Genomic DNA, 129,801 nt, shown 5'->3' on the forward strand with positions numbered 1-129,801 from the left:
AGGATATAACTCAGGAACAGCCAGATGGAATTGATGCATACTGCAGGTTATGAGGGCAGGGCTCACAGCTTCTATGCCTTTTCTGAGAGTGCTGTTCTCCCAGAACCTACACCTGTTCACCAACCCAAAAGCTTTTTGAATACCACCCTTTTGGGTTTTCATGGAGGCTTCATTACATGACATGATTGATTCAATTTTTGGCCATCGACAATTGATTCAACCTCCAGTTTCCCTCCCCTCCCTGGAGCTCAGGCAGGATAAGACTGTAAGTTTCAACCTTATAATCACATGGTTGATTCTCCTAGCAATGACCTCCCATCCTTAAGTTGGGTCCAAAAGTTACCTCATTAACACAAGAAAAGACACCTTTGTCGCTCTCACCACATAGAAATTGCAAGGGTTTTAAGAGCTCTGTTCGAAAAATGGGGAGGAAGACCAAATATATATTTCCTATTATAAATCACAATATCACGCTGAGACAAAGGATTGTGTGCAGGTAGTTTATTGGGATGTGATCCCAGAAGGAGCTTATAAGGAACAGGAAAATCAAACAGAAAATAAGTGAAAACAAATGCAAGGATAAGCTACTGAGTTGGCCACCCTACAAGCAACTATTTTTTATAAGCTATCTTCTTAGAAGGTTTAAAAAATACAAAAATTGTCCATCCAGGGGACAAAAAACAATATTATTTATCCATCAACTCCCACTCACTTGATAGCATGGTCCCAAGGGCATTAGCTCCCTAATCTACCTCTCTGAATTTTCTACAGTGTCAGACTGAATGGTTAGTGGTCTACTTAGCGTCTCCTCACAGAATTTCCATGTGTATCTAAAACTCAACATGCCCAAAAACAGTTTGTCATGTACTCTCCACTAACACACACACACACACACACACACACACACACACACACTCACACACACACACACACACACACACACACACACACCCTGCTCCTTCTGTAGTCTACCTAACTGCCCAAGCTATAAAACCTGAAATCATCCCTACTTCCTTCTTTCCTGTTAATATGTTAATCCAGTATTTCACAATTTCCCCCTGAGTCTTACTTCCTGAATAGCTTTTAAATTAATTTCTTCCTTCCTATTCCTATCGCCACTATCCTATTTTGGGTTCTGATCACTTTTCTCTCTGATTATTCCAATAATAATTAGAATAATTATTGGCTTCTGTCTAATCACCCTTCAATTACCTCCAGCATGAGGTTTTCAAGAGTCCAAATCTAAGACCCTGAGACAAGGACTCATGCATATAGTTTATTTGGGAAGTTACCCCAGAAAGCACAGTTAAGGGAGTAGAACGTAGGAAGGGGAGGAGTCATTAAAGGGTGCACACCTATTTTTTCTCTTTCTAATTACCCCTAGTTTACTTTAAATATCATGCTTCTATGCCCTCATAACACCCTGTTCAAATTTGCATTGTTACCCTTAACTCTGTAATCTTATTGTTGACTTACTCATCATCTTTTTCTAAACTATTAATCCCCTGAAGACCGTATCTTGGTTCTTAGCACAGTGTCTGATATACTATGGATGCTTAATTAATATTTCACGAGTAAATAAATGAATGGACATTTTTTATTTTTTATAGATGAGGAAATTAAGACTCAAAAGTAATCACACTTGTTCAATATTTCAAAGCTTGTAAATTAGACAGCCAATTCTCATACGTATGCCCTTTAGTCCCTGTCTGGGGACAAGGATCTTGCCCAATATATTATTTCTGTTACGGTTACTCCTACGGCTGCCATTCTTTTTCACCTCCACACACTCATTTTCCTCTATACATAAACAAGCTATAATTGTAATTTGAGAGTTGAAAATTGTAAGAAGGAATCTCACTTGACCTTGATGCTCTTCTAGGTGACTTTTAATCTTAATTTGTTTTTATTCCAAAACATCCCTAATCTTATGAGTATAATTTCCTGAAAGTTTCCTTTTAATTCTCTATGCTTTGGTTTTCATCTTCAACACTTTGTTAATACCCTTGCTAAGTTGTCCAGTTGTTTTGAGCAAGTGTATTGTTGTTTGTTTCCTTTGCATTCCATTTAACTCTGATTATTATTGACTTTCCTTCCCAAAATATTGTTTTTTGTTGTTGTTAAGTTTGGTACTCTGTCCACCTCTCCAACCACCCTCTTCCTCTCCTATCATTTACCACTTCTTATTTATCTAGAAAACTTTTTCAAAACTCAGTCCTCAGGCTGCTTTCACCATATTTCATGGCCTAAACTAGATTAAACTAGTTTAAAATAATTGAAGAGATTGTTCAGTATCTCAAAGCTTGTAAATTAGAGAGCCAGTTCTCGCACTATCAAAATTTCCCCATTTATATTTCCAAACCATACCTCTTTTCAAAATTCGATTCTGTATTTATAATTACACAAAGACCTTTTTACTTGAATATCCTATTATCACCGTAAACCCAATTTAATTCTCATTTCTTTCAACTTCCATTTTACCAATAACTCTGAATCTTTCCTGTAGCAGTCAACAATCTTGCTATCATTCTGCCTATGACATACAGACCTTGTTTGTCCCTTAACCTCTGAGTCTGATCTTATTGAATCCTACACCCTTGCAATGTAAACCTTCTTAGAAACTTGTGACAGTCAACTCTTCCTAAATTATTTGTCACTCCTCTGTTCCTAACCTGTCCATATTGGTTTATAAGTTTACACAAGATAACATCCACATTTCTGGACCTGATACTTAGAGTAGACTTATCACAGCCTATGTTCACAGTGGCAGTACTGTGCAGTGGTTAGGAATTGGGCTCTGAAGACAGGCTACCTTATTTCAAATCTTAGCTAGTGGTGTGAATTTGAGGACATTGCTTCACTCCTATAAGCCTCAGTGTTTTCCTCTGTCAATGGGGTAGATAATGTACTCTATTTCCTGGATGGATGGCTAGATTCAGAGAGATAAAATACATACCTAGAACATAGTAATTGTTCAATAAATGGTAACAATTAGTATTATTTTCTAAAATGCAGTTTCCACTCCAGCAGTCAGGTTGATTCATTGTTCTATAAATTTGCCTAGCACATTTAGGCCTCAGTTACTTTCCTCACATAATTGTCTACCACACTTTAGAGGCATCATCTATCCCTTTAAATAATCAAATTCTGATCATTTTTCAAAACCATGATCTCATTCTACCTCGTTGAAGTCTTGTCTGTTTAAAAGCAAATGAATTCTTCCTCTTTTGAAATAATTTAAGAGGTAAAGGTATTTTCTGTGTTGACTCATCCAATTCTCCACTCTGTTGCTAATGGTTACAGAATATTCAGTTTGTATTTTGTCTCTCTGGCCAGAATTTATATATCTATATCTATATCTATATCTATATCTATATCTATATCTATATCTATATCTATATCTATATCTATATCATCATCTATATCTATCTATATCTATATAAATATATGTTTATATATTTTATATATAAAACATATTATATTATATATATTTATATATTAAATCTATTTATATATTTATATATATATGTAATATATAAATATTAGTTTTAAAGCTGTACAGGAAACTCATGAAGTCCCTAAATCTAGTAAATAACAACAAAAAGATTTATGTTGCATGGCACTTAACCCCTTACTATCAGCTTGTGTTATTTCCTTAGAGTTTCTAAAAAATGTTACAAAATAAGCTTGGTATTGTAATAGTCAATACTTATGTAGTCTGCTCTGCAGTAGGCATTGTTCTAAGAGCCTTTTATATGAGAGTCACTATCTTTACATATGTGTTCACTTTGCCATGTTTCTCAATTATTTATATATATACATATATACATATATATGTATATGTATATATACACACACACATATATATATATTCACAGAGAATGCCAAAAAAGTAAAAAGTATACACATTTTAAGAAAGAAAAAAATCTACTAAAATTGTAATAGTATATACTAATAACAATAGATGACTACAAGTCACATTTGACTTCTGCAATTACAAGAGGTGCTCAAAGTGGTTACCATCAGCATCCTGACACTTCTGATTACAGAGAACTACTGCTTTGAGCAACGTTGACCAAAGTGTCCACTTGTATACCTTTTTTTGGCATCCCTGGTGTGTGTGTGTGTGTGTGTGTGTTGGAAGCTCTGAAAATTAGAAATGTAACGTACGTATACACATATATTAATTATATGCATGTGTACACACACATACATATGCATTCATTAAACAAAACACTCCCATGATTTTGAAATAAAGACAATGTGTTTAATTTCCCACTTCTCCCAGCCTGCCCCAAATGCTCCAGTCATTGTAATCTCTTTGGTATCACTACTATGACATACTTATGTATTTGCTCAGATTGTATCTGCAATGTCCTTTCTTCTCTATTCAGTTGAATCCTTTCCTTTAAGTCCCATTTTCACATATTTCAACTCCATATCCTTTCTCCTCTGAAATCCCGCACTTACTATTATTACATGGTCACTGCAGGGGCCATGATATATACTTCTAAATTCTGTGAGGCACTTAGCACTCTCTCTAGGATGTAGCATAAATACCTGTTGGTTGTTTGATAGATCAATAAGCACAATGGTCCTTGTATTTTCTCATATTTTCATTTTATAAAAATACAGCTTACGAACATGTAACTTATTACCATAAGGAGTAGTCAGAGAAGAATGACTATGTCCTACATCCATGGTAAATAGGGTTATCTTACTCTTATTTTTCCTTCAAGAACAGAAATTAACTTATAATTATTTGTTAAAAGATATTCTGCCAAAATATATACTGAATGGGTTAAATAGTTCACTAATATTATATACATTTTTTTCTCTACATAGACACAAAACACTTCATAGGTTTAATAAATGTAGCTTTTACTTAAAAACAGTTTTCCTAAATTGCATCTCTACAGATTATGTGTCTTTCTTCTAGATGAATCATCTTTTCATACTAAGTCATAATCTTCTCTCACGGAGTCCCTTACCATCAGAATTTATTTTATAAGAACAATTTTGAGACCAAAAAAAGCTCTTTTGTGCATTTCCCATTTACTGACAATAGATTCAAAGTGGACGTTGACATACGTGGGCTTGGCCTTCTCCTCAGAGATGGAAGGGTCGAAGAAAACATAACAAAACAAACTTTTGTGTGCTAATGTCCTGCTTGTACCGGTTGGTGCAAATCCACAGGGCCTTAATGTAAACAAATTCTGAAGATGCCCCTTTATAGGAAAATATTCAACCACGTATTAGAATGGGACAAGTTGAAGTTCTTTCCATGAAATATTAAGAAGAATCAAGTACTTCACTATGCAAAATAGTGTCCAGGGCATCTGCTTCTTTGTTGTGCGAGTGACATGACTGTGTCACTTACGTATCCATTCGAATCTTGAGCTTTGTGGTATAAATCAGAGGTTGGCAAACTGAGGCCATGGCCTAAATTTCTTCCTCCTCTATCAGTTATTTTTGGTGTGTAAATACAGTTTTATTTTATTAGAACACAGACACATCTATTTCTTGTCTAGGTCTACTTTCAGGATATAGTAGCAGAGCTGGTAAGCTGTATCAGACAACATATGGCCCACGATACCTAAAATTTTTAATAGCTGGTCCTTTATAGAAATGTTTGCTGAACTCTAGCCTAAAGTATATTATGTAAAATTTTTAACTTGGGGTTTACTTCATGAGTACATGCCATCTCTATCCTTCTCAATGGATTTGAAGAATCAGAAAAAAAAGGACAATGGGACTAAAATGCATGTTTAAATGAGTTAACCAGTCAATCTTCTCTAGCACATGTTATGATTCATACTATTATTATTGATGAAATGTATTGAGCATTTATGATGTGCCAAGCACTTTATACGTAGTATCTCATTTATTGTACATAAAGAAACTTGTGAGGTAAGTACCATTATAACCTCAATGTTTGAAATGATGAAACAAAAGAGCAGAGCATTTCAGCAACTTGCCCAAAGTTACACCCTTAAAAATAGGTAGCACAGGAATTGGAAACAGTTCTATTCAACTCTACAGCTCATATTCCAAACCACTGTGTTCACTGCACAACCCCATAGTCTAGGAAGGGAAATACAAGAATACAGAAGATCCAGCCTTTGCCTAACCCTGCAGCAAGCTTTTAAATGTGTTGCAGACAAAACATATACATCATAAACATCTATACAGTGTTTGTGGTAAATAGTATTCTCAGAACTTTACATTTATTGTTCCATTGAGTCTCCAAAACAACCTTTTGAACGAAGCTCTATTGGGTTAGGGGACTCGTTCAGGCCACACAGATAGTAACTGCAGGGTGTCTGCTCAATCAGCCTGTATAGTTTCACCCACCAGTCAACAAACAAGACCCACAAAACTGAAGCTTTCAAACAATTTTTAAGTTTCTTTCTCTTAAGTAAGATATTTTCCTGGATTAGATATCCAGGAAATATTGGACATTTAAGGAAATACTCTAACATGAAAATAAACATGAAAGAAGCAATCAAAGAGATTGAAAAAAAACTTTTAAAATACCTATAAATACTATAGTGGAAAAATAAGAATAGATGTTTTATCTATGACACACAAATAGAATGCTAATTTTTTTAGGAGGGACATTCAATGCACAAGAAATAAGTTTCGGAAAATAAAAATATGAGAGCACAGCAAAGTCAATAGAAGTAGAGAAAATAAACAATAGTAATAAAAATTTTAAAAAAAACTATCATAATAGAAAATGGTAATAATACAAGAAGATTTAGAAAATCAACAGATATTAGAATTGCCAGAAATTATCAAATAAATAACTTAAGACAATTTTTTAGAACTGAAAGACATGAGTTTCCAAAATGAACAGAGCCCTGGTGACCAGCAGATTGAATGAAAAAGACTCAGATCAATAAATATTGTCATTAAAATTAACAAAATCAAGCATAAAGAGAACTAAAACACTTCAGAAAGAGAAAACATGAGTTCACATTTAAAATACTTTATACTCAAACAACTTAAGACTTCTCAGTGACATCAGAAGCTTGAAGAAAATGGAATAAGGTATTCTTTATTTTTCTAAATTCTGAGGATAGTGTTAAAATTTTGCGGTAGACTTTTCAGATTGTTAGCTTCTCTTTGTGTATCTAACAATTTTGCCTTGGCTATTTTGATCCTATTTTCTTTGCTGTGTAAAGTTTTATCTGTCATTTCTATGTGGTTTATTGTATTTTTTCCAAAATACACTCTTTTTATCTCTTTTTAGCCATCATATATTGAGTCCTACTTTAATGTTAATAAGGTCATCTCTATTTTGTATTTTTGTACATTTAACTTTTAGAGCTTTTGCCACCTCATGATTTTCAAAAGTCTGGCTATCTCATTTTAGGAATGTGTCTTATAAATACTGAAGATACTTAAATATATTTGACCATATATTTTTCTATCAATATCAAAAATTAGCATTCATGACCTTTCACATACTCTCCCCAGCTCTTACCATAAAAATGATGAGAATTTTAAAATTCATAAAGAGTTTCCATCACTTTCTATTAAATAAAATCATCCTTTGAGAAAAAGGTACCATTATTATTTTAGAGTAACAATTCTAGAATTAATGAGGATATATCATCTATTTGGGAATTGTGTTTGGAGTGCGTGGCAATTCTAGCATAGGAGCTATTGTAATAGTTTAAAGGAGAGATGATCTAAGGCAGTTAGAGTGGGGATTTAAAAATAATTAATTAGATAAGAGGCCCAAAAAGTAGAGGTGGGAGGCTCTCCAAGATCTTGGGCTGTTAATTTGGGGTAACTGGAGGATGATAAAAGTACAAATTATTACGAGAAGTGAAGGGGAAAAAAGTTTGTGTACATGTTTATTTGAAGTGTCTTGAAACCAGAACTCTATCTTAGAGTTACAAATAAAGTCTAGTAATGACTTAGGCTTAAAGTAAAATTTTCCTCTAGTCTTTTCTTGACCTGGTACCTGGATCCCGTAATTAGACTTTTACTGACTGATTCTGTTACTAAGTACCCATCTGTGAACCAGTTCCTCTTAGATTTATTCTCCAGTTCCAAGGACTGAGATGCTTCCTCTAATCCTCATAGTCTACTGAAAAGTGTATGCTACCCATTAATCCCTAACTTCTCCTGTCTATGAATCTCTTATCTCCTATCAGATATCAGTTAAGATTCTTGGGTACAGAAAAACAGATGCCAACTCTGGCTAACTTATTCAGTAAACGAATGCCACTGCTACGACAAAGCACCAATACAAAAGCTAGAAAACCAGGTTTAGACAAGTGTCAGACCCCAAGAGAGGACACGCAGTGAGAACCCAAGGCCAAGGCCAAGGTAAGTGTTAGTTATGACTCAGCTTCTGGTCCTGTCACCATGATGCTTCAGGACTTTGCAGCCACATAAGCAGAGCCTTGAAACCACCACCCCAGACATTTGATGCCACTATGGCTACTGTAAATAATATCTAAACTGACATCTTTGCCTCTGGTTTCAAACTCGCTGTCAAGAGTATTTTCTGGCTGTACCTAGCATGACCTTGATGTTAGTCATGGAAAGACTCTCACCCCTTTTTGGCTTCCCTAGTGAGGGGAAGGCATTGTGCCCCACCAATTTCTTCAACAAATATTTGTTGAATATATGCTGTATGTCATTTCTAGGTATTGGAGTACAGTAATGAAGCAAAAATCCTTGCCTATAGGGTAAGAGTGCAAGAAAGTTTATGGCATGCTTTGGCCTGAAGCTTTTTTCCCCAATCTGTTATGAATTAGTTTTGCAAAGATCCAAACTCCAGACAAATGGTTGACTAATTTTCTGGAAGTTATGTTTCCTTAAGAATTTAGGTCAGTTTTCAGGTTGGAGGGAGATATTATCTCATAATAGATATGTCCTAAAAGTTTAGAAATTTTGAAAGGCCACTAAACCTCCATTTAATTTCTCAGCCCTGTACTTTCAACAAGCTTAGCCCAAATCCCTACCCCATATTTCCCTCTAGTTTCATGCTTCTGTTTAACTTGTATGACGCAATTAAAATCTGTAGCAGTCAGGGTTATTCCTGTTAGATCTGTGACAATTTTTTGGTTTTAATTTTATATGCACAGGCAATTCCTCAAATACACAAAGAACTAATACTTATCTATGTAGGTTCAAATCTAGACCTTCTATCAAAGAAACTCCCACCTGCAGCCATCTCTCACTCAATCTCTCAGTGGGGAATAAAAAAGTCAGTTGGTATATTAATTCAGAACACCCATTATCCTTTACAAGGATATAAAGGATAAACACCTAAATTTTATTCAGCGTTTCTAATCCCAGGCCTCTGCAGCCCACATTGGAGAAGCTGAAGAGTTTGATCCTGAAATTTGTAATTAGCAACAAAATATCCCACAGAAGCAATATAATGAATGAGGTCAAACAAATATGAAATCACAGCAATAATGATTCAGGTGCATAAGGATTAGGTAGCTTCTGGAGCCTGAGTTATGCACCTAACCAGCATGTAGATCTTGTTTGTTTGGAGGAAACTATTCCACTTTGAAACAACTGAATTTACAAATAATTTTTTAAAGGCGGTCTTTTACAATGCCACCATTCTTTGTTTCAAGACTGGTTTTACAAAAGTTCTCAATCTTGCTAATCTCATGATCATTCCCTTCAGATTTTCAGATTCGTGGGCTTTATGGGGAGGACAGGTTGAAAAAAAAAATCAAAACCGATATAAGGATCTATTAGTACATATTAGCATTCCTCTCTTCCTTACTGTAAAGAAGGGCTTTCTTTCCAAACCCTTAAAAAGGAGAAAATAAGTGATTCCAAGGTGTAGATGTCAAAGTGACAGCAGAGGCTCAAACTGTGATTCAACCAGGTTGCTGAAGAAAATATCAGTCTCCTAGGAAACCTGCATGAACCAGAATTGTAGCACTCTTTCACTGCGGATGATATTTCAATACAACTCACAAATTTTTACCCTGTGGTAAAATATTACTTTGACAACACAAGCTACTAAAACAACATATAAAATAAAATGCAAGGCTATTTCATTGATTTGTTCAACAAATAATTATAGAGAGCCAACTATAGGCTAGGAACTGTTCTGCAAGCTGAGTGTACAGCCCTGAAAAACCTGACCAAGCCTTTGCTTCTCTGCAGCTGACAATCTTATGAGAAAGCAATTATTAAAGGAAAATTAATTATATAGACTAGAAGAATGTCATATATTTAGGTCTGTGGAAGAAAAAAGAAAGCAGACTTCAAGGATGAGGAGCTGTGAGTTGGGGGTAGCACATTACACAGGGGGACACTGAAGGTGGCTCAGAGGAGAGGAAACTGGGGCAGAAACTCACTCATCCAGTGAAGGAGGAATCAGGGAGCAAGCCACGTAGCATTTAAGGGGACAAGGGATAGGACATATGGAAGCTCTATGGCAGCCACAAGTTTGGTTGGAGTAATACTGGTACGAGTTGAGAGCCAGCTGGCCTAGCTCTAACGGGTCAGAAGGAAGGAGGGGAGAAGCTTCAGCTGGAGAAGTAACAGGGCAAGACTACTCAGGGCTATGTGGGCCCCAGTAAGGATTTGCAATTTATTCTAAGTGAGATGGGAAATGAGTGAGTGGAGTTTCAACGGCTGAGTAAACAATCTGACTGTATTTTAAACGGGACCACTCTAATGCCTCTCAGCATGGATGTGAAAGATCCTTTAAGATATAAGAATATAACAAATATTGTATGATATCATTTATATGCAGAGTCTAAAAAACCCAAACTCATAGGAAGTAGAATGTGGTTTCCAGGAGCTGGGGCTGGGTGTCATTGGGAAGGTAAGGGTCGAAAAGTACACCCTAGGAGTTTGAAGATGAAGACGAGTATTCTGGGAGCTGACGCACGGCATGGTGATTATATGCCACAATACTGTATTATATGCTTCTAAGTTGCTAAGAGACAAGACCTTAAAGGTTCCCACCACAAAATAGAAGAGAGAATTATATTATGTGATGGAAGTGTTAGCTAATGCTATGGTGGTAATCATATTGCCCCATGTAAGTGTACCAAATCAATAATAAATTGCATGCCTTAAACTTACACAATGTTATACATCAATTATTTTTCAATAAAAATAATTTTTCAATAAAAAAGGATGTGATAATACGGTCACTAGAACCGTATTATTTTTTGTTAATGAGTGAGTTATTTCTGATTATTTAATTTTGTTGATCTTTCCTTGTAAAGGTTTTTGGCATGAGGGATCCTAAAGCTTATATAATAATAAAGAGATTTCTTTTTAAACTGACAATGATGTAATTGTTTTCTACACTTTCAAAATTCTTGCATCCAAACTCTAGTCCTTATCAGATGTTAAGTAAGCATAGCAGAAAAAAAAATAAACAAAAAATTCTGCTCTGTGAAAACATTATCTCTAAATATTATGTACCTCATAAATCTTGACGGCAACAAAGAGCATTTTCTTTGCATTCAACTAAAAAGAAGGCATCAGAAATATTGGTGATTTGTGGTCTGAAAGAGAAAGAATAAAGGATCAAGAGGTAAAAAAAAAGATCTATTTTTTAAAGTCATCAGCCATCCATCCTCTGATTAGTATACATGGGAACATGAGAGTGTATGACTAGATTGCTGAAATAAGACAGACTTTCTGAGAAAGGAACCAACTCAAAAGAAATGGAACTGAAAAGCTGAAAGTGAGAAAATACTTTGGTATTATTACTTGAAACTTTGCCTTAAGCTACACTTAAAACCAATCTTTCTCTCAATTTTTGCATTTATGTGAACCATAAAACTAACTTTCTTTAAGCTAGTTCAGGCTGGGTTTTCTGTCACTTGAACTGAAAACGTGGCAATGAATATACATATGTTGAGTTCAAATACTCTTGCAATGTATATGAATATTACATTCAATAATGTATAATACTAGATACTAGAATTTTGTTCTCCTAAATAGTAGGCAACACATCTTCTCACTTCGTGAATGGAGATTTGTATATTAACATACATAAAATAAAATTAGCAAGCTCTATCCAAACACACAGCGAAACAGGAGCTTAGAGACCTGTACTTAGGGTGGAGTGCTGGGACCTGAGTTGGGCACAGAAGTGGAATGGATAAATGGGCTTTAGGGCACAGAATCCAGGGGAAACCTGAATGTGAGAGGCAAGTTCAACAGAAGCATCAAGTCAGTAAGTCTGAATACAAGTCTGAGGCAAAAGACCACAAGGACCCCCAAACCAGTAAACAAAACTTAAAACTGGTATTAAAAAGGCTAGACTTGCAAGAGGTGCCAGATGACTTGGGATTAGCTGGAGTGCTTTTTGTAATTCCCCTTTGGAATCAGCCCAAGTGGAAAGGGAATTACTGAAGGCACAGAATAGACACGAATACACTTGACAAAAGTAAAATATTCAGTTATGTATCCAGGCCAAGTAAAATATTCAGAATTCAGTAGACCTTCAAATCCCCAAGGCAACATTACTGTGAAAGGAGAAATATCTTCATGTAGAAAAACACTCCTTGTTGATGAAAGGCTAATTCTCTATGACCTGCAACTGAGTCACTGAAAGGAAAGTACGAGATACAAGCTGTATTTCTCTGCTTCTCTCCCACCTATCCACCCCCATCTAACACAGAATGCATTTGGCACTGACTGCTTCACCATAAAAAATAAAGACATGACCTAAAAGTACTGCAAATGTAGATGAGATTAAGGAAAGAGGCGAATTCTTTAAAGGTACTGCAACATGGAGAGAACCTGGAGAGTGCGTTTGCCCCAGAGCTACAGGTCAAAGCTAGACTCAGACAAAAACAAAATTTTGAGATAAAAAGTCCTTACCCAAGTAGGTATCAGAGCACCTCTGGGACCAGCAGCATCAGCATTTCCTGGCAACTGTTTAGGCCGACCTACTGGATCAGAAATTCCTGGGAGTGGGTTCAGCAGGCTGATATTTTAACAAGCCCCCACCCCCAGATGATTCTCATTTGCACTCAAGTTTATGACCCGCTGCCTTAGCTCTGCCTTCTTTCAGCAGGAGCCCTGAAAGCCTTCCCTCTGACAACTCAACCTTAACTATTTTCTGAGTACATACTGACCATAAAAGATAAGGAGGGAAAAATCTTCTAGCTATTATGGCAAATGTCCTCAAGCATTTACAAAATAATAATAATAATAATAATAATAATAATAATAATAAAATAACAAATATAAACAAAGAGAAAAAGAAAAAGAGATGGTCTTACTAAAGGAAGAAAAATAGGTTTCGTTTTTTCTTTATGAAAAACAAATGTTATTGACAGCCAATCACAAAACTTTTGGCAGTGTGGTTGCTACATAGATGCCTACATTTTGTAAAGATACATATGTGCATTTGTTAACATTTTTTGTTTTTAATTTTTGGTGGAAATATTTGAAGCATGCATTGGTGGTTTATACTAGAAAGTGAATAATAACTACACTGAAATCCACAATACTAATTAAAGACTCCTTATATAGAGAGAGATATTAATGGTCATGAATTATAACCTCTTAGACAACACAGAAACCCCTTTTCCGGCATCCATAGTAAGTGATCCTCAAGCTTCTGTACGAATATTTATAGGGACAAGAAACAGTTTGAGTAAGACTAATGATCAGAAAATCAGGCGGGGGGAGGAAAGTGGTTTTTTTGTTTGTTTGGTTTTTGTTTTTTTTTAAGTTGAGCTGATAAAGCTGCCTGGATATAACATTTTGTCAGTATTATGCACCCCTCAAAGCCTGGTCACAAGTGGAATTTCCTATAAGACGTGGCATTTAGAAAAGCGTACTATTTGCATATCTTACATTGCTATGGTTCACTTAACTTTCATGTAATTTAGCCACAAATGGTCATTACTTTTGGGTGTACATGTGTCTGTTTGAGGGTTGCTGGTGTTTTGGAAGCTCTAATAAATCTACTGACACTACCATTCTCTTTCTTGGAGCCATATTTTAATGCAGCAGTCATCTAGCATTATTAAATATGGGATATTTGTCATATATCAAAGTTCCAGACAAATTAAAAAAACTCAATTAGTAATAAAACTAAAGAAAGTGTTGTGCAAACTTTTACGTTCTGAAATGAGCAGACCTCTTATAAAAACATTTGGCAAGCAGAGCTCATCTTGAGGGAAGAGAGAGACCAATTTACTTATAGCATTTTCAAAGAGAGAAGCCCAAGATCTTGAGTCATGCTCCACAAGATTCAACATCAGTGAGAGATGAGTGAATTCATTTCTTTGTTATTCTTCCATCTATTAAGGACCAAGCACAGATGTAGGTACTAGGGACACAGCAATAAGCCGTGTTCCTGCCCTCAGCCCTGAGCCAAGTCTGCAGGGACTCCAAGACTGTATTTGAATGGCAGCAAGTCTGAGGCTCTAAAAACTGAAGTGCACAAGAGGAGAGATGATACTGAGCATGGGAATAGGAATAAAAGTTTTAATTTTGGTACTCATTGTGGAACATCACTATAGTGATGTTAGGGGCTTGGACCAGCAGGACTATTCCTGCTGCAAAGGAAAGCATCGTCCCGCATTCAGCCATCAGATTCCATGCTGTTTGAGAGGAAGGAACTGATGGCAACAATGGATCAATTATTTTACTGTCTTCTTAGTCTCTGAAAACAGTACTAACCTCTTTTTGAATGGAAAAAACTCCTACATTGTTTGAACAATGGGAGTTGGTGAGCAGATGGAGAGACAAAGAGAGACAGAGACAGAGAGAGAGAGAGAGGGAGAGAGAGAGAGAGAGAGAGAGAGAGAAAATGGATTTACTGCTATATAAGTGAAATATTGAATGATTAATTTTTTAGAAAGTAAGTGGTTATATACTTATAATAGCAGGTGAATTGGTATGGTTGATCATGGAGGTAATTACAACAACATCAATGTCTGTTGTAAACCTCACTGAGCTAAGAACTACATATATACATTATATCTAAGCCTCCAAGCAATCTGCATGATAGATGATACTTTTTATTTAATAATTTTCACAACACCACACAGCTAACTCCTAGAAACTAAATAATATAAATCACTGTTTGTGTATCTTAACAGTTCAGGGCTTCCTCTTATTAAACCTCTTTATAATGTACATAGTGAAGTCATATTAAACAGAAGCTACTCCAAAAAAATTAAAGCCTTTTTCAACAACTTGAGCCTTCATTGTGAAAACAGTTAATATTATCCAGCATAATATTACCACATGGAGTTCACACACTCAAAGAGATTTGAAATTGTTTATATTGATGGGCAAAAATTTAACCCTCTCTTCCCCCACAAAATATCCTTTATTTATGTGTCTTAACTGGGAATCTGCATGGACCAGTGTGACCCACCGTTTTCATAATAGCCTCTTTTGGTTCCACACATTCTTCATTTCTTCTCATCTCCAATGTTTACCGCTCTCTAGAAAAGGAATCTAGATTTCTCTAGTATTTTTGATTAATGGCTTCTGAACTTTAAGAGGACGCACGTGAAATTAAAAATGAAGCTGGGAGAGTATGGAGTATTGGATGACCTTCATAATCTACATGACTTTCTTGCTATGCTGTAGTCCTGAAAAGCCAAAAAGCAGTCAGAGTTCCCAAGTAATAACATTAGAAGCATCCCCTATGGCTTTTGGTCCTAGTAAGCCTACCACATTTTTGGATATGATTATTCATGGTAATGGTAAATAACACAGAACATTGTTTGATATACAAAGGGAATCATGTGTAAAATTATTTGTAAAATAGTATTTCCTTGAATTCATCTTGCAATGGAGTCAAAGCGATTTTTATGGTATAACTGGTCATCATTAGGACAGAAAGTTCCAAAATTCTAGAATCTAGAAGCACCTCTGCATTCAATTCCTCCTTTAGGATCTTAAATGATCATGACTATAGAGAGGATTCTGGTACAAGTTAAAAAAAATTCTCCAACTTTTGTGCTAAACTATTTTTGAATATATATAACTTTTAATGTTTCTTTGATATCTGTTTTCTTCAGTATCATCAAACATTTCTGCATCTGTTTGTTCTCCTCTTCTTACATAAGTGCCTTCCTTTCTCAGTCCACCCCTCACTCCAATCAGATTAATCAACAACTTTATTTAAAGTAGGCTTCTAATTCAAAACATTTTATGCAAGACCCTCAAGTGACTTTATATTTTCTCTGCAAAATAAATTTTATGTGCTGGATGGTAGCTATTTAGTTTTCTCATCTACTTCTGAAAACACAAAAGGACAGTGATTGAGAATTTTCTAAATTCCAACCACCAGTTAGATGACATGTTGGACCATCACACTTCACAACTAGCCCTCTTCCAACAAAAATACTGTAGAAAAAGGACCGCTAAACAAGAACACTCAGAGATCAAATACTGATGTGCTTAGAGGCAAGTTATATTTCTATAAGTTCTAAGAAGAGTGAGACCAGTTGATCTAACTGAAATATATTACCTTAGGATTTTAGAAGGTTTCATCTAAGCTTTATTAAAAAGTTATTTAACAAGTGTAATTTAAAATAGCATATTTATAGTCAATGACACTATAATGCATTGGTGGGACAAATGATTTTTTGATTCATTCCATAAAGATTTATTGAAAATCTAAAGTGTATCAGACATAGCTTGTCATTCTGAGGATACAGACTGAATAAGAAAGACAATGTTATCATCTCAAGAAATTTACATTCTCGTGGGAGGAAAATCTAATAAAAATAAATTTTAAAATTTTAGATTGTGATAAGGTCTATGAAGGAAATAAAAATAGTTAATAGCATAAATAGGGACTAGACTTGGAGTATGAGCCTGCTATGAATAGATTTCTCAGAGAAAACCCCTCTGAGGAAGTATACCTTAGCTCAGAGATGCTTAAATGTTAAACTTTAAGTTAAACATTAAGCTAGCATTTCACGTGAACTAAAAAATATTTTGGTAAAGGAACGGTTTAGCAAAAACAAAATATACAAAACAGAGTTGTAAAACTCAAATACAATAAAGGTAATTTAAAAGACAAGTATGTTGTAAAATAGTAAAATGCAGGATTTGTTTATTTAAAGCAGGCTTCATTGTATTGTTATGTGTTCACTGGATGTGATTGAAAGCTCTAGTAAGTTATTACAGGAAGGTAATAACTCTGTGCTCTGTGCACATTTAAATGATGGAAGGAAGATAAAAAGCAGAAGTCTTATTAAAAATCACCTATCTATATTTTTGCCCAGAATGACCCATATTTTCTGTTCAGATCACCTCCACATAGGAAAAAAGGATTTGTCATGCTGGATTAGAGCGCTGCTCTATTACACATGCAATGCTGATTCCAGCAAGAGTCAAATAGTTCTTGCATCCAATGAAAGGAAAAACTTCCAGGACAAGCTGTCATACTTGCTGTGCTTTCAATAGGAGCCAAAAATTTCATCTGGCGCTATACTTCACTGGACTTCAATTTTAGATAGAAAATAGTTTATTCAAGAATTTTAATAACACTGTATTGTATATTTGAAAGTTGTTAAGAAGGTAGGTCTTAAAGGTTCTCACACAAAAAATGTAACTATGTATGGTGACGAATGTTAACTAGACTTATTGTGATCATTTCACAATGTATACAAACATCAAATTATTATGTTGTACACCTGAAAGTAAAATAATGTTATATGTTGATTATACCGCAATAAAAAATATATTAACATAAAAGAACTGTAAGATACCTATTTTATGAAGGTCTGTATAAGTGTTAATATGGTCACCTCTTCCAGTTTCCCTTCTCCTCCAAAATAATTCCTCTTTATCCAACATGTGTACTCAGGTTGGGTGTCATGGAAGGCAGGGGAGACATGAGGCAACAATCATGCTCATCTTTTAGGCTGTCCTTTAGAGATTTTCTTCCTGCTTCCAAGAAACCTCTTAATATTGATTTTACAGCTCTGTATTTTAGGATAAGGGACAGATAGTGTGACTTGCTGTGGCCCGTGAGCCCATCGGAATGACTTCATTGTCATTCTTTGACATCTATGCTGGCCGAAATGCCATACAAGTCATAGTGTTTCTAGCCCACTTTCCTGTGAAGCGCAAGCAATAATAACTCCCTTGCAGTGCCGTTGAGTAAAGGCTTGTCACCTAGTGGCTGTCCCTTATCCCTTTCGGGTAAAGCTAACTCCTGATACTGACAAGGTGTCTAGCAGGGTTTTTAAAATCTCATTCCATAGGCTGACAGAGACCACCACAACTGTTAGAACTACCCTAGCTAAGCCTAAAGGACATTGCTTTCTTTTGTGCCCCTGAATATACTAACTTATGTCTACTTCTCCTTTGACACTTGCCAACTGTGACTTGTGTCAACCTGTCTTTTCAAATCTAAATAAAGCTCTATGAAATTTAAGTAACTTGTTCAGAGTTTGGGACTAGGTAAGTGGCATGTCCTGGATTGAAAATTGGGTCTCATTGATTATAAAACATTCTTCCTAAGACACAGCTGTTGTAATGCACTAATTCCTCATTTTATATCATGAAAGCAAGGGTTAACCTAGGGTGCATAGACAGGATTAAGGGAATTCAGAAACTCGAGTTAAAAAAAAGAAAAAAAAAGAACTACGTCTTCATTTTTACTAACATATGACTCAAAGTTAGCAGTTTTATTTGGACCCCATATTCAGTGTGTGGTCTGATAACCTACCATAAATACTTCTGTGTCTTTCCTAGGACATATTCTCACAGTTATTTCTGCCGAGTCTGTTTCTGGTGAAACCTTAGCCCCATGTGCATCTCATCCTCTGTCCCCCTTTACAGTGCTAACCTTCATGGAGAACAAGTCACTTTTCCGTAATCCCCCTCTTTCGCCTACCCTCCTGAAAATAAGAGTATCAACAATGCACACTGGGCATTTTGTAAGCAGACTTGACTGATGCTTTAGGGCAATAGCAGGCTCCATGTCTGCATGTTACTTAGCTCCCTCTCCCTCTCAGTCCTCCCCTCACAGCTGTTCTCCAAGACCTCAGCACCCTTGGGCTCTGCTAGCAAACTCATTCCCTTTCCTAATTATTGGACTGAGTAATTTACCTCTTCACCACCTAATGTGTGCAGAGTTTACTTTTGTAGACCCAGATGCATTGTTTTCTCTAGCAAAGCCGCCCTCTCTTTCTTTAGCTGCAAAAAAGAATTAGCAGAGATACTTCTGTTCCCCTCCCTCCACCAGTCTCTGGGTAGGGAAGAGAGTGACAGAGACATTTATTTTCTCACTGAGGCAAATTTTGCCAGCCATCTTAAAAGACAGAGAGAGGTAGAGTACATTTCGGGTTCCTCTGTGGCATTTGCATGGCAGTTATTTAGGATACCATCTATCTTTCTCACTGCAGTCCAACTCCTAGTTAGGGGCTTTGCAAACACAAACTTCTCTTTGCATAGCAAGGTGCTTTTCACATAGTATTTCTTCAGGGGGAAATGAACAAATGAGTGAATGGATGAATAAGGAGAGAGCATTTTGCAGCATTGTGTATTCTTTACATGCACTTAAATGTTTAATTAATAATCTGTGCAAGTAGAAGTTTGTTTGGTGAGCAAGGGCCAAGTGATTCATATGCCAATAATGTGGTCTGTGTGAGCTCCTCAGTGAAACCGCCTCTTAAATTAATATATGTAGGTAAGTATGACTAATATAAAATAATATTGAATGTCAACTATAATTGGGAAATTAAAAAATAAAAATAAATTAAAAAATAAATGGTAACTATGCATTAGAGTTATTAGGATAAATAATGAAGCTGTAAAACCATAATAAACCCTTGTACCATAAAAGATCTAAATAGAGTTTTCTACTTTCTGATGTAGTATAACAAAGTGATTAAGTGCATAGGATTTACACTAAAGCGAACCCAGGTGCAAATTCTGGCCTATAATAGACAAGGCATTTAACTTTGACAAATTACTTAGCCCTATTTTTCTCACCAGTAAAATAATTATTAAAGAAGAGGTATTGTGAGAATTAAAAGTAAGGTATTATATATAAAGCCCTCAGCTCACTTAACATCATGTTTGCTTCATAATCAGGAAACACAAAAACTACTTAGAATAATGCCATATCTAGAACCGTGTTTCCCCAAAAATAAGACCTAGCCAGACAATCAGCTCTAATGCGTCTTTTGGAGCAAAAATTAATATAAGACCCGGTCCTATATTATATTATATTATATTATATTATATTATATTATATTATATTATATTATATAAGACCTGGTCTTATATTATAGTAAATAATATAATATATAGTAAATATGGCATTATATTATATAAGACCCGGTCTTATATTATAGTAAAATAAGACCGGGTCTTATATTAATTTTTGCTCCAAAAGACGCATTAGAGCTGATTGTCTGGCTAGGTCTTATTTTCAGAGTAACACAGTAGTATTAAAAAGAAGCAGCAATAACTAAACCACTTAATGTTGAGGAACGTTCTGGGCACTAATCTAAGACTTTCTTCAGTTTCAACTTGCAGAATTTGTTAATCCTTCCGGTAATCTTTGAAGTCAAATGAAATTTTGTGTCTCCCATTTCAATTATTTTCAGCTCTGTTCAAGACATACAAACTAAGCCATACCAGACATCTGTAGTTTAATAAAATCAGAAGAAAAAATATATATTCCAGTAGGTTATTAGCAAAAAGAAGCTGTCAGATCAGCCCTAATGTAATCGAATATATGGCACATTTATACATATGTTATCCTAGGTTAGGAAGGGGAGCTGGTTGTATAGTTCATGATAGCTTTTATTGCCTACCATCAGCAAAATGTAGCAAAAACAAATTATTTCAGTGATTCATTTAACTATCTTAGAATTGTATCCAAAAAATGTCAGAACTTTCTTAAGACTATTATATAAAAAGGATTTAATTCAGTGACTGAGCTGTGCTTTGATAGTGTGTGATTCAAAAACCGTCACTGGCTTTCAACATTGCTGTGTGAATTTCAAGTGGGAACAGCCATCTTTTCTATTTCAGTGTTTGTGATTGCCAAAGCCATGGTGATTAGTATTTGTGGGCCTGAGTGAGATTTCTCTGGTCTACAGGGTGCTAACTGCCTCCACGTTGTCCCTTTGTACTGAAGGTCTTATCAACCACTGTGAGGACATTTTAGCTCCACATAAACCCCGACACCTGTGAGAAACAGAACTTCATCAAATGGCCGACAGGATCCCATGCTGTTCTCGCTCCTCACATTTATGAGTAATCAATGTTCATTTAGTTGTGTTGTCTAATGCATGGTGTTTGCCCTATTACATAAAAGGAAGAATATTTTGTGTGTATGTTAATAGCATTTATTGAACTGTTTCTGGTTTCTTAAAGCTAGGTAGGCAATTTTTAAACACAGAAAAGAAGACATTTGTAAGTACAAGTATATATAATTCCTTTCGTATCGGGAACATATAAAAAACCTATATTCCTAAATAAATGTAGTCTTAAGTGAGTCAAGTCCCCAGAAAATCTCTGTATCAGAATTGAAGTGTGGAGGAGATGAAACACAGGACAGACACTGCATTTGGAAGGGAGCTGAAAACCTCTGTAGGCAGCAGCTGCTCCCCGTTTATGCTCTGTCTCTGGAGAGGGACTTCCAAGTTTTTCTTACCCTTGTAGGACAGCATTGAATTTGATTCTTTTCTAGCCCAGTAGATGACCACACAACCAATTCAAGAGTAGAGAGATCCAGAAAAGGATGTGAGGGATTGACTCTAGAAAATGTGGAAAGAAGCACCTGACAACTAAAACAAGAAGAAACTGACCTATTGTGGCACATGGACAGGTGGGAGATAAGATAAAAGAGGGTAAGAAGTAATGTGACTTCACACATCCCTTCAGGTGCTCTTTCATTAAGTATTCCTGTTTTCCTGTAAAAAGACAAGAGATGGCAAGTAGAAACAGGTGAAGCTGTATGGCCTCTACATTAACATAGGTTATCTCAGTAGCCAATAGAGTTATATTCAATAATATATAACATATTAATGAAGAAATTCATCACAGTACCATGGTTTGTCAACAGATATATGTTTATGAGAACAGCCCAGATTAATATCACCTGGGCCATGAATATTTGCTAAAATTAAATCTTCTTTGGTTGCTGACAGAGTTCCTATTCACCTTCTCCCCGTACTGCCTCTATGAAAATGATGTATTTAAGTGAGGTCCTTTGGGGCTAAGGAGTGAGGGAAATTGATGCTTTTGGGAAACAGGCTCAACTTCAAACATTTCATCCTGTAGTCACCCCATGAACTTCAATTTGAGAGGGCAAAATACAGTCATTCGAATGAGGCAAAGGCACAGAAATGAGCAAAGGTGGGTGTCATGTGGGAGACCCTGCTCGCTGCGCCATTTGTCGCGCAGGGAGGCCTGCGGGGTCTCTGTTCCCGCTCCCCACATAAGAATGCAGGACATGGTGAGGCCAAAAAGGAACATCCACGGAGCCATAGGTAGGGGAGTCATACTACTATATTCTCGCTGGCGGCTGGGTTGAAGACACAGGAAGCAGGAGCCACACTGTTTGCAACCCTCACTGCACCGCTTGCAGGCTCAGCCACCATCTTCTTGCTAGCCCCCATTTTCTGCTAGCATAGCCATGGCAGTTATATTAGTGGCTAATGGCTCACTGGTTATAGCTGATGGCCAACTAGCCACAGCTGATGGCCATCCAATCACAGTTGATGGCCATTTACTACCTGAGCCAGCACCTTTCTATGTGAGGCCGAGAGCCTGGAAACTGCTCTTTGGGGCTCTGTCCCCACAGTGGGAATGGGTAGAGACAGACTAGGCAAATAGTTTACCTGCTGTTATTTCAACTTTTTTTCCTGCCACATCCTTCATTTGCTAGTTCCCCTCCATCCTTTCTAAATCCAAGGAGCTCCTACTTTTTTAAAAATCAATACCCAATTTACACGTTTTCTCCACTGTGAGTCTGTTGTGAAAAAAAAAACGTCTTACCCGAAAGGTAAATCATGTCTTCCATTGTGGACCCAAAAAATTTTGTTCATGTCCTGAACACTTAATATTTAGATAAAATTATTTGTTTTTATATCCATCTTCAACTTTACTTCATCATCTTTTCATACCTAGTACTTAGCACGGTCACTCAATAAATGTCTGTTAAATGTAATGAATTAAAAGCAGTGGAAGAAGTGGCAGCTGAGCAAACACTATTTCCATCTACTCACCATATTTCTTTTCCATTCCACTCTCACTCAGCTCCCTTTTCTTCAATTTTATTACTTTCTTTCTTTCTTTTCTTTCTTTTCTTTCTTTCTTCTGGTAGTTTTTTGTTTTGTTGGTATTCCTTATCTCCTGTCATTTTCTTCTTCTTTCTCCTTTTTTTCTCTGTTTTTCGTTAGAGGTGTTTATTTTTTGAAACCTAGATCCTGAGTTTTGTTTATTTTTATTGTTTATTAGTTTCAGGTGTACAAAAAAACATAATGATTAGACATTTATACCCCTCACAGAGTGATAACAACCCCCCAAGTCTACTACCCCTCTGACATTGCACATAGCTATTATAATACCATTGACTTTATTCCCTATGCTGTACTTTACATCCAGTGACTATACGAGGTGTGACCAAAACACATGGTGAATGTTTAAGTTAAAAAAACAATTACAGTAAAAGACACATTGCCATTCATCCCCCTCAAAATACTCTCTCTGTCTAGAGACATACAATTATCTCGTTGTTCTTCCCACTTTCTGAAGCAGTTCTGGAATTCCTCTTTCATGAGTGTCTTTAGTTGTGCTGTCGTGGCTGCCGCTATATCCTGAATCATTTTAACTTTGGGGAAGAGCCAGAAGTAGCATGTTGCCAGATCCAGTGAAAAAGATGGATGAGATCACACCGTATTGTTTTTATTTGACAGAAATCACCATACCAGAAGTGATGTGTGACACGGAGCGTTGTCATGATGGAGGATAAAACTGTTTGTTCATTTCATGTTACCGTGTGGTTTGTGATTCATGATTTATAGCACACTTTAAAACACACCTTCTCTCAACCACAGGTCACACATGATTGATAGCACTGGACAATTTGAAACTTGTCACACACTGTTACTAAGGTTTGACGCACCGCTTGCCATATTGAAGATCCCTGTCTTTCTATTGGATGGCACTCGGCAGCAGCATTCACTATATTTTGTGATCACACCGAAAGGCTCTGTGTCACACATGGCTTCTGGTACAGCAATGTCTGTCAAATAAAAACATTACTGTGTGTCCTCATCCACCTTGTTCACTGGATCTAGCATAGTACAACTTCTGGCTCCTTCCCAAAGTCAAAATGACCATGAAAGGTAAACGTTTTGAATCAATTCAGGACATGGAGGTAGCCACAACATAACTAAAGACACTCGTGAAAAAACACTTCCAGAGCTGCTTCAGAAAGTGATAAGAATGATGGGATAAGTGTGTCAAAGTGTGTGTGGGGGGGTATTTTGAGGGAGATTAATGACAATGTATCTTTTACTGTAATTTTTTTTTGTTTAAAGTTACTGTATTGTTTGATCCACCATATATATATATATATATATATATATATATATATATATATATATATATATGTCATACCATATATATATATGTATATATAAATATATAGATATAGATAGATAGATAGATAGATAGATAGATAGATAGATAGATATCATAAATATATATGTACACACACATGCGGTCTGACAATTAAGTTCCCAAACTCATCCTAGAAATAGTGCTACCTACCTCATTGCTGAATATCACTATGGTCACGTCTGAAGTCCTCCCCTTGGGAAGCTTATGTACCAACACCAGTGCTTGGTCCACCCATCAAAGAAATTTTGGAACTCTTTTTCTGGAATGGCCATCAGAGCTGTTGTCACATTATCCTTGATGCCATGAATGTCATCAAACTGTCTTCCTTACAATATTTCCTTTATCTTCGAGTAAAGAAAGAAGTCATTGGGGGCCAGATCAGGTGAGTAGGGAGGGTGTTCCCAATACAGTTATTTGTATACTGGCTAAAAACTCCCTCACAGACAGTGCTGTGTGAGTTGGTGCGTTGTCGTGATGCAAGAGCCATGAATTGTTGGTGAAAAGTTCAGGTCGTCTAACTTTTTCACGCAGCCTTTTCAGCACTTCCAAATAGTAAACTTGGTTAACTGTTTGTCCAGTTGGTACAAATTCATAATGAATAATGCCTCTTTGATATCAAAAACAGATTAGCAACATTGTTGGGACAAGTTCGCAAACTTAATTGTCAGACCTCGTGTATTTAATTATAGTTGATGTTCAATATTATTTTATATTCATTTCAGGTGTACAGTGCAGTGGTTAGGCATTGATATAATCTATGAAGTGATCCCCCCGATAAGTCCAATACCCATCTGACACCCTATGCAATGTTTACAACATTATTGAGTGTATTCCCCATACTGTATTTCACATCCCTGAGAAACCTGAGTTGTAAAGTTACTATTAAAAACAGTTTTAATTAAAAAGCTTTAAATTTTTTAATTTATGTATTAGAAATTTCTCCATCTTAAAATTTTAAGGAATATAGAAGAATAAATATATTTCTCTCATTTTCTCTATTCCCATTTTCCCTGACCCAATCCATACTCTCAGAACTTAACAACAAAGTCTATCTGAACTTACTTTAATTTGTTTTTAAATGTGATCAGTGTTTTTGTGTGTGTGTGTGTGTGTTTGTTTGTTTTGTTTTTTGATTCATCGATTAGGAAGTAGTCATAAAAAAATACATTTCTTCTGCTTGGTGTACGAGAATGCTTATTGTTGGGGTCTATGCATGGTCTCAATAAATCTGGGGATTTATAATTCATTATAGATTAATTGTATTCCTAAACAGAATTTACCTGGAGCCAAGTATAATCCTGAAGATTTTTTTATTTTTACAACAGAAGAAGAAATCAGCAAATGGAATATTATTGATTGGCAATTCTTATTTTAGCTTAAGACTGCAAAATTGAAATCAAATAGTAGTATTTAAAGAACTCTTTTCTGTTTTTCCTCATAGGCTAGTAGATTTTGCTTTTAATCAGTTTTTTTTTATTTAAATACATTGCAAAATAATTCCTTACCTTCTATTTGAAATAGATCATGTTCCCTTGCCTTCATAAAGATTATTTACATTTTAAAACACTCCGAGGGGTTTTTGCCTGCAGTTTGCTATTATAACAATCTATTTTCTTATTTATTTTTCTTTGAGATATGGACTTTGGTTTTATGGAGGATGCATTGCTCAAACTTTTTGATACCATATACCTTGAAAGACGCATTTCATCACAATGTCCCAAATTGATAAGGAAAAACAAAATGAGTTATTTTCCTCATCTTACAGAAGAGCACACTAAATTCCAGGGAGGGTAAGTGACTTGGCCAAAGACATGTAGCAGGGAATGGAATATAGAAATATATAATTCCTGAACAAATATTTTATGAAATTTCATTTCCTTTTGATTCTGAAAGACTTATGGCACTATAATTCTATTTATTCCCCTTCTAGCACAGTTCTTCTTGATTAATACCTATGATAAATATTAAACAATATCATATTATACCAGTCCAATAGAAAAGGCAAAATCAGTACACAATGTACATCTGCTTGATAGAGAGTAGGTAAGTTCCTTGTAGTAGAATGCACTGGGAAAACATATGAATCACCTTGACATTCCTGTTGATGTTAGTTTGTAAAACCAATACAATTAGTTGGAACATAAGCACTTTCAGAGTTTTGGAAAAAGTGAAAATAAATGGCAATATTGCAATACAGTTAAACATGCAACCATCTTTCAGGACCCCTTACTTCTTTGTATTGTTCAGGGTTCTTAATTTCTGCCCTTAAATTCCACCTTAGCTAGTTTAAACAGAAAGGAATTTATGGAGCCATATTGGAAGCTCAAAAAAATCATTAGGTTTTTGAACTATATGGTTATGAACACCTCCTCCTACAGAACTGGCCTGAGAAGATTGTTTCACACACTAATGATGCCGGAACAACAGTTGAGATTCTTCATTTGAAATGTTGTCATATTACCCACCACCAGCCCCGGAAACACAATGCTGAACTGGCTTGATGAGGAATTTGTCACGATCATTAACCCCAGAATCAAGAGTCTCTGGTGCTACCTGAGCCAGCAAAGTGCATTTTCCAGATTGAGATTGTAATCTAGCTCAATTACAAACCAAAAGTTCAGGGGAGGTTTTGTCTCATGGGAGGAACCTATATCATCTGTCTAACCCTAATGGGAAAGGAAGCTAAGGAATACAATTTTATGCATTTTATTTTTGGAAGGTAGCACTCAATAACACTATTGAAATGTGGAAGGAATGTTCCAAAGATTTTGCATATCTCTGAATGACAGATGGTAATTTACACCTGTGCAAAAATATCACTCTTATCTGTAGACATATATAGAACAGGAAGAAAAAATTAAATATTAGCCATACACTAAGTTTTTTTCATGCACATTACTCACTGCTCATTGGTTCTCAGGTATTTCCTTGGGAAGTAGTTCTGCAGCAAGCTTCATTTAAAAATTGTAAAGTTGAAGGTGTTCACATATTTTAGTTGTTTGGAAAAGTAATCAAAGTACACTTTTAAAATTATGTTCTTCAAAGAGTCAAAGAAACTCTGGGATTAGACGAAGCAAATCTGTTTGATAGTGATATGATTAATAAAACACTGTTTTCTGTGAAAAAAGTTCAACAAGAGTTGAATTTTTGTTAGATTTAAGGTACAATACTAAACTTTTTTTACTTTCTTTTCATATAGGCTTCCAAGCTTTCACAATTTTTTTGTAAAACTTTTGTAAAACTTTTTGTAAAACTAAATGCTGTTATTTCCAGGTAGCTTGTTTTAGAAGATATTCTTCATCAATAAAGAGATACTATTTTACCTCTGCACATTAATTTAATCTGGGATCTATTTTCTCTCTTTCCTACATATTGATTTGAGCTACATAAAGTTAAGGAAAAACACTATCATCCAGATATTGTCAACCAGGGGATCACTCCACCTAGCTCTCGTTTTGCTACGAGGTCTGCCACATCTGACCAGCAGAGTATATTTCCTAGCTTTCCCATTTCTACACTTGTAGACTAATTTTGACTTCATTATTAAATGAATAATCTTGAACAACTCATTTAAACTTTATATGTTGTATTTTTCTATAATAGTAAAAGGTAAAACCGATAATATACAACTCTTGCTTCCCGAGAATGTTTTTGATAAGATGAAATTGACAGAATCTGTACATGTTCTATGTTTCTTCAAAAAAAAAAAAATGTGTAAGATACCTATTAAACTGTTCTCACCTTTGAATAGGAGAATAAGGTCCATTTTCCTGTGTTTCTGTTGACCCTGCTGCCTTTACTCCTTTATTAGGTAACTCTCTCCTTCTCTTTGGGGGTATCCTTTTCTCCTGCTTCACTTAGTGATTCTGGAGGAGCTGTTAAAACACAGAATCTCATTCCCTAGGCCAGGGATGTGAACATATTTTTCAGGCCAAGCTCATTACAATTTTCTACTTCTCTGACTCTAGTCATCCATCCAAGAGTTTGAGACATAATTAAAGCCAAGATAATAAGAGTCCCTCCCTGAGATTTGTGTATACTGAAAGAGATAGTCTTTCTTTTCTCCAGGGCAATGGTTCTCTCAAATTTTAGCATATACTTCAGAATTATCTGGGGCATATGCTAAGACACAGATTGAGGATGGAGAACCCACGTCCAGAGTTACTGAGTCAGTAATTCTGAGATGTCACCCTGGCATTTTCATTTCTAACAAGTTGCCAGATGTTGCTGATGTTGCTGGCCCTGTGAAATCACTTTGAGAACCATACCTCTGCAGTCACTAAGTTACAATGATGCAAGCATAACCTACCAGTGACCAATTCCCATACTATGTGGATAAAATCTGCTCATTTTTTTTTAATGGTATGTGGTGAGGCCAAAGTTCAAAGAGATGGGAAAAAATAGAGCAAGGAAAATATGAGGTAGAGAAAAATAATGATGTCACCATTTAGTCTCTGGATCCAGTTGACCCTAAGCCTGGCTTCTCTGTATTCTCAGTTATATGAAGCAATAAATATCCTACCTAGCTTATTCTAATTTGAGATGGCTTTCTATTTTTGGGAAAAATAAATTGTGTTCACTGAGTTTCCAAAAAATAAGAGAACTTTAATTTAATAGTATCATTCAATGATCTAACTTTTATTTAAGAAATGTATCCAGTAAGGTACAATTGATTCTGTAGGAAAAAGAGGTCCAGGCATCTTTATATATAACAATATTTTGCACCAAAGTTTTTCCAAAAGGTTGACAATTTTCATGAGTCATATGTTGGAATATATTATATAGTACAGAGGATCAGTACACTGGTGATTTATTTGTTAAGTTATAGATACACATAATTACTTTGAATTACCATTCAAGATGGTATTTAATTTCAGCACAGCTGTTTCTCTGCTCATCATTCTCAGTTTGGTTTTGAAATAGTTCATCAATGGAGTTCAAATCATAATGCTAGTAGCATAATATTTTACATACTTATAAACATACTTCCAGTGCTCTTGCTTGGAAAATATCCACAATGAGGAGAAAGTCTGTCATTTTTTGCATATTTGCACTATCTGTTTTACTAATTCTTCAGTGATTCCAGCCATAGAAATGTATTCAGAAGCTTAAATTTATTTCCAAAAATAAAAGTGTAAGAGCATAATAGTGGTGCAGGGAAGGAGAAGGAGAAGAATTTTGATGATCCTGTTAGGTGATTAACACAATAAGTAATGCCTTCTTTGCATGAGTTCTCTATTCCCCCACAGAGCCAAAATCAAGGTCTTTTTATCATTTATTTCACTTCCTTTTCTAAGGATTTTTTTCTTTATACTTTACTGAAAAGTCCTTCGTTTCTCATTAATGCTTTAAGTGCAAAGCTAGTTCTGGTGATGATATAATTTTTCTTTTCCCCCAAGTTTAAATTGGGTTTCATACAGAGCACTACAAAGTCAAAAGGCAGATCTCATGCTGTTCGGCTATTTTACTTAATGTTTATATGAATGAAGACACATGGAATTTCAGAAGTTAGTTTTTTCTTCTCTTTTCTTTGTTTAAATCAAATTTTGTTGTTGACTTAGCAATCTTCAGATTGACTTAGAGTTTTTATACTTGCCTATATTTCAAAAGGATTCATAAAGTTTCAGTCAACAGAGAATGTTTGTATATGTATACAGCCAAGAAAAGAGCCATCTAAATTGTAGTAAAATTTTTCTGTGTATTTGCATTATATATTGTGCTGTCAATCTCAGCTTTCTGGTATGATTAAAACTCAATTTTTATTGGTTTCTTGTTTGCTTGGTATTTTAATTAATCTGAATTATCTCATACTACAGATATAACTGATATTAAACATGTCCAAACACTTAAATGCTCACCAAAACTTTAAATTAATTCATTTATATTATCTTTGCTTTAAAATGTTGACTACTCATCAGCAAGCATCTATTAAATATATGCTTGGAATCGACATTACATGAAGCACTATTGAGGATACAAACATTTCCTCTCAAGAAAACATCAACTACATGAAAAAGAATATACATTAAAGACACACAGTTTCTCTCTCTTTCATACACACATACACACACATACGTGTGTGTGCATACAATTTTTGATTATTTTTATAATATTGTTTAATTTCTATTTTAACTGCCTATCCAATAGTATGGGCAAATACTTTAATATTAGTCAATTTTTGATTAAAATAGTCATTTCTATTTCAAAATTAGTTAACTAGGATTTATCTCTTCCCTAATTGCTTTCTGGGAGGTAGCTAATTCCTAGGACTTATGTAGCCTTCACTGTAGCATTCTGTGGTTGGGGAGAGGGAAGAAAGGTGTTTGTACCTTATCATCTGCATCTATGCATGCTGGTAAATGTTGACGTGATTCTCATTCTCAGATCTGGTCTCGGGTAAGATCATTCCTCCATCCATTGAGATGTCCAGCTCAATGTCAATCTCCAATTCATTCCCATTTTGGGTAATTTATCCAAACTTAGAGGCAACTCTTGCTATTTCTCTGTCCCTGTCTGGTAAATAAGAGACTTTTAGTCTGTCCCTTGTCACTTTAGGACTGTGGAAGACTTGGGGGTCACATCCGTTTAGCATACTCAAATGTGAATTCTTGGCTTTATCTGCTTTTCCTTATTCTTCCACCTCTCAGTGAATGGCATTGTGGTCAATGCAGTTGGTCAGGAGAAAAACCTAAAGTCTTTCCTAATGACATACCCAAGTCCTGTTTCTTCCTACTTCTCCTTGTCTCCCAGTTACTGCCCTGATCTGAGCCTCACTGACCTCTCACCTAAACTACTGCAAAGGCTTACTCACTGGTTCTCTTTCCTCATCCCTAGTTTTCTCCCAACTCTTTTCCACACAGCATTTAAGTGATGATTATTGCTCAATGGCTTCCCAGTGCACCGAGAATAAAATTGAAGCCGTTTACTGTGGTCTCCATAGGCCACATACGTAGGCCTGTCCTCTGCTACTTCTCCAAAAAAAATCTTGGTGCATCCCACCATCACATTCCACCCCACCCCACTATGATCTGGCCAGTTTATCCTTCTTTCAGCTATTTTATCTTCAAGAATATTCCTGCCTCTCCTTTGCAAAGGATATTTCCCTTTCCTAAAATGTTCTTCCCTCCTTCATTCACCTGGCCGATTACTTAATACCGTTAGTGTAACTTTGCCCCCCCAAAAAAATCCTTTCATGCATGCCTATACTATCTGGGATCCCCCTTTCTTTGTTACTCTCCCTCATTCTAGCCTGTTTCCTTATGGCTCTTAAATGTTGAATATATTTGTTTGTTTGTTTGTCTTCTCACTAGGCTTATGATAGAAACTATATCCATTCTTTTTATCCTTATATGACTAGAAATGTTATAAATACTCTGCAATAGATTAGGCACTCAAAAGTAACTGTTGAATTAGATACCAAATAGTTAGTGCAGAAAAATTACACCCAGCAGTTAACATTCTCTTTTAAAAGAGTATTTCAAGGACAAATTTAATATATCCTGGAGATGCACTCTGAAAACTCCCGAACTCTTTGTTGAGTTACCCAAAACTCTGCCATCACTCTGGAATCCCCACTCTCCCTCACTCATCACCTTTAGTCCTAAATCAAGTTTTGATCTTTTTATAATCTAAACATTTTACAAACCTGTATATTTCTCTTCTCCACTTCCATAGTCCAAATCACCACCATCTCACACTTCAAGCTTCACAATAGACTGCTGAGCAGTATGCTGTCTTTAGTCTTGCCATCCTCAAAGTCACTCTGCAACCAGCAGTCAGAGTGACTTTTCTAATCCTTTAATAGCACTCATTGCTTTGGAGGATAAAGGTGAAACTCCTTCACATAGTTTCTACATGCCTTTACAATCCAGTTGTTGCCAACGTGACTAGTGCCCTTCCTGTCACTCTCACTCACTTACAAAAGAACCTCTATTTGACATCTTGAAGATCATCTCTCTCCAGTCCTGCAGAAAACATTATGATCTGCCACCTAGCCCAAACTTTCTCTGGCCTACTCCTACTTTTCCTTGAGCTATCAACCTAAACATTCCTCTTGAAGAGGCCTTCACCAACACTCTGAATTGTACCAATTCCTCCTGATAAAACTCTAGTCCTGTGAAATTTCTCATCAAAATATCAGTGTAATCATGGCTTGTTTGTTCTGAGATAAGGTGTTCGACATTCATTCACCTGATAATTGCTTACCCAATTATTTGTTGTGCATAAACCGTGTTTGCTACTAGGGGTAGAAATAAGACATAGTCTTCACCTTAGGACAGCTTAGTTTACTGGTTATCATTTTACCAAGCCCTAATTATTATCAATACGAAATATGCTCTTGAAATTGGAAAATAGAACATTTGTGTTTTGTTATGCAAAAATGAATTGTAGGACAATGACTTGTACAGTTTTAATATCCCTGATTTAAATACTGCAAACTATGATCCTGCTGTGGGGGATAATTGTCACTTATATACTGAAAGAAAGCCAGCTACTAATGCTGACCTATAAAACAGGGGTGATCAGCGGAGGGGGACCTAGCTTTGTGAGATATGACTGACATGAAGAAGAAGTGAGCTGTTTAAAAAGATGACACCCCTTAGCCATTAATCAAAAGTTGTCTATAACTTACAGAGCTGAGGGCTGGAAATATTGGTAGCTTAGATCCATGATAAGAACCCTTCCGCCATAATGATCATGAAGGCAACAGTGATATTGATGATGATAATAGCTGTCATCTATTTATGGCCTACCCTATGCCAAAAATCACATGAAATATTTTGCATGCACTCTCTTAATTACTCCTCTAATAGCAAGGCTTATAAGTACCGACAACTAACTCTTCTTTACAGATTCATAAACTGAGTTTTGATGACTATAAATTGTTGACATGGAGCTTCCAGCAACCACCTTGCTGCGACATACAGAAAATGTACCCAGAAAGAGGCCATATGGAGTCAAAAAGAGCTGAGACTTTGAGAAAAAGGCAGAAACCTGATGGGATCATTAAAACCCCTGAACAAACCACGCTGAAAGCCAGATCTCCCTTCTTAATCCCATGTATTATATATGTCAATGTCAGAAAGGTGTGGCATATGCTAGTTTGACTTGGGGTTCTGTACCATACTATCAAATGAGGCCTATTAGGAAAGGTTGGACACTCACAACATCCTTGAGATGTATCCCTGACAGACGATATTTTTTGTCCTTCACTGAATAAGTTTAGAATGTCTTTGAAATAAGGATTACTGGAATCTTGGGCTTTCCTAAAAAACATTCCATTAAAGCACAGTTCCCTCACGTACTTTAATGGCACTAATACACAATCTTTGACTTAGTGCCCCAGGGCAATGTCATAAGACATTTCAGACTGGTTCCAGAAACATCCAGCCCAAGGCTACATTCTCAGAGTGGCACCAAAGGTGATTTGTAGATAAAGATAATTGTTCCCTGCTGTATCAAAAGTCAGAGGTTAGGGTATGGCAACTTCTCCCTAAGAGCTCATTATAGGCTTTATTATGCAAAACTGTATCTAGGACAGTATCTGCCAAAGTGTGTTTTACAAAAGAATAATTTGTGATATAAGTCAGGGCAGGCACTGTCTCCCTTGTGGTCCCCTTGCTATTTATCTAGTACTTAGCACAGTGGCTAAGTGCACATGAGAGGCACATAATAAATGTTGTATAGGTAATATATGATTTAATGGAAATCTTTAGGGGAAAGGGTCTTTGGTCGTATGTGAAATCATTGTACATAATTACACTTGCTGATCACCACAGAACAGTATTTGCTTAAGATGAGTGAGGATTAAAATCCAGTCAGTTCTTTGACAGACTTTACTATAGGACTTCTCAGCAGCCTGTGAATTGTAAATATTAAAAATGATAGATATATACCAGACACATATTAAATTCTATATAACTAGACAATTTTTCCTTATAATCTCAGAAGAAACGTAGAAAATTAGCAACTTGCCTCACAGGGGGTAGAGGTGACAGAGAGAGAATAGATGATGGAGGGAAGAGTTTTTGTCAATTCTTTTTCTAACTAAAGAGGTTCTTGCTGATGGTGCCTCCGAGGAGAAATCCCACTTTATCGGATTTACCCGTCAATAATTGTTACAGCATTTCTACCTGATACGGTAGCAAAACGATGTACAGTAGTGTTCATGGCTGAACATGGAGATTTTTCCCCTTTATTCATCTCCTCATTCTAGATAGTGTTAGACTGATTCCCCCCCTATGTTATTGAGTTATCTGAAGGAATGTCTGGGTTGATGCTTTTTCTCTCTGTTAGAGTAGAATCTTACAAACTACTACTCTCTAATCTCTTTTTTTTTCTTCTGAAAATAGAATCAAATTCCACTGAAATAAAAATAACTGCCCTGAAATCAGATCATTACAATCTTTTTGATGGGCAATGGTGGTAAAACCTATCAGGGTCTCTAAAAATTACTGTGGAAAAAAAAAGTGTCAAAAAGTCTTTCCTTATATAGATTATAATATATGACCTATAGGTCAAAAGATTTTAACCCAAAAAGGGAAAATAAAGTACATGTAATAGCAAGCATTATAGTACTTAAGACATGTGTGTTAACGCAGGCACTGAGCTCATGAGCTAATCAATCACTGAGAAACCATTTACGTATGTAAGCTTAATTTAAAATATCTGTATGGGACGAATCAAAATATGTTTTCTATGTTGACCCTGTTATTTATTCCTTGCCCTTCTTCTATTCTCCTTTATATCTGATCGAGGTTGGAAGCTGACCCTGAAAGCTTAATTTCATTAACTTCCTGAATCAGTCATCTTTCAGCAGATCAGCTAATGACAGGCATTGATGAGAGTTTGGAAGACATGAGAAAAGAGGAAGTCTCAGTGTCTCTTCACCTTCCTCTCTGACTCAGTTAGCAAATTTGGCAACAAAATGTCTTTTCATGACTCCAGCTTCTAGCAGGCCAGTCATGCTTTCAGCTACCACCAGGAAGACAACCACCTATATATTGCAATAACTCACCTTCTCACTTAGTCTCTTCAATCTAGAGATGATGGTAGCTTCCTACAATTGCTCATCTCTGGACTTGGTCACCATACTCTATTGCCTCCTTTGCTCCTCCATCATCTAAATAATCAATTCCTTTCACTATGTTCCTTCTGTTGAAAACACTTAATGACTTTTCTGGTTGAATACCAATTAATAAACGTCATTCCATTGTAGACACTTTTAAGAGAATTTGTGAATATGCATTGCAAAACCTGGGGGAGCCTTTCCTTGCTTAGAATAGAATGAGAAAAGACTCAAGCATTGTGAAATGGTATAAGCCCCCAGTTTTCAAGGTCTTTCCTACTTCTTCCATACGTATATTTCCTAATGACACCTAAAGGAAGAAACATTATTCAACTTAGTGGAATGGCCAAGCTTTGACTCAATGTGCTATATTAGGGCCATTTTCTCTTTTTCCAGAAAAAAACTATATGCAATAACCAGTTTAAACTGAAACCCATAAAAGCACTAAATGGCAGCTACTTCTGATTAGACAGGAAGTAAACCAGATCTCGATGCTCACACCATCATCCAATTTGAGACACACTACCCTGGCTGAGTTAAATAATCTTTATGAACAATTTTTCTCTCATATATTATTTTTTTATTTTTCTCATATGTTCTTAAAACAAGAAAACCCCGTATATGCAAATAGAGACAGGAACGCTAAAGACATATGCACCAAATGTGTGGTCTTTCCCATTGCTCAGTCCAAGCTGAGGTGAGTAGGGCACAGTGCAGGCAAAGAAAAGCTTCAGTGTAGGAAGAGACTACCTAGTTATCAATCAAATCAATTCTGCCAATAATTACTCAGTTCCTCGTCTGGTCAAAGGAATATGCCAATCACTATTTCCTGAAGGTTGACATCTCCAGGCCTTTGGATAATAAATAGAGCCCAACATGCTCTTTACAGTTTTAAAAATATGAAGCAATGCCATTCAAAGGAAGACACTGACTCAACAAACCTCAGGAGTATTTTTCTTATCCCCTTTGTATACTTCTGTCTCAACGAGTCTCTGTCTCTCCCTTAGCTCTTAGTCTGTAACTGCTGAACTAACACATCTTGTGCCATCCTATGGGGCTTACTATTGTGATATAGTCTTTCTTTTTTCTTCAAATCATTGAGATCAGTTTCCTTATCTGTCGGGATGGTTAGAATAGTAGGAAATTTTAAAACAGCAGAATCTAGGCCTGCAATCTAGAAGCACACACCACCACAGAAAAATTAATTCCAACAATTTTTTTTCCATTTACATAACAAGGACAAGGTTAGTTCTACCGAATCTCGTGTTTTTAAAATCGTTGTCAGGCATTTGTCATTTTAGTGCATTATCAAGTATTACTTCCTCAGCCATCAGCGTCTAAGGAACGTTTTTAAATGTTTCAGTACCTGTAGCAGAGACACTGTTACTGCCCACTTCGCCTCACCCATGTCATTTCAGTGGCTATCAGCCTGACATCCAAATACCAGAATCTGCTTCTTTTCTTTTCTTTTCTTTTTCTTTTTTTTTTTTTTTCTGCCTGTGGATTTTTCCTTAATGCTCGAACCCACTTTTCCCACCTTTATGCCAAATCAGAACACCTTGGGAATTCACGGCTCCCAGGAGCAACCTCCGACAGTCTTCCTTGGGTGGCACATATCTGAGACACGCATCAACAGTCCCCAGTGGGAGAAGAACGAGTTGCCTGGGGTCGTGCTTTTCTTGGTTAGTACCCTTCACTGTCTGCCTCCAGTTACCCTGTATTATCGTCCCACTCCCTCCTTAGTGTTCCCTTCATTACCCACACAATTTTCACCCAAACCTTGTTTCCGGGGCTGCATTTAAAGCAAGCCAAACTCAAACAAACCAAATTATTTCTCAACAATCAGGGGATTATCAGCCAACGCCAGCAAGGTGAATCAGTCTCATGGATACTCATATTGTCTAGGGGAGAACCAAGTGCATAGATGCTTCTTCTGATAAAGTCACAGTGATTAATGGAGAAAACAGCAATTGCAGCAACAGTTTAGTTTTCTGTGCACTGCTTCCTCACATGTTCAGCCTGTCTGGCTTATTTAATTAGGGCACCTTTGGGCACAACAATATAGAAAAGCCCCACACTGAAAATTAAGACGACAAGCGCCCAGAAACAAAGGCCATGAATATCCCACCACTGCAATTATTGACAGCCATGCTCATTCACTGATCAGCTCTGCTACTTCATTTATTACTATGCCATTTAAGATGCCAGTGAATTATGAAAAGATTATACCCTTTTCCCAACCATTATGATGCTGCTGTTTTTGTTTCTCTAGCCATAGAGAATTACAATAAAAATTAGATGCAAATTAGTGCCCATTTATGTTATATTTTGGAATCTTAAGCAGTGAACTGTGAAACAGATGTGATAAAATTGCATTTATTCTTTCTGACTCATGGCATCATGTTGCTGATTTTGGGGGTAAATGTATTATCTTTCCAAGTACAGTTTTGCAGCTGATTTTAATAGATTTTACACAAAGTGTAGTGGCTTCTAAAAAGAGGGGTGTCTATGTGTCAAGACTGTACTTTTATTGTTAGCCTCTAAGCTTTTCCATTACTTACCACCATCTCCACTTTATGGACCATTGCGCAGTACCATAAAGAGTAGTTATTTCCTGTGGAGAGTCATTTTCCTTTTGAGTTTGGATTGCAAATTAGGTTTAGGCAAATGAAAAGAAACAAAATGTTAGCTTATTGAGAGAAACAATTAATCCATTTCCATTGCTCTTGGCAAAACATAAACAAGCTCTGAATTAAAAAATCCTTATTTCGTTGGGGGAAAAAAATCATAAAGATGTTTCATGTGATTTTTGTTGTTTGATGTCTTCCTTGGTCCAAGAGAGAAACTACATCATTTCTACAAACGGATGCCATGAACTTTTAAGATAAATGCCATCATATTGTTTGTGAATTATCAAAGTCAAAAGGGTATTGTCATGAGAGAAAAGTAAAGACACCCAAGAAACGTCAAGGGCATTTAACCACTCTGCTGTCCTCTCTTTGTGTTTTCAAATACTCAGCAGTAAAAAGGAAGCAGACGCCTAGAACCCGGGGTAAAACAAGAAACCAGGCACATTATAATAAGGTGAAGACACAAAGATTCCACTGTCACAGAGAACCTCACATTGCTCAATTTTAATTTAAGGAGTTACTTGAATGCAAGGCCTATGGAAATTTAATGATATGCTATGGTTCATCTGAACTTGTCAGGTGGCCCCACGCTGCGATAATCAACTTTTCAATGTCAGACTCATTTACTCCTCGAAGAATCCTGAAATAGCCATTCTCTCCCCATGACTTTCCCCAGGAATTGGCAGCGATCTGCAGGAAAAGAAAAAAATGAAAAATCTGAGTACCATACTTTGATATTTTTAAATTCTGCCTGTAAAAACACAGGTAACTCATTTGTAGCTTTAGATGCCTTTAGACTTATTATGAATTGTAATTATTAAGAGCTTAGATATTTTCTAAATAAGAATAAATATTTTTTAAATTTATTATTCATCCTTTAGATTAATATACATGTATATTTATGGTGGCCACAGCCAGAATTCGTGTAATACTTCCGAGTCCCCAGAGGACAACAGGAACATATGCATGAGAACTATCAGCCACATCAGAAGACACACCAGCTGCAGTTGTAGTGTCTACTATGTAACTGGCCCAATGCTAGAGAAACAAAGACAAGAGAAACTGGCCAGAGAAACAAAGACATAATAATGCCTTATGCTGTGTTCAGGGAGCTTATGGCCTAATGAAGTATGACCAACACAGGACCAGTGCTAATGTAGAAGCATGCAAAGGGCACTGCTGACATCAGCAGAGAGGCATCTGGCTTATTTGGATGGTTCAGGGAAATTGTCGAGGGGGAAGTGCCACATGGGATGTATATTAAGCTTGAGCATAAATTAACCAGATAAAAAGAGGAGGAGGGGAGATTCAGGTAAAAGGAAAAGATAAGAGCATAAACACCAAAGCATGAAGCAGAATGAAGCAGTGAAATGAAGAAATGAAATTGTTATAAAATTAGGCCCTGAAGCAGAAGGAGGTTGGTAGGTTATGAGGCTGGAATGGGAGGTAAAGGACATCCATACTGAGCAAATAATGGTGAAAGTGATGGCAGGTTGTTGAGTGGCTTCCAGCGGGAGAGCAAGGTGAACAAATTTATATTTTGATTATATTATTTTGTACGAAGTGAGATGGATGGATTTAAAAAAGTAGTCACAAGAGGCAGAGAGACAAGCTAGTAAATTTGTCACATAACCAATTTGGATGACTTAACAGGGGCAAAGAAAATAGGGAGGTCAATAGAGAAAGTAGTTGAGTAATATTCAGAAAGTAAAAATCAATAGGAATTAAAAATTTTCTTTCATTTTTTTATGCTTGGTTTTTAAATATGAGGAGAGTTAGGATAGGTCCAGAATGTCTCCTGGGTTTAGAGCTTGAAGGAATAAGTGTACAGGAAAGCAAAAACGTTAATGTTGTATAAAAGCCAAAAGGGCACACAGAAGAGAGTTACCGGACCACAACTAAATGCAACAGAAAAGCTCAGTAGATAACTGAAATTATTCTTGGGATTTGGTATATTAGAGACTTCACAATAACAGCTTCCACACTAGCCTCACATTCACCCAGCTCTGAGCCTAAGACAGAAAATTTTCTCGGATGGGATCTACACTGAGATTCTCAAGGCATAGAATGCTGCATTGAGCTTTTACTGCTTTCTACCATGTAAGAGAGGGCAGATTCACTCAGCCTCAAAATTGTCAGCTTTAAGAAACAACTGATTCTTATCATTTCTTTTGAGATTTGATTCTTTGCCTTTTTTTCCCCTAGCTTTATTGCGATATTATTGAAACATAACATATGTACATTTAAGGTTTTCAATGTGATTAGATACACGTATATGTTGCAAAACGATTACCACAATGTTAGTTAACACCTTTTTTTCTTCGTATGTTTATGATTTGTGTGTGCGTTGGTTAACATTTAACATCTACTCTCTTAGCAACGTTCAAGTATATAATACAGTATTCATAATTATAGTTGCCATGCTGTGCACTAATTAGATCCCCAGATCTTATTTATTTTATGGCTGGAGGTTTGGCCAACATCTCCCCATAACCTCAACCCCAAGCCCCTGAAAACTACCATTCTCTTTTCTATTTCTATGAGTTCAGCCTTTTTAGAGTCTTCATATAAGTGAGAACATACAATGTTTGTCTTTATCTGTCTGACTTGTTTCACTTCAGCATAATGTGCTCAAGGCCCATCCATTTGTCACAAAAGACAGGATTTTCTTCTTTATGCTGAATAATATTTAATTGTAATACACATATATAAATAATATTTAATTGTTACATATCTTCTTAATCCACTTATCCATTGATGGATGCTGAGGGTATTTCCATGTCTTGGCTATTGTAAATAATGCTGCACAGAACAAGGGAGTGTAGATATTTCTTCAATATCCTTATTTTAATGTCCTTTGCATATATATCCAGATGTGGGATTTTGCTTCATTATTTGTTAATTTTATTTTCAATTTTTTGAGGAACTTCCATACTGTTTTCCATAGTGGCTGCACCAACTTACATTCTCCCCAATTGTACATAAAGGTCCCCTTTTCTCCACATCCTCAACAGTGCTTGTTTCCTGGTTTTTTAATAACAGCCATCCTAACCATATGTGAGGGGTGAGGGGAAGTGAAAGCACACAAAAAATGGTAACTATATGAGGTGATGGATCTGTTAACAAGCCTTATTTTTGTAAACATTTTGCAGTGTATACGTATATAAAATAATAACTTTATACACTTTAAATGTAAACTTACTTTAAACTTAGTATCCTGACGTACAAATTGTGTATATGATACAAAGATAGGGAATGTTTGCTTTCACTTCCCTTAGAAATACTTTACACTTTATCTTCACATAGGATAAGAATTGGAGCTGGAGCCATTTGTCTAGTTAATTGATCTGATCCCAGAAAATAATAAAACTTCTCTTATCTCCCTAAGAAGGTCAAAGTGTAGAGACTAGACAAGGTCCTAAATTAAGACGTATGGTGCCAGGAGTACTAGACCATTATCTCCCACTCCCTTGGTGTTTATATGTTAAAAGGGTCGAACCCAACATTTGGAGACATTATCTGGTATTTTTCTTGCCCTTGGGAAGATAAACATATATTTCTAAGGGTTAGGGTAAGAACATAGGACTCTTTCCAGCTCAACTTACTGGAATAAAAGTTGTGTTGTTTTTTGTGGGGATTTTTTTTTTTTTTTGGTCTGTTTTCTCTCCTTTTAGGAAAGGAGGAGCTGGCCTGTCTCTCTCTTCTAAATGGAGAAAATCCATTGTTTTCTGTCCCTCATTTCTGGAATATAAATTGCTACCTCCATAGAAAAATTCCATTGACTTTTATCACAGCACCTGCAAAACTGAAGTGTCGGAGAACAACACTGTGACATCAGGTTGTTGATCTTGTGAGTATCAAATATGAACTCTTTTCTTCTGACCCACGTACTTTCATGCAAGTGGGTTAACATCCTAGACCCTTCACAATTCTTCACAAAAGTGAGATAGTACTTAAAGATTTTATATTTTAAGTAAACCAATATTAAGTTTTATAAAAAATTAAAATAATGTTAGCGAGTTGACTGAATTTATAGATTAAAGTTATTTATTTACTCATTCAACAAATATTGTTTATATTTCCAATATGTATAAGGAACTTTGCTTTGCCCTTTGGATACATTGAAAAATAAGGCAGATATGATTCTGGCTCAGAATGAGTATACAGTTCAGCGGAGGAAAACGTCAACCAAAGTTTGTAACTTAATAAAATATGATAAAATTTCAGTCTGATTCTTGTATACCTACCACTCACATTAAATACTCACATTAAATACCTAGAAGAGTAATAGTAGAAACCCTGCCTCTATGCACATGAAATAACGCTTTCTTTGAAAATTGTTGATAAGTAGTAAGTTCTGAATTGATAATAATACAACAAAAGTAGTTTAAAAGCATATGTTGAACACAAGTGTGTGTGCATGTTTATAGCACCCATAAAGCTCTAGGATGGAAATAATGAAGTTGAAGGGAAGAGGATAATAGAAAGTGTTCCTTTGCACTTACTTTTGTATTCATTGTCACTCAACACATTCAGATTTACTCAACAAGTGGTTATTGAGTGCTTTATGCTAAGAACTGTTGTGAGGTAAATATATTAGAGAATTTTTTTATCTCTAAATATTATTGAATACCTTCAAAATAATTTAATAAAAATCCCATATAAAGACTCAAAGGGCAGGTATTCAAATAACATATCTTCTTTCACATATTATGAATTTTAGCTCTTGAACATTATTGTTAATTATTGACTACTTCCTGCTGTACGTTAATGATAAAAATGATATTTAAGAACGCTGAGTTTAAATACAAGGAAACATAATTCTACTTAAAAGCAGAACGCTTCCATATATCAAGACAGATAAAATGCAAGACCATACTTGGGTGATTGATTTTTGTGAGTGCCTTGTGGAGAAATCTAATTAACAAGAGTCAGTCTAGTGAATAAAAGTACTAATATTTGGTGTTTCATAAGTTATAATAGGCCCTCAACTGCATGCATTCAAATTCAAATTCCATGATGAATATCATCACCTAAACTTTACACTATTCCTGAAAAAAAAGAAAAAGGTATAAACTTGGGACAATTCATCATACTTCACTGTGATCAACTGAACATTTGATGTAATAGGTTGCAATCATTTTCAAACAGTTTCTTGCATGTAACTTCCTATTAATTTTAAAACTAAGCATTGGTTCTTTTTCCGTAAAGAAATGTGTACATGTTATAATTGGCAAACAAAAACAAAACACTTAACACCTATGAATAAATAATTGACACACACATTATATAAGCATCATCCATAGCAAAAATAATGTAAGAACACAAAGTTGATTGCCATATATGGGAGAAGTCTAACCATTACTTTACGTTTAATATAGATGCTAGTAGAAAGAAAAGGTTTTCATATTGACTCTCAATTTGAAAACAAAATACTGTTTTTCTACAATTTGGAGTAAGAAGACTTAAGGAAAACTATTACTATAATATTAATGATTACAATATGTTTTGTGTTGGAGAAAATACCAATATTACAAACAATAATACAGTGACTTAGGATATGACTAAATAATAAAAAACAAGGGGTAGAGACACAAAAGATTCTAAAATATACACTTCACAGTAGAAATTCAAGTAGCGTTACATACCCAAAATTTTTCTTTCCGCCCCTGGGCTCCTCTCAGTGTGCCCCATCTACAAATAGTAATAATAATAATAAATACTGGTATGGTTAAAATGTTTAACTTGATCTTGATAAAATGCAAATTACTTCAAGGATTGTATCTTTTATATTTTCCTTTGCTTCACCTTGTTGTACTATGGAACACTTATCATTGAGTGGCAGAAATCTGTTTATATTGTTTTCTTTTTGACGATAACGTTGTTCAGAATATACTCATTTGTATCCAAATTATTTGAAATACAATTCGTTGATGAAAGGAGATAAGCCCTAGGGCAACTGGAGTACGAAGGTTTCATTTTGTGTTTGTTATTGTTTTAGTTATTGGTTTATTAAAGTACAGTTGACATAAAATATCATATTAGTTTCAGGTGTAAAACATAGATATTCAATAGATGAGTGTGGTACATACATACAATGATATATTATACAATTTTAAAAAATGAAATCTTGCCATTGTGACAATGGACCCAGAAAGTAGTATGGTAGTAAAATAAGCCAGACATAGAAAGACAAATGCCATATGATTTCACAGAGGTTTTAAAGTACTGAAAGATGCCTCCCCCTTTACATCTAGTCCTCTAAAACTCTACCCTAAATGGAGCAAACTACAAATCTCCAAAACTAGTCATAAGAAACAACGTAAATACAGATAATTGCTGTAGATAAGAGAATTTATGTAAAAATATTCATATGTATATATTACTTTATAAACTGGGTATGCACCTAATGTGGAATTTCTCTATACATGTGTGCATTTGGAAATAAAATCCTACATTCTTAGTACTGGCGCATTTTCAATGTAGCATGTAATAGTTCATAAAGAACCCAAACCTACAATATCTCCTTTTTTCTTTTGACTAAACCTAGTGAGGTAGATTTTCATAACATGTTCTATTTACCAATGAAATAACAAGACTTGTCCAAGAGCACAGAGTGGGAAATGTTGAGCTGGGATTCCAAATCCCATACGCTTCTTAATATGTCCTATTGCTTCTCTCATAAAGGCCCCAACTGCAGTGTGTCCTGCACAGCACTAGTTTTATGTTGAGAAAGCATAGTGATCACCACTATCATGTGATTTAACTGATTGTGAGAATATAGCTCTGCCCACATATCACCCATCAATCCCTCCCTAATACCCCGAATCCCCCATTGAGCTCCTTCAAGCTAAATCATGGGGTTCCATTACATCACAAACATTCCTGGAAGACATACAAACTTGTTCAAATATTATCAATATGTCAGTGTGCAGACAGTTATTTTTCATAGTACAGACTAGAAAAATGGCACCATGGCATGGAGGCATTGCTGAAGAGGACAGGTTTATGCTAGAGATCTTAAGGCACTCAAGAAAATATGTTAATGCATTTGGATCTCTTGGCATGAGAGGGAGGGGAGAAAAAAGTGACTTGAGGGGTGGGAACCTAAAAAATAATTTTTCTTTCTTTTGTTCCTGATGGTGGCTAAGTGTGCTAATTATACTGATTGCCATCTCTCTTCAAGTTCTCTGTTGCACACAGGGGTAGACTGGAACACCAGGTTTCAAATATTCCAGGCAGTTTAATGTGTACGTTCAAGCTGATTCTACTTCCAAAACCATTTTTGTGGTTTTATAATTTCTTTTACATTTTCTAAAAAGTCACCACCATTGAAAAAACTTACCAATCATAGCAAATGCCTCCAAACTTCAAAGATCATGATGCACTTCAAGTAATAAATGACATCTAAAACCTCATTTCTACTCATGTATCATGGCCATTGAAACCATTTAAAAAAGGCTTTACCACTCAATTAAACTTCCTTTCAGATGATCTGACTACTAGTTACTGTGGCTACTATGTACATAAAATACGAAACACAAGACAAAATCAGAAGAATCTAAAGAACCATTCAATTCCAAAATTATATAGGAAGGAGAGGAAGCCCACATCTGAGATCTAACCAGACATGGCAGAAGTTTGGGGCAGTCTTGCTTGAAGCACTAAGGAGCCTCCTAAGAAAGAACTCTCAATCAAGAAAGAGGTGTTTAGACATGGCAAGCCTGATTCAGTTACTAAGCCTCGATCAAAAGAAAGGAGGAGTAAATGATAGTATAATTTATTCCCTGTCACTCAGATTGGTCCAAACTCTGCCTCACACTGGACTCGGGTATGTTTAGAGTTGGGAAGGGATAAGTCAGACTTGTTATTAAAACCTAAAAGATTTATTTTGTCAAAACCTCTTTGTGTTCTATAAAACACTTTAATAACACTCCAATAAAGGGTTAAGACCAAAAGTGCATAAAGGTTTCTTTCGCACTTTGTAAGATGTTTCAACTTCTTGGTCTCCAATGCACTGAAGATGGGGCATGGGAAAACAAAGATATAAGCAACAGAGGCAACAGAAAAAAACAAGTTAAATACACCATGAAATGAGTATTACATTTATTAAGAAGACTATTTTAAATACCCTTGGGAATTTTCAAAAATATTGAGGCAGTGTTTGGGGGCATGAAGATCCATAATTGTATATGGAGTTAAAATTTAGCAGAATAATGACTACACATAACTCCATTACCAACAGATCAGAGACCAACTATTTCAAGGAAACAGAACATTTCCTCACAAAGGAGAAGAGGCACTTCAGATTGTAATTGTAAATTTTTTCTTTTTTTAGTACCAAAAAATAAATTATAAGTAAAAAAATCTACCTTGGTTTGGCAACACCTAAGTAATATAAACTACCACTTTTATTTTTGTTCAATTGCCTATTGTTTTTCATATGTTCCTATAAATTTTGCTGATTATCTAAATAATATTTTCAATGATATAATAGAGAGCAATCATTCTTATCTTGCACATCGATCAACTCTTTAGAGTTGCTGTAAATTCTTTTTCAAGCATTGCTGTTTATTATAACTTTAAGGTACACTATTTAAAATACAAGTCATTTTTAATCCAAAGAAAATGCTAGAATTCAAATTATTATTTTTTAAAAAATCTCAAAATAGACAAAAACATTAAGTCTTCAAATAAGGTGAGAGAGGAAAAGTAAAGTAAGGTGGCTGAGTTTGATAGTCTCAGAGACTAAGATGCTTGTGAAGGAAAAATATAAACAAAGGATGTTAACCTTTATGCCAAATTCAGATGGACAATAAAATATTATACTCACCACAGCTATTGTGCAGTTTTACTATGTTAGAGCCTCTGCGTCAAACTACAAGCAAGATCCATCCATCACAGAATCTAACATCTGCTCTGCAATCTTTTGCTATCTTTTCTCTCCAGAGGAGCTCTAGACAGTACCTCAGATGGTAATCAAATACACCACAGAGTCGCGATGGGGTATAGTAGAAAAAATAGATTTGTAGGTTATTTTCTAAATATCTTATGCTCTACAAGGCTGAGAGAAATCACTTTACCCTGGGTGATTTCCCATGGATATCATAGCAAATTCATGTAATTAAAACCTTTATCCAAACAGAAATGAAGGTTAACTAGTACAAAGCGACTACATATATTATTCATTTATATTCATTTCGTTATTTATTTACAGGAAAGAGTTCCTCTCTTTTTCACCTATGCAGGGCATTTTTCTCTAACATATGTATGTTTCTAAATTATGGTACTGTACTTTTGCTTGCCATTATACCAATAGGCTAAAAATTCTAGAAATATGTATATACCAGGGGTGCCAAAATAATGTATACAAGTGAACACTTTGTTTAGCGTTGCTCAAGCAGTAATTCACCGTAATGCAAAGTGCCTGGACACTGGTGGTAACCACTCTGAGCATCTCTTGTAATTGCAAAAGTCAAATGTGACTTGTATTCATTTTTTGTTATCAGTATATACTGAGTATTACAATTTTAATACAGTTTTCCTTCCTTAAGGAGAGGAAAATGTGTATACTTTTCCTTTCCTTTCTTAAGGAAAGGAAAATGTGTATACTTTCTTAAAATGTATATACTTGTTTTGGGTACCCTCTGTATTTTCACAAATGTCCTCTTATAAGTGAACAGCTGTCCTTGAGGACATGGGGATCTTCACTACATTCATATTTTCACTAAACATAACTATTTACAGTCTTCTTTCCTTCATTTGTACCTCTTCATTTTAAGGACTATCCACAAGCATTTAGAGAGACCAGAACCTTACCTTACTCTTCTCAGATTGTTTCCTTTACCTTGGTACTCTAAAACAAGTTGTATAATAGGTTCACAAGCTTAATAGTGGCTTTTCTTACCTCAAGTAATTCTACTTTATAAGAACGTTATGCTGTTCTTTTGAATTTTTTTCCTACCTCATTAAATTGTTTTAACTATTTGTTAAGACCCATTAATGCCTATTTTCTTTCAAAATTTAGTGAATCTGCTAAAATGCTTGCATTGAAAAAATCTGGACAGGTCTTAGATCATGTACCACATTCCCTGAGGATACCTGAAACTGGTAATTCCCTACATTGAATCTACTCTCCCTCAAGTACATGATCATTTAATCTCTTCTTTCTGGATTCATCTTATAGGCTCGTTTTTAGATAGTTCTGGAAACATTACTCTTTTACATAATATTAGAAGTCTTTGTGGATAGACCATAAATTCTGCAGAGTAGGGCATTAAAACCCATTAAAGAATAATGTAAGATTTTGTATTGCTAAGGTTATGAACACCTTTAGGCATATTCCCTTTAAAAAGAATGTACTTTTCGGATAACTGTACTAAACAATACCAGATTTCTTAAAACCCTATTTTAAGCTATGTCTAGATAGTAAAATTATTGGAACTGAATAACTACTTTGTATAGGATTTTATATTATAATTTTTTTCTCCCTTGGTTTCCATTTTGCCATTGAGGTCCATGTATCCAGGCATGATCATATGTGACAATGATAAATAAGAGTGTATTAAGGGAAAACATTCTTAAAGTTCCCATGAATATTCTTTTTAAAAGGAAAGCACATAATCTTTTGTGTACTTCATTTATTTCTACCTTTATTCAGCAAACTACTGTTTCGTACAAAGAAGATATCTTTTTCCTTCAAGAGGCTGACCATCTAATGGGAGTGCTGTTGGTAAATGAAAAACACAGTATAAAATAATTTGAATTCTGTAATTGCTACTTGTGTAAAAGCATGTTTAATTTTTTCCTATGGGTTACAGATGTAGAGATTAACTGTCTATGAAAGGCCAAGGCAACTCCCTTCACAGATTTGAGTAGGAATTCTTCAGGTAGAAGTAGGAGTATAGAATTTAGGGATAATAAATAAGTGCGAAGTCACAGGAGTGCCATAAAAACCTCATCTCAGCCTATTTTAAGAGTAGCACTTGGTCCAGGACGACGGGAAAGCAGAAATGGGAGTGGCAGGAAATGAATTTGGGAAAGAAGATTTAGCTCAGGTCATCCAGAGTGCTCATGGCTACCAATCTTGGCATTTAGTCATACAAAATTGGTGACAGAGTCATCTGAATATGGGATATGACATGCTCTAGACAGTCTTTCAAAGGGACAACTCTGGTATTGGAATGTGAGATAGGTTCCAGGGGCAAGGGGTTGAAAGCATGAAATGAACATTGTAGTTAAAATAAGAAATAACGAAATGCTGAAAATAATGCAATATCCACAAAGCAAATATTGTTTATTCTCTTAACAGCTGTATCGCAAACATCTGGAATAGAGACTGTGACATAGTCAACCCTAAATAGTTATTTGCTGATGAAGTGAATTGAAGTACACTGGCAGCAGGAATGAACAGGAGGTCACCGATTTGAGATCTATTTTGGAGATAAAAGTGATGGAATTTCTTGGCCAATTTATGTTGACAGAAAAGGAGAAGAGTCAAGGTTAACTCCAGGATTTCAAGGCTGAATGAGCAGGTACACCAAATGTGGCATTACGGGAAGTGCACTTCACATTCCACAGAGACGTGTTCCTGATGATCAGGTTGATTTATCATTACCTACGAACATAACTATAGAGTTGCTTCATTTTCTTTGAATTCTCTCTACCGATAGTGGTTCTGCATATTAACCTTCAAATTCATGAGTTTTCGGGATTTCTAACTGAAAGCACTGTAAGACCCAAGGAAAGTTGATTTTAAAAAGAAATTATGAAAGAGGCTTTCTGCAGAATAAGGAATTCTTTTGGGATGAGAAGAATGATTTTCCTAATTCACATGTCAAGATCATATTTGCTTAGGAATCAAGTTCTTTAAAGCAGGTCTCACATCCAAGAATCGGGAGTTACAAGAACAAAAAAAAAGTTTTATTTTACATTGATAGTAGGTATATTACAGTGTAGCAAAATCATCCACACTAAAATATTGCAAATCTCCTGATAATTTGCTGCTTTTCAGCTTGTGCCCAGTAGACTGACAACAGGAATTCAAACTCATGTTCTGGGCAGACCAATTCTCTTTTAGTGAATATAGATCCAGACAGATAAAAATAAAGTTTCTAAAGAGTGGACATGTAAAAAACTTTTATGTAGCACAGCCTACTAGAACAGGAAATTTTGAAGGAACACAAGGAACAAATACATTAAAAAAAAAAAAAGCCTAAGCAGAACTCCAAACTTTCTTATTAAGGAAATGAAAGTGAGATAGGATACAAGTGTAAAGATATCAGGAGATAAGCCTCAAGTCAATAACAATGATATGACTACTCTGGATATAGGATTTTGCTTTTAAAGGTGAGATAGCAGATGGACTCGCAGCTCCCTTTAAACAAGATTTCAAAAATAACTGCAGTAACAGTGAAACAGAGACATGCAGGGTTTCATTGCCTGATGAATGTTCTACCAAAGACCCTTAGCAACTTCATTCAAAAAAATACTCAGACAGAGTGAGTGTGGCAGTGTTGAATAACAGAGTGATTAAAAACATTCTTAGCATTCAGTCACTAAAATCAAAGTTCTATTAACGATAGCATTGTTCTGAAACAGAGCATTCTTTTGAGAATAAGTAATGAGATCTATTTTACCAAAAGAAAGAACACTCCACCCCAGGTGATGGATACCTGGCAGTAGATACAGAAATCAGAACAAAGATGCAGACCACATTTCTCCTGATGTAGGAGTCTATTTATTCTATTCTTTTATTAATTCAAAAGATTCCAAAAGCGTTAGCTTTGCCAAAAATATTGTATAATAAAAGATACAGACATCAGCTGTTATTAGTTCATTAAATGGCTGCAGTATACATAATTTTTACCAGTACCATGTTATTTTACTATAATAGAAGACCGGTCTTTATAATGTAACACAACACAACATAACACAACATAACATAACATACATAACATAACATAACATAACATAACATAACATAACATAACACCGGGTCTTATATTAATTTTTGCTCCAAAAGACGCAGTAGAGCTGATTGTCTGGTTAGATCTTATTTTCGGGGAAACACGGTACAAGAGGGCAGAAATGGGTGAAATCATATCCAGCTGTGATGAGGGAAGGCCTTGAATAATTTGTGGAAGATGCCAATAAGAAATACCTGAGAGGAGAGCACAAAACAATGCCAGGAGCTACTCTTTGTGGATTCATAGAGAAATAATGAAAGGTTGGAAGGAGGAGGATTATAAGCAGTCATAGACAAGATAAAGCTGGTAATGGTAAACAAGATGAAATAAAATGGAAAGCGTGAGTGCTGGAAGCAGGAATCACACTTTGGTGATTACAACAATATTCAAATCAGGGTTGAATTCATCACATCTAACTATCTCATTTGTATCCAGAAATGTAATGAACACAATTATTACAAAGATGGGGATAGAAGGGAACAAAATTTAATGCATTTATTTTAAGAATCAAAATAAATCAAAGTTGTCACTTAATATCACAAGCAGTACTCATTTATCATCTGCAAAATTCATTTTTCTGCAACCGTTCCCTTTTTATTATAACATATACTTGACCTGACCTTCTCCTTGGTCTTATTCAGTAATATCCTACATGTTTCTGTTCAGAGAAGATATTGTACATCACCATGGCAACACATGTCTTTTAACAAATTTTCCTAGTTCATTCATTCATCAGAATTGTCATATATATCATATTCCTAAAGCATAACATAAAATCCTGATCCTAGATTCTGAAATGATGAGCTTGAATTATATGCTTTCCAAAAATGCACAATGTGCTCTCTTTCAGGGGACACACAATCCATATACTGGTTGACAGGAAAAAGTCAGAAGCCACTATAGTTCGTACTCCTGATGTCCTCTTCCTCAACCACACTTCTCTAGAAATGCAAAAACATACACTTTGCCTAGCCTCCATGTGAATTCTATCATTTTTGCAATTTTTATAGGCAACACCTATCACAGAAGGTACTAGGTTATAAAACAAAATCACTAAAAAGAATTTGTTAAGCTAATTTTGAAGACAGCACTGTACCGGGGGCTAATAAAATGCCATCATACAGGTCCACCAAATCTGAAGTATCGACAGACATTAAAACTCATGTCAGCAAGAAAATATACTTTCCCAATAACTGAAAGCAGTTCTCAGCTTTCATGTAACCCATGGCCTCGGTTCTCTACAAATCTAAGGAATTTGCCTATAATAATCGCTTTCTCCAGCTGAGCCATTTCTTCATGTACCACATCTTTCCTTGATGTTTACCAACTAAGGAATTATTATTTCCAACCGCACTGATTTCACACAATCCAGTAGAGTTAAAGTGTATGTGACCAAACTTCTACTACTTATATGGCTTTCTTGGTACATACAGGATTGTATTATCTAAGGTCATGATAATTACGTCACATTTACCAAATAAACTAATCATTTCCTCTTACAGTCACATTTCTCTTCCCTTTCTCATCCTATTCATCCACCTGTACTCTAAGAGTAAGTTGGATCAAATATTTTTCATGATAATAAGTTGAAATAAGTGTAAAAGTATATTATATCACAGGTAAGTATTCATTAAGGCCATAATTAGAATCCACTCCAAATTATACTTTGAAGAAATAATTCTGAAAACAGACTCAGAGTAATAAAGAAAAAGTTAAAGAAAGTATGAATTTAAAAAAAAAAACTAAAGAAAATGCAAAGTGAGTAGCCTACCAGGTAACAGACACAATATCTCATTTAATCCTTACAACAAGACAGTGAGGAAACTATTTATTATCCCAATGTAATAGATGAAAAAGCTGAGCTATAGAGAGATTAAATATCCTGCCTGAGATCACCCAGGGAGAAGGGCAGAACTAGCATTTGAGCATAAGCTTTAACCAAAACCCCTATCCTTTCTGCTCTGTTGCCTCCGCAATCAAGATTAGTCCTTCACTGTCTTGAAGCAGAAACACATAAGCATATGTTTTATAAGCCATGTTTTTATGAATGTCCAGAAAACTTTCTAAGAATTCTTTTGAAAACAACACTCCCACTATGCCTTCACCTAACAAAAAATAAAGCTTATATTTTTTGCTGTTGTTGTTATTTGGTTGTGTACAAGGTCAATATGTAGTAATGCCAGTGATAGAGTAGAAGGGACCCGGTCAGTGTTTGAGATGACAAATCAATGAGACGAATGTCAAACAAGAGAAAACAGACGGAGCACAAACTGCCCTGTCAGTGTGATTTAGTGCTGACAGACAAGGCAACATGATTCAATCAGCACTGAAAACAGAAGAAAAATAAAACCCATTTTTCAGTTTCACCAATCCCCAGGTCCCCCTCCACCTCCACTCTTTTGTCATTAAGTTTAGCTCAAAGGATCCCAAGAGTCTGTGGAAACTTCCAGTGGCTTCTTTGGACGATTAATTAATAGTGTTTCATAGCTGTATCAATCAGTGGGTCTTATTTTATTTATTAATGTTATCTATGTTATTCATCTCAGTATCTCCAGCACCTAGTAAAGTGACCAGGACACAATCATGGCTCAATAAAATTTGGTGAAAGTTGGAGTTGAGAATCAATTTGGGGAGCTTATACATGAACTAAATAATTGCATTTTTCACTTTCCAATTAAGGTTTGAATATTTTTGGAAGTCATGCATATATTAGGCAAAAGCTTCTCTTAGCCTTCATATCATCTTAACTAGTTTTTTCTTAATTTTTTATCAAATTTAATAAACACGTAATATGAAAATATATGAATGCCAAGTAAATGTATGTAAGAAAAATTAAATTTGATAAGACTTAAAATGGAGATAAAAGAATATTCTAATATAATTTGCACCTACAATTATAACAATAGTTACAAATGTAAAGATTCAGCAAGAAAAAACAATTTCTATTTTGTCTTTCTTTTCCTACAGACTTGGATATCACTAAGCCCAAAAGGCATTTTCCAGGATCTGTTTTACGTGACCTCTAAGCAACATTTCACACTGCTAACTATTGCTGTCTTCTTGGAACCCTCTCTCTCCCATGTCTGTATGATACCAAGCCTGGTTCTCGCTCTCTGACCACTGCTTCTCAGTTTCCTTTACTATTCATTCCTTCTCTATTTGACCTTTAAATGTTGGTGTTCTTTAGGTTTTGGTCTGTAACTCTGCCTTCCACTCCCATGACTTTAGCTACCATCTAAACGCTGATCATTTTCAATGATTTCTCTTTGGACTCATAAAAGTTGATGGTTTCACTACACACACACACACACACACACACACACACACACGCACGAGATGTGAGAAGTAAGTTTGTGAACTTGTTGCAATGATGTTGCTAACCTTTTTTGATATCAGAGGAATTATTCATGACGAATAATCATGACAAACAGTTAAGTTTATTATTTGGAAGTGCTGGAAAGGCTGCATGAAAAAGTTAGATGATCTGAACTTTTCGTCCATAATTCATAGCTCTTGCATCATCAAAACAATGCACCAGCTCACATGGCACTGTCTGTGAGGGAGTTTTTAGCCAGTAAACAAATAACTGTATTGGAACCCCCTCCCTACTCACCTGATCTGGCCCCCAATGACTCCTTTCTATACCTGAAGATAAAGGAAACATTGAAAGGAAGATATTTTTATGACATTCAGGACATCAAGGGTAATAGGAGGACAGATCTGATGGCCATTCCAGAAAATGTTCCAAAATTGCTTTGAAGCGTGGATTAGGTGCTGGCATCAGTGCATAACTTCCTAAGGGGAATACTTCCAAGGTGACCATAGTGATATTCAGCAATGAGGTATGTAGCACTTTTTCTAGGATGAGTTCACAAACTTAATTGTCTGATCTCGTATATAAATGAACACAGGTAAAGTAGTAAAGATAGAAAATAATTATTACCCCCAAATAGCTTTAGGGTCAGGTAGTTTAATGCGAGTTGTTCTTTTCATTTTGTTTTGCTTTGCTTTGTTTTGTTTTGTTTTGTTTTTAAGGTACCTTAAAAATAGCTCCAGAAGAACTTTGAAAATTACACAATTTATGAGATTATTATAATCTATTACCAAAATTTGAAAAGGCAATAATATAAAACAAATTTATACTAATTTCTTCAGTAAGTTGTAAAACAATAAAATGATAGCAAATCTTGTACATTGATGTAAAGAGCCTTCACAACATAATAAAGTTAATTCTAGAAATATGTGTAGTTTACTATTAACAAATCCATTAACAGAATATAATATTAGTAAATCTATTAAGAGGTATTCACTAATTTCAACGTATATTAAAATTTTCTAATGAAATATAAAATTCACTATGATCTAAACTTTTAGAAAACCAGGATTAGGATACTTTCTATTATGTTGAAAATAAATTTTGTTTTCTTCACTCATTTCTTTTCTCCCCTCTGCTTTGGCAACAATAAGTGTGTTCTCTGTGTCCATAGGTCTAGTTCTGTTTTGTTCATTTGTCTTGCTTTTTCTAGACACCACAAATAAGTGAAAATACATGGTATTTGACTTATTCTGTCCGACTTATGTAATTTACCATAACACCCTCTAGGTCCATGCATATTGCTGCAATGGCAGGATTTTGTTGTTTTTATGGCTGAGTAATATTCCATTGTACATCTATACCACATTTTCTTTATCTATTCATCTATCAATGGAAACCTAGATTGTTTTCATATTTTGTCTATTGTTCATAATGCTGTAATGGACATAGGGGTGCATATACCTTTTGAATTTTTTTTTAAAAGTATTTTGATTCAAGAATCAACACATAGTTAATATAATGACCCAAAATCAATGGGACACTGTGGAAGCAGTTGTAAGAAAGAAATTCATCGCAATACAGGCCTACTTCAAGAAATAAGAAGAATCGAAAATAAACAATCTAACTTTACACCTAAAGGAATGAGAAAAAAAAAAAAAACAAACAGCAAACAAAGCTCAAAGTGAGTAAAAGAAAAAATAATAAAGGTCAAGGTAGAAATAAGCAAAACAGAATTCAAAAACTTCAAAAGATCAAAGAAACCAAGAACCATTTCCTTGAAAAGATAAACAAAATCGATAAACCTTTGACCAGACTCATCAAGAAAAAGAGGACCCAAATAAATAAAATCAGAAAAAAAGAGAAGTGACAAGTGACACCACAGAAATACAAAGGATTATAAGTAAAATCTACAAACAATATATGCCAACAAAATGGACAATCTAGAATAAATGAATACATTCCTAGAAACATGATCTACCAAAACTGAATCAAGATGAAACAGAAAATCTGAACAGACCAATTATTACTAACAAAATTAAATCAATTATCAAAAACCTCCCAACAAACAAAAGTCCTGGACTGGATAGCTTCACAGGTGAATTTTACCAAACAGTCAAAGAAGAATTAACATCTACCATTCTCAAACTATTCCAAAACAAAGTTCAAGAGGAGTGAAGCCTCCCAATATAATTTTACAAGGCTGTCATTACCTTGATGCCAAAAGCAAAGACACTACAAAAAAAAAAAAAAACTGTAAGCCAATATCCCGGGTGAACATAGAAGCAAAAATCAACAGAATGTTAGCAAATCAAATTCAGTAGATACATATAAAAGATCATATACCATGATCAAGTCAGATTCATTCTTGGGATGCAATATTGGATCATGATCCAAAAAACAATGTAATACGCCACATAAACAAAATGAAGGATAAAAATCATATGATCATATAAATAGATGCAGAAAAACTGTTTGACAAAATTCAGCCTCCATTTATGATAAAAACTCTCAGCAAAGTGGGAACACAGGGAACATTCCTCAACATAATAAAGTCCACATAGAACAAACGCACAGCTAACATCATACTCAATGGTGAAAACCTAAAAGCATTTTCCTTATGAAGAGGAACAAGAAAAGAATGTACACCTTCACCACTTTTATCCAACAGTATTGGAAGTCCCAGTCACAGCAATCAGACAAGAAAAAGAAAAATATGCATCCGAATTGGAAAAGAAGTAAAACTGTCATTGTTTGCAGATGACAATACTACTACAGAGAGAGAACCCTAAAAGTTTTACCAAAAAAACTATGAGAACTGATTAATAAATTCAGTAAAGTAGCAGGACATAAAATTAATATTTAGAAATAGGTTGCATTTTTATATACTAATAATGAACTATCAGAAACAGAAATTAAAAAAGCAATCCTATTTACAACTGCATCAAAAAAAAATAATAATAATAATAAAGTAAAATACCTAGGAATAAATTTATTCAAGGAGGTAAAAGACCTGTACTCAGAAAACTGTATGCTATTGTAGAAAGAAATTGAAGAAGAAAGAAATAAATGGAAGTACATATTGTGCTCATGGATAGGAAAAATTAACATCTTTAAAATGTCCATACTACCTAAAATAATCTATAAGTTTAATGCAATCCCTGTCAAAATACAAATGGCATTTTGCACAGAACTAGAACAAATAATCCTAAAATTTGTATGGAACCACAAAAGACCTTGAATAGCCAAAGCAATCTTGAGAAAAAAGAACAAAATTTGTGGCATCACACTACCTGATATCAAACTATACTACAAGTCTACAGTAATCAAAACAGTATGGACTGGCATAAAAACAGACACATAAATCAATGGAAAAGAATAGAGAGATCAGAAATAAACCCACAAATATATAGTCATTTAATCTATGACAAAGGAGGCATAATATACAATGGGGCAAAGACAGTCTCTTCAATAAATTGTGTTGGCAAAACTGGACAGATACATGCAAAAGAAATGAAACTAAACCACCTTATTATACCATATACAAGAATAAACTCAAAATAGATTAGAGACTTAAATATAAGACCCAAAACCATAACATTTCTAAAAGAAAACATAGGCAATAAATTTTCTGACATTGATCTCAGTAATATTTTTATCTGATATATATCTCCTTGGGCAAGAGAAACAAAAGAAAAAATAAACAAATGGGACTATAACAAACTAAAAATGTTTTGCACACCAAAGGAAACTATCAACAAAACGAAAAAACAACCTACTGAATGGGACAAGATATACATCTAATAATGAGTTAATATCCAAAATTTATAAAGAACTTGTACAACACAACACTAAAAAAAAAAAAAAAAAAAAAAAAAAAGCAAACCCATTAAAAAATGGGCAGAGGACATGAATAGACATTTATCCCAAAGGATATACAATGAGGTTAGACAATTAAGTTCATGAACTTATCCTAGAAAAAATGCTACATACCTCATTGTTGAATATCACTACGGTCACCTTTGAAGTACTCCCCATAGGCAGCTATGCACTGATGCCAGCACCTAGTCGACCTTCAAAGCAATTTTGGAACTTTTTTTCTGGAATGGCTATCAGAGCTGTCATCATATTACCCTTAATGTACTGAATGTCATCCTGTCTTCCTTTCAATATTTCCTTTATCTTTGGGTAAGAAAGAAGTCATTGGGGGCCAGATCAGGTGAGTACGGAGGGTGTTCCAATACAGTTATTTGTTTACTGGCTGAAAATTCCCTCACAGACAGTGCCCTGTGAGCTGGTACATTGTATTGATGCAAGAGCCATGAATTGTTGGGGAAAAGTTCAGGTCATCTAACTTTTTCACACAGCCTTTCCAGCACTTCCAAATAGTAAAGTTGGTTAACTATTTGTCCAGTTGGTACAAATTCATCATGAATAATCCCTCTGATACCAAAAAAAGTTAGCACCATCATTGCAACAAGTTCACGAACTTAATTGTCACATCTGGTAGATGGCCAATAGACATGAAAAGATGTTCAATGTCACTAATTGTGAGAGAAATGCAAATTAAAACTACAACTGTCAGAATTTACTTACACCTGTCAGAATGGCTGTCATTAATAAATCAACAAACAACAAGTGTTGGCAAAGATGTGGATAAAAGGGAACCTTCATGCACTGTTGGTGGGATTGCAAATTGGTGCAGCCACTATAGAAAACATTACGGAGGTTCGGTTCCTCAAAAACTTAAAAACAGAAGTACTTTATTTATGACCCAGCAATTCCACTTCTGGATGTTTATCCAAAGAAATCCAAAACATTAATTCAAAAAGATATATGCACCCTAATGTTCATTGCAGCATTATTTACAATAGCCAAGATATAAAGCAACCTAACTGCCCATCAACAGGTGATTAGATAAAGAATGTGGTACATATGCACAATGGACTATTGCTTAGCCATAAAAAAGAATTAAATCTTACCATTTCTGACAAAATGAATGGACCTAGAAGGTATCATGCTAAGTGAAATAAGTCAGACAGAGAAAGACAAACAACGTATGATCTCACGCGTATATATGGAATCTAAAGAACAGAATAAATGAACAAACAAAACAGAAATAGAGAACAAACTGATAGTTGCTTGAAAGGAGGCTGGGTGAAAAAGGTGCAGGGATTAAGAAGTACAAAATGGTATTTACAAAATAGTCATGGGGATTGTAAAGTAAAGCAGAGAGAATATAGTCAATAATATTGCAATAACTATGTATATAGTGCCAGGTGGATACTAATCAGGGGGATCACTTCATAAATTGTTTAAATGTCTAACCACTATGCTGTACACCTGAAATTAATATCAAATAATATTGAATGTCAACTTTAATTGAAAAATAAAAATTAATAAAGTTGAATAATGGAAAATAGAAAAGAATCAACACATAAAGATTAAACTCTGGAGACATTCAGCTTAAAGGATGTAAAGAGCAATGAGCCCTTTATCCCACTTAGTAAGTTCTAGAAGTCCTGGACAACTTAATACATATGAAATAAGCTTTTGGTTTTCTCTTGAGTTATTTTTATATCTACCATAGAATATTTTCTGTACCTATCACTACACCAATTTTCTTTGCGAATTGTAATTTTCTTTATTACTTAATATCATCCCTTTTATATAAAAATAAAGGCTGTTTTTTTTATTTTTATTTCTCTCAAAAATTTTAAATCTATATTCTTTACAGGTTTCCCCCAAGAAAATCAAGAATTGGTGTTTAATTAGATGTCTTCAGTAACAATGCAAGAAACTCTTTCAGTTACACAACTGAGAAATATAAGATATTTTATATTACCTATTGTTCTCTAAACTCAGTACTATTTAGTGTCTTCACCCACTTGTAAGTGCTCTAGGAAAGTGTCAGCATTTACAGGACCCAAATACTATCACTGAAGCTAAGATTTTCAATTATGTTCATCCAAACTTCAAAAGATATTAAATCACAGAATGTAATTTTCCATTCCATTTCTCAGCAAAATTTATTCTGAAGTCAATTACCAATGGTGGCTTTGCTTGAGAAATCTTGAAATAAAACTGCAGTGTTATAACTGTGTTATAGTTATAAATTTAAAATCATTGAAAGTATTAGAAAATCACTAAGTCAATATTTAAGAATTATTTCAATTATATCACTTGTTTATAATACCCATCATGGCTTTATTTTCCATATAACCAGTTCAATTTTCTCAAATCAGAAAATCAGCTTTCATTCACAAAGAAGGAATCCGAATAACATTTATAATTTTATAAGTTTATTTAAAATCATTAACCTATTTTAAAATGTAGATTTGAGGGAAAATACAGCACATTTTAAAGTTGTATATATAAAGTTGTATACATAATTACATATATATATATAATATATATATATATAATTACAAATATAGCCCAATTGATTCCCACTTTTGATATTATTACTAAGAATAGTTAACATTTATTGAATGTTCCCATATATTAAGCTTATAACTACTATGCCTGCATAATCTCATTTATTCCTCAATAATACCTTTTTATCCCCAGCTTACTAAAGGGTAAGCACAGCTAACTAAATGGCAGCAATAAGTTTTATAGCAGTAGGTCCTATATCCCAGTGGTTTATCAAACAAGATTAGTATTGGAGTAGCTTAAACTGAGTATTAATTCTGCAACTAACCATCAGGTAATCTCTGGAAAATCTTTATCACCATGTCTTCTTTTAGGTTCTTGAGTAGATAAAATTCATGGTCCTTTACAAATCTTAGCTGAATAAAATATTTTAAGTTTGAAAAGTGGTAAATTCTTTAATCAATTGAATCAAATTATCATTTTAATACTTCTTTTATTTTCATTATTATTTACTATTGAAATATTTTAACATGGTAACAAAAGTGAAATAAAATAGTTTAGCAACCAAAGAGCTTCAACTTTGAAAGCTGAATTTCAAAAAGATATAAAGAACTTAAGGTATGGAAAAGAGAAAAAAAAAAAAAAAGTATTACAAACACAAAATCCTGAACAATAGCATTTCTCTAGGAAAAATAAATACAGGGTACTTAATAATAGTCTTTAAAAAGTAAAAACTTGTATGTTATCTTTTTTATTAATAAAACGTAAAGTTTCAATTTAAGCTGTTCTGGGAGTGGTTTTTTTTTATGTATCATTGGGAAAATAGACAGGAAAAATAATTGAATATTGAAAATAAAATGAGAGCAGTGAAGCAATGCAAACACCATCTGATGTTAAAATAAAGTGGTAAAAATAAAATAATAGTGAATATTTTGAGCAAGTAACCCCAGAATCAAACTATAATAAATTCATTAAGAATTTGACATGCAACAAAAAATGCATTATAAAGCTAGCAGAAGGAGTGGATTATTCATTAGGTGACCCTAGTGTTTTTCTTTCAGAGTTTGCAGGGAAAATTAGATCATCACCCACACATCATTCACCCAAATATCTTTCAGGTAAAATTTTGACTTAAGTAGTTTAAAAATAGAAGTTTAAAAATCAAGGTTAAAAGTTAAAGTATTCCAGGTCAAAGTCATTAAAAATAAATTTATAAAGGCCAACAATAAACTGGGGTTTAGTTGATATTATAAAAGGAGTGATGCTTCCAATGCATTATTAGCTCATACCCATCAAGATTTTTAAATCTAAGACTCTATTAGAAGAATGAATTAAGAGTTCATAGTAGAGGAAACGCAAAAGAATAATAAATACATTCACCTTTTCTCTAGGGTCATTTCCTACTCTTCTCTTCACTTGTACCATCTCTAATGTACCTGCACACTCGTAGGTGAAGTTGCTTCCCATCCTCTATGCTTCCATACACTTTCATTCATCCATTTCAAAACCAGTGCTTTACATTATATATTTACAGGGCTGTTTCTACTACTAGATTTTAAGTACTTCATGTCTAGACTACTGTGTGTATGTATTTCCCAGAGCTCAGATCTGCCAATATGTCAGGGCAAGAAAGATTCCTTTTCCATTTTGAAAGTTTTCAAGTTTCTGCTACTTGCCTTGTAGGAGAAACTAAGTAAGTGATTCAGTTTATTGAAATCCCATTTATTTTCTTTGGTGACATTTTCTGATCTCAGAGTTATCTCAGAGTAGAAGGTCTCAGAAATAGGGTGCTGAACTTAACTCCTTGCAAATGTGAAAGACTTGTTTTAGTCTCTTTATTGGAAACACCACTTCACAGGGTATCCACAGGATATGGGGTAGAGGGGTGTCATGCGGCTACATCTTGGAACTTTCACTGTAAACCAACAATGTTGGTGCAAAGGCTAATATGAGATAATGGAGGAATGTGAAGCAAACTCAGAAATAGCAAAGCAGTCAGAGTCAGGCAGGCTCCAGAAGAAGGAAATCCTCGTTTATAGAAGATACCTTTCTGACTTGCTCACCTCTTCCACTCATTTTTCACTAGATTCCTTCATGTGCTACACTCGCACATATTAAGTTCCTTTCACTTCCTTAAAGACGTCATATTCTCTCTCACTGTGAGACTGTGCATTTGCTGCACCCTTTCCCTGGAATATGCTCTTCTCTTTCCATATGCCTTTTAGAATATTTTCTGGCTCTACCAGACTCCTCTTTCCAACCTTCTCTGGCTCCAGAATTGGAGTTACGTGCCTTCATCTATGATGTCCAGCCTCACTATTTGGTATAAATTCCTATCCTATTTCCATCTGCCACTTAAAACCTTGTGTATTAACACCTGCTGACTCATCTACCTCCCTCTCTTGCCTTACTTGAAGACAGAAGCAGTATATTATTTGTATTTGTATTCTTAATGCTAAGGAATTTTTTATTAAAAGAGAAAATACAGCAATTGCTTGAGAAAAACCTATGTGGTAAACAGACATTGAGTGGATTTTGACACTGGACCTTTCCTGTGAGTGTGTGTGTGTGTGTGTGTGTGTGTGTGTGTGTGTGTGTGTGTAGTATTGGTAGAATGTTAATTTTGAAGTCAGAAGGACCTGAAAAGTTTTTAAAAGCATTTTGGGTTTCTTTTTTCTGGTAAGTGGAATAATAATTCCCATCTCAGAAGGATTTTAGTATGAGGATTATACAGTAGTGCTATGTCAGTGATGATGGATATAGTTGGTACCAAATACATTTATCAATTTAACAAATATTGTAAAGCAGTGATTCTTAAAAATTCTCAATGAAGATTCTCTGAAAACAGAGCACATAAGCACAGCGGGCCTGGGAGATGTAGACCAAGTCAGCTCTCAACAAATTCAAAATTTGAGTCTCTGGTGTTTTTTTCCCCTTTAAGATATATGCAAATTTGGAATTGCACTTCAATATTTAGCTCTGTTTGTTCTGATATCAAAATGTTCCTGCCAAATTGTTCACATTGCCCAGCTACTTTTGCAATTGCATAGAGCCATATAAATGAGTTTTAACCAAAGTAATATGAATGGAGTGACAAGGTCCATTTCTGAGTTACGACTTTAAAAGAAGTAAATAAGAAGCCCTCCTCATGCTTTTCTTCATTGTCAATAGGCTCAATGAAATCACAACATGTGACCCTCAGAGACGGCAGAACAATAAGGCAGAAAGGGCTTGGAGTACTTGAAACCAAATGGAGGAGAGCCCAAAACTAGGATCACCCGTCTTGAACTATTATGTGAACAAGAAATAAACTTCTATTAATACATTTGAACCTTTAAAGAATTTGGCTCTATCTGTTGCAGCAGCTACTGTTATTCAACCAGTACACCCGCCACCCCACCTCCCCCAAAAAGGAAAGAACTAAGCATTTTGCAGTTGAAAGATATCCTAACCCCCAAATTACATGTTTTTGTATTGTCTACACTAATTATCAGACATTTATTTGCATTTTCTAAATAAGTGTAGTTGAAATGTTTATTCAACTATCTAGACTTCATCATGCAATAAAAACCTCTAATTAAAACATCTGCTCAGAATTTATCAATTTGCCAGGGGTTAAACATAACATAGCATGAAAATTGAGGCTTAACATTCATTCAGTTGTTATTCAGAAAGAAAGAGAGGGGGAAGAAAAGATGAATAAGGAAAAACTAGTGGTGGTCCCAACAAAGCTATGTCAAATAATTTGTGATGGCCCTAAATAATGATTTACACTCCTGAAATTTTTACTCTTTATGATATGTGGGGAAAATACATTAGAAATTTAACTCTGAAGCATTACTTTTATATTCTCCTCGAGAGCAAGTATCTTTAACTGGATAGATTAGATATATAGATGATAGATAGATAGTATGGAGAGAGAGAAAAAGAGAGAGACAGAGAGAGAGACAAAGAGAGAGAGACAGAGAGACAGAGAGTGAGAGAAAAAGAGAGAGAGAGATCAAAGGTTTATGATTGGAAAGTAGACAATCGGTATTAAAACACAATTAGGCACTAACGTAGATAATTATGGCTTTTAGTCACTCTATAACACTATTCATAATCAGTAAAATATTACTTCTTTATTATTACATGATTACTTTTTTTCATGATAAAAATGTAAAAGGTAAAAAAATAAATTAGAGAATCATAAAATCACTGAATTAAAATGATCACAGCTTCTAACAATGATTTTTCTGTTTTCTCCAAATGCATCAATGCTCTTTTTCATCAGTCTTATCAAGTTTTCTGCCATTTAGCAATACTTATGTCAATACTCATATCCTAAACCATTTGTTTTTCTCACTCTTCATTGCACGCATCTGGAAAACTGTCAGTAGGATGAACTCAACCTCCCATCGCTCCTTGTGTACACCCAACCAGCTGACTACAACAGCAAAAAGCACACACAAGAGGGCAGAATGGCACCATTAGTGATGCGTGGCAGTTTCTTTAGGGTCCTCGGGGCCATTGGCCTAAACATCCAGAACATTGTTGCAAACCATCTCTATTCTCCTCAAATTTCTGATAATGCATCCCTCCCACCACCTCCTACCTCTACAGATAAGCTTACCTTCTACTTCCTGGAAATAAACAAAGAAGTAATCTGATAGATTTGCCTCAATTACTTCCTTAAATGTTAAAACAGCTTCATCTAGCCCCCTCTTCTCTGCCTTACTTTTGATACAATAAAGTTGCTACTTAGTATCTCTTTAAGACCAATCTCTTCATATATTCTAAGTCCCAACACTTTCAGTTTTCCAACTTTCTCAAAAATCTTACACTAACAACTTAAAAAAAAAAAAAATTAAGCTGGCCTCTCTTTCTGTTTTTTTGTTTGTTTGTTTGTTTTTTGCAGACTCATCATTTTCTAGCCAGTCGTTAAATATTGGATTTTTCCATGGCTTAGTGTCAATCAGTTTTTTTTTTTTTCCTTTGTTCAATCCTACCCATCTTTGATTCTTATCTCTCTTATGACCTTGAAATTAGTATATCTGCTTTCTCTGACACCTGACTGCATTTTTATCTCTCAAAGATCCCTCACAATCATCAGGCCCAATATTGAACTTCTTCCCCATTGCATTGTCCATACTCTATTCCAAATCCACATCACGTGTGCCAACTTTTCTCCTTAAATATTTCTTGATCCAGTCATGTCTTCCCAAGTCTTCCACCAGCTTACCAAGACTAGACTGTTATCTTTTACTTGGATTACTAGAATTTGCCTTTTTATATCTCATTTTTATAGTAAAATAATCTTTAAAAAAATACAACGAAAGATCACGCCACCATCCTATTTAGAAAACTTCAATGACTTTCCTTTGCTCTTAAGGTCCTTAACCAAATACTTAACATGCTTCACGAAAGTCTATAAAATGGCCTTAAAGTCCCCACTGTCTGAGATTCAGCAAACATTTCATTGTGTTCATACAATCTTTTCTATCCTTCTGACCATAGGTCCTTTACACAAACTATTCCGTTTGCTTCTTCCTAAACAATCCATGAATCTCAGCTCAGACATTCCTCCCTTAGGGACAGTTCTCAGATTCTAAAGTCTAGATCAACGATTGTACGCCCTCTTGCCCCTTCCTATCCTGCCTTTGTAAATTGTATCATAACTTTACATTGTATATCTAGTTGCACTGTGAGATATTTATTTTTTCTCAACCTATTACTCAGCACACTACCAGAAACCACAGGGGATCTCTTTTAATATTTCTTGAATTCATAGAAAAAGAGAAAATTAGAATTCATTCTATTTGTGCCCAATTTTAAGGCATGTAATAGATTTGCTTCCAAGTTTGCAGACATCTCTGACTTGAATTTTAGATGATGCACTCAAATCATGTGTTTTCACACAGTCACTTATTGGAAGCATATTCAATTTCTACCACTTTGCAGCTGTTTTTATGGATTTTGGAGTGTTCAATTTACTTTGAAAAAACTGGGAATTATCAATCATAAGCTACGTGAAAAACAAATCTTTGTTATTCTTTCATCGGTTTTCTTGGACTATTTGAATGTTTGCTTTTCTTTCAGCCTCCATTCCACAATGGCTTTGTCTCCTCTCTGAGTCACTACACAATATTTACATAGAAAATAAGTTATACTGTTGACCCCAGATACGCACAAAACATTTAGCTGTAAAACTCTGGCCCTTCTAAAACACAATTTGAATTGCCTACCAGCTATATATACATCAATTAGTAGGATATAAATTTAATGAGAACCAGGATCTCTATTTTGTTCACTGATTTATCCCTAGCACCTAATAGAGAACCTGGAATATACAGGTATTCAATAGATACTTGTTGAATAAATGCACGTTCACATAAAACATATCAAATAATAGCAAAAATATGCCCCAAAATTATTGTATTATTTTCTGTTGGTCATATATAGACTATCTCCCCAGTAAAATTCTCTCCCATGGCAGGGATGACAAAATGAAGGAAAATCAATGCTTATCCAATTATTTCTCTATAACGTTCTAAAGTTGATAAGTACTAGGGTTTTTCATTTGAGTTCTAGTGGTGATTCCTGAAAATCACATGGAAAAGTAGGTGGCATCAATGCACTACATTATCAACTTGCTTAGGGATTAAAGCAAGTTTAGGTCCTTTTGTGGACAGGGACAAAGGATGATATGTAATACAGAATGGACGTGTGGATGGAATAGAACCATAATGTAGAGAACAGTCCATAATAAAATCTGATATACTATATATTTTTAATTGTAAGACACATTTCTCCCTTCCCACACATTTTAATACCTCTAACATTGTGATCCATCTAATAATCAATAGAGTTTCTTAGTTTAATTGGTAATATTTTCTTCTTATTATTAGCATATAAAATAATATAATGTCTCAAAACATAGAGCATTTTTTATTCAAATAAATGCTTTTATAAGTATAGTAGATATAATGGAGATAAACAGAGGTTTGGAAAGAGAAGAGGCAGGAGTAAAATAAGATTATTAGAAGCAAAGAATGTCATTGTAAGTTTTTATCTACCGACCACAATCCTGGCCTTTATGTATATAGAAACATATAGCGTTTATCACCTCACGCTGGAATCAGTTGTGGAGATGTCTGCCTCATTCCCTAAACTCCGTAAGAGCAGGACTACTTAGTAATCTTTCTTGTATTGCCCAGTACTGGGCACTCAACAGAAGTTTGTTCAAGCAAGTTAAATATAATAGCATTGCCTTCTACAAAAAGGGCAGCAAATAGAATTTATTGCAATAAATGTGTAAGGTATTTCATCAGAATATATTAAGCTCTCTGATGAGGAACATTAACCTACTTGGGCTATTTGATTATTCTCTAATTCACTGATGCATTAATTTTCTGCCTGCAGTAATTACCAAATCAGGAATTACTCATAGAGAAATGGATTAAAATCTACTACTCCAGGCACCTGACGATGCCTGGTGATCTTAAATATTTCTGAAAAAATAAACATATTCTCCAAAAGTAATTTGCCAAAATTAGCATCGCTAATTGTCACATATGTGATGTAAATGTATAAAGGTCTCAATTTTCCAGGGGTTTATAAAAGTAAACACACAACTGCAACTGACGCACTGAACATGGAAAATATACAAACAGTGTCAGAATGATTAAATGTAAACACATTCATAGCTTGTGCAACCCCAGCATGAGCAAATTTAGGAGTAGACTTAAAATAACACAGTGAGCATGACTAAATAGATGGTAGAGATGATAAATGATCAGTTCTAACAAATCAAGAAAGGCTCCATATCAGTGTTGGCATTTTCAGTGTTCTCTGAATAATAGGAAAAATTACTTCGATCACCAAGTATATGGTGGGAAAAAAATTTCCAATCAAGGACATCACTAGAGAAGATAAAAATTGACAAAAATAAATACATAGGAAAGAGATGTTTAAAAGGAATGGGACTTTCATCCTGAAGGGAAATGGAATTCAAGTAGAGCTGAATTTCCAGTCACAGTGGCAGTATAAAGAGATTTTTATTCCATTTGTCATACTGAAGAGTCACTAAACAATTAATAAAAATAAAACAAAACAAATTTTAAAACCTCAGTACTTTCTTTCTTCTTTAATGAACTAAGCCAATAGCCATAACCCCAATTAACAACTTTGAGGAATAACGAAAAAACACATTTTGTTCTCTACCAAAGCACAAGCAGATCCTGAGAAACAACATTCACTCCCTTCACCTCCAGACATGAATAGGAAAAGCATCCCCTTAAAAGCATGTAAGAGACCAGAAATATCCCCTCAGAATCTTTATAACGAGGGCCATGAGCAGGTGATGTCAGTCTCTTCCCATACCACCCCTGGGAAGTCCGCTGAAGACAACATCACACCAGAAACCCATTGGGCTGCTAAATTCCTGGCCAATCCTCAGGGGCGATGGTTGAAAGATACAGCACGCTGAAGCAAAACAGACAGGTAAAGAATAGCACATGGCAGTGAAGATACCTGCATGTACTATGTATATACATGCATATGTATATGTACTGTGAGGGATATACAAAGGGATATATTTGTGAGTCCGGGATATACTGTGAGTCCAGCCAGATTCTACAGGGTATGCGCTAAGGACAGCGTTGATTGACGAGCGTGGATCTCAGAATTACAAACTTCAGTCAAAGCTGAGGAGTGCCTCAGCTCTCTCCTCCAATGTCTCCTCACTCTATTTTTCAACAAATAGCGGCCCCATTTAAAGATGAGTACTGAGTAAGAACTAGCATAGAGCATGTGTTTAAAAAAATCATTTTTTGAATAGAAAAAGCATTAAGCGTTTTATGGATCAGCATTGTATTATGTGGTTTGGCTACATCCGTGAACAATGCAGACACCTGCTTTCACGGAGCCTCATTATAGTGGGAGAGACCGATAATACACAATCAACATGCAAGCTAATTAAATTAAACGTGCAGTATGGTAAACAGTATGGTAGACAGTTTGTTAGAAAGGGATCATTGTTATGAAAAAAGTTTTATAGATCAGGTAAGGGGGATCAGGAAGTGGTGGAGGAGAAAGCAGTTAGCAGTAGTAAATAACGCAGTCAGAGAAGATGTGAACCAAGCAAGGCCTGGAAGGAGGCACAGAAACTAAGAAATCAGATGTCTGATGAAAGAACATTTTAGCAGAGAGAAAGACCCCGCGGTGTGAGTTCCTGCTCACTGAAAGACTATTAAAGCAGGAACAACAGAGTACAGGCCAATAGAAACTAAGATGAGAAAGTTGGTGAGGGTGTAGGCAGGCAGATGGGCCACCCTCAGATCATGTAGGCCCTTATAAGGACCTTGGCTTTAACTCGTAGGGGAATAGGAAAGTATTGGAGGGTTCTGAGCCAAGGAGTAACAAGATCTGACTAATGTTATAAAAGGAACACCCCGGTTTCTCTTTTGAAAACAGGCTGTCGAGGGCAAAGGAAAATACAGGAAGACCTGTTAGAAACCATACTGAAGAAGACCTTCATAAACCATGCAAAAAATGATGGGTAATGGTGGTTCAGGCAAGGGTGGTGGTAGTTCCAATAGTGAAAAGCGGTTGGATTCTGGATATAAATTGAAAGAGCCAACAGTTTCTGACATATGGAAAATAAGGTGCAAGGAGAGGGATAAAGGATGAGTTCAAAGTTTACAGCTAGAGCATATGGAAGGGTGTTGTTGTCATCTACTAAGATGGTATTTAGCAAGCACAAAGGAGGAAGTCAGGAGTTCAGTTTTGGAAGTGCTGAATTTGAGCCAACAATTAGGTATCCAAATGCGTATGTCAAGTAGGTCATAGAGTGTATGAGCCTGGAATTCAGGAGGGAGACCTGGGCTGGAGTTTAAGTTCAACTGGTGTCAGGTTTACATTGTTCTCAAAGTCAGGATGAACTCAGAAACTGGTGAGTTCATCAGAGAATCAGTGAGACTAGAAAGGAGAAGAGGACCAAGACCTGAGTCTGGGGCACTCCAATGTTAAAAGTATCAATGTACAGGGAAAAGAAAATTGGCAAAGAACGTTGAAAAGTCACAACCAGTAAGCGAAACTTAGAAGGAGGGTATGAACAGTCCTAGACTCTGACTGGTGAACACAGCAACATAGAGGCTACTAATAACCTCAAAATAAGTATTTTTAGGAAGAGGAGGGGAAATAATGTGATTGGAGAGGTTTAAGAAAAAATGGACAAAGACTTGAAAAAAGTGAGTACAGACGAATCCTGCAAGGAGTCTGCTTTAAGGGAAGCCCATAAATGGGGTGTGGAAGAAGAGGAGTCAACAGAAAGTGTTTGGTTTTTGAAAAAATGATATCTGAAAAATAACAGCATATGTATGATGGAAGAAGTACAATGGATTACAGAAAAGAAAAAGGGGAAATTGCTTCTGCATATTCTTAACTAGTGGGGAGGGGTTCGTGTCTACACTAGAGCAAGAAGGGTTTTGGTAGGAGCACGGAGGCTTCCTCTGTGTAAGAAGTGGAAAGAAAGAGTAGGAGGGAGTACGTGCTGATAGCTGCAATGTGTGATACAGCGAGCTGGGTTTTTCTTTATGCCTTTAATCTTATTGGTGAAATAGAATTTAAGATTATCAGCTAAGAGCATGAGGGTAGAGGTACCAGGGATTTTAGAAAAAAGAAAAAGTTTTGAGATAATCACCTAAAGAGTGGGACAGTAAGCAGAATAAAAATCCAGAATATAATCGCCTACTAGTATTAAATAACTACTTGAACATTGTGGTTATAAATTAAAGTGAAATCAGCATAGTTAGGAATTTCTTCCAGTTGTGTTCAGATGTACAGCTACAGGTACAAAATAAGCTAATTTAAATTTAACCGGAGTTGAGATTTTTGCTAAGCCAATATGATGAATCAAGTAAGGGTAGAAGAGTCCAGGGTATGTCTGAGTGATTATAATGAATTGCCATGGAATTTTAACTAAATAATGAAGGGATCCTGGGCATCAAGAAGAAGAGGGACAATTAAATAAATGATGGTCAGATCGAATGGAATAATTCATTGAAAGTATGTATAGGCTGAATGACTCCAACTGAATGACAGTTGGAGTCAGAATAGTAGAGGAAGTGGACTGGAAAGAAAGGAAATGATAGAGCGTGAAATGCATAGATTTGAGATTTTTTTTTTTTACAGAAAGCTGGCAAAAAACGCATGAAGAATGTACAGCTCAAAAGGAATTATTGAGGGAACCTGGAGAAGTCAGACTCAAAGAAATTACAGACATGAAGTCTCTAAATACAGCTCAAAGAACTTAAAAGACATCGAAAAGAAAGGGAAGACAAAAAAAAAATTAAAACATTTCAGAGGCGAAATGGATGAATTTGGAGAATGAATGCCAATTACTATAACAAATTCCGAGGGAGAGATGGGACAGAACAGAGAAAATCATATATAGTGAAATAATAAAGACATAAATATTATTTAAAATATAAAAGGAGATATAGAAAATCCAGTGTATGTATAAAATGTACTTTAAAATATAGTGAATATATTTAATTCAAGGATAAAAGAAAGATTAATACGAGTATTTGAGTAGAAAAGGCTACGTCACTTGTAAGGAGACAAAAACATCTGGTTGGTCAGAGATTTTTCTGCAGGAAAGTTCAGTTCCAGAAACCCTGGCGCACCATCTACAAAGTTTTGAAGGTTCTATAGTGCCAGGATTTTATATTGTTAAACTTATTCTTGAATAGAAAGAAAACAAACACTTCCTCAAACATGCAAGTAATTAAGAGACCACAGGTATTATAAGATCCCCTTCTTGATTGAAAAAAAATTACTGGAAAATAAAATTCACCTAATAAAATAGTTAATAAAAATTAAACTCAAGGAAAGAAAAGCCATTGTCAAAAGATACTTGTTCATCATTCACTTCATTGATATATAATAAATTATAAATAACTATGGATATTACAGTATCAGAGCAGAATGCAAATTTTGTAATCCCTTAATATTTAAAAATAATATCACTAACATATATAAAATGTATGAGGAGGTGAGGTGGGAAGCATAAGAATGATAAATTTCCTCATATTGTCTGTCAACAAATCAATAAATATAATCTGAAATTGAAATATGAAGCTAAAAAATGGATTACTTCAATATTTACTTCTTTTAACATATTTTTCCTTAAGTTTAAATGGTTCTTTCAAAAACTAGCGTCTCTTGTATTGAAGAATCAAAATTGTCACATTACATATTATTTCACTTCATTAAATTCAAGTAAAAATAACCTGAATATTAGTATTTTAAAATGCTATTATCCTATGTTATCTTTCTATTTTTGTTTGTCTCTCTAACTTTTCTTCAACAGAGACACAGAGAGATTTACATGACATGCTTTCCACAAAACTTTAATGATGATTTTGGGAGGTTAACATAACTAAATCGAAAAGTAAAACACCCAGTGTTTAAAGGAATATTAAGAAACTTCCACTGTTATATACTGCTAATGAAAACTTTAGCAAACTTTTCCTTGTTATACAATTTTAAGTACTTTAGTATCTCATTTTCTTATGAAATACATCTAGTATTCTATTTAGCTATCTTTCTCCATAGCTATATATTTAGGACTCCAAACTTTCAGGAAGGGTTATCTCTGGATGATGAAATTATCTTTATACAGTGGGTGCCAAAAAAAATGTATACACATTTTAAGAAAGGAAAAAAAAAACTGTATTAAAATTGTAACACTCGATATATACCAATAACAAAAGATGAATACACAAATCATGTGTATACATTTTTTTTGGCAGCCCCAGTATATTTTTCCCACCTCTGTAGTTTTTCAATATACTGCCTTAACATGAAATACCACATATTTCAATAGATGCACATATTTTCACATCCCTGAAATCAAGATAAATGATAAAATCAGTATTATCTTAGATTTAATGAGATGTGTTAATATGGTAATCAAAATATTAGAGTTTTTAAAATAAAGGAGGGATGATGATTCAAGAGACATCACAGAGGACAACCTGTCGATGTACCTTAGAATTGACTCAGAGTGTTTCAAAGGAGAAGGTAACAATCTGGTTATAGTAGAGGTTGTTTTTGTGCAGACTCGATCAAATTTAAACAGGAAGGACATATTCAACAGGAATAAAGTAATTTACCATAATGGGCAAGACGAAAAAAGTGAGGTTTGGGGATGGAAAACAAAAACAAAACAAAACACCTTTCTGTTGCATTTAATTTGAAATAGAGTGACACGTTATGAGAAAACACTTACAGATTGGGCAGAGTCAGAATGAGACTGAGAAGGCACTGGACAAAGTGGTCTCAACTGACCACATTCTCTATTTGAGTAGGATCGATTTATGAAATCACTTACTCTTGAAATGCAACCAAATTTTGAACCTGTTTCTTGCCCTTGCAGAGCTGAATGTATTTTACTCACAAATTTGATAAATGTAATTTCCACAGTTCTCACATAAATATAAAAAAAAAATCTTATATTGAATTAAAGATGACCTTACCCTCTCTTCCTGCTTAGTTTCTACCATTTGTAATTCCATCAAAAACCTTTTACCAAATCCTCATACATTTTGGATTTGCACTCTTCTCTTGGTTATGCTGTAGGTAGACTACATTATTATTTCAATAATATATTTCCCTTGCCCTTGGAACAGATTCTTAGGACACATTTACAAGGAAGTGAAAAACAGGAAATGGTCATCTTTCTTTGAATTTTAAGTCACCCTTTCACTGAACTTTAAAATACTGAGTAAGGAGTGTCAAGGCTTAGGTAACTTTTAATTTGAATTTGTATCAGACTCTCTCATACAAAGGGGAATTCTGGTGCCTACACGCACTATATATACTTACTTTTAATTTCATTTTTCCAAAAGCATTAAATGAAGATTTTTTTTTAAAGAAATTGTCTTACCCAGTGAGTTTGACTGCATGTGTCCGAAGCTTTCTATATTTTTCTGATTCTTCATTTGTACTGGTAACATGTCTATATATTCCAGACTTATAATGGAAGAAATCCTCATAGACTTGCATTATGGCTAAAACAAAACCCAACAGGATAAATGACATGGTTTTAAAAAACTATAAAAATCTCCAGAAGTCCTCACAGAACAATCAATGGGTACATTGCCAGAAGTGGAACCTAAGAAGGGATTTTGCAATCCAGTATAATTTTGATTACTGCATAATTTTATCGGCTGCAATATTTTCTTGTTCTCTTATAAAAACAACTTCTAGCTATTTGAATAGTACTTAAGTACACATTATACCTTTAAACCACATCTATTTTTAATTGTTAGAGGCACTATTACCAGGAATTTTGTCCCTTGCAGTGAAAGCCCACTGCACTTGGCTCGTGATTGCAATTTCTCCATTAACCTTGTGCTTCACTACAAGCCTCTTAAAACTCCCATTAAGCTAGCAATGAAGAGTGAGCCTATCAAACCAGGCTCAAAGTAATTGTCCTTAATCCTTAGAAATAAACACAAACCTTTCCTTGGTGAGTTTAAATAAAAAGCAATCCCTTGGCAAAAGAATACTCTGACAAGATTCCATCCTCCCAGCTCTAGATTGCTAAACCAATGTTGTATTCTTTAGAAAATTAGAGCTTATACTTTATAAAGCTCTCCTTCATTCCCTCACCTAGATTACTTGTTTTCTGTATTGTGTGCTTTATTGAAGGGCTTGGGCAACTCAGGGTGAAAACTTTAAACTTCTCTTCTAGAAGATGTGAATTGAAAATATTTTTAGTTTGAACAAGGTAAGTGCACCTTCCTAATTGTGTACAATGTTTGTCTATCTTAGTTTGACATGCCTTTTAAATAAAATATGAACGAAGGTCACTGGCATTTGATAGATCCTAAAGTGAAGCGTTTACTCCAAAGTCAAATATAACTTTTTAATGTTCGACTTTTTATTCCATTTTTTAATGTTCTGTGCCTTTTCTGATTCTGCTCAAATATTCTCAAAAGACGTTAAATTTTCTTTATCTACTTTAAAACACATTTCCATAGGTTTTGAAAGAATTTATGTACCTGTACTCTTTGCACATCTTTGCTTTTGTTCTCTTTCCATAACCTAAGCTTATTTTTATTTCTACATATTTTAGAATAATGCGCACAGTGTTACTTATTCAGCACACTGTTGCTTTTACATTCTTTTGTACTGAGACCAGAGGGAAAACTGTACATTAAACCAGGCAACAATGTGCAGACAATTATTATATATTGCATCTATAGCAAGGTGAGTCACCCAGCATTTATAAAAATGTGAGGATGCTGCTAGTGTTTTTCCTCTCTATAGAACCACTGGCTTCTTTAGCTTTTCCCAAGTCTATATCAACTACCATGAATAAAATACACTCTTCATTGCTGAAAAACACTATCAACTAAAGAAACATGAGTGAGAAGCCATTGCAATTAATTTGAATGCAGCACTTTCCATCAGTTCCTGACACCATAATCAAGTGAGTTATGATGAACCCACAAACATATAACTATATAAGCTATTGTAGTGCAGTTTTATTTTTGGAAAACTGCAGCAAACTTATACAGACTTCCAATATGCTGGAGGGCAGGATGAAGCCTGCCTCGACTGCAGCTCTGTCTTTTTCACCCCTGGTTCAGGCTGGCAGAAGGGTTCTCAACAAACATTTCAATGGATGTTGACTAATTTGCATTTCAACTTTATTACTTTGAAGTTGTATCTCTTCATTTTTGATTAATGTGAAATTCATGAACATCTGAGTATATGACCATAAAAGAAACCTAAGGTGTTTTCAATTTTAAATAATTATGTTCCAAATTTCTTTTGACATAGAGGGAGAGAAACAGAGAGAGAGAAAAAACTTAAAAGAGTAATGTTATGATCTGAAGATTCAGAGAGGTTAAATAACTTGCCCAAAGTCATTTCAGTAGCAAATGTCAAAGTTGGATTTTTTTAATTCAGCCTTAAGTTCAAATATCTTCAAATTGTCACACAAACTCTACTCACTGAATCATATATTTAAATTACGAATGACTTGCCCTGCTCTGATACCAGCCAACAAAAATAAAACAATTGTAAGGAGCAAAAACATTTTTTTATTCGTTTCAGGTTTTGTGTAAGGTCCCAGGATATTTAAAATTAAATTCAGGACATGTTTGTCTAGTGCAAGCTTCAGTTTCTCAATACATGTTAAGTGGTGATAACAATCAATAAAAATTATTTCAACACAATTTCAAAATTTGTGGTTCCTGCTACATGTTGAATCAATACTAACTAGGTTAGCATTCAGAAAAACAAACACTGGCCAATAGTTCCTTAGGTATATGCCAAATGTTTTATATTTAATTTCAGTTTATTTAAATTTATTTGGTCAATGTAAATTCATTTGATAAGATATTTGGGGAGATTTCAGTGTTCACAACCTGAATTTCTATTTTAGACATCACTAGATTTGTTCTCCCATGTTCTTCAAGGCAATACTGAGTACAGAGAATAGATGCTGGGAATGTATTTTTACTCCATTGGTGCAAAATAAGCAGAGGAACTAGGTGTCAGAGACGATATCATAAAAATCAAAGTCAATGTACAGTAAGTCAGTATATTATGTTCTTATTTATTGTTTATTTGCTATCCATAACACATTTATAAAATTTATCAAACTGGAAAGCCTTTTATAAAACATAAAATCTCACTGGATTATTTGATTTATTTTGAGGTTAACAAAAGGGAAAGAATCTACTTTATTTCTACTGATAAACCTTGATGGTTTTTCAATCCATTACCTAATCTATTTAAACTGAAGGTGAGAAAACTTCTAACATTATGTAAGATTTTTAAATATGACTGAGCAATTAAATGAATTTCATCACTTAGAATTTATGTCTGCTTAGTCCATGATCATTTTGGAAATATTTAGCAGACTTTCATCATATGTGTCATTAATATCTAAGAATTCAATTTATGGATGAGCCTATCTTCTTTTTTATTTATTTTTAAATTAAATTTACTGGGGTGACAATGGTTAGCAAACTTACACAGATTTCAAGTGTACAATTCTGTAATACATCATCTATATATTGCATTGTGTGCTCACCACCCAGAGTCAGTTCTTCTTCCATCACCATATACAAAGGATGCCAAAAAAATGTATGTGCATTTTAAGAAAGGAGAAAACCTTATTAAAATTGTAATACTCAATATATACCGATAACAAAAGATGAATACAAGTCATCTGTATACATTTTTTGGCACCCCTGGTATTTGATAAGTCTATAAAATGACACCAAATGAAGTTACTAGGTGAGCATATCTCCCATAATTCCACTGATCTTATAACTGTTGAGCCTTTATAAATACTCTAAAAGTAAAAATTTTCTTTCTTTTCTTAAACTCCTTTTACATGAACTAAAATGTAATGTTGTTTATTAAAGGAATAAATAAGATAATTATATTCCCTCCAAGCTTACCTTGTACTGGTCCATTGTGCATGATTTCTCTCATTATTTCAGTTTCCTAGAAGGAAAAATATCAATGGCATCATTATTGTTAGCAGAGCATACTAAACCCACTGTCTGGTGTATAATATTAGCTGTTGTACAATCATTTTAGGAATCATACAACCCACTGTGCCTTGACCACTTGCCATTAATCACGCTTTGAAATACTCACATGTGAAATGCTACACTGATGAAGTTGCTAAGATAAACCATTTGTTTCACTGACTTTATCACTAAATAATTTTTATAATGGAGAAAAAATATGATAATTTTTTATGGTCACACATGCACAAATAATTAAGTTAAAACCATGTTTAATCAGTGGAGATTTAGTGCCATCTCCATTCTTTTGATCACAGGAGCAATTCCGAATACTTGCTTTGTGAAATTGTTCAATGTAGATTTAGCATACAAATATTTCTATGTTACCACCCAATGTATAATGCAGCCCTTACTAAAGAGCCGGGTTATTCATTCATCTAAGCACATGTATCACAGAGTACATATCACCGGAAACCAGGACAGAAACAAATATTGACCCTGTGCTTATCTCCGATGTGTTTAAATTTGGGGGTAATAAACAGACAGTAACACAAATAATTGCACTATTATAGAGACAGGCATGAAGTGTCATAGATGCAAACAGGAAAAGGAAATTAACCCTACCCAGGAGTCAACAAAACTTCACAGGGAAGATGAAGGTTTGACCTGGGCCTTGCGACATATGTGGGATTTTACCAGCTGTAAAAAGGTAGGATAACCATTTGGGTAAGAGGAATCATCACTTGGCTAAGTAGAGAAGCATGCCAGAGCATGGTATATCTAGGAAACAAACAGTAGTCCTTATAGCAGGAGCATTATGAGTGGATGGAGAGGGAGATGCTGGCAGGACATGAGTCTGTAAAAGCAGTAGGTGAGAACCAAATCAGGAAAGCCCTTATGTCACTGTAAAAATGCTGGATTATATGCTGCAGGTAATCGGAAGCTTCTGAAGGTTGAGATACTCTGAAAGTGAGAACGTCTGGATAATACTGATATCATGAAGCAAAATTTGCCAATGCTTTTAAATGACAGACTGGAATGCAAGGGAGTCTTTTTATCCATAACAGCTATGTCTACTTCAATTATTTGGGGGAATAAGGCAAAGGATTGATAAAATGAGCTACTACCACAAAAAGTCAATGAAAAAGGGTTTGATTTAGCTTTTATTTGTCATGTATATTAATTAATTAATTAAAAGTATAATTTTAAAACTCTGTTTCCATGGACATTTCAAAATTTACACCAATCATTTATACTGCTAATATACAAAGATTAGAAATCATACCTAAACTGAAAGTTTTTAATGGGTAGTTTAAGAATATAAAAAAAAATTGTACCTGAAAACATAGCATTATCTTAGAATATAATAGTTTAAATACTTTTTAAATAATCTTAATTACAGCAAAGCTATATGTTTTTGAGCAAATTAATCATTTTTAATTCTTGCCATTTAGACTTACATTGGAAGAGACTCTGTATGGAGGAGAACATTGGTAGATCCTATTAGATTTCTCGATGTTGTTGGGACATGGCTTTGTGGCATGCCGTTTTCCCCGCCCATCAGACCTGCTTGCCATGGCACAGCCATTATTGGTAAAATTTTGATCCTTGAAAAGTGGATAGCATGCGTGGGATACCAGTCTATGAGGAATAAGCAAAGAAGTAAAAGTAATACTTAGGAAAATATCATAATATCCTATCTATATGTCATTTTACTGAATTAAGAATTCACAAATTATTCAGTCTACGCACATGCAACATTTTCAAAGTGTTGACTGACTGTAACATAAAAGTCCAATGACTCTTCCTTGCCCTCCTCTTATTTCTTCATTATAATTTTTTAAAATCTCACTTCAGTCCACTTTAATAAGTAATTTTATCTATAATATAGAATTTCCTGAACATGAAAAGTGAGTCAATAAAATTTGTGGTAATATTAATAGGGGAAGTACTCCTTCATTCTGTGTCTGTAATTACAATGTAGAAAAGCCAAATTTAATGTGAAAAATACAATTAATTTTATTATACTTAGATGGGGTAGTCTGAAAAATTATGTTAGTTTTAGAATTAAGGTTATTTTTTACATTTTTGTTATTATAGATACCTTCTCATAAGACTTCAACTATTACGTGTCTACAGGATACATTGGAGAAATAGTATATACTAATATAATATTTAAAGTTAATAAACTAGAAAGTTATACAAAAGTTAAAACAATTTTAATCTCTAATTTTGAAATTGAATATAGAAAAGTACAAATCATTCAGCTCAAAATCAACACAATTCATTGAATACAGAAGCAGATGGTAAGGAAAATAAAACAATGGAATGGGTTTATGTATATATAATGTTGAACTTCCCATAGAAGTGTATAATAGGATTAGTTCAAGAAAATTCAATAGTGTTCAATAGAGTAAGAAGATCTGAGCAAGGAGTGTAATGAAAGCAAAGTCATAAAAAACACTAAACACTTCAAAAAATCATGCATAAATGTATGATTTTGGATAACAAGTGCTATGGATTCAATTATGTCACCCCAAATTCACTTGTTGAAACCCTAATCTCCAGTGTGATAGTATTTGGAGACAGGGCCTTTAAGAGATAATTAACTTTAAAGGAGGTTATCAGGGTGGGGTTCACAATGGGATTAGTGTCCTTATAAGAAGAGGAAGAGACACGAGCACTTTCTCTGTTCTATGAGCACACAGGGAGAAGGCAAAAAAGGAAGAAGGCTCTGAAAACTGAATGTTCCACACTTTGATCTGGGCTTCTCAGCCTCCACAACTGTGAGAAATAAATGCCTGTTGTGTGTAAGCCGCCCAGCCTACGGTATTTTGTTATGTTAAAGTGAGCAAATTAATAAATGAGATTTAGTTAGGTCTCAATGATAACTTATATATTTAAGCTCCTTAAAGGCTTTGATTTTTATTACAGTACAAAACAGAAGCCAACCATGCACTACTACACCAGGAAGAGCCACCTTATTAAGCAAAATATGTGAAAAAAAAATTTTAAAGACATTTATTTCCACCTATCAATATCTGATACCTATTCTTTCATAGCATCTCACTCTTCTATAGCATTCAGTGGATGAGGAAATAACAGGTGAGCAGAACATATGTACTCGTATACTACTAGTTATCAGCTGCAGTATCCTTAGCTGAAGAACGTAGCTTGTCAGTAGATTAGCTCTCATAGTAGTTATTAGAATGCTGTGAGAGAATCAGAGTACATGAAAGTAAGGAAATGCAACCTGCCTCTTCTCATCAAATGAAATGGGGACAATTAATGATATTGACGAATTGAGGCAACTGTAAATTACTTCTTTATTTTATTCATCTGATTCTTAGTCTATCTTACTGGATATTATCTATTCATCATCTATCTGGGTAACCGAAAGGTTCAACAAAGGTATCAGTAATATCAATTAATCCATTTGTTCCTAGGGGAACAGTAGAGACATTTAGTTCAGAGCAACAAGAAGATGATGCTTATTTGAGTCTTTCTAATAATTTAGCTAGGAATATATGCATTATTTAAATAATTGTTTCCAATAGCTTATAATCTCAGTAGATACCAAATATAGTATACATTTAAATATAATACACATATTTATATAGATGTAGCATATGTATTTGTAAGGATTTTTGGTAAAAGTTTTGAAATATATACATTTTTCCTTATTCTAACCCCAAGTCACACTCATAAGAAGCCTAGAAATATATGTTCGGCAGCTATTTACCCACGTTTTCTCAGGTACCACCAAGCCCTATCGATGCTTCCACTATTACATCCATGACGGTTCTTGGCACAGCAAGAAATCAAATTCTGAGGGGACAGATTGGCTGTGTATCGACCCTTAGACTGAATTGCTATTCGGTCAGCTGCTACACCTGTTTCAAATAAAACATTGATTAACATTCGAATGGCACATGGTATTTCTAATAATTTACATAGTCCTTTTTATTTGAACCCTGAACTAGTCTTCTGAACTTTATGTACTTTAAAATTAAGGCAAAATAATATTAATACATCTTTCCAAAAATTCAACTGTGTCATAATTTTTGTCCAATTTTGGTATTGCTCCATTGTCTTATCAACTTCAAAGACTTTTCTGTTTTTTGTTTCTTTCATGTTCTATATACTCCTGAATTCTTTTTTATAATTTTTATTAAATTTAATGGGTGACATTGATTAATAAAATTATATAGGTTTCAAGTGTACATTTCTATAATATGTCATCTATATATTGCATCGTGTGCTCACCACACAGTCAGTTCTCCTTCCATCACCATATATTTGACCCCCTTTGCCCACTTTTACCTCCCCCACCCCCCTTTTACCCTCTGGTGACCACTAAACTGCTGTCTGTGATTATGATTTTGTTTGTTTGTTTGTTTGTTTGTCTTGTTCATTTGAATTCTTCATTAAGAAATCTGTCAAGTGAGACACCTTGAGGTCAAGGGCCATATCTTAGATTTATATCTCTTACACCTGGAACAGTGTTTTACACATAGTCGTGGATATATATAGTTCCACATAGTCGTGGAACAGTGTCTTACACATAGTCGTGGATTAAGTGTAAGACACTTAATCATATATATGTATGTATATATATGATTAAGATAAGGAAATTAGAAAAAACGATCATAGAAATATTAACTGAAAATTCAGGTATGCTAATCTGATATATTGGAAACAATTAAATCCTTGGTTTGGTTTTGTTGTTGTTTTTTTGCTTTTTTTTGTTTGTTTTTTTGTTGTTGTCTTTCTATTTATTTTGATTTAAGAAAATGTTTAACAGTTAACTTCAAGGAGTGGATGATGAGAACTTGTAATTTTGAACATCACCAAATACTTTTACTGTTTGAATATTTTTACAAAAATCAGGCATTAATTTTGAAATTAAAAAAAAAACTTTTAATAAGAAAATATTTAAATAACAGCCATCATTTTGTGACACTTCAGAACTTAAGGAGAGTCTGTTTGTTTTAATCAAACTTTAGAGGGAAATTCAGATGCCAGTAGAAACACATCAAATTCCTCAATCTTTACTGATCTAAATGTCAGTCAGACTCCAAGAATCTGTTTCAAATCCTGTAACTCATACCTAATGATTGTCTATTAAATACTTGGGTAGATGTTTAAATTATTTGTGTTTTGGTTTTTAAACTGGTATCTAATTTAATTATACAGGAGACTATCCTTATGCTAATGCAGACTGATATAAATCTACCATGTAAAACATCTAAAAGCTACATACACACTTTTATCCTTATAATATACTTGAAAATAATCATCTTAATCTTATTTTAGTAGATATGGAATTCAGATATACATATGTACCTTTTATGAAGGAAGCTTCTATCTTCTGTTTAAATAATTCCCTACCATGGCTGTTGTTAATTAATTCATCCTTTTCCCCAACACAAATTTATTGACTACCTACTAGATGACAGCTGTTCTAAGCACTGGAAATTACAATGATGAACAAGAAACAAGAGTGTCATAATTCTGCCTTCATAGAGTAATAGACTAGGGAAACTAATCAACTAGTAGCAAATAAGTATACGTGTTTTCATTTTGATCACACTACCATGATAAACTAATCTGAGTAATGAGATCATAAAAAAATTGGGGTGGGTGCCATTTTAGTACAGATATTTGTCTATCGGATACCTGAGATAGTCCCATTCTTGATATTGAATCTCTTAATTCAAGGCAACAAAGTCAGAACCTTTCTTCTATCCATCCAATTTTCTCAGAAGTTACAGTTTTTACTCATCAAAATTGTCTGTGTACTAGAAGCCAGCAAAGTGCTAATTTAGAATTATTCTAAAATAATTCATTTTAAAATAATCACTTACGTTTTTCTGTATATCCATGGTTTTTTATGTAACTACAGCATATGTACAATTCCATAGTACAATGATGGCACATTTTAGATGCTCAATATGTGTTGAGTCTATAACTTCCTACTTCCTTCTCAATTCCCAACAATTATTGTGCTAGGATATACAGGAGCAAAAGACATTATACTACCACCTCTGCTATTCTCAAGAAAAATTTAGTACAAAAAGATTCAGAATCAAATATAAATTTCTGAACTGTTATTGGAACTATTCTTTGACTTAGAATATACTTTTACAATGTAAAGAAAACAGGATTCAAGGAGTCAGAAACCTGGCTTCTTGGATCATTTCTGAGACTTCATGGCTTTTGGCTTTGGTTAAGTCACTTTGCTTATTTGTGCCTCTTTTAAAAAAACAAAAACTTGAAAAAGGTGACCTCTAAAATTTCTTCCAACCCCATGAATCTGCAGATTTCAACAAAAGGATAAATATTTTAAATTCTAATGGTATACAATATGTTGCACTTATACAGACATTTCAGAATCACAGTGAAGGTTTAATCCAAATTCACTAGAAATACTTAGAAAAGGTCAGAAGATTAAAGAATGACTCAATTCAGCAAATTGTTTTCCACTCTCTTTTTGAAAACTTTTATTGGGCTTTACCTCTGAGACACACTCTATTATTTTCCCTGCTTATTTTACTTTATCTCCAAATGTGTTTTGTTGCATGTATCACTCCAACCATTTCAAACATTTCAAACTCTTTTACCTCTTCAGCTTCTGATATATTGCTCAAATTTTATTTGGCTGAAATATATATATATATATAATATATATATTATATAATATATATAATATAATATATATTATATATATAGTATTGTATAAATATATAGTATTATATAAAATAATATAGTATAGTATTATATTATATATATACTATATATATATATATAGTATTTACTATGGCAAATCAAGCTGATGCTATTTATTTTTTTGAATGTTAAGTAAAGAAAATAATAAATTAGGTTCTTTTAAATATCTAGAAAGTTATGTCAGGAAGTAGTAGTTAAAATAAGAAAAATGTCTTTCAAAGAAGCTAAAAGCTATAAAATGGAATAAATAAGATATTAAAAATAATATCTTATGGTATGTAAACGATTATTTTAAAAGATATAAAAAAGAATGCATATATGTATGTTTTAATATCTTATTTATTCCATTTTATAGCTTTTAGCTTCTTTGAAAGACATTTTTCTTATTTTACTTACTTGCTGACAAAATTTTCTAGATATTTAAAAGAACCTAATTTATTCTTTACTTAACATTCAAAAACATAAATAGAATCAGCTTGATTTGCCATAGTGAATACACAGGATACAAAACTGTGTCCTCTGAAATCACAAAAGTGTTGAAAACCCTCTCCCTGGCAATAAATTACGTATGGGGACAAATCCAGACTTAGTCCTGTGCTGAGGCTATCTGTGTGTCTGTGACCTAGGGACACTAAAACACACTGCCCCATCCGCCCAGCAAGTTACTCTTAGCATTTCACCACCAACATTTTTCCTAAGACATCTTCAGAAATACTGGTCTAATCTAAAGTTAAAACAAAATTCTTATGTATCACCGAGGAGGTCTAATATATTAACCACATAAACATAAAATGACAAATGATTTATCTGATTAAATCTCTCTCTACCCATCTGAAACAGTGCTCAAAGAGATCCTGTGGATCCCTAATGCAGTGAGGACAAACATCAGAAAGCCAGGGAGCATTTATACTGGGGGAGGAGGAAGTAGCATAGAGGGAACAGAGGGAGCCACTACAGAGGTCACCTTGGCCATTGGCATCATTTCTAGAACAAACTAGATAACACTATTTAGACAAAGATAGCAGTACTTTTCTGTCCCAAGGAGTGCCACCCTGCAGAGCTGTCTCCTCTAAGAGCCTATGTACTGATTTCTCAATGCTTTCAGTGCTTAGACTGCTCTTAAGTACTCTTTTGGAAGTACCTTTAAAGCTTAGAGCATAGTTTTATGAAAATCTTTGATAGCAGCCAATCAACATCATGTTAGGTTCAATTTAATTGCTGGAATACAACCAACACTCCTCTGAGGATAATTTGGAGGCCAAATCTTAGCATTAATCTGAGTTTTTAATGCATGGGACTTGTGAACTTATATGAAAGTAACTATAAAAGAGGTATTACTACACTTTAGAAGTAAAGCAACACTAATTTGGAAAGTACTCTTATTAAAAGACCAATTATATCACTTTGGAGTCAGAATCTATATATTTGCTTTTATCTAAAATGAAACAAAACCCATTTAATCCAATATTATTTAGTTCTGAAGTCTTATTTTATATCAAATTAGTTTACCTATTTAATATATTTTTGAAAATCTTTTGAAAAGAATATAAAAATTACATGGATGCATGTATATGCATATTAATATTAATATTAAACACAGTATTATGGATGAAAAAGGAACCTTACACTCCTCTTATTATCTGACCTTAACTCTCAAAGGAAACACAAAATTTGGCAACTTTTATTTATTGTTCTTTTGATTTACTCTGTATTTAAAATTAGTCCCTAAAAATAGAGACAAACTTTCAGAGTAAATGGATTTTTATAACCTTCAGGTTGCTTTTTCTGGCCAGAATAAGATTTTATTTTAATTAATCAAATGTTAATATTTAAATATTCTAAATTTTAAAAACTTTTAATTATTGTCCCACAATCTAGAGTCAAAGAGAGAATTTATAAGGAAGTAATTAAAATGACTTTATTACTTGCTGTGGAAAATGCCCATGATGCAGCACAATTTTTTTGATCCAATGGGCCATGAGTCCATCCAGGCCATTTATAAGAAGCAACAAAAAACTCTGGAAGATCAGTTATTGCAGGTAAAGAAGCCTAAAGAAAAAGAGGCAGATGTGTCAGATTTTCTCACATGCATCCTAATAACCATTATAAGAAAATGCCATGCCCTTTTATAACATTTATCATTGTTGTTTTTTTTTTTATTTTGTACATTCATGTTTTCTGAATGATATCCCTGAACAGCATTAGTTATAAAAATTTCTATTTCATATATGTTTAAAAATGACAATTCAATGTGAGGAATCATAACAGTTACAAAAATATAAGAATAATATACAGAATGTTTATTCTGTGTTACCATACAGTACAATGATTTTGTCCAATGTTTTTGTCATCTTAAATCAGAATTTTGGTCATCCATGTGAGAGATCATGTGGTGTTATTTAAATTTGGTCTCATAAATAATATTTACTTTATATCCCTCCTGGGTGTCCGATGGACATGTGTCCTGTTTGGGAGACCACCTCAGGGATGCTGTGGATGCCTGGTCATGGCATTGTACACCAGAGGCTGGACATTAATGAATGCCAACTATAATTTTATGTGTATAATGTGATGGCTCGGTGTGAGGTCGGGGTGGTGGTGGATGGGGGGAGGGGGGTTCACGGTGTGAGGGATGTAAAAATAAAATTAAAAAATAAATAAATAAATAAATAATAAAAAATAAAAAAAAAGAAAGTGTGTGTGATTCTATATGAAATTAATTTTGAAAGAATGCATTTGTAACAACTATGCATTAGAACATCTGGAGCCCCAAGGAACACCAATTTTATACCAGTTATTGGGAAACAAAACTGGGACAAAGTTGGTTGATATTTATAAAATCTTCAAAGGTTAAAAAGAACTTCAGGAAGCGTGTAATACCGAATATACAATACCATTACATCTTAAGATCCCAGGTAAGTCCTGACACAGTCAGTTTCAGATGCTGTCTTTCAAAGAAGGCAAATTAAACTTTATAGACCTTGCTCTGTTCACGTCACTCCCAGAAAGTCTAAAACACAATGCCCTGTTTTTTTCTCCAAAACTTTTCTAAAGAGTGATAACTTTCACTTCCATAAATAATCAGGACTCTAACCAAATAAGGACCTGTTTATTAATTTTTATCACTAGCATACTCACATATTCACACATGCACACCCATTTTTTTAAGTGTTTTAAAGTTTTCAAAATGTTTTATTATTCAGTACTTTTTTTATCTTTTCAATAGCTCTACGTGATATAATCAGGGCAAATATTATTCACTCTATTTTGTGAATGAGGAATTAAACTCCTAAAACTTAAATGACATGCTAAGGCCTCTCAGTTAAATAAGAAATAATCCTGAAACTAGGATTTACAAACAGGTTTTACAATTCTTACCATTATGCTCTATCATTTCCACTATTTATCAGAAATACGTGGATACTTTGCAACAGAAGTAAAATGTCTATGAAACCTAAAACTTTACTTCTTTAAAAGTTTTAAGATTGTGCATTGAACAAGTCAGGCTACCGATGCCATATCTTGCAAATAAAATTACTTCTGACAAGTATATAATAGCTTTAAAGACTAAAGGAAAATGTTGAATTTACATGTCTGCTTGAAAAAATATCCCTCCAAAATATTTATACATTTGAATTTTAATGAGAGACTTCAGTTTTGATTTAAAGAACTATTATCAACTGATAAGAAAGTTATTAAATCTTGATTTCCATTATTAACAACACTGCTATTTAGATGATGGAAGAAAAGTGCAGAAAACATCAAGCAGATTCATACAGAAATCCAGGTGCTCTTAGATTCTTATGCCATTAGATTGACCATACTAAAAAAATTAATAGTTGGAACAGAATAAATTTACTGCTCTGAGTAGATAGTTTCAGAGATCTGAGACAGAAATACAGTAGTCCCTCCTTAGCTGCATTTTTGCTTTCTGTGGTTTCAGTTACCCACAGTCAGTTATGATCTGAAAATATCAAATGGAAAATTCCAGAAATACACAATTCATAAATTTTAAATTGTGTGCTGTTCTTAGTAGCATGATAAAATCTTTCACCATTCCACTCCATTCCACCCAGAATGTGAATCATCCCTTTGTGCAACATCTCTATGCTAAATACATTCACCACCCATTAGTTACTCAGTAGCCATCTTGGTTATCAGATCACTTATCAGAGAGAGAGAGAAAGACCATATTAACATAACTTTTATTACAGCATATTGTTATATAAATTGTTCTAATTTATTACTAGTTATTGTTGTTAATCTTTTACTGTACCTAATTTATAGGTTAAATTTTATCACAGGTATGTATGTATAGGAAAAACATAGCATATATAAAGTCCAGTACTGTATGGGTTTCAAGTGTCCATTCATGGTCTTGGAACGTATCCTCCATGGATAAGGGGGTATTACTGTACACATTTCTCATACATTACTCATATGTCCCAATTTTATTATTGGCTTATGAGTGTGCTTTTAAGCATTTATAATACTAAGTTGCCTCACGTATTAAAAAAAAAGTATCAGTTGTTATTTTATCACTTTATAATTCCAATTTAATAACATAACTAGGATACTTCCCTTCTCTGTGGAAGCAATAAAAATATAACTATTACTTCTTCAAATATATTTCAGCAAGGTTGAGTTACTTAGAATTTGACATCCATATTCCAAAGCCTCCCAGAGAGTTTTGTATTTGAGGGGTATTCGAAAAATATCTGATAATATTGAGGAGATATATATCTACCTGGTAGATTTCATCTCTTTAAAAAACAAGTTTTTCCTGTGTGGGCATATTAAGCTAAATTATAATATCAGCATGCATTTGTTGCATTTATGACTTAGTATTCAAATATAAAAATATGTATAAATGGCTAATCCTCAATAAGATAAGGCAATAGAGAAACAACAAGCAAAGTAACATTTTCATTGAAAACATATTTACCAACACAGATCAATTCATGAAGCTCACCTATTGCATCTTTCAAGATTTTTCCCACTTATTTAATATTGCTTTTCTTAAAAACAACCCCATAGGTTTTGAGGCCCAATGGGCATACATTAGTTTGCAATTTTATTTACCTTATGATATCAGATAACCTGATATACTGATTACAAACCAAATTATATACCCCACAATTATATAATTACTATATTCCCTTGTGAAGTGTTTTTTAATAGCTTACAAATAAAGGTAGGCATCACAAAATAACAGCTTTTGGAATAGGTATAAAGTCTGGCTTCAATGAATCATACTTCTTTTCCTTTTTTTGTGTGGGGGGGGGGCAAAGTATAGTTTAATAAAGCAAAAGAATCAAAGGATCAGCTGAGAGTGACAGAAATTCCAAAATAACAGTGGCTTAAAAAGTTGGAAATGTATATTTTTAAAAGATTTACACTATTACATATGGGCATTTTTAATTCTTTTAATTATAATGCTAAAAAAATTCATTCATAATCTAATTATATTTCGAAAATTAACAGTAGTCAAATTTGAGGTTAAATTTAAAGTCTCTCTATTTCAATATTTCTATTTAGAAATTAGAGATTAAAGATATTGTGATTCAATAAAAGAATGAAATGCAATGGTGAACACTGGGGAACTTCTTTACAGTAATTCCTGTATTTAATTCCATCAAAACCTCTGGAAGAATAATGCAAACAACCACAGAGCAGCTTGAGAACAAGCTAATCAAATTCTGGACAGTCTTACTAGGAGCCCATATCTACACAATATCCACTATATGAATCATACACTCTATCTCCAGTTTTACTTTACCCCACTTAAATTTGAATAATCAGAGTGACCTGAAACTCAAAGGAAGGCAACAGAGAATATCATTCTGTTCTGACCTTCACAATCCAAAGCCATGAATACCAATGAACTTCTTTTAAACTATTTGGTGTTGGAGAGGAAACGGCTAATTTTCTGGTTGCTAACGGCAAAATGAATTTTTCATCTTTAACAATATTTGCCTTCATTTCTTAACTCTGAAAGAGTTATGCTTTGATATTTCTCTAGTTTCTATTTCTAGAGTAATTTTTTTAAATGATCTACTTCTTGTAAATATCCATTTTTATTGATCATTCTATAGCAAGTAGTGTTACCGTGTTTCCCCGAAAATAAGACCTAACCGGAAAATAAGCCGTAGTATGATTTTTCAGGATGACATCCCCTGAACATAAGCCCTAATGTGTCTTTTGGAGCAAAAATTAATATAAGACCTGTTCTTACTTTCAGGGAAACATGGTAGTTCTTCTCCAGTCCTTCCCCTTTTCATAGACTTTTCCTTGATTCACAGTAATAACAATTTTAGCTCAGTACATGCCCACTCAGGAAAATGACTACATTCCCCAGCCTCACCTTGGCTACTAGCTGTGGCCATATTACAAAGTTCTGGTCTTTAGGGTGTAAGCAGAAGTGTCACTGGAAGCTTCTGAGACCTTTCCTTAAGAGATTAGCACTTTAATTTTACTTGTTTATATTGATTTTTTATTTTCTTTTACTGCTGGCAAGAATTTACGTATTACAGATGGACAGGGAGCAGCCTTCTTGAACCATTATATGGTCTTGGATTGAAGGCTCTGCAAAATGGAACTAGGAGGAAGAAGCCTGAGTATCCAACACCATGAAATGCAATCCTACTAAAGGACTACCCACATATAGATTTGTTGCTAAGAAATTGATTTCTATGTTATTTAAACCATTATTTTTGGATATTTGTCACTCTAAGATGAGCTTAATCATAACTAAGACAGCACACATAACTGACAGGAAAGCTGCTAGGGCATTATCTTATTCATTTAACCCAGAACATCATCAAATGTAAGAAGCATCCCAATTTCAATGGGTAAAAAATTGAAGAAAATATGCATCTAAAAGTTGGTGAACTGCAATTATTTCCTAAAATGAGTTCCTTAGAACACTACTTTTGAGGCATTGTAATAGATAATTACAAAAGAAGGAGTTAATTTATCAAAAAGTTCTGAGAAACACTGGTTTTGAAAATTAGATTTTTGTCCTCACGGCAAAATTTTTTATAAACTACCTAAGCATTGTGCAGTGATAAGAAATGAAAAGAATGTTCATGATTTTAAATGTCTGTGACCCAGTGCAAAGTGTTTTAATTTCTTTCACATTGTTTTTATTGTGAGGCAGATCAAAGGACTAGTGTTTCATGGAATAGACTTGGGTAAAAATTATATAGTATGGACTATATGGAACCAGGCTTAGGGAAGCCCGAGAGTAGATGCCTGTTATATCAACACTCCGAATCACTGCAAGAATTGACTTAACAGCTCCAAATATATGCTGATAGCCAGGGGGAAATGAATTTTCACATTTCCTTTTGAAGATTTGTCTTGTGGTGATCAATTCAGCCCCACGGTGTTGTTCAAATCATGTTCAGTTATTTCACAGTGTTACGCATCAAACTGTGACTAAGTATAAAAAATGAAAGTGAAAACTCAGAAATTGATTTGAGAGATAAGACATTCATTCTGCTACAAGTTCATCAAAATAAGGAGTGAGGCCTGGTGCATATTTTATTTCAGGTTTACTGAATGAAGGGTCTGGGGTTGCATTCTGAGAAGGAGGGGAAAAAAGAAAAGACAGAGACTTGGGAAGACAGAAGTAAATGCTTTGGTGCTCTTTGGATTTTAAAACTCTTCATTCAGAGACAGCAAGGATGTCTCTGACATCCTATTCTGTCCCTGGATCTTCACCTACACAGAAGAGAAGATTCTGAGGTCAGCTGAGGGAAATATATACTTAAACAAACTCTACCATGACATCTGGCCATACCTTTTTCTGCAGCATCATTGACACCTATTGTATTTTATAAAATGATTATAAAATCCTGATGCCATTTGCCATGTGTTATGTATGTGGGAGCTAAACATCAATTTTACAGGAAAACTAGTCACTTTTGTTCAATATTGTATGAAGACCATAACTATATAACTGTGTTTTCACTTTCCTAGTCAGTGTTTTAGTTTCTACAGAAGCTTCTGTTTACACAGGTGACAAACATTGGAATCAAGTAGAAGATGTTTGTTCAGGAGGGGTTATTCCTAATCAAACAAAAAATTCCAATAACCCATGAGGCATAAAAGCTAAACTTGGTAATAATTCACTTTGATTTTTTTCCAAAGGTACTTCTCATCCCTCCCTTAGTTTTTGCTATCATTGAAACATATTTCAGAAAGGAAAAAAACAAATTCTTCCTTTTATAACTAATGACTAGAAAATAAATCCAGTCAATCAAATACTGTGTTACTTAAACAATAATAAAGTATCCAGATTATTAAATAAATTTTCATTTTTCACCTCAATGATTGATGGCTTTAGAAGTTATTATATAATACATAAAATATTATTTTACTTTATTTCACTTCCAACAAACCATAGGAAAGAAAAGCGTTTTTCCTATGTTAGTAATGCTGCCGGTAGCTAACACAAACTAAATCCATTTATATAGAGTGACTGAGAAAAGATGTACTAATAAGCTATGAGACTAACAAAAAAATTTTAGAGCAGTTTTACATACACCAATCTCATTCCATATACTGTAGTACAGCTACAGGTTTTAAATATTATTCCAGGCTTATTAATGTTCTAAGTTTCCAAATAGTTTCACCTTAGATATGATATTTACCTGTAATAGCTTTTGTTAATTTTATTGTTCTCCCTGGGTAATCAACAACAAAACTTTATTTATTTTTTTTTAACTGAGCTGAGTACAGAAACGAACTCTTAATTTCCCCCATTTGTATTTGAAAATAGAACGTTTCCTTCAAAATATTGCAATATTTATAATAGGTTATAACACAGAGAAGCTTTTTGAAGTTATTTCCCAAATTCAAAAACACTTGAATAGTATGTCTGGAAAAACAATCAAATAGAGTTGTTGATTAGATTTGATTTGATATGATTTGATTTGATTTAGGAGCATAGATAGTAGAAGTTTCAGATTCACCAGAAATATGCAAACTCCAACAGGGGCAATAAATCCAAAGCTACACCTTTCCTTATGAAATAAAATGCTGTAAATGATGAAGCTTTGGATAATTTAGTCCTTACAGAATTTACCTGTTTCAGAACACTGCTATTCTCCCAAGGTTAATCCAGGGAGAAGGAACAACTTTATATATTATGCAATAATTTATTTTTATGTTTTACTATATTCTGAGTACTATTCTAAGCATGTCTCATTCAGCATTTTATGGACTTCTTACAACCTTATGAACTAGGCTCTACTGCTATCTCCATTTCACAGAGAAGGAAACTGAGGAAATGAGAAGCCAGGTTGACCCATGCTCATGCCCATCACTGTATGTGGGATGGTACCACATGGGTAAACTCACTGGCCTACACAGGCCTATTAATAGACTTCAATTGTATTATTTCTCATGGCTCAAAGGAACTTCAGTCAGTGCCAGTTTTGCATACAGTCATAACTTGTTGTCTTTATTGTTTCTTTCTGAGTCACTGAGAAAATCCTATTTTCCCTAATTATACTTCTTCCTCCAGCACTCTTATTTTAATATTTTAGCTTAAATTAGCGTTTCCTACAGTGTGCTCTGTGGAGCCAAATCCTGAGGAATATTAACAATCATTATTAAAAAAAAAAAAAGTTATCTGATCCCATGAATTTAGGAGACACAGGCTGAAAAAATGTTAATGGGATAATGGTTCTTAGTGTGTTCAATAGATAATGAATCGTGTGACTCTTCAGAAGGAAGAGATAATGTACCATTTCACAAATTTATTTGATCACAGATGGGACACCTTTATTCACAATCTTGCAAGATTGGCAGCCCATGGAACAATGTTGAGAAATATGGAAACAAGGTTTAAACCATGCTATCACCTGTTTTGTACCAAGAGGAGACAAAAGGCTCAATGAGCAGAATTTAAAGTTCTGTGGGGAACTATAGTTCTTCTAAAGGCCAGCTTCCAATCAGTCCCTTTGTGAGTCTATACATACAGCATGCAATGTTTCAATGTACTGACAGAGAATGGTTGATTCATCCAATCATCTTAACATTTTTAGCGTAGAACAATTTGGAGCAGAGCTGTACAATCAAGGCATGCCTTTGAACAATCTCAAGATAACACTTTCAGGAAAAATTTAAGTATGAATTGATCAGCAGCACTTGTTGACCTGGCACAGGACAAAATCCTAAAGTGGGAGAAATGAGTCTTTGTACACAGTAAGAAGCTACAGGGTCTAAGCACGGTCCCTCTCAGCCTTTTTTCTCCCCCGTCTCTTTTTTATTTCCTTTCATCCACTCTGCTTGTACCAAGAGAAAACAATAAGTTTATGTTTCCTTTTGTCTGCCCTCATTTAGGAATGCTAACCAGGAAGGGCTCTCCAAAATCTTTAAGTTGCCTTTCCAATCCTCCACTATCAACTTATTACTATTCCTCATTGTTACGAATCATACGCTACAAAAATTCATTTGAATTAAACGAATTCATATAGATTAAACAGACTTTTCACATTTAAATGATCATGGAACTCTTTATACAACACCTATAGATTTTTCTCTGACTCATCCTCAGCAGACACATTCTGGGAATAGTGAGTTAAGCCAAGGAAGAAAGCCAGGAAACCAGCCAGGGAAGAGAAAAGCAACCCCCAGGAACCAGGGACAACTCATGTCTCATCTTTCCTATCCTGGATAAAGAATTCTGTGAAACCCAACTTCTGTCTAGGTAATGTGAGCAAGGGACGTGTTTTGGGATGGGGTTGCAGTGGAGTTTCTTAGCAAAATCAGTATCACTGTTGGCAACGGCCTACCTTATCTGTACATAGAGACCACCCTGTGTTGAAAACTATATTTCAAAATTGGGAAAAAGTGGGGTGGGGGGAGTTTGCAGAAGCACACCCACAAAAAAATAATTTATTGTCAATGCACTCAGAGGCAACTTGATGTATCGTGATATTTTCATGTAGTCACCAGGTGAAAAATTAACCAATGTTTTAGCTCTTCCTGTAGCTACCAGTGTGGCTCAATTCATATTCATCTCATGTTCTTCCTAGAAGTACTTACTATATTTCTAATTTTCTTATATCTGACCAGATATTAGTACAATGCCAACACTTAGAAACTTTTGAAAGGCCCTTGATCCTCAAGCTACTGTGCCCTAGAAATAAGCTATTTCCTTGACTTCGTCATAAGTGGGTAATGAAACTCTAACAGATCAGCCGAATGTTCCTTATTGCTTTCTTGGAATTACTAGGCAACTGTATTATATTAATTCATAGCATTAGGCAATTTAAATGCTTCCAAAGTACTAATCATTACGATTTTTTCATTTAAATATCACCATAGTGACTTTTATGCAAACAAATCCCAGCCGCCAATAATGATTTAGAATTAGATTTCCTTTTCTGTGTTATTTTGAGTGGCAATTTGGGGAAAAAATGTACCTCATTTTCTCCAGAATATAAAATATTCCAAGTTGCCAAAACTAAAACCTAAAAAGGAAATATTATAAATAATCCAGAGCAAATGTCTATAAACACCCAAACAAGTATTTGGGGGACTGGGACCCTCAATAAAAGCAAGGGCAAGAACAATCCTGATAAATGTATTTTTTTTGTGAACAATTCTGCCTCTTTTCTTCCAGATGAGGACAAAAATGAAAAAAAAAAAAAAAAAACACTAGCCAGGAAAAAAAAAATTAACTTTTTCCAATTGATCATACAGTTAGGTCACTAAAATCCATGAATCTGAGCCACACCTCTAAAGAGTTCATATCTTATTGATTGTAGGAAAGACCCCAAAATACATCTAAACTGACCATTGTACAAAGCTAGCTCTGGTTCAAAGATAAAAGGGCTTTTTGCTATTTTGAACATGAATGGACCAAAGCTAACTTGTTCTACTAAAACTCTAAGGACTATTTTTGGGGGACGGATCTTTTAAGATGTCTAGGCTCTGCAATTTAAGTGATTGTGTGGTGGCTTTTCACTTCTTTCTATCTCAATGTGACTTCACCTCTCTCGATTGCAATTTTCTTGTCTTTAAAATGTGGATAATTCCAGTACCCACTGCATCAAGCTGCTGTGGGAATTAGATGACATCAGGTATCAAAGTGCTTATAAGAGTGCTCAACACACAACCACTCAATAAATGACAGCTATTATTAACTTTTCTGATAATAGTTATAATTTAGAAGGCCCTACTAGTGCAATTCGAATTGGAATAACTGAGGTGATTAAATCTCAAAAAAGCTAAGCACATTAAATGTTTAATGAGAAACCTGTGGATTTACAGTTTACCCAGGAGCAAATAGCGCTGCTTGCTCTGAGATGAGAGCTTCCTGGCAGCCAGAACCTGATTATCTTCATTGCAGAGTGAAGAGGCTGTACTCCAGCAGCCTAGGAGCCGAGTTCTGCCGTAGGCATTTGTTGAAGGGCCTTGAATATAAGCAACATGTCAACTGGAAAGTATGTGTGCCTGAGAGACACCATACATTTCAGGTGGTAAAATGGAAGCTCAAAGAGTTAGAGGTCTGTGATACCTATAGGGATAGAAGACTCTTCACGCAAGATACCTATTATCAGATGATAATACATCTTAAAAATGGCCAATATAATAGTGCACACTAGGGAAAACCAATACAATAGAGCAAAAAACATGAATAATAAGAAGTGTAGCCATATTACAAAGGAATTTGCCAGGCAATTAGGCAAAATTTGAAGATGTCCTTTTAAAGGAAATTTTGAGGATTTTGGGGGGATAAAACTTTATTAATCATCATACCATACAATACCATACAAGTCTGTACTTACTGGCATTTATTTTATCCTCATGTGATATTGGGTATTCCAAGAGACACCAAAACTCTCTTTTTGATGAATTCACAAAATAGTTGTGCTTACTTTCAAAAAAAAAAAATAAGGACAACTAATGACTTGCTTAAGCATTGGGTCACTGAACAGCCGATGATCAGAAACACGAACTTCTATGGAATTATTAGCAATGTAAATGAACATGCAATTGTTCTTGAAGATAGGGGACTATATCTAACTGACATTAGTGAAAACTTTCAAAATCTACATGAAATTTTGAGGGCTATAACAACTAATTTTTAAAATTTATATGACAAAATTACAACTCTGAAAGCTCAAAACTCACCATTTTAGTTATTTAAAATGGGTTTAAATACACATATGAACACACCTATACAAACACACATTAATGAGTCAAACAGAGAAAACACTTACTGTCACTTCATTCATACTCAGAAGCATGGGGCTGGGTGGCAAGGTGCCAAGACGATATTTGAAACCTTCTTCTAAAGTCATTCCCCAAAATTGACTGTAGTTCTGGGCTGTCCATCTATTTTACAAATGAAAGAGAAAAATATGTACATGTTATGCAATATCACCTTTATAAATACATGTTTATATTTCTGAAATTATACAGAAGCAAATCTCACAAAATTTAAACTATTAATGCATGGTAGATATTTTTTATATAAGTAATACATTATTGATTATTCTAGCAGTGACGCACATAAGACACTCTTCCTAAATGAGGTCTATTTTAATTATTGTAATAACTCATGAGGAACCTGAGGCTATATCAATATAGATTAAACTTAAGAATATGAAATCTTTATATACTGTAAAGGTATTAAGTGGTAATAAGTCCAATATCTGTAATTTCTTTTAAATGTCATTAAATGTATTATTGAAAGGAGCTTGAATGTACAGAATTGTACTTATAGATTCAATAGGGTAATATGCTTTATTTACAATTTTTATTTGAAAAGAAGTTGATCATATAATAAAAAGAAGTAACTTATATTTCACTTATAATGGCATGAAATATTGAGAATAAAATAGATATGTTTTAAAAGATTACATCAGTGCTAATTAATTTTATTACAATTTATTGAAAAATTTTATTACAATTTATTTAAATTAATTTTATTACAATTTATTACAATTTATTGAAATTTAATATATAAATATTAAAATATCCTATCATATGTTAATGAGTTAATTTGAGTTAAGTATGCAATAATCTTAGTTATTAATGGAGTACAGCATACAGAATAGAGTCAGTGGAATTGTAGCAGCTATACATAGTCAGAGGGGTAGTAGATTGGGGGAGGATGTTATCACTTTGTAAGTGGTATAAATGCCTAATTATTACATTGTTTTGTACACCTAAAACTAATATAAAAAAATAATGTAATATAAATTAAATAGATGTGAAATTAGATAACAAAAAAGTGCATGTTTTTCTAGAGATATATTCTGTGCTTTTACACAGTAAAAGAAGATTTGTTTTCAAAATCTAATATTAAAATTTGAAGATAACAAAATTTTCATGAGATTGTAGGAAATGAAAAATGAGAAAGATGAGACATCAAAATTACAACTAAACTATAAGACAACCATCACTGAGAATCACCTGAAGTCTAGCTGAACAGAAGCCCTACAACTAAGGGCATATAGAAGAAGCCACCTCGGGGCTGGCAGGAGGGGCAGAGACTCAGAATGGGCTGATCCCAAACCCACATGTAGCAGTTAAAAATCAAGAGGGATATCTCAGCTTTGGAAAATCCCCCCTGAGTAGTGAGGGGTCCCAGCCCACACCAGGGTCCTGGTGCTGGGAAGAGAAGTTCCCATACTTCTGGCTGTAAAAATCAGTGGAGATTGTGGCTGAGTGAGACAGAGTGTGGCTAGATCTCCAGGTGCTCCTCTTAAAAGGCCCATGCATGGACTTCCTCACTGACAAGACTCACTCACTCTAAGCTCCAGCTCTGGGGCAGCAGCTCAAAGGGTGCCAAGGTCATATGGGGAGGAACTCAATTTTCTGGCTTCATGGCGAGGGCCAGAGAGTCGAGTTCTTCCAGAAAGAAGGACTGGTAGAAGTCAGTGTTCCTTTGTTGAGTCCTTCCCCCACCCAGCCTGCAGGTGCAGGCAGGCACATTATCTGAGTCTTCATCAGCCTGGCTAGCACCATTTATTCACCCTGGTCTGGTGATTCCCCAAGACCCTGCCCAATCCAACTTGTGAGCCCACCCAAGCTGCTTCCAGTGGATTCTCTATGCAAACAATTTGTCTTGGCTCATTCTGAGGACATTTCTAAAATCTCTCAAAGGTTCACAAATGTCAAAGAAGCAGCATCTGTCCTCACTGAGCCCTGTACCTCTTGCTAAGCAGTCCCAAACCTGGTACAAGCAGCAGCCAGTCTCAGTACACAGTTTAGCCTCTCTCAGACATCTCTAAGCCTAGCACAAATAGCAACCATCTGCAGATCACTTTGTAACTCATACCAAGTAGCCCTGGGCAGGGCACAGGCACTGGCTGACCTTGCCCGCACCAGACCTCCTCCCAAAAGGCCTTAAAACCTTACTCCCAGTGGCTAGCTTCAGACCACACAAAAATGCCCACTTCCACAAATGACGCACCCAAAGGGCAGATGGCAGACCCCACAGCCTCAATACAGTGAATCCTACTCCATAGGATCAGCTCCTGCAGAACAGCTCCTCCACAGTAGTCATGGCCAGTCCTCATAACCAAACAGCCTGCGGGTCTATCCCTCCCACTGACATGCCAACAGCAATCAAGGCTCAACTACAACAGGAGAGAATACGCAATCCACACTGGGGACACACGTGGAGAACACAGCTCAGATGACCAAGGAGAATGTGCCACTGGGCCACATAGGACACCTACTACATAAGGCTACTCTATCAAGACCAAGAGATAAAGCAGCTCTACCTAACGTAGAAACAAAAACAGAGAGTCAGTCAAAATGAGGAGGCAAATAAACATGTCCTAAACAAAAAAATGGAACGAAGCTCCGGAAAAAGAACTAATTAAAATGGAGACAAGCAATCTACCAGATGCAGAGTTCAAAACACTGGTTATAGGGATGCTCAATGATCTCAGGGAGAACTTCAACAAAGAGACAGGAAACATAAAAATGGAGACAGAAACATAAAAAAGAACCAATCAGATCTGAAGATACAATAACTGAAATAAGGAATACGTTAGAGGGAATCAACACTAGACTAGATGAAGCAGAGGATCGAATCAGTGATTTGGAAGATAAAGTAGCACAAAACAGCCATTCTGAATAGCAAAAAGAAAAATAATCCAAACAATGAGGATAGTTGAAGGAGCCTCTGGGACAACATCAAGTGTACCAACATTCACATCATAGGGATACCAGAAGGAGAAGAGAGAAAGTAAGGAATTGAAAACTTATTTGAAGAAATAATGACAGAAAACTTTCCTAATCTAGTGAAGGAAATAGACATACAAGCCCAGGAAGGGCAGAGAGTCCCAAACAAAATGAACCCAAAGAAACCCACACCAAGACACATCATAATTAAAATACCAAAGTTTAAAGACAAAGAGAGACTCTTAAAGGAATCAAGAGAATAGCAGTCAGTTACCTACAAAGGAGCTCCCTTAAGACTGTCAGCTGATTTCTCAATAGAAACTTTGCAGACCTGAAGGAGCACAAAGTATTCAAAGTAATGAAAAGAAAGGACCTACAGCCAAGATTATTCTACCCAGCAAAGCTATCATTTAGAATTGCAGGAGCTACAAAGAGCTCCCAGACCAAAGAAAAAGAAAGCTAAAGGAGTGCATCACCATCAAACCAATATTACAAGAAATATTAAACAGACTTCTTTAAAAAGAAGAAAAAATATCAAAAATATAAATAATAAAATGGCAATAACTACATATCTATCGACAATTACTTTAAATGTAAATTGATTAAATGTTCCAACCAAAAGACATAGTGTGGCTGAATGGACAAAACCAGAAGTCCCTTACATATGCTATTTTCAAGAGCCTCGCCTCAGATCTAAAGACACCCACAGATTGAAAGGAAAGGGATGGAAAAAGGTATTTCATGAAAATGGAAAAAAAACTCCTGGGTAGCAATATAAATCAGACAAAATAGACTTTAAAACAAGAGACAAAGAAGGACCCAGTAATTCCTTCTGGGTATTTATATCAAGAAACCCAAAACACTAATTTGAAAGGATGTATGCATCTGTATGTTCCTTGCAGCATTATTTTCAATGGCTAAGATTCAAAGAAATTTAAGTGTCCATCAATAGATGAATGGATAAAGAAATGGTACATATACACAATGGAATACTACTCAGCCATAAAAAAGAATGAAATTTTGCCATCTGCAACAACATGGATTGACCTAGAGGGCATTGTGCTGAGTGGAGTAAGTGAGACCAAGACAAATGCATATGATTTTGTTTATATGTGAAAATATAAAAAAATAAAATAAACAAACAAACAAAACATAAACAAACTCATAGATACAGAAAACATTTTGATGGTTGCCACATGGGTAGGGGGTTGGGAAAACTGGATAAAAAGGGGAAGCTATTAAGAAATACAAAATAGTAGTTACAAAATAGTCATGGGGATGTAAAGTATAGCCTGGGGAATATAGTCAATAATATTGCAATGACTATGAATGGTGCCAGATGGGCACAGGATTTATTGGAGTGATCACTTTGTAAGTTATATAAATGTCTAATCACTATGTAGTACACCTGAAAGCTATATAGTGTTGTATATCAACTGTAAAAAAAAAAAGTTAAAAAAATATTTTAAAAATGATGAAAGTAATTTAATCATTGCTTGTTTGAATTGTTTACAAATTGAGGGCAATATATTTTCAGCACTTATATCTAAACCTTATCCTGTTGTGATTATTACCAACATTGTTTATAATGTGATAGGCTAGTAAAAATGAATGAAAATAATACTCAATTTTCAATAATATGCCTAACAAATTAATGCTTTCCCTTAGTTCATAAAACCTTAAGCAACTTTGAGCCATAATTTTAAACTGAAATTTCCATTACCCAAGGAATTTCAATAAAAAATCCTCTGAATATATTAGATATTACAGCACTATTTAAGAAATTAATAGGACCAGCCTTAGAAAATCATAATATCAGTAAAGTATGTTTTTGGTGCCTTACACTAGTAGTTTACAAACATTTAGAAACATTTGTGGGTCATTTAATGAATCACTTAATTTAGTGAGCAGGGATCAATATTTAAAAAAATAAAATAAAATATAGGAAATATTAGTTTATTGCACATAGTAAGGGTTAAGTACTATATATATATATATATACACACATACATACATATATATATATATATATGTGTATGCATATATAGTGTGTGTGTGTACCAGGTCACAAAATTAAATGTTATGTTTTAATGTGACTTACGCTCAAAAAAATGTGAAAGGCAATATCCTACCTCAACCTCTTTTGACCTGGACTCATCACTTTCCCTTTAATCCAATTTAACGTTTATTAACAATCTTAATTTATCTATCACAATCTCTCATAAACACTGAAAGCACTGAAATAAATGTTTTTACCCTCAAGGATCTCATACCTAAAACCGACTACGATGAGAGAAATAACTTCAGTATGTGTCATATATTAGCAGTAGATCAAAGTATGATCATAGTAGAAAAGTGAAACATAACTCTTCCTGAAGGAGTTGGTACAGTTTTTTTACAGAAAGTTACTTTAGGGCTCAGTCTGGAAGAAGAATGAGTTTGGTGTCCAGATGTGAAAGAAGAAAGCATTTATTCTAAATAAAGACAACTCTAGAGCAAAGCATGCAGGTTTGAAATTGGGTAGCACATTTGGGGAATAACAGATCAACTAATTGCTTAAAATATGAGAGGGACTGGGAGACAGAAGCTGGAAAAGGTATAAAAGATGAGGCAGTAAAGAGGCTTTTGGGACAGATTGTTATTTATGGTAAGGAGTATAATTCTATTCTATAAACAATGAAGTGTCACTGAGGATTTTTAAGAACATGAGCAGCAGAATCAAACTTTTGTTTTAGAAGGATAACCATGAAAGTATAAAGGATTGGTTGGAATTTGGTCAGTCTGGAAACAGAAAGAAAAGCTGGGTCATTTCAAACTAGGCTTGATGAAGAAATACCTTAGAATATAGCAAGGAATAGAGGAAATAAATATTTAAAAGAAACTTTAAATGTAGGAATTATAAGAGCCTAGTAACTGAGAGTGAACAGGAAAGAAGAATCAAACTAACTTCAAATTTTCTGGCTTGGTTGACAATTTGGAGGGGATGCCAGTAATCCAGGAGAGGTCAAAGAGGTTAATCCTATCAGTGTGGGCTATGCTGATTTTGAAAAACCAGTGAAAAAAATCAAAGCCAATTTATCCAACAGACTAGATTTTGAGTTCACAAGGAAAATCAAGTTTAGAGATGTGATAGAATAAAAATGGCCATAAATGTTACAGTGGCCAAGACATGGAAACAAGACATGGAAACTTCAATAGATGATTGGCTATATACAATGGAAAATTAGTCTGCCATAAGATGAAATAGTGCCATTTGTGACAACATGGATGGATCTTGAGATTATTATGCTAAGTGAAATAAGTCAGACAGAAAAAGTTGAGAACCATAGATTCCACTGATACGTGAGATATAAAACTGAAAGCAACAAAAGAACAAGACAAAAAAAGAAACAAAAACTGATAGACAGATAATAGTTTAGTGGTTAGCAGAGGGTAAGGGGGGAAGGGATGGCAGATGAGGGTAAACGGGATTAAATATATGGTGATGGAAGGAGAACTGACTCTGGGTGGTGAACACACAATGTGATTTATAGATGATGTACTACAGAATTGTACACCTGAAACCTATGTAACTTTACTGGCCATTGTCACCCCAATAAACTTGAATTAAAAAAAAAATGGCCACAAATGTTTTGCAGTTCTTTCCATCAAGAGGTGGAGTCGATTGCCCCAATCTTTGAATGTGGGCTAGCCTGGTGCCTTGCACTGTCCAATAAAAAGCAAATTTCTGCCATGCAAATTTTAGGCTTAGGACTTAAGAGGGGCCCTTTGCAGCTTCCACTCATGTCTTAGAAGAATGTCATTATGTGAAGAGGCTAATGTTAGCCTGCTGCAGATACACAGCCCACCAATAACCAGGACCAACCACCAGACATGGGAGTGAGGCCATCATAGAAAATTCAGCCCCAGTTGAGGCCCCAGCTGTCTATAGGTACATGAATAACTCCAGGAGAGACCAGCAAAAGTCTCAGCTAAGTCCACCCAAATGGCTGATGGGAACAAATGAAAAGCTTGTAGTTTTAAGTTGCTACATTCTGGAGTGGTTTTTCTGTGCAGCCTCAGATAATTGAAATGGTAGTCTGTCTCCCTTTGTTCCAAGACTGATTATTACTTGTGCCACTAATTTGGCACCTATATACTGTCCTATCATTAGAAATCGTTTCTCAAATTATGACATGTTGACTCCTCAGCTAGATTTAATTTATTAGATAGAAATTATTTATTTATATTCTTAGCAGTGCTACAAAAGAAACACTTTTTGTTTTTATTAATTGATTGCATTAAAAATAACACAAGGAATAAATAAGCACTGAAGTAGATTATGTACAATGAATAAAGACCTGGATCTAAAAAACTACCAAGATGCGAGAAATCAATGCTTTAAAGCAAAGGTTGTATACGTTTCTATGTAGGCTATTTTTAAAAGCATTTAATAAGTAATAAGTGATATGATCTTGTTTTCACACATGAAAACAATCTGAACTTGAGGAACAGAAAGTATCTGAGAACTAGAACTTTCTTTTAAATTCTAGGACTTCCTCTCTCCTGTTTCCCCTAGTAATTAATTTTAGATTTACTCCTTTCCTTCATAGGTCATTTCCTTTACTTAACTTTTTTCTTTAGTCGGTGCATATTTCCTTTTGCTCCAATTATACTTCACTTTTTATTCTTGAAAGTCATCTGTGTGTGCTACTGAAAGAAAAAGTCCCTGCCTCTTAAATAGTCCTACAGTTCTCTGATCATAAACAAACAATGGAAAGAAAATTCTTCCCTCCAAAAAAGACCACATTCCCAACAGCTTCTGTACTCTTACATGTACTTTATTTCCACATTGCTTTAGGCTGTGGTTTCTCATGGGTTCTGGTGACAGAAAGGCAGACTCTTGATTATGGTTTCTTGGAAGTGTGTGCTTATAGGTCAAGCATTTGAATCTTGTTAGGGACCTAATTCAGATCATTTCTCATAATGACACATACTTTTATGTTCTTTTAATGATTTAAATAGCACTTAACCACAGAAAATTAGAATGAGTTTTCTCTAGAAATACTTAAAATACCATATTATTATCTAAAATATTGATTAAACATATATATACATACATATAGATATGTATGTATATATATATATATATATAGATATATATATATATATATATATATATAGAGAGAGAGAGAGAGAGAGAGAGAGAGAGAAAGTGAGAATGGTTTAAGAATATTAATGTCAACAAATGTGGCTTTCTATATTTCTTGTCTTCCAAGAAAATACTTTGGGTACATTAAAACAGTGTCCCCACTGTGCTAGGAAACACGTCTTAAGTGTGGAAAAAAATGGTATTTCTAAATTTTAAAAATACATTTCAGGATTACTTCACTTTTATGGTTGCTCACAAATCTTATGTGAAATATTTTCCAAAATGTGGAAAATATTACTAAAGGTGTACAGATTTGACCAATTGTAGTGGAAAAATCCTGAGGCAGGCACCAACCAGCCTATCCTTCTTTCTTTCAGTTCAGTAAAGAAAGCCAGTGTTAGCACCTACATCTCAGTTTCCTCTTTGTAAGTGGAGAAGCCACCTAATTTATTAATCTTCTGGATTGCATCAAACAGCTTTTTTTTTTTTTTTTTTTTTTACATTTAAGTGCCAATCAGCCCTATCTTTACTTTATTAGCAAAGTGTCTCAACCTGTCTTTTGACTGAACTGTAAGCAAAATTGGCTAGATATCAGCCATGTCAGTGAAATTGTCTAGATGGGCTGGTTATTTAAGGGATCATCAAGATATAAACTACTTTCACAAGGCTCAATGCTACCAGGATAGCTGAGCGTGTGATTTGGCTGGGTCAGGGCCACAGCTAAGGAAAGATGGTAAGCATGAATAAATCAATTATGCCTACTTCTTGATTTTGTCTAAATATTTATCCAAACTAAAGCGCCCCCTACTCTCCTCGTTCACATATGACGCTGCTTCTTTCTAGACAATTTAAGACTAGATTTATGTTCAGATGTCTGTGCTATTATTATGTTCTAGATTTATTCTTTGTGCATTTTAATTTTTAATTATTTAATATTCACCTCTGTGCATTCCAATTTTACATACCTTTCTACCACCCTTGCCATTTCTATCCCACTCTTTCTTTTGAAATAATGACTATCTTTAGAAGGAAATGCATTGTTTGGAACCTGAGAAGTAACTGCGAGTGCCAAAAAAAAAAAAAAAAAAAAAAAAAAGCCTAAAAAGCAAGATTTCTCTCACCCATAGTCTCTTTTATTGACATGGTCAATTAATTCTGGTTCAACAAGGCATACATGCTGGGAACATTTCCATTGCTGTCCTGAGCATGTGCTGCAAAGATATAAAAATTATAAAAGTGACCTGGCCTTTATGAAGTACATTTACAAAATGAGTAACCAGAGCTGTACATTGTTAAGGCATAAAACATGTTTTGATTACAGTTAGTCATATGCCTATTTGATTGGGGACAGAAATAAATCATAACACATGCATTAACTACCACTCACTGTGCTCTTATCTTCTATTCCAGGCGATTAATAAATGAAATAACCACACATTCACGGAAGTTTGAAAACACAAGATAATTTAGACATTAGATTCAATGTGTTTGTAATTGGAAACTTTCTACAGGATAATCCTTTTAAGGGAGCCTGTTTATATATATATATATATATATATATATATATATATATATATATATATATATATATATATATATATATATATATAGTTACTGTGTTCAAAGAAACACGATTTGCCTGTTAGAATGTTTATAATTAAGAGGTATATTTAATTCAAGCCTGCTATACATTGTCATGAACATCAAACTCAAGCAATAAAAATATATTCATGATTGGATTTTTCAATATTCATTAAAATTCAATATGCTTATAAAAAGCTACAGATATGTGATAGCTTATTACTCATGATTCTGTCTATCTGTATTTACATGAGCATTTTTTTCACTTATATTCCTTCTATTTGAAGAAAACACACAGAGAATTCAGTTTTGTGCCACTTAAATTCATTACCAGGAGTTGCAGTTCTCTTTAATTGCTGATCCTTCTTCATAATGTTGACCATCTCTGAAGCAACCTGTCAAATAGCATGTAAACAAATGAAAATTCTAAACTGAGTAATAAAGTGCATTAATAAAATAAGTAATCTAAAGTTGTGTTTATTTTTTCAGTTATGCAAAAATATGTGATGTCACGCTGATGGAAATTCACATCTGGTTTGTGTCAAGGTTTATATATCGAATTCTTCTGGGTTTATTCCATGCACTTTCATTTTTAAACTGCGTATTATGTTTCAACAGAGAGGATTTGTAAAGCATAAAAGCTAGATTACCAAGGAATTAATCACTAACCACACTCAAAAAAAATAATGTGTTTAAATAAGTAGGCAATAAAATAGTGTTTAAATAAATTTTAAGAAATCGAATCAAGTCTCATAAGTGAATATGATTAATTGTATGACTAGAGTAAGGAGCTCAAAGTTTTGAACACAATATGGAGCTATTTCATGGAATTCACCTGACAAAGATAAATTATATTTATTTCTTCAGGATTTAGATCAGGAGAAAAATTTATGGTACCGACAAAATTGTAGCCATTTGTGTTCCAAACCCAAATCTTTCTCAACTATTAACTGAAATTAGTTGTTAACTAGTTTACCAGATTATATAAACTACTCAGACTAGATCAATGGTGAATTATCATATTATGAAAGTCATCAGTAAGACATTGTGAAAATAGTACTCTGGTTACAAATTAAATCCCCTTTGAAAATATAATTTGCATAAATTTAAAATTCATGCTGAATTAGCAAAGTAGCAAAATTCACTACTTTGCCATGTGAAAAGTTTTTTGACAGAAATGCGTAATTGACAGATCACATCAATGGTCCCTAATTAAACAAAATTAATTCTAACTTTTTAGTCACTCAATCATAGGGGAAAATCTACATGTTCAGAAAGCATCCAAAGGACTTGGTGTAAATACCAGCTACAATGTCACAAAAGCCACTTACGGAATTAGCTATCCTCTGATTTTTCAAAAAATTGTTCCATAGGAAACATTTCACAACTGCTCCTCTTCAGCTTGTATTAAGTTTTCACAGTTCAATATTTTGCTTCATAACTCTAAAACCTCTCTGTGTCTATTCACCTCCCTCACATGATTTTTTGACATTCCACATAAGAAGGACAAAAACCACCTCTCTCTCCTGGATGACAAGCTTCTTGATCTAGCAAACTCAGGGGAAGGGAAAGATTCAACTTTAAATCAAGTTCAGAGTTTTCATCACTACCTAGGTTTAAATGTTTTTAATAAATGAATTTATGCTACATTTGTAACCTGAAGAGACCCTAGAACTTTTATTACCTAGGAGCAACAGAAAATTCATGCAACAATTCAAGTTTTCATTCAGCCAAAGGAAGTCTTTCCCTGAATAGTTTTAAAGGGAGAGTGGGGACAAAATCCAAGCTTATTTTTAATTATCCCCCATGTATCTTGCTTGTTCAACATACCCAGTTACATAGATAAAGGAAACAGAAATTACAAAGGTACTAAGGAAAAAAATGACTGTCCCACTTCTGACCTGTACTCCAGCTAATAATTTTGGAGTCAAGAGAATGCTCTCACCAGGCCTACCCAAAATCATCAGTACTAAATTGGAAGTTCCGTTTCTTGGTCATCCTTCCTTCACATCAAGTCACAGTTGACTATGAGAAACTGTTGACTGTAATCTCACTTGAACAAAAACCATAATCAGTTGATCTGAGCCAGGTCAAGGTGCTGACGAAGTGAATAATCAGCTTCTACACAATAATTCAGAGACATCGTCCACTCCTTTCCTATACTTCCCAACTCCAGTATCCCCCCATTCCTTACATAGCATTTAGAGAGATATTTAAAATCTGTGAGGTATCACTCCCTGCTTAAAATCCTCAAGTTATTCCTCATCAAATTTAGAGTACAACCAAGCTGTGACCTTATCCAAAGAGTCACGGTACTAATCTCTACCTGTATCACTCTTATTGTGCTGGCTGGGGTAAGGTTCCCAGAAAAATGAAGGATTTGCATGATAGTAGTGAGGATGGAGGAGGCAGCAGACATAATTTGGAGGTAAAGCAAATGGGACTTCTTCATGGACTGAGTGTAGGGAATGAGGAAAATGAGGAATGAAGGATGTCTCACTAGGATTTTAGCTTGCGCGATAGAGGAACAGTGAAGGTATTACTGAAAGAAGGAATAGGTTTGTGGTAAAAACATCCACAGTTCTGCTTTGTGTATTTCAGATTTAGATTAAATCTAGGTTGGCCATCCTAAAGGAGAATGTCAAATAGAGTAGTTTATGAAAATCCAGTGTTGAGTCAAGGCTGAAGCTTGAGTTTGAGACATCAACATACATATTTTGTCAAAGCTTTGAGACTAAATAAAAGTCCATTTGAGAGCGTGAATATAGGTAAGAGAAAAAGGTCTAGAACTGAGTTGAAAACACTCCAGCCAACAGACATTGAGAAGAGAAAACTGGGAAGGAGTGGCTTGTGAGGAAATAGAGGATTCTGGAGAGGGTAGAATCTTGGAAAGCAAGAGAAGAAAGTATTTCGTATAAGCATAAGTAGTCAACTGTGTATAATATTTCTAGGAGGTCAAGAAAAGGAACACAGACATCTGAATATTGCATTTGGAAATACAAAAGTGGTCAACACCCCTGCCAACAGAGATTTCAGTAAAATAGCAGGAAATGGCATCTTGTAAGAGAACAGATTAATGAGAGACATGGAAGTCAGGAAGCAAAATGTTTCTTTCAGATATTTTGCCATTAAAAGAAAAAAGGAAATGGGATAGTAGCTGGTTAAGGACATTGAGTCAAAGGAGGGCTTTTTCAAAGTTGGAAGCTGTAAAAACACATTTTATAAATTGATAGTTGATCAGGGAAGGGGTAAAATGATACTTCAGGGGGAGAGGGAGGGAGGTAGGGAGGTAGGGATGGAGGAAAAAAGAAAGGAAGGGAGGGAAAGAGACAGTTGTAAGGGTGAAGATCTTGAAAAAGACAAGAGAGTATGGAATTCAAAGGTCAAGAAGAATTGACTCAAAGTAAGCAGTAACCCAAATGGAGGTAGGTTGAAAATTATGATGATGGAGAGATGAATTTCTGGTGGCCTTATTTCCTCAGTGAAATATGTATGAAGCATCTCAGAGTGAGTTAATCAAAGTGGTTACACCTATAGCATCTCAATGACAACAGGAAAAGTAATGACTTGAAATTAAGGGAATTTTGCAATGTTAATAGTCACTAATACAAAATATTTGGAGTGAAATAGTTGATCTATTGATTGGAGAAAAGATGATGATAAATGTCTGCTGTTTATTTTTAAATGCTTCATCATAATGTGTTATAATATCTGGGCTGGACTACACTTGACCTTAGGGAAGGCAGTCGCTTGCTCTAATAAGGATTCCACATCCCAGCAGTGGTCAGCAGTGTGCATTCTGAACAGTCAGATTCCAGGGCAGCGGCTGCAAATGCCTCAATTATATGCCTTTTGATAAACACTAGAATGTTGGTGTAATGAATGTCAGAAATGTGCTTTTATTGGTAAAATTAGTGGCTTGTTAATCAGCATAATGGATATACCTGTCTTCCTGAAAATAACATCTAGTCGATATGATATAATATGATGATATGATATGATTATATTATATTAAACATAGTCTTATACTAAAATAAAAAAAGGTCTTCTAATAATTTTTACATCAGCATCAGCAGAACTGATGGTCTGGCTTGGTCTTATTTTTGGGGAAACACGGTAAGTAATCAGCTATTACTGGTTAAATTAATATTATTCAACTTATGTAGATTAGATAAAATATTTTAAAGCCACGTTCCACTCCTATGCCCCACAATTTATATGTATCTCTTAAGGGTAAAAGCCTTTAACTCTTAGACCATGTGTCTTAGAATTGAACTCTAAAAGTTCTTGTGTCCAGCCACTGGTAAGAGGATTTCTCATTCCCTGGTACCCATTGTAAGGGTAACAGAGTCCTATGTATGTAATAGTATCATGTGTCCCTCCAACAAATGTTTCATGCAATTTAGATGTGGGAACATCTAAAAGGACAGGGACGTGAGATTTCATGAAGCTTACAGCCATTGTATGAATTCATTTATGTCTCCTTACCAATATATTAATATATTTTTGTAACTATTAGTATGTATGGCAGAATTTGGACTGTGACTAATCTTCATTATAATGTGGTTAAGGAGGTTGTGAAGAAGTAAATATCCCTTATCCAATTCAAATGTGTCAGTGGCTTACCTACATTTTTTTTACCAATGCTAACATGAGTTGTGTGTAATCAAGTTAGTTTAGGTCTGTTCCCAACAGATAGTATACTAGACTCTTTCCTTAAGATCTGCTACACCAAAAGATTCTGTCTGGAAAATCTACTCTGCTTCTGTTTCAAACTCTATTACTTGTTTTCTGTATCTGACATTTCAAATCCTCCAATGACTGGAAGTTACCATCAGAGATGGGAGGGGAAAAAAACACAGAAGGAAGATATTTACCGATATGCCCTACTTCCAATTTACACAAAAGAGATGTGACTTTCTTTAATCCTCAAGACAATGTACATAGCTTTAAGTCACTGGTTTAAAAAGGGCTCTTGGGATAGTTGCACTATAAAGATCTGGACAATACCACATTACTAGATAACTGAAAAATAATATTTAATAGATCAATGAATGAACAACTTCACATATCAGAGGAAAGTCACTTTATACATGCAACATACCACTGTCTTTTCATTTTAGTTAATTTGGTACAATTTTTCAATATTGTACAGGACTATTTTCTTTCAACCATCTACTTCAATAAGATGAAACAAAAAAAAATACCTTCATGAGAGCAATTATAGTCTCAGTGAGTTTTTTTACTACTAAATAAAGTGATTAATTTCTTTCCTCCATAATGAATGAAATAAAAACTATACCTACCTAACTTCTACCTAAAACATGATCCTGAATAAAAGTCTTAGCAAAATTCCAGCTCTCAAGCAAAAATGAACATTGAAGAAGTAGCAACTACCTTTCTAAATAGACTATATGTCTCAAATAAGAAAAGCTCAAATACATTTTAGCACATTGAAAGCAAGCAGCTTATGCATAATATTTAGACTCAACACCCTTGAAGCCAACACTATTTTTACTTAACATCTTTCAATGAGTTTTCATAAGAGAATAAAAATCTTAAATCCTTAATATGACCTAAAAATCCTGGCATAATCTGACTTCTAATCACCTCTCAAACCTCATCTCTTGTCAACCCAAACCCTCCCCTTATCATTACTCTCCAGAAATGGTGGCCTCCTTCCAGTTCCTGGACCATGCCAAGCTCTTCAGTCTCAGATCCTCAAGTCAGATCACTTCTCCTCACTCCTTGAGTCTCAACTTAAATGTCTTCCTTCGCTGCCCCCACCCCCCAGGCTAAAGTTATATATTATTTTACATATAAATGCTATATTCTTCTATACTTTCTCACAGAACCCTAAATGTTTCCTTCAGAGAATTTATCACAATTTGCCATTGTACAAGGAATTTGTTAATTATCTCACACACACACATCCCAACTTGACTGTCACATGGATGAGAACAAGATCTTGTCTTTTTTCTTCCCTGTTGTTGCCCCAGCGCTAAGCACCATACCTGGCACAGTGGAGACATTCAGTGAACCATTTTTGATGAACAATTAGATTTCCCATCCCTAGTAGTGTAGCTACTACTTTTATGAGTAAAATAAATAATAAATGTTTGCAAGCTGTTTATTGATAGAGGCAAAGGCTTGGGATAAATGACAATTCTGTGAAAATGTTAACATAATTTTTTAAGATGCATTTCCTCAGTATTTACATTAAGATGACGTTATTAAGAATGAAGTCAACATCATCTGGGTTTTGAAACAAGTTCTTGATTTTGAAATAAGGATACCAAATCCTCATTTCTACTAAATTATCTTTGAACTGTAATTTCTAGTCACCATAACCCATTTACAGTAGTGTGATAAAGCTCTGATTAAAGCTGCGTTTCTGCTGAGGATTTGACATGATATACAACAGAAATATCAGGCCTCATATAAATGCAGCAGTAGAGTTTTGTTTTATGTTTTGTTGCAAATTTTGGATATATTGATCATTCAGAATTAATAGCCATTCTCGTATAACTAGACTGATATAGCAAATACCATCATTCTCCCCATGAATTATTTGTATTTACCTACTCAATCTTAGACTTTCACAATTTCTCTTCATGAAGCCCTTCTTTGTTTCTAATAGTTTAAAAATCCCAGATTGGCAAAATAAAACAAAAATACACATGAAGAATTGATTTAGTATCACTTAGGCAAAGCAGGTGTCTGACTTTATTTTGCTTTTGTGCTAGTTTGAATGGCATTGCAATACCACAGATTCTAATGCTAGAAGGTCCATTAATCCCATGAAAAAATAAATAAAATGCTACATAAATCTGCAGATGATCATGTGACTTTCATGAGACTCTCTAAGTGGTTACACTCAGGAAAACCTTGAGAATTTTGCCGTCAATACATTTGAGAACGAAAGAAAGAAAGACTTTTAAGTAACTCTTACATAAGTTGAGTGTATGTTCAAAACACGACACAGACCAGCATTCATGGCTGTTACACCAGAACTTTCCTGAAGTATGATTCAAGTACTCTGCATCTAAACCAAAGCACTTTAACAATCCAAAGAAATTTATTCTGGTGATCACATTATTCATTTTTAATTTGATCTTCAGGATAGGAGGGAAGGAAGGAAAGAAGGAGAAAAAGAGAAAGTTTGATAGATTTTATTATGAACTAGTATAATGCTTAAACACATTCCCAAGGCCTACCTTCTGGATACCAAGGCTTTGTGTGAGGAGGCCATTCTTTCTCTTCAAGGCAAAATGACTTGTAATCAGGACAGCAATCGGAGTTGTCCCTTTCACAGAATTTATCACAGTAACACAGTGCATTCGCCTCATAGAACTCAGTGACACAGCCGTCATCTCTGTCTTCACAACAACCAAAACTTCTACAGTATTGCCCTTTGAAAATGGCTCTTTTGAACCGAGTACCTTCTAAAATGGTATGATTCCAAGTGAAATCAGTTCCTGGGTCCACTTTTCTTTGCGATAAATACTGTTTCTCCATCCAAATTTCTGTAATAAGGCAAGAGAAGATTAAGATCTTATATCCAGTCCACATCCTCTAGAGGTCAGGTATGGCGCCCACTTTCTGTAATATCCAATATACAACTTCTTGGGGCTTCTTCTTGAGCCTGAATTCTAATCATCAAGACTACTGAGCCTGAATCTTGAAAGTGATCCTTTACTGGAACTGAGTATACTTGTAGTTAAACATTAATCAGAAATTTAAATGTTTGCCCAAGATAATATAAGTGCTAGAAATAGACCATTGTTGTTCCTCCAAAGTTAAAAAGTTATAATATTTCATACTATGTAAAAAATTTCATCACCATAAAATAAATACATAAAATCTTATGCATAGATAATACATTATTACTCTTCTAAAAAAAAATCTAGATTCTTAAATCAAAAACCTCTTTGGAATACACATGACCTAAATAATGGCTGCAGTAACCACTGGCAAGGTGTAGAAAATTCAAAAGTCAAACCCACAGTTATGCATTTCACCTACTTGCACTGCAACTGAAATCCAGACTCTCATGGGGTTGTCTGCTCGGATCTGTCATATCAATAACAGTTGCTCTAAATCATGCCCAGTCACACACTGGCTTGATTTCCCATCTGTGCTCCATTTACCTACCAGAAGCATTTTGATGTCAAGTCTTTGTGGAGCCTAATTCAGTTAGAAATTCCCTCAGGGTGACACTTTTCTCCACCTGAGTCCCTACTTGGCATCAAAGTAGGAACCTGCAGTATCTGGAAGGCAGTTTATAGGTAAGAAAAGTCAGAACTCTGTGCTAAAGAGCTGTAGGGGGAGGGAGTTGTAAAGAAAACTCAAAGGTCAAGATGTCCTTAGTGTTTCTGTAGAGCTGTGCATTTACAGTGGGTTTTGCTGTACTGTCTTTATTCATTAACTACAATAACTCCCTTTGGATTGGCGGTAAGTAACCAGCAGACGATGATTCAGCAAGAGTGGTTGGGTGGCCTAGTGGAAAGGACTTGTCTTGACAATCAGAAACTGTGGACTCTGCTCCCTGAGCTACTGCTTATTGGCTTTATAACCTGCGTTCACAATTTTGTTCTCTGGTCTTCAGCTATTTTCCCACGAAACTGGGTCTTCCTCTTCAAGGCTAATTCACAATTCCAACCCTTCAAACTAGTTCCATAAATTATCGACTCAGACTTTTATCTTCATTGTTGTACTTTCTTCTGGCGCCTTCCTGTTTGTTTTTGTTTTGTTTGTTTTAATTTTATGTCATCTTGTGGTCACTCTCCATAATCCCCCTGTCTCTCCAATCCAAAAACTGCTGCTTCCACTTCTTTGTCATACAGTGAGCCACTAAACCACAAAGTTCTGTCTGTATTCCCACTTACTTTCACCAATGACCTCCTAACACCCAGTTTGCATTGACCTGTGTCCATCTTTATCTTACATGAATCTTCTGCAGCACTTAGCCTGTACAACAACTTTGTTAAGAAGGGGAGCCTAAGAGTTAGACTAACGGAGTTCAGATCCTGGTTTTACCACTAACCAGTAGCATGTCTTTGGGAAAGTAGCTTAGTTACTCTATGCCTCAATTTTCTCATCTAAACCATTTGGATGAAATTTTTTATTACTGTATCATGTGGGTGGGAAATTTAATGAAATAATACACAAAGTCCTTAGCACATCACACATGCTAAATAAATGTTAGTTATCTTTAATATGCATATTCTCCACTTAGAAACTCTTTCTTCCTTTGCTTCCTATACATTCATTCACTCCTGATTCTTTCCCCATTTTTGATAAGGCTCCCAATAAATCTGCTTATTCTTGGGCTTGTTTTCTTCTGTTCTTAAAACGGTCATTTAAAATATGTTTTCACCAACATTCTCAATCCTCTCCTTTCTAGTCCTTACACCCCATCTTCCCTCAAATTTTCTGATACTGAATCAACCTAAAAGCCATGGGCCACAAGACCTTACACAAAGTGAACCTCCAACCTTGTTACCTCTTTGACCTCAATTTAAACCACTTTATTTCTTGTTCATATTGGTCCAGTCATCACTCTAGCTTTCTTGCCACTCCTCAACATGCCAGGCACATGCCTGTCTTAGGACCTTTGCACTCGCTGTTCCTCCTGCCAGGAACATACTTCCCAGTTGTCCATGTGGCTCAATATCTCACTTCTTTCAAGTCTTCTTTGAAATGACACTTTCTCAGAGAGGCTGTGCCTACATTCTCTATCTAAAATGACACCCCTCTCCAGCTCCAACATTCCCTCTTCCCATTCTCTATGCTTATGACTAATACACTATAATTTTATTTATTGATCTTATTGTCTGTATTTCCTCTCCAAAATCATAGAATTTTTGTCTATTTGTAATTTGTCTATTGACTTTTATCTTTAGCACTCAGTGCCTGACACATAATTAGGTAGTCAATATTGATTCAATAAATGAATGAATTTACAATTTGCATTTTCTGTCCCTGTACCACATCTACTGAGTACTGTTGGAAATGATCCACCAGTCCATGGAATGGGTGCCACTACACATTTTTGGATTATGGTCTTAGCTAGGCTCTTCAATGCTTATATTTTTTAAATTGTCTCCCATTTCCTTTAGTGGCTATTACAAACTTTGCCTTCCTTACTTACTAGAAATTATCACTTTCTAAGAATGACCTTCTCTCAAAAGATACCAAGGAAACCAAGAAGCAAATGTTAATCTTACCTGTTCCTGACATCAAACCCATAAACCTATCTACGTTTGCAGCCATCCTTCCCATCTCCCTTCTAGACTCTAAAGATGAAGTGTCATCCTGTTTTCAGGCAATTCTTCCACTTACGATTTTTAGTCTGCCACCATTTATCTTATTCCTTCACTTATCTCTTGGTTCCTATCCATCTTCAACCTCTCTGTCATCCAATTCCTTCAGTCTATTAGTAGGATTATAGCAGGCACTGTTGTCAACCTGCCCGTATTCCCAGCATCCTTACCATTTTCAAAGAAGCTAAAATTGCAACTTTATGAGTTATTGACCAGAGCCCACTCCTTCCCTTACCCCACTGCATAACAAGCCAGAAGTGCTGAAGAATTAACACTCTCCCTATAACCCAGAAACAGCCTTTACACAATGCATAGAGGACTTGGTGTGTAAGTACCCTATTTTTCATCCTCTTGGATACATTATCTCTGATATCCACACATGGATAGCCCTCATTCTGAAGTAAGAATGGGAGTTCCATAAGCAGAAGGGATTGACAGCAATGCCCTAATGTTTACAGTGTACAGTTAAATACTACAGTTTACCACAATGTGTTAAGTGTTATCTACCAACTACAATATTTCACTTTAACTAATTGACCCTCTCTAAATTGATAAGAGCTTTAAAATACCCCTGCAAAGGAACTTCACATTGAAAGTGACATATTGACATAAGGGTTATTACTCACGTATTCCTTCAGCCTAGTACTTTTCAACAGAGCATGACTTTGTATCCCAGGAGCAGTTTAGCATAGTGTGGAGATAGTTTTTACTGTCCTCACTGGGTAGGTGCCATGAGCATCGAGTGGATAGAGGCTAGGAATGCTGCTAAACATCCTAAAATGCCCAGGTCAAAACCACAACCAAGAATTATTTGGCCAAAAAGTCAATAATGACACTGTGACAAACCCTGATTTATGTATATCACAAAAATATTAAAAAAGAACAAGAAATAAGAAAAAAATAAAATATCATGTTTACTTGCAATTTGGATTTACATAAAGGTTCATCAGATAGACCTCCAATAAATGGCTGCTTTGAGACATTAACTAATGACAACAGTACATATAAACTGCAGTTGATCTTTCAAAAAAATTGGGTGCAGTGTATGTATGATTACAAAGGCTAAAGTCCACCATGACACACCCTCTTTCAAGATGACCATTCTCCTTGGGTGATATACATATTAAACAAGAGAAAAAGTGCCACATTTCCTCTTCATGTGATTTGTTCACAACCTCCCTTACACAAAGAACAATGGAGGGAATCAGTGACCTTCTGATTTTTCCTTGGAAAGAATGAAGTCAATCAAATAACTTCCTTAACACAAGATCATAGCTAGAATGCTATGAAAATGGAGTGGACACTGGAAATTTTAATCATGCTTATAATTGGAAGTTTATAAAGGCAAGGTGTAAATTTGAAAAGGTTGGGAGAAAAAGAGAGAGAGAGATAAAAGGAAGGTAGACTTGCTGAAAACAGTTTACATTATGGGCTTAAATTCTATCATCCGAGATGTATTCCTTTAAATTGGGAAGTTTGTAAAAGTATCCTGTGATAGTAAGTGCTCTTTGGTGAGGTAACTTAAATAATATTAACTCACCTTTGAGGGTTCGGGACTTGATTCCTTCACCTTGACAGGAGATCCAGGATGGTCTCGTGAGTGGTGAGAAAAATGGTGACGATGGTAAGAAAAGGATAGGGAGGAGACTGGCCAAAAATGAAACACTCTTTCTTTACATATTTGGCTATCTAGTAAATATCTGAAGCCACCTTCTTATTTCCACTCCACTGAGTTAATTCAAATTTTATAATAAAGGATTTCAATGTGACATAAAGCAAGCTTCTGATACAAGATGTAGTTGTCTTTGGATTAGGCTGCTGAGGGAGACAGGAGGGTTTTAATCATTATAATTACAATATACATCTGTGTATATATGTATATATACATATATGTCTGCATAATACGTAATATATATTGTGTGTTACTGTGTGCTCATAATCTCTTTTGATCCCTGCAATAGTCCATGATGGAGGAAATTATTACTATTATCCCTACTTTAGTTTTACAGATGAAGGAATGAGATTCAAATGATTATGCAAGGTCACACAGCCAGTGACAGTGTGTGACTCCAAGCTTGAAAATCACCCTGACTTTCTGGCTAAATTCTTACCTGGTCATTTTGATTGAAGCCTGGCTTTAACCCACGACATGAATAATCTTTCCAGATTCCTTTTCAACTCAGTCATTCCTGAGGTGGAGAGAATATGGGAGAGGGTGGAGATCTAGGAAAAGACCAAAGGCTTTTTCACTGATTGGCTGTGCATTGTTAAAACGCTCAAATAAAATTCCACTTTTCTGTGGAAGTTTACAAATTAATGCAGGTATTTACAGATTAATGCAGAGTTTACCTCTAATAATATATTGCCAAGGAAATTTTTAGAAAATTAAAAACTTAGTAGATCTATGAAATGGAAAAGAGGATTTTGCGATAGCTCCCTAACTGACAATAGTTCAGGATACTGGGACAAGATCCAAGCTTTTAGCAATTTTGCTCAAAGCCTTCTAATTTCTCTCGATAATTAAGCACATACTTTAGACTTACTTTCCCCTTGTTTTCTTACGTTTTGCAACAGATTTCAACATCCTCTTCTGTTTTTTATTGTCCAATATAGAATTGCATGGTAAAATGATTTATGTAATGCTCATTTACAGATTAAGACAGTCCAGAGACTATATTTCATTTAAACCAGCAGGCACCAAAGAAAAACTCTAATAGGCCCAGAGGATGCATTCAGACACACCCAAGCTGCTTCCAGTGACATTTTTGTACCAACCGTCTGCCTTAGCTCATATCGCAGACTCTCCTAGGATCTCTCAAAGGTTCACAGAACCCATACAAGCAGCATCTGGCTTGAGCATGTCCCATACCTCTGGCTAGGCAGCTTTGAATGCAGCACTAGCAGCAGTCGGCATTGGTTAGAAGCTTGGCCAATAAAGACACTTCCAAGCACAGCACAGGCAGCAGCCATCTGCGAATTTCTTTGTGACTCCTGCTGGGTAGCCCTGGGTAAAGCACAGGCTGCAGCTCAACTTGACCTGCAGCATATCCCCTCTAAGACACTCCTAAGGCTGGAGCCCCTAGCGAGCAGCTTTGAAATGAGCTGGAGCATCACCCAGCCACTTCCAAGTATGACACACCCAAGGGGCAGATTAGGCAGGCACCAGAGTCCTTCTGAGGCAGATCCTGTCTGTAGGGTCAGCCTCTGCACAACAACTCTTCTACTGTAGTCACAACCAGTTCTCACCACCAATTAGCCCAAGGGCCAGTCCCTCCCATTGATGTGCAAATAGCAATCAAGGCTCAACTACAAGAGGAGGGTACACATAACCCACACGAGAGACACACCTGGAGTGCGCAGCTCAAGTGACCAGAGAGACTGCCACTGAGCCCCAGAGCACACCTACTATATAAGGCCACTCTACTAAGACTGAAGACATAGCAGCCCTACCTAATACACAGAATGAAACACAGAGAGGCAGCCAAAATAGAGAGACAAAGAAACATGTCCCAAATAAAAGAACAGAACAATGCTCCAGAGAAAGAACTAAACAAAATGGAGACAAGCAATCTACCAGACATAGAAAACAAAAACTGGTTATAAGGATGCTCATGATCTCACAGAGAACTTCAACAAAAAGATAGGAAACAGAAAAATGGAGGAGAAAAACAAACAAAAAAAACAGTCCAAAATAAAGAATACAATAATGGAAATGAATACATTACAGGGAATCAATAGTAGATTAGATGAAGCAGATTAGATTAGAGGATCAAACCAGTGATGTAGAAGATAAGGTAGCAGAAAATGCTTAATCAGAACAGCAAAAAGAAAAAGAACCTGAAATACTAAAGAGAGTTTAAGGTGCCTCTGGGACAAAAACAAGCATACCAAATTCACATTATAGAGGTACTAGAAGGGAAAGAGAGAGAAAAAGGAATTGAAAACCTATTTGAAAAAATAATGAGAGAAAGGACAGGAAACTTCTCTAGCCTGGTGAAGGGAAAAGCTATACAAGCCCAGGAATCTCAGTGAGTCCTAATCAAAATGAACCCAAAGAGGCCCACACAAAGATACATCATAAGTAAAATGGCTAAAGACGAAGAGAGAATCTTAAAAGCAGCAAGAAAATTGCAGTTAGTTCCCTACCAGGGAGCCCCCATAAGACTCTCAGCTGATTTCTCACCAAAAACTTTGCAGGCTAGAAGGGATTGACAGGGAACATTCAAAATGATAAAAAGTGAGGACCTATAACCAAAATTATTCTACTCAGCAAAGCTATCACTTAGTATTGAAGGACAAATAAAGAGCTTCCCAGACAAAAAAAAAGCTAAAGAAGTTCATCACCACTAAACCAGTATTACAAGGAATCTTAGAGGAACTTCTTTAATATGAAAAAATAAAAAATAAAAAGTATGTATAATAAAATGGTAATAACTACATAGCTATCAACAATTACTTTCAATGGAAATAGATTAAATATTCCAATCAAAAGATAGGAGGGCTGAATGGATAAGAAAACAAGACCCTTACATATGCTGCCTACAAGAGATAGACGCACTTCAGATTGAAAGACACACAGAGACTGAAAATAAAGGGATGGAAAAAGATATTTCATGATAATAGAAACAAACAAAAAGCGGGGTAGAAATACTTATACCAGACAAAATATATTTAAAACAAAGGCTATATAACAAGAGACAAATAAAGACCTAGTAATCCCACTTCTGGGTTTTTATCTGAATAAACCCAAAATGCTACTTCAAGGGAACATGCTTTTCCATATGTTCCTTGCAGCAGCATTGAACATAGCATTATGTATAACAGCATTATGCAGCATTATTATAATAACCAAGATATGAAGGCAACCTGGGTGTCCCAGAATAGATTAATGGATAAAGAAGAAATAGTACATATATACAATGGAATATTACTAAGCCGTAACAAAGTAGACCTTGCCGTCTGCCACAACATGCAGGGTACTGTGCAAAATGTAATAAGTCACATAGCGGGAAAAAAAAATCATATGATTTCACTTATAAGTGGAATGTAAAAAACAAAATAAACAAATGAAATAGAAACAAACTCATATATACAGAGAACATGTTGATGGTTGCCAGATGGGAGGGGAGTCGTGGGTAGGTGAAAGAGAAAGGGATTCAGAAGTACAAACTGGTTGTTGCACAGTAGTCATGGTGATGCAGGGTGTAGCATAAAGAATACAGTCAATAATATTGTAATAACTATGTATGGTGTCAGATGGGTACTAGACATATCAGGGTGATAGATGGGAGGGGTTTGGGGGTAGGGTGAAAGGTGAAGGGATTAAGAAATAAAAGTTGGTAGCTACAAAATAGTCATGGGAATGTGAAATATAGGGAATATAATCAATAATATGGTAATAACAATGTATAGTGCCAGGTGGTACTAGTCAGGGGATCACTTTCTAAATTATACAAATGTCTAACCACTATGCTATCTACTTGAAACTAATATAAAATAATATTGAATGTTAACGCTAATTGAAAAATTTAAAAAGGGGGAAAATGATCAATTATATTGTGATAGCGTGGTACAGTATCAGATGGTTCCTGGACTTATCATGGTGATCACTTCTTTAGCACAGGGAATATAAGCAATAATGCGGTAATAACTCTGTGTAGTACCAGGTGGCTACTGTTGAATAACTATGACATACAACTGAAAATAATATAATATCATGTTAGTTATATTTTAATAAAAATCTTCCTTTAAAAAGAAAAATCTGCGCTTCTGAGTAAGAACAAAGTTTTCTTTCACATCAAAATCCTAATTTCAATGTGTTTAAACAGGAGACAATGGGAAATGCAAAAAGTTACCTCTAGAGCTAATAAAATTTTAATTAATTTTTATTTCACAAGAGGCGCTTGAAAACAAGAAATAGTCCTGCCATCTCATTCTCTTTTCATACTTTCAGCTGTATAATGCTTTAAAAAAAAGGCAATTTTATTCACTCTTCTTTTTTTTTTTTACTCAAAAAAATATATTTTGAACTCCAAATGTATTCCAGGCACTGCTATATTCTGGGGATGCACAAATTAATAAACGCTATCCTAATACTTAAAGAACAACCCAGTACAGCCAAGGAAGCACTCTTGTAAAGATATCAGTGCAATAAGACTTGATAAGTGTGATTATGGGGACATGTAGAGAATTTAATGAGGGCACAAAGGAGGTAGTGGGCAATCCTTCTTGATGGAATTAAAGAAGACAATACTAAGAAAATGACATTTCCATTGGCTCTGAAAGAATAAGTAGGATATTTGCCGTGTAAAGTAGACAGAATTTCCAGGCTGAGAAACGGAGTATAACACATGGCATATTTGAAAAACATAGGGGCCACTTTATTTTTGGATCTTGAATGACAAGTACACTGCAAATATAGATTTTAAAAATGAAAAGACATATGAATCAGTTGTTGGTATTACTCACCCAACAATTCTTTGAGTAATAACACTTTCCTTTGGGGATCTGCTCTTCTCCCATTCCATGTTGAAAGGTAGCTTCAAATAATAACTAGATGGACAACTATGCAAAGAAAGATCATTTCATTTTTGGCGAGTCTTCTTCCTATCCTTTTCTTACCATCTTCACCCTGGGGTGGCGGCCTAAGGTGAGTTTCAATTTCTTGCAGGAGCAGCTAGATAGAAGCATTAGCTATATATAGGCGTAGCAGTTCAGGGCAAAGATTAACTCAATTTGAAATCTCTTGTTCGATTTTCTGATGGGTCATCCACATGGAGATGTCTAAGAAGAAACTGGTTTCCATCTTTGCTAGAGTGTAGTTTGGGAAGACATCAACATATAGTTAATGACAAAAAGCCTTGGAAGTGAATGACATTACTCATCATCAGCCAGGGCTGAAGTATGACTCTGTAAGTAAGGTGTTTGAATAGTGTAAATGTGTTCATAAATGGGTTTGCAAATAATTTTATTTTAGAACCTCATAGGTCCTACTGAAAGGTTATTTTTTATCATATTTTCCATACAGTACATAAAAATTCCAGTGTCCCTCATGTATTTGTTTTATGAGAAATGTCACGGTATGTCATAATTATTATTAGCTTTGGATTCAAATCAAAATCAGATTGAAATTCATCATTAGCCATGACATTGGTCAAGTTAGTTATCTTCTTACAGCCTTGCTTAATTCAAATAGCAAGATCGGAAGTGTAATAGCAATTTTATAGAGTTGCTTTAAGGATTAAACAAAATAGCCTATGAGAAAGTATTAGAATCATGCAGAAATTCCTTAATTTGCAAAGGATTCATCTACAAAAGGCTTATGAAAGTCAATTTGTTTAAAATCCAAAGGGAATCCAAGGATTTACCTTGTGGCCCTAAATGCATTTGCCCTAAAATGACTTAAAACTAAACATAACCTTATCCTCTTTGCTGATTTATATTCAATTAGGAATCTTTTTCAAAATATGACTGTTTCATCTATATGAAAATGTGTGAATAAAATCAGCCATTTTCTCAATGATCTCTACACAGGCGAAAGGGAATTTTTTATCATATGTCAATAGCATTTACTGCTTCACCACAGGTTTTAACGTGCAAAATTCCAAGGAGCTTTGAGCTTGTGGAATTTCCACTAGCTTGGGGCAATCATCCTAAATTTACAACACCAGTACACGCAATGTTTAAAAGCTCTTCCATTTATAAACCCATAGCCTCACTTCTGAACACTTAACCCAATGGTTCACACACTGGTTGCAGATTAGAATATCCTGGGAAGTAAAAATTATAAGAAATAAAAGTAAGCCTGTCTCTAGGTCTTATCCCTAACAATTATTGCATTGATATGGTATAAGATAAGGTCAGGCTAAAAAAACAAGTGCTGGAACCACATACTCAGAAAGTGTTTCATTTGTTCAATCACTTCTTCTCATCTCTTGTCTATTAATGTCAATGATACAGACACAGGGTTTTCAAGTATTTCATGATTTGTGATATGTCCTTTGGATTCATTCTTATTGAAAAATGAGTCATATCCTAGACTTGCGCAATACTCATTCATTTCTTTACCACTTTTAATTTATAAAAATGGTCTCTACTTTCCATCTATTGTGTCTTTCCTTTTTGGCACTTATTTGGACACATCTACTATAAAGGGGTTATTTTATACGTATCTTATTTGTACATATCTACTATAACGGGATTAATCATGATCACAAATTACCTCAAAACTAACACATGCATGGCAGACTTCCTGTCTATGACTCAAAAAATACAATGACTGCAATGACCTACTATTACTACTAACCTTATCTATTGGTGGTGGGCGCCTTTGTTTGCAGCATAACTTTGTTCACATAGTGAGAGTCTATACATTGGAAATTTGTAAGTAGAAAAGCTTCTGTATCAGATATATAATAGGCACTGAATATATATTAGTTTCCTCTGTAAATTATTTGCTTGCTCTGTCCCTCTCTTTCTTGTCATTCAACTTTGGATAAAAAATGCATTAGGTAGATTTTGTCTAATCTTAAATTTCAATCTCTAGTGGGCTCTTAATATTCAGCAATAGTATTTCTTCCCTTTGTAGAAGAGAGTTTGTTGTATTCATGAGTGAGGATCCTCAGGGTATTCACATGCCATTTACTCACAGAGACAGTGATAATAACCCATTCAAAATGACGATGTTGAATCAGAACAGAATAAGGAAAATGAGATAAAACGCTGGGTGAGATCGATGCATGTGTGTTGAGGGAGACATAGTGGTTCCAGACAAGGACAGAGCTCCTTGTTTCTCATCAGAAATAGGTACCTTTTGGTGTGTTATTACAGGGGTGGTATGTTGTGCTCTTCTCCTCCCCACCATGAGGCAGAAACCACAGCTGACTGGAAAAGGTGAGTCATTTTAAATAGCGGCTCTAATAAATACCAGAAGAAAGAGAAGGAAAGTGTTTCCATTATGACAAACAAACAAAAGGGAAAATGGAAAGTAATAATTCTTCCTAAAATATTTCAAAGCTCCAAGGACTGAAACAATGAAAGAAGAAAGAGAGAGAGAGAGAGAGGAAGAAAGGTGGAGCAGGAGACAGAAAATACAAGAAAGAGAAACACGCCTCTTACACAATATAGAGGGTTATAAAAACACACCTGAAATGATCCCATTTAAAACGGTGATATCAAGAAAAGAAAGTACAGGCGTACCTCAGAGATATTGTGGGTTCAGTTCTTCACCGCTATAATAAAGTATTGCAAAAAAGCGAATCCTAATCTTTTTGCTGGTGGGGGGGGGGGTCTTCTTTCCCTCAGTTTGTAGAAAACACAATAATTCAAAAAAGTGAAGCACAATAACAGGAAGTATGTCTGTATAGGATTTGGAATCAAAAAGAACCAAAGTTGGGTTCTGGCCTTGGCCCTTGTATTTTGGTTTATTCCTTTTAGAGGTCACTTAATCCTTGTGCAACTCAGTTTACAAGTAAAATGATAATAAATATGCCAGTTCAGCATATTTTCTTACATGTAGGTTATCTGTGTGAAGGACATCAGCAGTTGAGACCGTGTTTAGGCTGAGCCAAGCTGAAACTACTACCTTATTTCTGCTCCTCTTGTAACATGTTGCACGTCTCATGTCTGCATATTTTTGCAGCTGAACTCAAGAGTCAGTTTAGGTATCTAATGATTAACTAGTAGGCCGGAACACAAACATGCATCTCAACAAGATGAGGCAAAAGTTCAAGCCCAGTGCAGGCTGAATTCATATCGATCCTGTCTCTGTAGCTATTTCTATCCCCAAAAAGTAACAAACTCTGCAGCCTTTACATCAATCGTATAAAATTTACATTACCAAATAGCTCCCATAGCTTCTGTGTCCAAAATGAGACATTCAGATTACATTTTGACTGTCAACAATAACGTATTGGTACTTATTTTATATTTGTGTGACCAAAGGGTCCCTCTAATTTTTCCAAATAACTCCTAATTTAAGCCTGAGACATCCATTCAAGAAAGATAGAAACTGGCTGCAGATTGTTAACAATTGTTTGACTTGTTTGCTCTTCTACATGGTTGAAGTCAGCTCTTCTACTTACATTCAATCAGGGCACCCTGATGCTTATAGTATCATGAAGTAGGGGGGAAAAATAGGTTTATAATGTATGGTGATATTGAGATTGACATATATAGAAAATGCAAATTTTAAAACAAAGAGCAAAGTTTTCAGGAATTCCACTGTGTTCTAAAAAGGACCAAAAATACCATTCATTACCAGGAAAATAATATGCTCAGATCATTTTAGATCAGAGTATTTAGAAATCTCAGATGACTTCAATTATTGGCTATAATGCCTTTCAAAATCTGTATGCTCAGTCTAGATTTGCTTCAAATTCCTTGCCCATATTTTTTTGTTATTAGTTTCAGGTGTACAAAACAAAGTAATACTTAGACGTTTATCATTTATATCCCTCACACTGTGTCAACCCCTCTCCCCACATCAACTATCTCTCTGACATCGCACAGAGACATTACATTTCCACTGTCTCTATTCCTAATGCTGTACTCCGCTTCTTATAAGTATATACATATACATATATATATATATATAAACTTGTAGTTGACATTCATTATTGTTCAGCTTCAGTTTCAGGTGTACAGTGCAGTGATCAGGCATCTACATCATCCCTGAGGTGGTCTCCCTAATGAGACAAGTGTCCATCAGATACCCTACAAAATCTTTACATTATTGATTACATTCCCCAAATTAACTTTCATAACCCCGTGGCCATCTTGTGGTTACTGACTGTTTTCTAATTCCCTCACCTTCCCCCTTAGTCCCACTCCCCCGCCCATCTAGCAACCCTCAGTGTTTCCTCTTTATCTATGAAACTGTTTCTGATTAGTTCATTCACTTATTCTTTTCTTTAGATTCCACATATAAGTGAGATCATATGGTATTTGTCTTTCTCTGTCTGACTTATTTCACTTAACATAATGTTCTCTAGGTCCATCCATCTTGTTACAAATGGTAAGATTTCTTTCTTCTTTCTGGCTGTGTAATACTCCATTGTATTTTAACTGCATACTGGACATGTCCACTTAAACATCTCTCAGTTATCTTAAACTAAAAATTTCTAAAACTAAATTCACATTCTACTTATTCTGCTCCTCTCTCTTTTTGCCCCCAGCCATGCACACACACACACACACACACACACACACACAACCCACGACACAAATTCTTTTCTGTCTTCCAGTATTTATCAGGGTAGGCTAGCCTTATTCTGTGAGAACAAATGGTCACCAAATCTCACAAGTATAACAGGTAAAGTTTACTTCCAGCTCCCACAAGGTCCTTCTCTTGCTTCTGGGCAACAGTCTAAAGCAGCTGTCCTCC

General features: G+C 34.8%; 1 protein-coding gene and 1 long non-coding RNA gene across 10 annotated transcripts; both read right to left on the bottom strand.

The window, feature by feature from the left end:
* Window positions 1–26,030: 26,030 nt before the first annotated feature.
* On the bottom strand, window positions 26,031–32,374 carry LOC308496202. Its single transcript, XR_013993136.1, has 4 exons — window positions 32,243–32,374; window positions 30,927–31,110; window positions 28,339–28,472; window positions 26,031–27,713 (listed from the first exon to the last, which is right to left on the bottom strand). It is a non-coding gene; the product is annotated as an uncharacterized lncRNA (long non-coding RNA).
* Window positions 32,375–37,158: 4,784 nt separating this feature from the next.
* On the bottom strand, window positions 37,159–120,236 carry TINAG (tubulointerstitial nephritis antigen). 9 transcript variants are annotated; one of them, XM_081045009.1, is made up of 12 exons: window positions 119,959–120,236; window positions 115,311–115,619; window positions 108,425–108,488; window positions 107,634–107,723; window positions 98,462–98,576; window positions 87,146–87,269; window positions 82,234–82,384; window positions 79,952–80,132; window positions 78,420–78,465; window positions 74,882–75,005; window positions 43,944–43,989; window positions 37,159–38,985 (listed from the first exon to the last, which is right to left on the bottom strand). In XM_081045009.1, exons 2-12 carry the CDS (start codon window positions 115,609–115,611, stop codon window positions 38,851–38,853), a joined length of 1,377 nt encoding a protein of 458 aa, XP_080901135.1. In that variant the 5' UTR covers window positions 115,612–115,619; window positions 119,959–120,236; the 3' UTR covers window positions 37,159–38,850. The 9 variants fall into 9 exon arrangements, with proteins under 9 accessions (XP_080901135.1, XP_080901134.1, XP_080901141.1 ...); XM_081045008.1 differs by lacking the exon at window positions 119,959–120,236 and adding an exon at window positions 116,248–116,472; XM_081045015.1 differs by lacking the exon at window positions 119,959–120,236 and adding an exon at window positions 116,248–116,470 and having other exon boundaries at window positions 115,536–115,619.
* Window positions 120,237–129,801: the final 9,565 nt, after the last annotated feature.

This window comes from Rhinolophus hipposideros (genome assembly GCF_964194185.1).
Source record: "Rhinolophus hipposideros genome assembly, chromosome: 3".
In the NCBI taxonomy this organism is placed as follows: Eukaryota; Metazoa; Chordata; class Mammalia; order Chiroptera; family Rhinolophidae; genus Rhinolophus; species Rhinolophus hipposideros.

What these genes read in the sequence shown, in the direction of transcription:
- TINAG (XM_081045007.1), bottom strand. Translation starts at nt 115,665, where the DNA reads ATGTGGACTGGATATAAGATCTTAATCTTCTCTTGCCTTATTACAGAA. An exon ending in GTCAATAAAAGAGACTATGG is followed by an intron (nt 98,577 to 107,633) that starts GTGAGAGAAATC and finishes TTTGTAAAATAG; the next exon opens with ATGGACAGCCCAGAACTACA. An exon ending in TGGTACCTGAGAAAACGTGG is followed by an intron (nt 80,133 to 82,233) that starts GTAAATAGCTGC and finishes TATTCCTCATAG; the next exon opens with ACTGGTATCCCACGCATGCT.